At 47.6% G+C, this 142,524-nt stretch overlaps 5 protein-coding genes across 6 annotated transcripts; 3 read left to right on the top strand and 2 right to left on the bottom strand.

The window, feature by feature from the left end:
• Positions 1 to 17,504: 17,504 nt before the first annotated feature.
• Positions 17,505 to 44,990, top strand: RNF19B (ring finger protein 19B; the record flags this gene model as incomplete). 2 transcript variants are annotated; one of them, XM_080692926.1, is made up of 9 exons in its annotated part: positions 17,505 to 18,130; positions 29,918 to 30,123; positions 34,553 to 34,694; positions 36,518 to 36,680; positions 37,132 to 37,246; positions 39,652 to 39,792; positions 40,672 to 40,879; positions 43,630 to 43,761; positions 44,504 to 44,990. In XM_080692926.1, the coding sequence occupies 9 exons, from the start codon at positions 17,505 to 17,507 to the stop codon at positions 44,988 to 44,990; spliced, it is 2,220 nt and encodes a 739-aa protein (XP_080549052.1). The 2 variants fall into 2 exon arrangements, with proteins under 2 accessions (XP_080549052.1, XP_080549051.1); XM_080692925.1 differs by having other exon boundaries at positions 34,550 to 34,694.
• Positions 44,991 to 59,936: 14,946 nt separating this feature from the next.
• On the top strand, positions 59,937 to 67,585 carry TMEM54 (transmembrane protein 54; the record flags this gene model as incomplete). The annotated part of the gene is made up of 7 exons (XM_080691377.1): positions 59,937 to 59,946; positions 61,116 to 61,235; positions 63,469 to 63,662; positions 66,504 to 66,563; positions 66,678 to 66,866; positions 66,984 to 67,118; positions 67,511 to 67,585. The coding sequence occupies 7 exons, from the start codon at positions 59,937 to 59,939 to the stop codon at positions 67,583 to 67,585; spliced, it is 783 nt and encodes a 260-aa protein (XP_080547503.1).
• A 917-nt stretch (positions 67,586 to 68,502) lies between these two features.
• HPCA (hippocalcin) lies at positions 68,503 to 74,250 on the bottom strand (the record flags this gene model as incomplete). Its single annotated transcript, XM_080692841.1, has 3 exons — positions 68,503 to 68,600; positions 68,716 to 68,821; positions 73,873 to 74,250. 3 exons carry the CDS (start codon positions 74,248 to 74,250, stop codon positions 68,503 to 68,505), a joined length of 582 nt encoding a protein of 193 aa, XP_080548967.1.
• Positions 74,251 to 93,173: 18,923 nt separating this feature from the next.
• On the top strand, positions 93,174 to 99,018 carry FNDC5 (fibronectin type III domain containing 5; the record flags this gene model as incomplete). Its single annotated transcript, XM_080690896.1, has 6 exons — positions 93,174 to 93,327; positions 94,744 to 94,859; positions 95,261 to 95,459; positions 95,763 to 95,852; positions 97,963 to 98,096; positions 98,980 to 99,018. The coding sequence occupies exons 1-6, from the start codon at positions 93,255 to 93,257 to the stop codon at positions 99,016 to 99,018; spliced, it is 651 nt and encodes a 216-aa protein (XP_080547022.1). The 5' UTR covers positions 93,174 to 93,254.
• A 9,085-nt stretch (positions 99,019 to 108,103) lies between these two features.
• Positions 108,104 to 138,298, bottom strand: S100PBP (S100P binding protein; the record flags this gene model as incomplete). Its single annotated transcript, XM_080692554.1, has 6 exons — positions 138,244 to 138,298; positions 136,702 to 137,561; positions 135,399 to 135,484; positions 133,162 to 133,265; positions 112,062 to 112,122; positions 108,104 to 108,245 (listed from the first exon to the last, which is right to left on the bottom strand). Exons 1-6 carry the CDS (start codon positions 138,266 to 138,268, stop codon positions 108,104 to 108,106), a joined length of 1,278 nt encoding a protein of 425 aa, XP_080548680.1. The 5' UTR covers positions 138,269 to 138,298.
• Between the last annotated feature and the right edge of the window lie 4,226 nt (positions 138,299 to 142,524).

Raw genomic sequence — 142,524 nt, 5'->3', positions numbered from 1 at the left:
TATTCTTTATTTTGAAACAGGACCTTATTAAGTTGTAGAGGCCTCACTAAGTATCTGAGGCTGGCTGAGAACCTGCAATCCTCCTGTCACAGCTTTCCAACAAAAAATAAAATGAAAAAATAAAAAAGAGAACAGAGATCCCTGTTCTTTCTACTGAACATTTGTGGCAATACTAGGTGTTCAGGATTTTTCTTTGGGGGGGGGATGGAACCCAGGGGTATTCTACCTCCAAGCTATACCCCCAATCCTAGTTTTTTTTAGTCCTTTTATAATATATATATATATATATATATATATATATATATAGGCAGCTGGGGATGAAACGCAGGGGCATTCTACCTCCAAGCTACATCCCCTAGCCCTATTTTTTATTCTTTATTTGAAACAGGGTCTCACTGAGTTGCAAAGGGCCTCACTGAGTAGCTGAGGCTGTCCACGAACCTGGATGTTCCTGTCTCAGCCTCCCAAATGCTGGGATTACAAGCATGTGCCACCAAGCCCAGCTAGTCTTTTTATTCATTTTTTTGTCTTTTTTTTTTTTTTTTTTTTACTTATTTTTGTGGTCCTGAGGGTGGAACCCAGGGGCTTTTCTACCACCGGGCTATACTCCCAGACCTTTTTTATACTTTATTTGGAAACAGGGTCTCACTAAGTTGCTGAGAGCCTCACTAAGTAGCCGAGGCTGGCTTCGAACCTGTGCGATCCTCCTGTCTCAGCCTTCCAAGTGCTGGTACTACAAGCGTGCGCCACCACGCCCAGCTTGTCTTTTTATTTTTGAAACAGGGTCTCACTGAGTTGCGAAGGGCCTCGCTAAGTATTGAGGCTGTCCTCAAACCCGCGATCCTCAGATCTCAGCCTCCCAAATGCTGGGATTACAAGCATGCGCCACCATGCCCGGCACAGGATATTTCTTAAATGAATTTAAATAACCTCCCTGGGAACGAAGGTATGGGGATTCATACCTGTAATCCCAGTATATTGGGAGATTAAGGAGGATCACAGATTCAAGGCCAGCCTCAGTAGTTTAGCAAGACCCTCAGCAACTTAGTGAGATCCTATTTTTTATATTTATTTATGTATTTATTTATTTATTTATTTATTTATTTATTTTGCAGATGTGGGGATGAAACCCAGGGGCATTTGACCTTCGAGCTACATCCCCTGCCCTATTTTTTATTCTTTATTTTGAAACAGGGTCTCATTAAGTTGCGGAGGTCCTCACTAAGTAGGCTCTCCACAATTTAAAAAAAAAAGAATCCAGGTTATTTGGCTCCCAAACTATAGAATCTTCTTCCTAGGGCTACTTACTACAGGGCTCAAATGATTCACATGTCAGCCACTTGTTAGCACAAAGCCTGGTAGGAAGGTTAATGTGCCCTAAACATTAAGTATTGAGTTGTTGTTTTCAGTATTGGGGGAGGAGAACTTCTCTCCTTCTGGGCTCATTTTTCTCAACTCCTTAATAGGGCAGGCCCTCAGGAAGGAAGCCACAGGTGTGCCAGTGCAAGGAGCAGTAATTCCTACCCCCCACCAGGTCGGAGTCACCACAGGGCCCGGCCCACTTCATAAATGACCTGAAATTGTGCACCCAAAGGGATCACAATCCCACAGACTTCCTGTGCCTTGAGAAAGGGGAAGTCCAACCAGAGATTTACCATGAGTCATTTGTCTCGTAAAGGAAGCCTGAGCAGCTGGTGGAAGGTCGCTGAGAGAGAAAGACCCTCAAAGAGATAAAGGAAACCTGGAAAGCCCGGCGTGGCGGTGCATACTAATAATCCCAGCATTTGGGAGGCTGAGACAGGAAGATCGTGGTTCGCAGCCAGCCTCAGCTACTTAGTGAGGCCCTTTGCAACTCAGTGAGACCCTGTTTCCAAATAAAGAATAAAAAATAGGGCTGGGGGTGTAGCTCGGAGGTAGAATGCCCTTGGATTCCATCCCCAGTACCACAAAGAAAAAAGAAAAAGAAAGAAAAAAAGGAAGGAAGGAAGGAAGGAAGGAAGGAAGGAAGGAAGGAAGGAAGGAGACCTGGGTTCTAGAAGGAATGGCGCTATTCCAGCTAACCATATTGAGCAAGTCGCCTCTCTGGTCTTAGGTTTCTCATCTGGAAAACGGGACAATGACCTTTGCCTCACTGGTTCTCCTGATACTGATGATTGCCTGTGTGGGGCCACCTGGGAATACATGAGCATCGTTTAGGGGCTAAAAGTATACAGACTATGAAGACTCTCGGGACCGGATTCAGCTCATGCCTCGTCACTTTCTAGCTATGTGGCGCTGGAAAAGTAATGGGACTTTCTGTGTCTTGGTTTCTTCACCTATAAAGTAGATCTTTGGTTTCTTAAACTGTAAAATAATAGCTTATCTCCAGAATGGGTTTGGAGGAGTTACTGAGATATGCACGTCAAGAGGTGGAAAGGAAGCTGGGCGCGGTGCCACGTGCCTATAATCCCAGTACTTGAGAGGCTGAAACAGGAAGAATGTAGGTTCATGGCCAGCCTTAGCAATTTAGCAAGACTCTCACCAACTTAGACCCTTCTTAGTTAGACCCTGTCTCAAAAACTTTAAAAAAAAAAGGGGGTCTGGGGGTGTAGCTCAATCCCCAGTACCAAAAAAAGGTGGGAAGGAGCTGGGCTCAGAGGAATCCCTCATTATAGAGACTTGTTTTCAGCCTTCTGTGACCTCTTCTGTGCTGACTCCTTGTGCACCTCCTTGTCCGAGCCTGAACCTGCTCTGGACAAAGCCCCTTCCGAGAGTGCTTCTAAGGCCTATTCCACATTTCTTAGGCCACAAGTAATTGTTAAAATAAAGAAAAATTGCCAGGCGTGGTGGCGCAGGCTTGTAATCCCCGCTGTTTCCAAATAAATAAGTAAATATATATACATATACATATACATACATATACGTACATATATGTACATATACATACATATACATATACATATACATATACATATACATATACATATACATATACATATACATATACATATACATATAGGTCTGGGAGTGTAGCCCGGAGGTAGGAGGGCTTCCAGGAACCCCAGTACTACCAAAAATAAATAAATAAATAAAATAGAGAAAAATTAGCCAGACATAGTGGTACATGCCTGTAATCCCAGTACTTGGGAGAGTGAGACAGGAGGAGCGCAGGTTCAAAGCCAGCCTCTGCAACTTAGTCAGGCTCCTAGCATCTTAGCAAGTCTCTGTTTCTAAATAAAATAAAATAAAATAAAATAAAATAAATAGGGTTAGGTATAGCCCGGAGGTAGTAAGACCCTGGGTTCTACCCCCAGTAGAGTAGAAAATTTATGTTTTTTAAATTTTTATTAGTGACAAAAGTAATAGGTTCATGGTAGAAAAAAAAGTTTTAAGCAAATAAGTAAAAGGAAGAAAACAGAAATTACACATATCTTTAGCACCCATAGGTAATCACTACTGACAGTTGGGTTGACTCTCCTTCCGGATTTTTTTTAATGCATATATAACAAGATGTCTAATACAAGTTTCCACCTGTTTGGCTTTGGGACAGAGGCAATGAGTGCCAAGAAACACTCCATCCCAAATTAAGGTGCTAGACCACCTAGGCATGCTGAAGGAAGGAGAAACCAGTTCTACCAGCATTAGCCCATCACCCATTCCGTGTGTGTGTGTGTGTGTGTGTGTGTGTGTCTGTCTGTCTGTCTGTCTGTCTGTCTGTCTGTCTTTGAAAGACCAGTTGAAAGAGATTTCTATTGAAGAGAATTGTGATTGTAGCCTAGTCCCGCTGTAATACCCCTTACACTCCAGACAGGAGGGGTGAAGGCGTGTTCCTTTACTGCTTTAGGAGACTGGTACTTGAAGGAGCACACTGGTCATCTCAGAGTCTGAGGAGGCTGAGGTCAGAGGATAGAAAATGCAAGGCCAGCCTGGGCAACATAGCAAGACCCTGGCTCAAAATAGAATAAAAAGGGCTGGGGATGTAGCTTAGTGGTGGAGTGCCCCTAGATTGACTAGGTCTCCAGTGCCAGAAAAGAAAGAAAGAAAGAAAGAAAGAAAGAAGCAAAGAAGGAAGGAAGGAAGGAAGTGAAAGAGTGAGCAATGGCCCGGGCTGGGCTGTCCTCAGAGGCAGAGCACTTGCCTAGCATGCTCCAGGCCCTGGGCTCCGTTCTCAGTAATGGGGGGGGGGGGCAAAGGTGAATGAAGGCTCAGAAGCCTTGAAAACTGCAGCCTGGCTGGGCTGACACCATTCTGGGGTCTCTAGGTCCTGCTTTCCTTCCTTAGTCCCCATCGCTATCACCTTTAACAGCAGCAAGAACGGCTGCCATTTGTATTGCAGCATACATCAGCTCCATGGCCTAATCTCATTTGATCTCTCAGTCATCCTATGATATCTACATTATAATCCCCATATCCTAGATAAAGGAAGAGAAACCCAAGGAGGAGGAATGATTTCCCAAGGCCAAAAAGATCTGAGTTGAGGGTACCCCCTTTGGCCTTCTTGACAATTACTTATGTCACCAGGAGAGGTCTGAGGATTACTGAAGAGAGGGACCTTGACTAAGGACAAGTGGGGTCCTCAATATACATGATGGAAAAGAACTTCGGTACATGTCAGTCAGAGTCACAAAAGTTTATTTAGAAAAGCAGGTACACATTCAAGGGAGATTACAGGCCACATTGAAAGGGTGAGACGTGTTTTGGGGGTCCCTGGCTCTTATTTTATTAATTACTTATTTTATTTATTTACTTATTTAGTGGCACTGGGGATTGAACCCAAAGGCATTCTACCTCCGAGCCACACTCCCAGCCTGATTTTTTTAAATTTTATTTTGAAATAAAATCTCACTATGTTGCTGAGGCTGAACATGAACCTGTGGTCCTCTTGTCTCAGCCTCCCAAGTACTGGGATTACAGGTGTGTACCACCACGTCCAGCTCTGGCTATTTATTTATTTATTTATTTATTTATACTGGGGATTGAACCCAGGGACATTCTACTGCCAAGCTACACCTCCAGGCCTATTTTTTATTTTTGAAATAGGGTCTCGCTAGGTTGATGAGAGCCTCTCTACTTACTGAGGTTGGTCTCAAACCTGTGATCCTCCTGTCTCAACCTCCCAAGTACTGGGATTACAGGTGTGTGCCACCGCGCCCAGCTCTGGCTCTTCTTTTAAAGGAAACTTGGTGAAGGGTGAGTATGAGAAGTTATGCAGGTCTGATATCAGTCTTCTGATCATAACGTTGTTTGCAGTCATCTGGTTATTCTCAGGATCCTTAGCCCAATGTGGACTCCATTATCTGATCATTAGATTAGGATGAAAAGTCCTCTGAATTATAGATCTCTTAAAATATTGTATCTTTGCCTAACCTATTTATTGGTGAGCTAACTAAGTACATAAGGTAATTTTAATAAATGGGTGACTTTATAGTAAACCTAGGATTTGCAGACTTCCTGGAAATTTGGAAATGACAGGGAGAACTAATTTGAGGAAGAACAGGCCTATGGAGACTCAGATTAAAATTTGATTTCCTTATCCTTCTTTTGGTCTCGTGTGTGTGTGTGTGTGTGTGTGTGTGTGTGTGTGTGTGTGTTAGTTATTGGAAATTGAATCCAGGAGCATTGTACTTCTGAACTATATCCCCAGCCCTATTTTTGTGTGTGTGTGTGGTACTGAGGATGGAACCCAGAAGCTTTCTACCTCCAAGCTTTACTCCAAGACCTATTTTATATTTTCTTTGGAAACAGGGTCTCACTAACTTGCTGAGCCTCACTAAACAGCTGAGGCTGGCTTCGAACCTGTGCTATCCTCTTGTCTCAGCCTCCCAAGTACTGGGATTAGAAGTGTGCGCCACATGCGCACTTATTTTTTATGCGCATTTTATTTTTTACTTTGAAACAGGGTCTCTCTAGGTGCTGAGAGTCTCACTAGAGGCTGAGGCTGGTCTTTGGCCTGCAATCCTTCTGTCTCAGCCTCCCAAGTACTGAAATTACAGGAATGTACCACAATACCTGGCTCTAACTACTTTTTTTTATTTCTTCTATCCTACCTCATTTGCATACCCACTGTGGGTTGGGCACTTGCAATTAGTGGCTCCTGACCTCATGGACAGTAGTAGAGAGAAGATAGCAGATAGAAACAATACTTATAACTCTGAATGGCAGTACGTGTGTGTGTGTGTGTGTGTGTGTGTGTGTGTGTGTGTGTGTGTGTATTACTGGGGATGGAACCCAGGGGCATTCTGTCTCTGAGCTAAAACCCCAGCCCTATTTTTTATTCTTTATTTTGGAACAGGGTCTCACTAAGTTGCAGAGGGCCTCAGTAAGTAGCTGAGGCTGTCCGTGAACCGGGATCCTCCTGTCTCAGCCTCCTGAATGCTGGGATTACAAGCGTGCACCACCATGCCCAGATGACAGTACTGTCTTTGAGTGGGCAGAGATTACAATGAAAACCCCAGATAAACCGGGCGTGGTGGCGCGCGCTTGTAATCCCCACGCTTGGGAGGCAGAGACAGAAGGATCGCACAGGTTCGAAGCCAGCCGCGCGCTCTGGTTTAGGAGACCCTGTTTCCAAATAAAAATATAAAATAGGTCTGGGAGTGTAGCCCAGAGGTTGAAGGGCTTCCAGGAACCCCAGTACCACCAAAAAAAAAAAAAAAAAAAAAACCCAGACAAGATGTCAGTTTCTTCTGCTGAAGCCAATCCATTGTTTGCTATCTCTGAAGGCAATCATTGTTTGCTAGCCCTGTGGCCTTGGGCGAGTCACTTCACCTCTCTGAACCTTAATTTCTTCATCTGTAAAATGAGGATAATGATAGTAGTATTCATGCAGTCACTATGGGAATAACAGAAATAAAGCATGTCAGGCATCTAGCAGTGTTTGCACAAGCAAAATAGTAAATTGTAGATGATCCTTTATAGATGTTAATCAGGTATCTCTTGATTCCTTGAGACCTTGAGATGAACTCAAGCATCCAGTCCAAAATCTCTTTCCAAGAATACTACATGCCAAGCGAGGTTGTGAATGCTAGTAACCCCAGTACTTGGGAGGCGAAGCAGGTGGATCACAGGTTCAGAGCCAGCCTTGGTTACTTAGTGAGACCATGTTTCAAAATAAAGAATAAAAAATAGTGCTGGGGGTATAGCTCAGCAGTAGAATGCCCCTGGGTTCATTCCCTAGTACTGCAATAAATAAATAATAAATAATAGGGTTGGAGGTCTAACCCAGACATAGAATGTCCCTGGGCTCAATCCTCAGTACTACAATAAATAAATAAATAAATAAATAAATAAATAAATAAATAAAGGCCGGGCGTGGTAGCGCATGCTTGTAATCCCCACCCCCACCCCCACCCCCCATCTCCCACCCCACCCCGCCTGGGAGGTGGAGACAGGAGATTCAGCGCAGGTTAGAAGCCAGCCGCGCTGGCTTAAGAGACCCTGTTTCCAAATAAAAAGTATAATATAGGTCTGGGAGTGTAGCACGAACATAGAAGGGCTTCCAGTACCACATAAATAAATAACTAAATAACTAAATAAATAAATAAATAATAAAAAATAGGGTTAGGGGTCTAATTCAGACGTAGAATGCCCCTGGGTTCAATCCCCAGTACCACAAAACGAAAAAGAAAAGGGGCTGAGGATATTGCTTGAAAGTAAAAGTGCCCCTGGGTTCAATCCCCAATACAAAGAAAGAAAGAAAAGAGAAGAAGAAAAAAATCAAATTAACATTTAGCCCAGCATGGTCACCATACTTGTAATCCCAGCACTCGGGGAGGCTGAGACAGGAGGATCATGGCTCTTGGACAGCCTCAGCTACTACTTAGTGAGGCCCTTTGCAACTCAGTGACACCCTGTTTCAAAATAAAGAAAAAAATAGGGCTTGGGGTGTAGTTCAGAGGTAGAATGCCCCTGGGTTCCATCCCCAGTACTGCAAAAAGAGGGGCTGGGATGTAGCTCAGGGGAAGAGCACCCCTGGGTTCAATCCCTGATTAAAAAAAAAAAAACTTCGAGCAATTACACATAAAAATCTGGATTTGTGACTTTTCTTGTGAAGACAGAATATCTGGCCTCATAGGACCCACATTTCCACAGAAGCATGTTGGGCTGAATGAAGAGTTTAGACAGGTTATTTCTTCTGCCTCCCCCCTCCAGCCTTCTCACTCCCCCTTGAACTCTGAGCTCTCAAGTTCATGGCCTTTGTCCAGAGGCATCATGGGGCCAGTTTCTACCCCTGCTGCACTGTTATTAGTAAATTGGGTCTGGGGAATCTGCCAGGCTCACAAAGGGAGAAAGAAATCCCAGGCAGAGGTACAGTAAGAACAGTCACTGAAGCAACCAAATGGTAGCTATTCCTGGAAAAGCAGAGTCCAGAGGGCTGGGGTCTTCAGGGCACGGTGGTGGGGGCTGGAGAAGGTTAGGCTGGGGTGTGTGTGTGTGTGTGTGTAACTGGAGGTTGAATCCAGGGGCATTCTACCTCTGAGCTATACCCCCAGCCCTATTTTATATTTTAATTTGAAACTAAATCACGGAGGCTGGCCGCAAACCTGCAGTTCTGTTTCAGCTTCCCAAGTACTGGGTGCCTCACCATGCCTGGCTCCTTTTTTTTTTTTTTTTGAAACAGGGTCTTGCTAAATTGTTTATGATCTTGCTATATTGCTATATTGCTCAGGCTGGCCTGGAATCTGCCATCCTCCTGTCACTGTACTGGGATTACAGGCCTGCACCGCCACTCTGGGCCCTAAATGTTCTCCTACAGAGCACTGGGAGCCAACAAGGGTTTAGATTCTATATTTCATTCATTCATTCATTCATTCACTTTTTCATTTTTGCAGTCCCGGGACGGAACTCAGAACCTCACAGCATACTAACACTCTACCACTGACCCCCAGCCCCAGCCCCAGCGTGGGGTTTAAACCAAGAGCCCTAGGTGGCTGGGAAGCTGGAAAGGCAGGTAATTTCAAATCCTCCCATCCCCACTCCCAAGCGGAGCAGAGCAGATGCGAGGCAGAGGCGGTGGAATGGCTGCGGGGACGCCGAGGGAGGGGTTTCTAGACAGCCTAGCCACTGCGGTTCTGCTTGACCTTGGTGGAAAACACCGCGGCGTCGCGGCTACCATCGGCTCGTCCCCCGCCCGCTCCCCGCGCTGCGGCGGACTGCGGCGGAATCCCGGCCCTGGTGGGAGGGCGCGGCTGCGGCAGGCAGGGGCGGGGGCGGGGCGGCGGGGAAGCCGGTCTTCCCGGGGAGGCCCTAGACGGAGGGGAGGCGAGGCTGGTCACATGGCACCGCCACCAGGCGCAGCCCGATTGGCGGGTCTCCCAGCCCCGGCAGCCAGGGTGGCTCCGGTTTCCAGGCACCGAGCGCCCCCTCCCCTGGCCCGGCGCCCGCGGGGCGTCTGCTCCCAGGCCCACGTCCCTCCCCTCCCCTTCTCCTCGGCTTCTCTCCGCCCCTCCCGCGTACCTGCCGGGAACCAGCTTTATTGGGGCTGGCTGAAACAGGTTTCTGTAACTCGCTATAGAATTTCGATTTAAGGGAACTCATTTTTAGCTTGGCTGAAGGGGGCGCAGATTAAAATGGGAATCCCACAAACACCCCAGCCGGACCCCCTTGTTTTCCCAGCCTGCTCCTCTGTTGCAAGTGGAAACCTGGCCGCCATCTCTGTCTCCCTGCCCCCCTCAAACGGTGACCACAACCGGTTAAATTTATCTCCAAAATATTCCTTAACCCCCACACCCAGCCTTTTCCCTTCTTAGCATTTGTCCTGATTTGTATTCAGGTTTGTTCGTGTGGCTGTGTTTGTCTAGGGTTTTCTTCCAGGGCTCTAAGATGCATGCCAGCCGGGCTGGTTCTTTTCTGCTCACGACTGGAGCACTCACAGGTACTAGGTGGAAGGCAGTTTTCATTTTTCTCTTCTGTCTGAAGGGTCCATAACTTTAGTCTAGGAAATGAACAGTCAGTAGATGAGTTAAAAACAACATTTTATGTTCATGAAGCCCTGGGCTCAATCGCCTGTAGCCTTCACACCCCCATATACAAAATACAAGGCTCAAAGAAAAGGCTGGGTGGTTGAAATCTATGAAATACCTTGTGTTACACAAAGAAATAAGAGTGGTTTGGAGCTCCTGAAGGTGGGGAGACAGTGACCCAAGCCATGGGATCGATCTCTCTCTCTCTCTCTCTCCCTCCCTCCCTCCCTCCCTCCTTACTCCCTCCCTCCTCCCTCTCCCCCTCTCTCTTTCTCTCTCATTTCTTTCTTTTTGTGGTACTAGGGATTGAACCCAGGGGTGATCTACCATTGAGCTACATCCCCAGCCTTTTTTTATTTTAAGACAGGGTCACACCAAATTACCCTGGCTGTCCTCAAACTGGACAGCCCTCCCCCTCAGCCTCCTAAATAGCTGGGATTACAGGTATGCACCCCCAGCCCTCAGAAAACCACCTGTGGCAATCTGTCAGGGCCAGGTGTCAGACCTCCAATCTCTCCTTGTGAAAAAAATCTTTCCTAGGCAGATGGGGATCTCAGAGAGAAAGCCTCTGTTTGCATCTTTTGCTTGCTGTACTAATGTAGAGAGATGTAAATTTCTTTTACTAAAGAACAGGTTTTCAGAGCTATTTCTGTCTGCAGTTTCTCTGAATAACCATCTCGAAATATGCCAGAGAAATATATTTAGGGGAAGCATGATCTGGAGTCCCACCCAAGTACATAGTAGGTGCTTCGTAAATGTTAATTGAATCCATGAATGGACAGATGTATAGCAAGTAGTGTGACAGGGGAAGGGAGAAGTGGACCCAAATTTTAAGATGAAACACAGCTTCTGTCCTCAAAAAGTCATCTATCCAACGAACATGCAGCGAGGCCTTCTCTAAGATCAAGACTCCACTTCTTCTACTCTCTCCCTTTGTTATAACCTAAACAATAGGACTCTGGTATTGGAGGACACAGGTGTGGAGTCAGGAGAGTCCAGAACTTAGCTATCTGGCTTCCCACACTGGCTTTGCTGCCTTCTGGCTGTGTGGACACAAGCCTCTCTCTCTCTCTGAGGCTCCATCTTCTCATCTGAAATGTGGGTTAGCAATACCACTCTCCCAGGGCTGCTGGAAGATAAGAGATAAATGCCAGGTGTCCAGTGATATTGGGTGTAGGGAGGTGACCATACTTTCCAGCTTACCTGGAATAGAACAATCGATACCTGTTAAGCCAAAACAATGAATAACGTTCCCTTTCATTTTCAAAAGTGTCCTGGTTTGAACAGTAAATTATGTGGTCGCCCTAGTGATAGATGTGACACTAGAGTTATTTACATTGGAACACCAGAGAGGAAAGAAGGTGAGTCTGGTTGTAGAAAGGAGGGTGGTAACCATGGAAATGAGCCTGGAAGAAAGCATCTGATTACAGGGAGAGGGACCAGCATTTGCAAAAAAGCAAGGCTTGATAATTCTGTGCCTATGGCTTGAGCTCAGGAAGCATGAAGGAGATGAACTTTCTATAGTACTAACTGTAGAAAGAGTTTAAATAGGGGTAGACACGAGCCAGTGGCTGGTTTCCTGGAAGAGTCCAGTGAGGAACAGGGATAAAATCTTGGCAGGAGACATAATAAGCCTGAGCCAGGGCAGAGCCTATAAGCCCAGGGAAGTGGGATGGGGTTTCATAAGCACTGGGGAATTAAAGTAGCTTTGGGTGTAAGGGTCCAAGGACAAGTCAGAAGCAGGGAGATGCCCTGGTGGCTGGGGAGGCCATAAAAAGAAGAGGCGGTAGGCTATCCAGGAGATGGGAGGTGAGTCAGGTCAGGCTGACCAGGTATTCATCACTCCTGATCCAGAGGGAAAGGTGGGGATCCCAACAGGCAGATGTCACTCCTGAGGCCAGAGGAAGGAGCTAGGGCCCAGCCAATATTCAGATAACCTCTGATCAAGCTTAGCTTTCACGGCAACCTTGAAAAGCAAAAGAAAGCTCAAAAGTAGAGCCTCAAAAAGGAAAGACCAGCCTGGCATGGTGGTACATGCTTGTAATCCCTGCATTGGGGAGGCTGAGGCAGGAGGATCGTGGTTTGAGGACAGCCTCAGCTACTTAGTGAGGCCCTTTGCAACTCAGTGAGACCCTGTTTCAAAATAAAAAATAAAAAATAGGGCTGGGGATGTAGCTCAGAGGTAGAATGCCCCTGGGTTCCATCCCCAGTACCGAAAAATAAATAAATAAATAAATAAAAAGGAAAGACAAAATAAGGAAAAGGAAAGTGTTCTAGTTCAACTTCACTATGTGAACAGCTTCTCTTGATCAAAATGTTGCACCAATGCCCCATTCCCTAACAGAAGAAAGCCTGGCATTTAAGGCTCTGGCCCCAACCTATCTCTAGTGAGCATCTTGAATGTCGTCTTCTCATTGGCTCCTCCCTTCCGTGAGAGCACAGCTCCTTCCTTTGCAGAACTGCTCTTCCCTCCTCCAGCCAGGTGGTCCAGGTGGGGGCTACCAATCATGGCTCTTGCATCCCATGACCACCGGTGTGAGTGAACATATGGCCAGGCCTAGTCGATCAGAGTCCTGCCGTAGGATTTTTGGGAATCTGGAACAAAGAGAATTACTCATCTCTGTGGTGAGGAAATCATCAGATGTAAGCTGGGGATTGCTGTGGAATGCAGTTCCATTTTGGAAAGAAAAATGGTCTGCAAAATGAAGTGGGGAGAAGAGGGGAGTTAGTGTCTAATAGGAACAGAGCTCTAGTTTGGGAAGCTGAAAAAGTTGGTGGTGTTGATTTGCAGAATAGTATGGATGTACCTAATGTCCCTGAACTGTACACTTGAAATTGGCTAAAATGGGGGCTGGGTGTGCAGCCCAGTGGTGGAGCATTGCCTAACATGTACAGAGCACCACACACACATGCACAAAAGTTGGTTAAAATGTTATATATATGCCGGGCGTGGTGGCACACGCTTGTAATCCCCGCACTTGGGAGGCAGAGACAGGAGGATCACGCAGGTTCGAAGCCAGCCACGCTGGCTTAAGAGACCCTGTTTCCAAATAAAAATATAAAAAATAGGTCAGGGAGTGTAGCCTGGAAGTAGAAGGGTTTCCAGGAACCCCAGTACCACCAAAAAAAAAAAGTTATATATACTTTAACTACAATAATATTTTATGTTTAACTATATATAACTTTATGTTATATATACTAGAACTACAATAATAATAATTTTTTAAAAAGAAACTGACATTCAGAGAAATGAAGGTGAACGACGGTGCCGGACTGGGTGGTTCTCTGGATGCAGTGGGTCCTTGGGCTCAGCTGCCGTAGAACCTACAGTTCATGCAGTTTCGTGAGCCAGAAATCACTCTTTGGGTCTAGGCTTGTTCATGCTTGGCTTCTGTTCCTTGCACCCAAGGGAGCCCTAACACAGGACCTTTTCATTCTCACTCACTTGCCACACAAGTTCAACATCCTGTGCCTGGCACACCCCGCTGCTCACACTTCCTCAGACTGATCCTCCTGTTCCTCTTGTCTTCCTCCTGGCTCCCGCAGTTTGGAATGCCCTTTCCCCTTCTTACAAGCTTATCAGCTCTTTTTTTTTCTCTTTTGGTGCTGGGGATATTAAACCAAGGGACATTCTGCCTCCTAGTTACACTCCCAGTCCTATTTTATCTTTTATTTTGAAACAGTCTAAGTTGTAGAGGGCCTTGCTACGTTGCTGAGGCTGGCTGCAAACCTGCGATCCTCCCTCCCGTCTCAGCCTCCCAGGTCCTGGGACTACAATTGTGCACCACCACGCTCGGCTCCAGCTTGTCAACTCTTAGGGGCTCTCCAGCAGGAAAGCCATCCCTGACTGCCGTGAGCAGCGCTTGCCATGACCTCCGTAGCTTTTTGTACACACGCTCATCACCTGAGTATCCCAGTGATCTGCCGTCTAGCCTATAACTCCTATAAAACTAAGAGTTTCCTGTCCATATCCCTACCACCTGGCACAGGGCCTCGTGCAAAGAGAGTATAATAAATGTTTACTGAATGAATAGCAGAGCAAGGCTCCTTGCCTCCCTCATGCCTTCTGAGTCACTACTCGGTTTCTATCAAGGAGAGACGCAGAAGAGAAAAAGTGGGAGGAATTGCTTTAGTCTCTCTCTTCAAGGGTAATGATTCAGGAGGGAAGAACCCCACTAGAAGCCAGGCGTGATGGTGCACGCTTGTAATCCCAGTACTTGGGAAGCTGAGACTGGAGGACCACAGGTTTGTGGCTGGCCTCAGCAACTTCGTGAGGCCCTCTGCAACTTAGTGAGAACCTGTTTCAAAGCAAAGAATAAAAAAAAAAAAAAAAATAGGACTAGGGGTGTAGCTCAAAGGTAAAATGCCCCTGGGTTCAATCCCCAGTACCACACACACACAAAGGAAAGAACCCTACTAGAAATGGGGCTATTGCAAGTCTGGTAATATTTCAAAGAGGTCAGTGTACTTTTTGTTTTGCTAGGGATGGGACTGAACCCAGGACCGTGGGCATGCAAAGCAAGTATCGTACCACGACATCACTTCCACAGCCCCCCATGAGAAGTCAGTTCTCTGCCAGAGCGCTAATGGTGCCAGCTTTGAACTAAAGCAGACTTGTTGGGGGGAGCCAGCACCATGGCAAGCAAATATTCAGGATGCTGAGCTTTTTCAGCAAGCTAGGATTCCGGAAGCTGTTTGAGAAGCTCACTCCTAAAAGTCATCTGGGTCTAGCTGAAATCAGGGGTCACCATCTCTGTCAGCACAATTTGACCCAAGAAACAGAGCAGCCCTCTCTCCCGACCCCCTAAAGGCCTCTACGATGGATCAGGACATTGGTCAATGAGAACAAAGATGACTCGGGGGAGCTGTGGCAGATAGTACTGCTTACTGAATCACCATGGCTTCCCCTACATGTCCCAGCCCCTTTCCCCCACGGCAGTTCCACTGGGCCCATGTGACAAGTTCTGGATAGAGACCTGCATGTGAAAGTAATGTGTGTCATTTTCAAGTTGAAGAATTTAATTGCTGGTGTTCAACCTTCTAAATTTCTTTCTTCTGTTGAGGCAAGCCTTGTGTTGAGATGGTAGATCCCAGGATGGCAGTGGCTTGACTTCTAAGTGTACACAGTAGACTGAATAAGAGTGCCTTGACCCATAGCAGACGTCACATGAGTGGGTTCAGCCATTGAGATATTTGAGTTGTTTGTACAGCAAAGCCCAACCTATTCTAACCAATATATAGATATTGTTTTAGCCTTCTAGCATCAACCCTCCTTCCTACTTGAGGATTCCCTCTCCCCAGATAAAACTCTTCGACATTACCAAATCTTTCATGATTTCTTAGCAGCATCTGTCACAAGTGACCACTCCCTCCTGGAAACAATTTATCTTGGCATCTGTGACATCATTCCTGCTTGGTTTTCCTCTTCGGTCACTAGGCCCCTGTTTCTCAGTTTTCTTTGTTGGGTCTCCTTCCAATGTTTGTTTTTGTTTTGATTTTTCCTTATTGTTGTTAACTCAACAGTTTGAAAATCTTGGGACATGGTTTTATTTATTTATTTATTTATTTATGCAGGTCTGGGGATAGAACCCAGGGGCATTCGACCTCCAAGCTACACCCCCAGCCCTATTTTTTTTTTAATTTTCTATTTTGAAACAGGGTCTCACTGAATTGCAGAGGGTCTCATTAAGTAGCTGAGACTGTCCGCGAACCGCGATCCTCCAGTCTCAGCCTCCCAAATGCTGGGATTACAAGCGTGTGCCACCACACCCGGCTCTTGGGACCTGGTTTTAAATTCCACCCATAAAAAAAGACAACTGGATATGTTCCAGTATTCATTACACTATTTTTTCCCCCCAGTGCTGGAGACCAAACCCAGGGCATGCTAGGCAACCATTCTACCACTGAGATATGCCTCTAGCCCTCATTCTACCATTCTTTATTAACAACAGCATTATTTTTAGCTGGGCACATTGTACCGAGTTTTTGTTTTGTTTTGTTTGTTTGTTTGTTTTGGTGGTACTGGAGGTGGAACCCAGAGGCTTTCTACCTCCGGGCTATACTCCCAGAACTTTTTTATATTTTATTTGGAAACAGGGTCTCACTAAGTTGCTGGAAGCCTCACTGAGTAGCTGAGGCTGGCTTCGAACCCGTGCGATCCTCCTGTCTCAGCCTCCCAAGCGCGGGGATTACAAGCGTGTGCCACCACGCCCGGCCTCATTGTACCGAGTTTTAAAAATTTTCCAACCTGGCGTGGTGGCGCACACTTGTGATGCCAGTACTTGGGAGGCTGAGGCAGGAGGATTGAGGGTTTGAAGTCAGCCTCGAAAACTTAGTTTTTGACCTGTTTCCAAATGATAATGATAATAATAAAGAAATAGGTCTGGGGGGTATAGCCCAGAGGTAGAAGACCCCTGGGTTCCATTTCCAGTACAACAGGAGGAAAAAACTCCTGCAGCTAAATATGGCCATGTGGTTATGTTTTGGCCAGTGAGATTTAAGCAAAAATGTGCAAAATTTTAAAATGGTCTTCTTAAAAGTGAGGAGGGGAGAAGGCGCGCCTGTTTCCTCATTTTCCTTCTTTCCGTTTGTAACATGGACCATAATGAGGTTACCTTAAGACTGATAACTAAAGCTGAGGATGGTTGAACAGCCTTGAACTGCCTAACTTTGGACTTAAAGAGAAAGTTCTATTTCAAGCCACTTTCGTTATTTACAACTAAACCTGATCCTTACACATCTCCTTCGCTGCTGATGCTGTTGATCTGTCTCCCATTAGAGTCCCCAGTTAGAGGGACTGGGGAAAGGGAACTAGGAGTAAGCATTTCCAGGCAAGGAATGGCTGGGTCTCTTCCACAAATGGTAAGTAACTAAGCTACCAGACAGATGGAATGGGATGGAGGCCTAAGAATATGGCTTATTAGTTAATAGCCCTGAATATCTAGATTAAGAAATATTCACCTGGTTCTGCAGATCCCTCGCGGATGGGGGACCCTGTTTGTCATATCTAGCAATGCCTCGCGCCTTTGTATCTGCTCAATGAATGAATATGTTCTCGGTTAATTGATGCTGTTTGCCTAATAACAGCATGGAGAGAAATGTTGGAAGGTGGACCAGCTGGGAATCGGCACCTCTACTTTCACAGATGAAGTGACTGAGGCCTCATCTCCTGGGAGGGGCAGTCAGCCTGTGAGGACGCTTGCGCTCGGTGGGGCTGGGGCGGGGATGGGACGCGGGGCCCAGAGGCGGTTGCCGGGCCTCGCGCAGCCTCCCGCAACATGGCTGCGCTGGCGCCACCTGACCGGCAGGGGGCGGAGCCCCGCCCGGCCCCGAGGCCCCGCCCCCGCCGCGGGCCGGGCGGCGCGGCTTGTGAGGTGTCCGAGTCCGCGCCTGCGCAGTGGGCCGCGGCGCGCGGGGCGGAGGCTTTATAACCACTGGGTAGACGCGGCTCGGTTTCGGTCTCCGGGAGGGCGGCCCGGGCGGCGGCCGGGGCTCCGGCGGGGCGCGCTGAGGCGGGAGCTGTGGCGGCGCTGGGCGCCCCTGGCTCCTCGGCCTCCGCGGGCCATGGGCTCCGAGAAGGACTCCGAGTCGCCGCGCTCCACCTCCCTACACGCGGCCGCGCCCGACCCCAAGTGCCGCAGCGGCGGCCGGCGCCGGCGCCTCACCTTCCACAGCGTCTTCTCCGCCTCGGCCCGCGGCCGCCGCGCCCGGGCCAAGCCGCAGGTCGAGCCGCCTCCGCCGCCGCCCGCCCCGGCCCCGGCCCCGGCCCCGCCGCCCGAGGCGCTGCCCGCCGAGCCGCCCGCCGAGCCGCCCGCCGAGGCCGGGGCCGAGGCCGCGGCGGCCGCGGGGCCCGGGCCCGGCGATGAGGCGGCGGCGGAGGGCGGCGGCGCGGGCGCGGAGGAGGTGGAGTGCCCGCTGTGCCTGGTGCGGCTGCCGCCCGAGCGGGCCCCGCGCCTGCTCAGCTGCCCGCACCGCTCGTGCCGGGACTGCCTCCGCCACTACCTGCGCCTGGAGATCAGCGAGAGCCGGGTGCCCATCAGCTGCCCCGAGTGCAGCGAGCGCCTCAACCCGCACGACATCCGCCTGCTGCTCGCCGACCCGCCGCTCATGCACAAGTACGAGGAGTTCATGCTGCGCCGCTACCTGGCCTCGGACCCCGACTGCCGCTGGTGCCCGGCCCCCGACTGCGGGTGAGCGCGGGGGCGTGGCGGGCCGAGGGCGGCGGCCGCGGGCTGCCCCGGAGTCGGACCGGGCCGGCGGGCCCGGGTCGGGCGAAAACCCTTCTGCAGAAATGGGGGTCGTCGCGCAGTGAGCGAGGAGGGGATGCTCGGCCGAGGAGGGCGTGAGCGCGGCGTTCGGAAGGGGCCGCGCGTCGGAGGGGTGTGTCCGTTTGGCTACGGGCGCGCTCAGCAGCACTGCGGGAGAAGGCGTGATTTTCCTGACAACCGCTGCTGAAAGTTGGGATGGAGGTGATGGGGATGGCCCTCGAGGACGAGGACAGCTCGCTGGCAGAGCTCCGGAAGCACCCTGGGGACTGTGTGTTCTGTGCCACGCTATTGGGAGGCACCCTGTGGTTCTTACCCTGCGGCCCTGGTTGGGCAGGGCGAGGGGTGGACAGACCCGTTCTTTGTCCAGAGTATCAGTGGGACACTGAGACAAAGAATGCCCAGAGGTTGATATGATGGGAAGATGTGTTTGCCAAGGCCTTTGATCTTGAGATCCTAATGACAGTCTTTTTAGTGCATTGTGATTTCAAAAGTCAGTGAGTTAAAATATGCCATATCTGCAGAGATGAAATACCACCAGATTTCCCGACCCAAAACATTCCGTGGAGATTCTCTGCTCCTACCCTCACCCTCACCATTATCCCACCTTTAAAAATCCAGTTGTTACTGTCCGTTCATCCCACGAACACCTGCGTTCAGCCTAGAGAGGCTAATCCAAGTGGTTGGGAGGCCGACTGCCATTACCTGTCTGTGACCTTGGATGGATCATTTTATTCTCCTGTGTCATGTTTTGAGGGCAAAAATGCCAGCGACTCCTTGCAGTGTGTAAATGTGATGCTAGTAAAAAGCGGTGTGATCCTTTGCTTCAAAGGAGTCAAGGGCTTTTAATTGTAGCCTCTAGGCTGTTTGAAATTTCCATGATGCTGCCATTCCTCTCCTTTCAAAAGGAGACATTCCTTTCGAATACGTAGAAGAGTTAACTTCTATTTTTTTATTCTGCCAAACTTGTTTTGAAATGGGTGTGTTACTTAATCTCACTGAGCTGGGGTTTCTAAATTACTTTGTAGTGCCGTGGTCAAAGGGTAGATCACTTTCACTTTCATGTTAATAAGCATCTGGAAGGACCTTGTTGGCTCTTGAAAAGGTCTGCTTATATCTAGTGCTCTTGCTGGCCCTTTGAGGTTAGTTTTAGGGGGTGGGGAGGTATTGAACACAGGGCCTTGGCCATACTAGAGAAGTGCTTGATCCACTGAGCTGTATTCCCAGCCTTTTGCTATATTCCCAGCCTTTTGCCGTGTGTGTGTGTGTGTGTGTGTGTGTGTGTGTGTGTGTGTGTGTGTGTGTGTGTTTTACTGGAACCCAGGGGTATTCTACCTCTGAGCTACACTGCCAGCCTTAATTTTTATTTTGAAACAGAGTCTCACTGAGTTGCAAAGGGCCTCACTAAGTAGCTGAGGCTGTCTGTGAACCGGGATCCTCTTGTCTTAGCCTCCCAAAAGCTCGGATTACAAGTGTGCACCACCATACCCAGCTTCCTAGGTAGTTTCTTAATTTAGCAAAGTATTGAGTTAATGTCATCCAAAAATTTTGTGTGTGTGTGTTGGGGGGAGTGGTACTGGAGATGGAACCCAGGGGCCTTCCACCTCTGGCCTCACCCCTGAACTATTTTATATTTTCTTTGGAAACAGGGTCTCACTAAGTTGCTGAGATCTTCACTAAATAGTTGAGACTGGTAATCCTCCTTTAATTTTGCAAATCATCTCCAGAACAAAGTCAGCCTCCCAAGTACTGGAATTACAACTATGCGCCACCACGCCCAGCTCCAAATCTTATTATTTTTATTTTGTAAAGATAGTTATAGCAAAAATATTTCCCTATAAATAATGTATGGGTTTATAGAAGGTAAAGTTTGGAGAAAGAAAACAAGCTGGCCTCTGAGGACCTATGTACCTGGCATACATAATTTGATCCTCACAACATTATGAGATCGATTTGATATTGTTTTACAAATGAGGAAACTGGAATCTAAAGAGACTGAGTAGCTGGGCGTGGTGGCACATGCCTATAATCCCAGTATTTGGGAGGCTGAGGTAGTAGGATGGCAGGTTTGAGGCTAGTCTCAGTAACATAGCAAGACTCTCAGCAACCTAGTGAGACCCAGATTCAAAATAAAAGAGAGTGAGGATGTAGAACAGAGGTAGAATGCCTCTGAGTTCAATACCCAGCACCACCAAAGAAAAAAGTCATTTGTTCAGGGTCATATAACTAGTAGGTAGTCGAACTGGGCTTGGTCTTAACTCCAGTGAAGGCCACTATTATTTCCACCCAGCTTCTGTTCCAGAAAAGCATTGGCTTGTCATTATAGCCCCCATTTGGGGGGATGTTACTATTTAGGCATGCTTCCTTGAGTGCGGCATAAGGACAATATTGAGAGAGCCAGAGGTGCTAAAATCTAGTTTCTCTTTTTTTTTTTTTTTTTTGGTGGTACTGGGGTTCCTGGAAGCCCTTCTACCTCCGGGCTACACTCCCAGACCTATTTTTACATTTTTATTTGGAAACAGGGTCTCCTAAGCCAGCGTGCGCGGCTGGCTTTGAACCTGCGCGATCCTCCTGTCTCTGCCTCCCAAGCACGGGGATTACAAGCGTGCGCCACCACGCCCAGCTAGTTTCTTTTTTGATTCCTGTTATTAACAGTCACTTGCCTACTGTATTTACTTATTTATTTTGCAGTACTGGGGTTGGAACCCAAGGGTGTTCTACTTCTGAGCTACACCCCCAGTCCTATTTTTTATTCTTTATTTTGAAACAGGGTATCAGGGACTTGCAAAATAGTAGCTGAGGCTGTCTAGGAACCAAGATCCTCCTGTTTCAGCCTCTCAAATGCTGGGATTACAAGCATGCACCACCACACCCCACTCTACTTTATTTTTCTTACAGAAAATAGTCTTAATCCTTTCCTGACTAAGGAGGCTTAGTTAATACTTACAGTGTTTTGAGATACTCAGTTTAAGGTGCTTACATAAACAAGGAGTTACCTTAGGTACATGGTCAGTAGCTTTGCCATCTTTTTGTGTGTGTGTGTGTGTGTGTGTGTGTGTGTGGCGGGTGAGTATTGAAGATGGGACCCAGGGACATTCAACTCTGAGCTCCACCTGCCCAATTTTATCCACTTTTTTTTTTTTTTTAAACTCAGGGGCATTCTACCTCCAAACTACACCCTAGACGTGTGTGTGTGTGTGTGTGTGTGTGTGTGTGTGTGTGTGTGTGTGTGTGTTACTGGGGATGGAACCCAAGGTCATTCTACCTCTGAGCTATACTCCAGCCCTATTTTTTATTCTTTATTTTGAAACAGGGTCTCAGTGAGTTGCAATGGCCTCATTAAGTAGCTAAGGCTGTCCACGAACCTCAATCCTTCTGTCTCAGCCTCCCAAATGCTGGGATTACAAGCATGTGCAACCATGCCTGGCCAGGCCTCTTTTTTATTCTTTGTTTTGAAACAGGGTCTCCACTGAGTTGCATAGGCCTCACTAAGTAGCTGAGGTTGACCATTAATCTGTGATCCTCCTGTCTCAACCTTCCAAGTACTGGGATTACAAGCATGTACCCCCACACCCAGCTCCTATTTTGTTTTTTTTAATCAGTTCTATTCTTCTGGGCCTGGTAAAAATCATGGATAACATTAGTAAAGAAGCCCTAAACCTCAGTTATTTCTCCCCATACCTGACCATATTTACTGCCCACAGACCAATTAAGTTTTGGGTTTTTTAAATTTTTTTTATGGTACTGGGTGTGAAACCCAGGGGCTTTCTACCTCCGGGCTATACTCCCAGGCCTATTTTACATTTTATTTGGAATCAGGGTCTCACTGAGTTGCCCAGAGCCTCACTAAGTAGCTGAGGCTGGCTTCGAACCCGTGCGATTCTCCTGTCTGAGCCTCCCAAGTGCTGGGATTACAAGTGTGTGCCACCACGCCCGGCCAGACCAATTAAGTTTTTACCAGCCAGATATATCAATTCCTTCCTCAGGTATGTATGTATATATGTATGTATGTATGCATGCATGCATGCATGGTGGTCAGGATGAGAGGACCATATAAATGGCCCCGGAATTCTGATAATTTTACTGTGATTTCTCTACTAGAACATCATATATTAAGATATATGGTCCTTTGTAAAAAATAATTGTGTCCAGAACAAAGAATTTTGAATATTTTTCTCATATTTGAATACAAAATTATTTTATTCATAAATAAGGGAACCAGTTTTAATGGGAAAACATTCACTTTGCTATTTGATATACTAAGTACTATAGCAACAAGTATAATTTTGCCAGGTGTGGTGGTACACAATTGTAATCCCAGTACATGGAAGACAGAGGAGGATCGCAGGTTTGCTGCCAGCCTCAGCTACTTAGTGAGGCCCTCCACAACTTAGTGAGGCCCTCTTTCAAAATAAAGAATTAAAAATAGGGCTGGGAGTGTAGCTCAGAGGTAGAAGGGCCCTGGGTTCAACCTCCAGTTTGCCCCCCCCCAAAAAAAAAAAGTAATTTTTTTCTTCTTTGTTTTTGTTTTTGTTTTTTGAGGTACTAGGGATGGGACCCAGGAGCATTCTACCTCCAAGCTATCCCCTCAGCCCAATTTTTTAATTCTTTTTTTCTCTCTTTATTTCTTTATTTCGCAGTATTAGGGATGGAACCCAAGGGCATTCTACCACCGAGCTACACTCCCAGCCCTACTTTTTATACTTTATTTTGAAACCAGGTCTCACTGAGTTGCAAAAGGCCGCACTAAGTTGCTGAGGCTGTCCTTGAACCATGATCCTCCAATCTCAGTCTCCCAAATGCTGGGACTACAAGCATGCACCACCACACCCTCCTGGCTGCTTTATTTTTTATATTGAAACAGGGTCTCACTGAGTTAGAAAGAGTCTCACTAAGTAGCTGAAGCTGGCCACCAACCCAGATCCTCCTGTCTCAGCCTCCCAAATGCTGGGGTTAAAAGCATGTGCTACCACACCTGGCTCAAAAAAAGTATAATTTTAAAATATATATATTGTGTGTGGGGGGGGGGTACTGGGGATGGAACCTAAGTGCCTTCTACCTCTGGGTTACCTCCCAAACCTATTTTATATTTTATTTGAAAACAGGGAGCAGGGTGTGATGGCACATGCTTGTTTTTGAGACCAAAGGATCATGGTTCGCGGGCAGCCTCAGCTACTTAGTGAGGCCCTCTGCAACTCACTGAGACCTGGTTTCAAAATAAAGAATAAAAAATAGGGCAGGGGGTGTAGCTCGGAGGTTGAATGCCCTGGGTTTCATCTCCCGAACCGCAAAATAAAAATAAATAAATAAATAACTTATTAAAAAAAAAGAAAGAAAGAAAACAGGGTCTCACTAAGTTGCTGAGAGCCTCACTAAGTAGCTAAGGCTGGCTTGGAACCTGCACGATCCTCCTGTCTCAGCCTCCCGTGTACTGAGATTACAAATGTGTGCCACCATGCCCAGCTTAAAATATACCTTTAATGCTCCACATAAAAAATAAAATAAAAAAAATATATTTTCAAATGAGATAAAATTAGCCCAAAATACAAATAATTGACATTTATACTTATTTATAGTATAGTGTTTATAACTTCCAGAGTATAATCTTATTTAGTCATAATTTGATTTTAGTCTCATATAGATGATGGTAAATGTATTTATGAAGGAGAAACCACTTCAGAGAAGTTTAAATGTGGGCCTCATGTTTCCTAGCTAATAAATGGTATAGTTGATCTATTACCATTTTGGAGTCTCTACCCAAGCATTTTTTTTAAGAACCCCCCCCAAATGATGTAACTGAATATTTTCTCTCAGGTGCTCCAATGTCACTCTAAACTCTTTTGAATCTGTGGGAGACTAAGGGATGACCAAAGTAGGCAATAAAATATCCTGTCATACAGGGGTAGATCCTCTGTACAGATAAATAGAGATAAGGCTATCCCAACTAAATTGTTTGTGCAGGTCCACTGCTCCAGACTCTCCTTGCTGCCTCTGCCCCTGTAGAGTCCTGCCTCCCACCTGACCCCAGGAGATGAGTATTGGTCTTCCCAGACAACCGGACTGGATCCTTCCTATACGTAGCAAGCCTCTGTTCATTCTGAGCATATTCATGAGAGAACAACAACCTCTGTGAGACAAATTTCAGCCTGTAAAGGAGAATTTTTCCTTCTGAAGTCTTTCTGGTTCTCTTCTCCCTGCACCCTTGGTACTGAGTATTGAACTCGGGCATTCCACCTCTGAGCTACATCCTTATTTTATTTTATTTTATTTTAGGTGGTACTGGGGTTTCTGGAAGCCCTTCTACCTCCGGGCTACACTCCCAGACCTATTTTTACATTTTTATTTGGAAACAGGGTCTCCTAAGCCAGCGCACGTGGCTGGCTTCAAACCTGCGCGATCCTCCTGTCTCTGCCTCCCAAGCGCAGGGATTACAAGTATGCGCCACCATGCCCGGCTCTTATTTTAATTTTAATTTTGAAATGGTCTCACTAAGTTGCTGAGGGTGTTGTCAAGTTGCTGAGGCTGGCCTTGAACCTGTGACTTTTTTCTGTCTCAGTCATGCCTATCATCCTGGGCCTTTTTCCTAATTTGGCTCCTTTTTCCTGTTCCACAACTTCCCCTGCACTTCCTCCAGCCCCCATCTATACCATCCTCTCCTCTAGCTCAATAATATTGTGTCTGTCTCCTATTTACTAAAGTACTCATTCATTCTTTCTTTTTATTTTTGGTGGTGCTGGGGATTGAACCCAGGGGCATTCTTCTTCTGAGCTGCACTCCAACCCTATTTTTTATTCTTTATTTTGAAACAGGGTCTCTCACTAAGCTGCAGAGTGCCTTGCTACTGGGATTACAAGTGTGCACTACCATGCCCAGCTAACATACTCAGTCCTTAGAAAAAGAACCAAGATGAAGAGGCTGGGCAAGAATACAATCATTCAACAGACACTTTCAAAAATGATGATGTGGTGTTGATCCCTGGGTAATTACTGGGTATTACAAAAAGGGCTTAAAAAGGCCAGGCGTGGTGGTGCACACTTTTAATTCCCGTGGTTGGGAGGCGCAGGAGTAGCGCGCAGGTTCGAAGCCAGCCTTGCTGGCTTAAGAGACCCTGTTTCCAAATAAAAATATAAAAAATAGGTGTCTGGAGTGTAACCGGAGGTAGAAGGGTTTCCAGGAACCCCAGTACCACCACCACCCCCCCAAAAAAAGAATATGAATAGAGGTGGTAGAGCCAGGCATATGGTAGCTCATGCTTGTAATCTCCCATACCCACCCCACCCCACCCCACCTCACCCCCGCGCTTGGGAGGCAGAGACTGGAGAATTGTGCAGGTTTGAAGCCAGCCTTGCTGGCTTAAGAGACCCTGTTTCCAAATAAAAATATAAAAAATAGGTGTCTGGAGTGTAACCAGAGGTAGAAGGGTTTCTAAGAACCCCAGTACCACCCCAAAAAAAGAAAAAGAAGAATATGAATAGAGCTGGTAGAGCTGGGAATATGGTAGCACATGCTTGTAATCTCCCACACCCACTCCACCCCACCTCACCTCACCCTCACGCTTGGGTGGCAGAGACGAGGATTGTGCAGGTTCGAAGCCAGCCGCTGGCTTAAGAGACTGTTTCCAAATTTTAAAAAAGTATAAAATAGGTCTGGGAGTGTAGCTTGGAGGTAGAAAGGTTTCCAGGAACCCCAGTACCACCAAAAAAAAAAAAAAAAAAAAAGAATATGAATAGAGCCAGGCGTGGTGCAACACAGTTTGTAATCCCAATACTTGGGAGGCTGAGACAGGAGGATGGCAGGTTCACGGCCAGCCTTAGCTACTTAATGAGGCCCTCCGCAACTTAGTGAGACCCTGTTTCAAAGTAAAGAATAAAAAGTAGGGCTAGGTGTGTAACTCAGAGGTAGAATAGCCCTGGGTTCAATCTCCAGCACCATACACATGCAAAGAAGAATAAAAAACAGTACTGGGATGTAGCTTGTTACCACAAAAATTAAAAAAGCAAAAATAAATAAATAAAAGAATATGAATAGAAATTCATACCTGAGTAGGAATTCAGACAAAGATAAGGATGGGGGGTACATTTTAAACCTGAGTGTCATGAGCAAATGCATGCATGTATAAAAATCCAAAACACTATCCCAAGTCTGGAGTCTAGTTTGGTTAGCCTGTGGGTGTGTGTTATAAGGAGCTGAGGCTGGCTGTCTCGGCCTCCCAGGTCTGGGGTTACAAGTGTGTTCCACCACACCCGGCCTAGCTTTTGGTTGTGGTTGTGGTATTTTATATCACACCTTTCAGGGCAAGATTGCAAATGCAGTTTTAGAATATGTTTAGCTTAACTTGATGGTGGCAAACACCTTCCTATACTTCTATTTGGAGGAGTAGAAGGTAAGGTTTAGATTTTTTTTTCTTCTCGACACTCAGGATTGAACCCAGGGGCAATTATACATCTGAACTATACCCCCAGCCCTGATTCTTATATTTTATTTTGAAGCAGGGTCTCACTAAGTTGTAGAGGACCTCACTAAGTAGCTGAGGCTGGCCAGGAACCTGTGATCCTCCTGTCTCAGCCTCCCAGGTATTGGGATTACAAGTGTGTGCCACTACACCTGGCAAGGTTTAGAAATTTTAAGTAGTTCAGTATCATGCAGTATGAGTCAGAGTCCAGACCAGACACCCAAAAACAGAAATGCCAAGTCTCGTGCCCTGAGTAATTCTGTGTCATATAATAGATTGCTGTGGATTCGTGAGTATTTGGGGATATTTTACTTCCTGGTAACCAGATTACACACCCCAAATTGGCTTCTCACTGTTTGCTGTGCTGGTCTGTGTCCTCTCCCTGCATGCCTCATTGCCGTGCCTCAAAGTGAGAAAATGGAGAAGTTTCCACTCACAGCCAGGCAAAAGGATGCCAAATCTGTCAAAGCAAAGAAAAATAAGGATGTTCTGAAATTAATTTATTTATTGTGGTACTGGGGGTGGAACCCAGGGGCTTTTATACCTCCGGGCTACACTCCCAGACCTATTTTATATTTTATTTGGAAACAGGATCTCACTAAGTTGCTGAGAGCCTCACTAAGTAGCTGAGGCTGGCTTTGAATCTGCGCTGATCCTCCTGTCTCAGCCTCCCAAATGCTGAGATTACAGGCGTGAGCCACCACGCCCGGCTGATAATGTGAAATTTAAAGTTTGGCTCACCAGATACCTTTATACCTTGGTCATCACAGATAAGGAAAGGCAGAGAAACTGAAACGGTCCCTGCTCCCAGATTTGACAGTGAAGAAATTGAAATGAACCAGACATACTGATTTGAACTAGGTTTTTTTGTTTGTTTTTTGTTTTCTTATGGTGCTGGGGATTGAACCACAGGAGCATTCTACTTCCAAGCCCTATTTTTTATTCTTTATTTTGAAACAGGGTCTCACTAAGTTGCGGGGCCTCACTAAGTAGCTGAGGCTGGCGGGGAACCTGTGATCCTCCTGTCTCAGCTCCCATGTGCTGGGATTACAAGCATGTACCACCATGCCTGGCAGAAGTACATTAAAAAAAATAATAATCTTAGGGATGAGGGTGTAGCTCAGTGGTACAGTATATGCTTAGCCTCCATGAGGCCCTGGGTTTAATCCCTAGCACCAAAACCAAATTTTAAAAAAAAGGAATCTTTATTGGTTTTTTTGTTTGTTTTTATACTGGGAATTTAAGCCAGAGACGTACAGTATCTTCAGCCTTTCTATTTTTTGTTTTGAAATAGTCTCATTAAGTTGCAAAGACTGGCCTCCAACCTGCAGTCCTCCTGTCTCAGCCTCCTAAGTGTACTGGGATTACAGGTGTGTGCCACCATGCCTAGCTAGGAGTGTGTGTGTGTATGTGTGTGTGTGTGTGTGTATAATCCCAGGGGCATTCCACCTCCAAGCTACACGCCCAGCCCTATTTTTTATTATTTGTTTTGAAACAGGGTTTCACTGAGGGCCTCACTAAGTAGCTGAGGCTGTCCATGATCTTCAGTCCTCCTGTCTCAGCTTCCCAAATGCTGGGATTACAAGTATGTACCACCACGCCCGACCATTTTAGGAATCTTAATAAATATTTTCTCTCACCATGTGAAATAGGAATGGATTATGAAGTGTTCAAGGCTTCCTGACTGGCAGTTGGCCTAATTTGCATCCTCAGAATTTGGTTTATTATTTTTCCAGGTCTTCTACTACTATTCCCATTTGACACAAAATAGCAAGCAGGTGACTTCTTCATTGTTTATCTTTAATATCTATTTTGCAGCTAGTTGGGGATAAATTTCCTCAGAGCTTCTACAGGATATGAATAATTTGCATTCACACATTGACCTATTCTTACTGTGTTCTTTCTTAGAAGAGCTTTAGTACAGTTTGCATCATATGACAATGGGGATACATTGTCATATATATTTTTATTTTTACTTTTTGTTTTAGTGGTACTGGGGATGGAACCCAGGGGCATTCTACCTCTGAACTATACCCCAGCCCTATTCTTTATTTTTATTTATTTATTTATTTATTTATTTTGCAGGTCTGAGGATGGAACCCAGAGGCATTCGACCTCTGAGCTATACCCCTGCCCTATTTTTTTATTCTTTATTTTGAAACCAGGTCTCACTGAGTTGCAAACGGGCTCACTAAGTATCTGAGGCTGTCTGCGAACCACAATCCTCCGGTCTCAGCCTCCCGAATGCTGGGATTACAAGCGTGCGCCACCACACCTGGCTGAAAATATTCTTTTATTTTTCACTGAGTTGCTGGCCACCAACTTGGATCCTCCTATCCTAGCCCTCTGAATGCTGGGATTACAAGCATGCGTCACCATGCCCAGCTGTACTTTATTTTTCTTATGTGAAATAGTCTTAATCCTTTCCTGACTAGGGATGCTTAGTTAATATTTACAGTGTTTTGAGATATTCATTTTAAGGTACTTAGACAAACAAAGAATAACAGGAGGATTGCACAGGTTTAAAGCCAGCCTCTCAGCTACTTAGTGAGGCTCTCAGCAACTTAGTGAGACCCTGTTTCCAAATAAAGTATAAAATAGGTCTGGGAGTATAGTCCAGAGGTAGAAAAGCCCGTGAGTTCCACCCTCACCACAAAAAATAAAAATAAAAATCAATAAGCCAGGTGTGATGGCACATGCTTGTAACCCCAGTATTTTTGAGTCTGAGACAGGAGGATGACAGGTTCGTGGCCAGCCTCAACTACTTAGTGAGGCCCTCCACAACTTAGTGAGACCCTGTTTCAAAGTAAAGAATAAAAATAGGGCTGGGCAGTATAGCTCAGAGGTAAAATGCCCCTGGCTTCAGTTCCCAGTATTTTTATTTATTTTTTTTTGCAGGTCTAGGGATGGAAGCCAGGGGCATTTGACCTCCAAGCTACATCCTCTGCCCTCTTTTTTATTCTTTATTTTGAAACGGGGTTTCACTAAGTTGTGGAGGGCCTCACTAAGTAGCTGAGGCTGTCCATGAATTGCGATTCTCCGGTCTCAGCCTCCCAAATGTTGGGATTACAAGCATGCACCACCATGCCCAGCTCAATTCCCAGTATTGAAAAAGAATAAAAAAAAATCTACTTTCTCACATGGGATATATTATACAATTGCTCAGATGTGTTTTCTTTATACCTTATGTGATAGTGTTGAGTTATGTTAGCCTTGATGAATAATTTTGTTTAGATCCTTCTTCTTATTTCCTTTCTCAGTTATGCTGTTATTGCCTATGGCTGTGCCAGCTGCCCAAAGTTAACCTGTGAGAGAGAAGGCTGCCAGACTGAGTTCTGCTACCACTGCAAGCAGATATGGCATCCAAATCAGACCTGCGATATGGCCCGTCAGCAGAGGGCACAGACTTTACGAGTTCGGACCAAACACACTTCAGGTCTCAGTTATGGGCAAGAATCTGGACCAGGTATAAGTTGGCATATCTCATCATCTCTTTAATTGTTACCTCATAATGTGAGCCCATACTGGAAGAGATTATCTTACTGTCTGGTTCAGGTATTCCATGAGATCAGAGAGCAGAAAATATTATTTAGTTTTATTTATTTTTTGGTGGTACTGGGGGTGGAACCCAGAGGCTTTCTACCTCCGGGCTATACTCTCAGATGTTTTATATATATATATATATATATATATATTTTTTTTTTTTTTTTTTTTAATTTGGAAACAGGGTCTCACTAAGTTGCTGAGAGCCTCACTAAGTAGCTGAGGCTGGCTTCGAACCTGCGCGATCCTCCTGTCTCAGCCTCCCACGTGCAGGGATTACAAGTGTGCGCCGCCATGCCCGGCCATTTAGTTTTATTTATTTATTTTTTGCAGTGCTGGGGGTTGAAACCCAGATCCTCACAAGTATAAGTTGTTCTACTTTCACCACCACCCCTTTGTTAATTCAGGATCTCCCCGGGCTGGCCTTGGACTCTTGTGCTCAAGTAATCCTCTCTGGCCTCCCAAGTAGCTGGGACTATAGGTATGCATACTGTTTGGCTTGGTTATACTTTCATTAATATTTTTGATATGTAGCTTCCCTTTCTGACCATTATTGGTTATCCAAGCGACATAAATTTGGAATATAACAATATTGAATTCTTATGTCTGTGGTTCTTGGGATTGAATTGAGGGCCTCAGACATGCTAGGAAAGTGCTCTAACACTGAGCTACATTCACAGCCTTGTTTTGTTTTTATTTTTGTTTTTTGTATGTGTATGTCACTGGGAACTTAACCCAGGGGCATTCTACCTCCGAACTACACCTCAGCCCTATCTTACTTTTTAAATTTTGAAACAGGCTCATTGGGTTAATGAGAGCCTCACTACTTGCTAAGACTGTCCTCGAACCTGCAATCTTCCTGCCTCCCAAGTACTAGGATTGCAGGTGTGCACCAACCAACATAGCCGCCTTTTTTTTTTTTTTTTTTTTTTTTACTTTTGAGTCTGAGAGATTATGAGGGAGTCTTTGAGATTATAGGTGAGCCCACTGTGCCTAGTAAAATATTAAATTCTTGAGTTTCCACTTTCTTAGTAATGTCTCAGATTAAAGAGCAATTTTTTTTTTTTTTTTTTTTTGGTACTGGAGATGGAACCCAGGGGCATTCTGCCTCTGAGCCGCATCCCTAGCTCTATTTTATTCCCTTTTTTCTTCTTTCTTTCTTTTCCTTTCTTTTCTGTGTGTGTGTGTGTGTGTGTGTGTGTGTGTGTGTGTGTGTACGTACACACACACACACACACATACTCGGGATGGAACCCAGGGGCATTCTACCTTTGAGCTATACCCCCCAGCCCTATTTTTTATTTTCATTTTTATTTTTTTTTCGGGTCTGGAGATGGAACCCAGGGGCATTCAACCTCCGAGCTACACCCCCTGCCCTATTTTTTATTCTTTAATTTGAAACAGGGTCTCACTAAGTTACAGAGGGCCTCACTAAGTACCTGAGGCTGTCTGTGAACTGCAATCCTTCCGTCTCAGCCTCCCAAATGCTGGGATTACAAGCATGCACCACCACGCCCAGCTCCTAATTTTTATTTTTTGTTTTGTTTGTTTTGTTTTTGTTTGTTTTTCGGTACTGGGGATAGAACCCAGAGATACTCTACCTCCGAGTTATACCTCCAACCCTTTTTTTTTTTGGGGGGGGGCTATTTTATATATTTTTTATTTGGAAACAGGGTCTCTTATGCCATTGAGGCTGGCTTTGAATCTGGGAGATCCTCCTGTCTCCGCCTCCCAAGTGTGGGGGAATACAAGTGTGCACCGCCACGCCCAGCCTATTTTTTTATTTTTTTATTTTGAAACAGGGTCTCACTGAGTTGCAAAGGGCTTCGAACCTGTGAAATCCTCCTGTCTCGACCTCCTGAATGCTGGGATTACAAGCGTGTGCCACCATGCCTGGCTTATTCTTTATTTTGAAATAGGGTCTCACTGAGTTGCAAAGGGCCTCATTAAGTAGCAGCTGTGGCTGGCTGTCCACAAAACACATTTTCCTGTCTCAGCCTCCCGAATGCTGGGATTACAAGCATGTGCCGCCACCCCCCCCCCAGTTTATTCTTTATTTTTTATTTTATTTTATTTTATTTTATTTTATTTTATTTTTGCGCGTCTGGGGATGGAACCCAGGGGCATTCGACCTCCAAGCTACACCCCCAGTCTTATTTTTTTATTCTTTATTTTGAAACAGAAGTTGCGGAGGGCCCCACTAAGTAGCTCAGGCTGTTCACAAACCGCAGTCCTCTGGTCTCAGCCTCCTAAATGCTGGGATTACAAACGTGTGCCATCACATCTGGCTCAGCTTATTCTTTATTTTGAAACAGGATCTCACTAAGTTATGGAAGGCCCCACAAGTTGCTGAGGCTGGCCACAAACCTGTGATTCTCCTGTTTCAGTCTCCTGAGTACTGAGATTACAAGTGTACTACACCATGCCTGGCTCAATTAGTTCTTTTTGCTAAGGGCTTCTTCAATACTTTCATTGTGAGCAGAAAGACATTTAATGTTAAACTTGTATTTGCTTTCTGGCTTTGCGTGCGTCACTGCTTGTGGAGGCAAGGTACAGATTTAAGAAAAGGAAATAATATCAGTATGGATTAATGATTAACCTTAAAAGGAGGAATATCTCAAAAAAACAAAACAGGAATGTCGCACATTTAGTTCCAACCTTGACAAGTCAGAATAAACCTATTTTAAAATGTCAGTGGATTTATTGCCTCTGGTAAATTTATTTCACTGATGTCATTTGGGAGAGGTTAGTAGGAAAGATTTTGCTATTCACTTTTTCCTGGCACAGCATAATCCCCTAAATTGTTATTTTAATAGAATAGTTCCTAACTTCCTGTGAACATTACCAGGTGTATATTACATAGCATACCTAATTTTTATTTTTTGTTTTGTTTTGTTTTTGCCGTACTGGGGATGGAACCCAGGGGCATTCTACCTCTGAGCTATATCCCCAGACCTATTTTTTATTCTTTATTTGGAAACATGGTCTCGCTGAGTTGCAAAGTCCTAAGTAGTAGCTGAGGCTGTCCTTGAACCACGATCCTCCTGTTGAGACAATCTCAAATTATAATCCCAAAGGCTGGGATTATAAGCGTGCACCACCACGCCCAGCTAGGTTTTAAATTAGAAAATATCATAGGAAGAGATTGTGGTTTGTGTTAATAGCAAGTCACAATAGTACCTGTTGTATCTGAAAAATGAGTTTACTGAACTAACAGCAAAACTTAAGCCAAATTCTAGCTACTGTCTGTTCTTGAGGTAGGACTCTGCTTTTAAATATGTCAGCCTAGCTGGGCATAGTGATGCGTGCTTATAATCCCAGCATTAGGGAGGCTGAGACTGGAGGATCACGGTTTGCGGACAGCCTCAGCTACTTAGTGAGGCTCTTTGCAACTCAGTGAGACCCTGTTTCAAAATAAAGAATAAAAAATTAGGGTACGGGGTGTAGCTTGGAGGCAGGTAAAAACATTTTTTAAAAAGACTAAAAAATAGGGCTGGAGGTGTAGCTCAGAGGTAGAATGCCCCTGGGTTCCATCCCCAGTACCACCAAAAAAAAAAAAAAAAAAAATCAGCCTATTGGCAGGTGGAAATTCCATTTTTCTTGGAACCATTATTTTCTCTAGGGAAATTTTTCTGAGTGTGACTCAAGTGCTAGGTAAGATGCCAGTTATTGGTCTAGGCAGCTCAATATGAAACAGAATTCATTTCATGAAAATTCCTGAAGTCTAGACATAACCTTCCAGTAAAGTTATGTTGCACAATTTGGAATTCTCAGTCAGGAGTTCTTGACTGTCTCATTTCCTATTTATACTCTTTAAGAATAATGAAGTTAAGCTGGGCGTGGTGGCACATGCTTTTAATCCCAGCATATTCAGGAGGCTGAGACCCAAGGATCACGGTTTGCAGACAGCCTCAGCTACTTAGTGAGGCCTTCCGCAACTTAGTGAGACCCTGTTTCAAAATAAATAATAAAAAGCTGGGCGTGGTGGCGCACCCTTGTAATCCCCGTGCTTGGGAGGCTGAGACAGGAGGATCACACGGGTTCGAAGCCAGCCTCAGCTACTCAGTGAGGCTTCCTGCAACTTAGTGAGGCCCTGTTTCCAAATAAAATATAAAAAAAGGTCTGAGAATATAGCCCGGAGGTAGAAAATCTCTGGGTTCCACCCCCAGTACCACCAAAAAAACAAAATAAATAATAAAATATAGGGCAGGGTGTGTAGCTTGGAGGTCGAATGCCCCTGGGTTCCATCCCCAGACCCGCAAAAAAATAAAATAAAAAAACAATAATAAAATTAAAGTAGGCATTTAACTGTGGGTATTTTTCCCACCCATCCCTTCTTCCCCCCTTAGCAGATGACATCAAGCCATGTCCACGATGCAGCGCTTACATTATCAAGATGAATGATGGAAGCTGTAATCACATGACCTGTGCCGTGTGTGGCTGTGAATTCTGCTGGCTTTGTATGAAAGAGATCTCCGACTTGCATTACCTCAGGTGAGATGGAAATAGATCCACTGATTTTGCAGTCTGTTCTTTTACTCATTTAGGAAAAAGGATGTTAAAGAGACACAGTTCTCTCATTTCAAATTAAGGAAGTTGTAAAAAGTTCCTCTGAAACACTCCTCTGATCATGTTTTTTTCCAGCTTAGCAACCTCCAGGACGTCTCCATTACCTTCTAGATCATGTCTCATTCACCCCTAACATTGCTTCTAAAGCTTTTCACAGTCTGACCTTAAGCTACTCTTCTAGTCATGCTGTATTCCAGTAATCTGGGTTTGCTCTTCCCTGTGCCTCTCTTTGCTATCTTGCCTCCTTCCTTTCTTTTTTATGTTGGATTTTTCTGGGATTTTTGGGGGGTTTTTTATTTGTTTGTTTTTGCTTTTGCTTTTGCCTGGAATGCTTTCCAGTCATCTCAGCCTCCCAGTATTCCAGTATCCCCCTTTTATCACAACTTGCTCATTTCTTATTCATCCCTCAAGATGAATAAATTAAATTCCCTTTCACCCATCAGGCCTTCCCATCTTCTGCCTCATTCTTTGTTTTGCAGTACTGAGGATTAAACCCTGGGCCTTGTGCATACTAGACAAGCTCTCTATGGCTTAGCCATATCCTCATCTCTTTTTAAAATTTTTTAAAATTTTCTTGGTGGTACTGGGGGTGGAACCCAGAGGCTTTCTACCTCCAGGCTATACTCCCAGACCTTTTTTATATTTTATTTGGCAACAGGGTCTCACTAAGTTGCTGAGAGCCTCACTAAGTAGCTGAGGCTGGTTTCGAACCTGTGCGATCCTCCTGTCTCAGCCTCCCAAGCGCAAGGATTACAAGCGTGCGCCACCACGCCCGGTTCTAAAATTTTTTAAATTTTGAGACAGGATTTCACCATTGTTTAGGCTGACCTCAGACTTGCAAACCTCCTGTTTCAGCTTCCTAAGTAGCTGGGTTCTGCCTCACTCTTCATTGACTTTCCTTTATTGCTTTCAATATGTCATCACTATTTGTACTTTATATACTTGTTTAATGTTACTAAAATATGACCTGTTTATAATTTCTTGCATGTAGTGAGTTCTCAAAGAATTAAGTGAATCTTAAAATAATTGCGAGAGGAGTTAATATTTATACATTTTATTGTATAGCATTCACTGTGTAGATGAAACGTCTCATTTCTAATTTAGTGGACATTTGAGTACTTGCTCTGTCACAGTAATTGGGGACACAGGATAGAATAAGTTGATTTCTACTTTCAAAATTGCTTATCCTATCAGATAGAGAAGATAACACAAAAGGAATAAGAAACAAGGACTAGGCACAGAAAGGCTGAGTGTAAAAGTAGTGAAATCAGAGGACCTAGCTGACAAAGGTGGTGATGAACTTGTTTGAAGTATCTATTAGGGGTGATAGGACATATGCTAAGATACTGCACAGGAAGAATGTTTAGTAACTGTGGAATACAGTGTGTCTGAGTGAGATGCAAGTAGTAGGCTGTGCAGAGTCCCAAGCAGTATCAGTCAAGGAAGCTGGATCGTTGTTGGTGGATCTGGGAAGACAGTTCAGCAGAGAAGAAGGAAAAGTTTCATTTCTGGAGGTCTGCCTTTACCAAAAAAAGTAATAAGCTCAACAAAAAGAAAGTAATAAACTCAGCACTCTAAGAGATAATCTGGCCTTGTCTTTTCCTCTCTCTTGTATAATATATCCATTTCCCGTGACCATCTGTAACTTGATCACTCCTATTGAAAAGGAGGCTGTTGTTATCAAGCCCTCTAGCAACAGTACCTGTGCTTGTAATGCTGACATTAACTTCAGCATGTTTCCTCTACAGCCCCTCTGGCTGTACATTCTGGGGCAAGAAGCCATGGAGCCGGAAGAAGAAAATTCTTTGGCAGCTGGGCACACTGATTGGTGCTCCAGTGGGGATTTCTCTCATCGCCGGCATTGCCATTCCTGCCATGGTCATTGGCATTCCTGTTTACGTTGGAAGGATGGTAAGACACACTGGGTTCTGTGCCTCTTCCAGCTTTAGGTTTGTTGGCAAAAGCTTGAGGGAAATGGGAAGAAGCTTATATCTCAGAGCTGCCTGGAAACCAGCTGGTTCTTAGATAAAAATAACTTTAATTTTTCAAATGGGTTTTTATAAACCCCCTTGGGATCTTAAAGTTCTTATTAACATCCTGGGTTTGTCTTGTCTCAGGGACTTAAAGGTGAAAAACTTACTTCATTCCCCTAAGTTATTTTGTCTCTTCTTGGACTTTTTCTTTATTAGTTTTTATTTTCCAGGTCTTGAGTTAGGTTAAAAATTGAGAAAGATAACAGTTCTGGATAGAGGTTATATTTTAATATAATATAGATAACTCATAAATGAATATTTGCTTATCTTTCTCTCCTGGAAAAATACTGATGTCCTAACCTGCTGACCTGGATTTTCTCTTTTATTAGATTCACAGCAGGTATGAGGGAAGGAAAACCTCCAAACACAAGCGGAATTTGGCCATCACGGGAGGAGTGACTTTGTCGGTCATTGCATCCCCAGTGATTGCTGCAGTTAGTGTTGGTAAGCTGGCCCAGGGCCATGACTCCTCTGATAGCTTTCTGACCAAAGCAATTTTGTTCCAGAGATATTTTTTGTGGTACTTGAGATTGAATCCAGGGGCATTCTATCTCTGAACTACATCTCCAGCCCTTTTTATTTTATTTTGAGAAAGGATCTTGCTAGTTGCCCAAGGCTGGCCTTGAACTTGCAGTTCTCCTGCCTCAGCCACCCAGAAGCTGGAATTACAGGCATATGCCACCACACTGGGATGATTTGTTTTAGAAAAATATAATACATAACTAATATTTCATGAGTTTATGTGCCACAAGTGATTCTCAGTACCTCCCACATATTAATATATTCAATCCTTACAAAAGCAAGAGGTGAAGTACTTTTCTCAAAGTCACATTGTAGGACATGAATCAAGGCTGTCTTATTTCAGATCTTATTTATTTATTTATTTATTTATCTATTTATTTATTTATTAATGGGCAGCAATGGGAGTGGAACCAAGAGGCATTCTACCTCTGAACTAAACTCCCAGCCCTACTATTTTTTTTTTTTGGTGGTACTGGGGATGGAACCCAGGGGCCTTCTACCTCCAGGCTACACTCCCAGACCTATTTTATATTTTATTTGGAAACAGGGTCTCTTAAGCCAGCGCGGCTGGCTTCAAACCTGCGTGATCCTCCTGTCTCAGCCTCCCAAGCATGGGAATTACAAGCGTGAGCCACCACGCCCGGCCCAGCCCTACTTCTTTTATTCCTTTTTTTTCTTTTTTCTTTTCTTTTTTTTTTCCCCCCTGGTACTGTGGGTGGAACCCAAGGGCTTTTCTACCTCCAGGTTATACTCCCAGACCTATTTTTGTGTGTGTGTGGTACTAGGGATGGAACCCAGAGGCTTTTACCCCACCCCAGGCTACACTCCCAGACCTATTTTATATTTTATTTGGAAACAGGGTCTCACTAAGTTGCTGAGAGCCTCACTAAGTAGCTGAGGCTGGCTTTGAACCTGTGCGCTCTTCCTGTCTCAGCCTCCCAAGTGCTGGGATTACAAGCGTGTGCCACCATGCCCGGCTTATTCTTTATTTTGTTTTTATTTTACTTTATTTTTGGTGGTACTGGGGATGGAACCCAGGAGCCTTCTACCTCCGGGCTATGGGCAATACTCCCAGACCCATTTTATGTTTTTTTAATTTGGAAACAGGGTCTCTTAATCCAGCAGAGGCTGGCTTCGAACCTGCGAGATCCTCCTGTCTCAGCCTTCCAAGCTCAGGGATTACAAGCGTGCGCTACCACGCCCGGCCTTATTCTTTATTTTGAAACAGGGCCTCACTAAGTAGCTGAGGCTATCCTTGAACTTGAGATCCTCCTGTCTCAGCCTCCCAAATACCGGGTTCACAAGCATGCACCACCATGCCCGGCCAGAACCTGTATTCTTTTTTTTTTTTTTTTCGGGTCTGGGGATGGAACCCAGGGACATTCGACCTCCAAGCTACACCCCCTGCCCTATTTTTTATTCTTTATTTTGAAACAGGGTCTCACTGTGTTGCAGAGGGCCTCACTAAGTAGCTGAGGCTGTCTGCGAACCGCGGTCCTCCTGTCTCAACCTCCCGAATGCTGGGATTACAAGCATGTGCCACCATGCCCAACTCCAGAACCTGTATTCTTTTTTTTTTTTTTTTTTTTTTTTTTTTTTTGTGGTACTGGGGTTCCTGGAAGCCCTTCTACCTCCAGGCTACACTCCCAGACCTATTTTTACATTTTTATTTGGAAACAGGGTCTCCTAAGCCAGCGCGCACGGCTGGCTTCTAACCTGCGCGATCCTCCTGTCTCTGCCTCCCAAGAGCGGGGATTACAAACGTGCGCCACCATGCCCGGCTGGAACCTGTATTCTTAACAACTAAATTATTCTGTCCCCACACAGCAGTATAGTTTTGGAATTACCACTTTTGGGGGGCATCCTAAACTTCAGTGATCACTTATTCTATGTTTTATTCTTGGTTGATTCTTAGGTTAGCACTATTGTGAATAGGAGAGGGAAATGAAAGCAAAATATATTTACTATGCTGGGCAGTACGTACTACTGAGTAGCCCACGGGTGCTGTACCATTGAACTATACCCTTAGCTCTTTTTATTTGCAGACAGGGTCTCACTAAGTTGCCCAGGCTGGTGTTAAATTTGGATCCTCCTACCTCAGCCTCCTGAGTAGCTGGGATTACAGGTATGCGTCACTGCACCTGGCCAATACAGACGTTTCGTTTGCAAGTCTGGTCATCGTTCCATTATACCAGGCAGCCTCTTTGGGATAGTCCACCCTGTCTCTGGCCTTTACAAAGTGGTTTATCCAGGCCCAGGCTGGGAGGGAGGATTCAGGTCAGTTGCAGCATCATGGCCTGCTGACATGTTTCCATCTCTTCCCCCAGGTATTGGTGTCCCCATTATGCTGGCTTATGTCTATGGGGTTGTGCCCATTTCTCTCTGTCGTGGAGGTGGCTGTGGTGTTAGCACAGCCAATGGAAAGGGAGTGAAAATTGAGTTTGATGAAGATGATGGACCAATTACAGGTAAAAGATGATATTTTATTTAGATAAATGAGATACAAGATAAAAATTAATAAAAGCACATTTTACAGAGAGTTTGTCATTAGACTACTTTGGATAATGAGCTTTGTAGGGGGCAAACTATTTTTAGCTTTTCATTTCTTTGTTCCAGAATTACTAGGTTAATTCCTCTGGTGCTCACCTCTGTAGCAGGTATGAACTAGTAGGATTCCAAGTAACTCCAAGTATGCTGGTAGTAGTAGTGATTATAATAAAGCCTTATATCAGCACAGTACTTTATAATTTTCAGAGGACTTTACACAGTTATTATCTTGCTTGCTTTTTACAGCAGCTCTCTGAAGAGAGGGAGGGAGGGCAGGGGCTATTATTATCTCTGTTTAAATGGGAACTTAAGCTTTTATTTCGGTATCTATCAAGAGTTTCTGCAGAGCCAGGAGTAGAGCAAGTCTTCTGACTTCTATTTGAACACTCACTGTGTCCACTTTACCATCTTAACTAACCTGGGGTGCCAGAGGTCACCAAAGTTTTTTCAAGCTTTCTACTGTCCATACAGGACCTGAACATATTTTGAAGTTTTCAATTGATTAAAGGCAGGTATAGTGTAGTGGAAACAGTAGTGGAGTTGGAATCAGAATTGTAGTTTGGTGTGACTGGGACCTTGGACAAGTCAGTTAGTTTTAAATTCTGATTCTCTCATCTAAAGTTGGGGATAATTTGGGAGAGGATTAAATATGAGCACGGGTTAAAACATCTGATTATAGTAGCTGCGCATAGCAGCAGTCCCTAAAAATCTTCACTTTGAAAAGGTGTTGCAGGAAAATGCTTTCCAGGCTGTTTTGATGCTGCACTGTCTCAAATTGAGATGTTTTGTCCCACCCACAGTGGCAGATGCCTGGCGAGCCCTCAAGAATCCCAGCATTGGTGAAAGCAGCATCGAAGGCCTGACCAGTGTGTTGAGCACCAGTGGAAGCCCTACTGACGGACTCAGTGTCGTGCAAGGCCCTTACAGTGAAACAGCCAGCTTTGCAGCCCTCTCGGGGGGTACGCTGAGCGGTGGCATTCTCTCCAGTGGCAAGGGAAAATACAGCAGGTAAACCAATAGATAACTTCTAGATGAAGCAATATACTAGCCATTTCTCTGGATGGGGCCATATATCATCTTATTTTGATTTAATCATCAGTGGTATTTTTTTCTATTTTTAGCAAAGTTTGGAGTCCTTTCCGCTGTGCTATAGCTGCTTCCATGTACAGATAATGTTGACTTCATATTCTCCCTTTCCCACATCAGGCTGCCTTCCTAATTGGAAAGCAGGCATTTTTATACGATTTTTGAGGCTGAGTTCCCCATTAGGTTTGTTGTTGGCTTTCAGTTAAACCGTGTATTCTGTATCTTATTGGCTTATTGTTACTACAATTCTTACAACCTTCCTATTCCCATTTGATAGATATGGAAAATCAATTCTATGAATTTGTGTTGAGAATATGTAAAGTTTTATGACTGAGAAGACTGGCTGAGCCGGGCATGGTGGTGCATGCTTGTAATCCCAGCATTTGGGAGGCTGAGACAGGAGGATTGTGGTTTGTGGACAGCCTCAGCTGCTTAGTGAGGTCTTTTGCAACTCAGTGAGACTCTGTTTCAAAATAAAGAATAAAAAATAGAGCTGGGGGTATCACTCAGAGGTAGAATGCCCCTGGGTTCCATCCACAGTACCACAAAAAAAAAAAAAAAAAAAAAAAAAAGACTGCGGCTTCTTTGCACCATTTCATTTCACCAGTAAAACCAGAACATACTCAGAGGAGCGTAACAGACATGAGTGGGAAGCAGTTAGCTGATTGACCAGGGCAGTGGCCTGGGAGGGCACAGGCTGGAACAAAGCAGGCCGGAACAAGGGCGTGGCTCCAGATGTCTGAAGGCCTCAGCAAGGGAGGCTCAGCCTTCTGAGACCCAGGCCAAGAAGGCTAAAATGGCAAGGTAGAAGCTAGAAGGAGCTAAGCTTGGTGCAGTGTAGATAATATAGGGGAAGACTCTATAAATCCTAAAGAGGAAAGAATTGCCTTTGTAGGTACTGAGCCACTTATCCCTTGAAGTGTTCAGAGTGAGACCAGAGGGCCATTGGCTATTAAAAGGATTCAAGTAGCAGATGGCGTATGGACTGGATCCATACCTCCATGCTTGTCAGTCACCTGGAAACCTCTTAAAAATAGGTTTAGGGCCCATTTTCAAAATTAATAGCTTATAGCCTCCTAGAAAGGGATCTAGGGGTGGTCTGTGTTAAGCTTCCCAGGTGAGTCTAGCATACCATTGCATGAACCAGCATCTGGGACCCACCTTTGAAAAAGGTTCTGTCAGCCAGGCGTGGTGACGCACACTCATAAACTGGGTACTCAGGAGACTGAGACAGGATTGCAGGTTCACAGCCAGCCTCTTAGGCCATCAGCTACTTAGGTCATCTGCAACTTAGTGAGACGCTGCTTCAAAATAAAAGATATAGGTCTGGGGGTATAGCTGGGAGGTAGAATGCCCCTGGGTTCAACCCCAGTTCTACCAAAAGAAAGAAAAGAAAGAGGTTCTGCCAACCAAGAGTGAGTCTGACAGAGCTGAAAAGAAACCCATCTGTGTGACCAAGTACGCTTTTCTTGACTCTTCTCCTTTTGCCAGGCCTGGCACATTTTGAAGGGCATCTGAAGCAGAGCAAAAGCGTAGGATGGAGACTGTTGCTGACCGCCTGCGTCTCCTCTCATGATACTGGTGTCTTCTAGGGGATCCCGCTCCCACATTATGGAGTATCTGCTGCTGCATGCTCTTAAGGCCAATTCCCCTGTTTTGAGGAGACAAACATAATTGGAGAGTGACTTGCTGAAACTGCAGCTTAGCTAGTCCAGCTGTTCCAGTTCTGTGGAAGCCTTTCTTATATAGGAAGTGAATGAGTCAGATGGGTTTGACGGTGAAACCCATTATGAGGAAATACTTAAGTGTGCAACAAAATGGTGTTGGAGCCAAGAAAGCAAATAGTTAGGGTTCTGAGCTATCAGAACCATCAGGAAAGTGCTGCTCTGTGAGGAAGAAGGAGCTTGGCCCTGTATGTCCTTCCATTTATAGCCTGGAGGTAATTTGATTGCTAAGTGTTGGGCGGTGTTATGGCAGGGCCCAGGAGGTGAAGTGTGAAAGATGCGGTCTCTCCTTTTGTTGAGCTCCAGAGGAGTGGGAGAGAGAGTGGGAGAGAGAGACACAAATTGATACATGGGTAGATGCTGGGAAAGCACTTCTTTAGAAGTGATTGGTTAATTGAGAGAATGAGGATGTGGTATTTCTTTTGTTGTTAAAGACTGAATGGTTGTTAAGCTGAAGAAAGTAAACTTCCGGCAAGAGGGAATAATACGTATAGAATCAATAAAATGTAAATTCAGAATGATTATGACTTGGAACCTATAGTGAAAGAGAAAGAACTGGAGAGAGGTCTCCTTGTCTGATCAAGAAGACCGTAAATGCCTGTGGGCAGGAGGCAACCGAAGTTGGAGAACTGTTATCGTGATCAGGTGTCCACACCGACACTGGTCTGGACATTGTTTGACTTGGACTCAGAGGCTCGTGGGGAGAGCGCCCAGGCAGATGTTGGGGACCTGAAGCAAGCAGCAGCAGTGGGGATAGAGAGGAGGGGACGCTTTCAGTGGATATTTAAGAGAGAAAATGTGTGGCCGTGTATTTGAGCTTTGACAGTTGAAGATAATCAGATAGGTCACACAGCTGCCAGAGAGTAATGGAAGGGATGTGTGCCAGGAAGTGGGCTGTCTCGGAATACTCAGGTCTTGTATTAACTTGAACGTCCCCTCTTTACACAGGTTAGAAGTCCAAGCCGATGTCCAAAAGGAAATTTTCCCCAAAGACACAGCCAGTCTTGGTGCAATTAGTGACAACGCGAGCACTCGTGCTATGGCCGGTTCCATAATCAGTTCCTACAACCCACAGGACAGGTATGTGAACAGTCAGATGTCCAGGAGAGGTTGCATTCTTTTGGTTGGGGACGAGGTCTTCCGCAGCTTGGTGCTCGTTAGGCTCTTACACACCACTGATGGGATACACACATGGTATGTCCTTTAACTGAGCAGGTTCCTGGCACTAGGGTGTATGGCATCTCTTGATTCTTCCTGCTAGCACTTGATGTTTAGAGTGATTTTTTTCCCATGTTTTCTTCCTTCTTTCCCTCCCTTTTTTCCATCCTCTTTCTTTCTTAGCCATTGCAACAATGTGTAATTATTCACATAGATGTTAAAGAGAGAGACTGGTGTTCAATGATGTCTGTAAGTCTAAGGTTTCTGCTCGCCCTTTGCTTGATACGGTTCCCACGGCGTGTTGTGCTTTCATTTTGAGTAGTATGTCCGGCATGGTGTGATTACAGTACTCCTTACTATAGGGACTCTGGCTTTTTCTAATTGTGGCATAGTAGTAGAAAGATGTAAATCTTTCATTTTCATATTTTGAGTAAGATAGCATGAAGCTCTGGCCCTTAGTTGAATTTTGGAAGCTCTTTTTAGATGTTCAAAGAGATTTTTTTGGGAAGTGTGTGTGCGTGTGCATGTGTAGCAAAAAGTGAGTTCTAGTCCACTGCTTTTTTCATCTTTTTAAATGTCCTAATCCTGATCTCACAAACTGCTTTTACCAACAGGTGTAGCATGACCCATGCATGACTCAGCACAGTGGCTTTTGTCTCCACAGAGAATGTAATAATATGGAGATCCAAGTAGACATTGAAGCCAAACCAAGCCACTATCAGCTGGTGAGCGGAAGCAGCACCGAGGACTCACTCCATGTCCATGCTCAGATGGCAGAAAATGAAGAAGAAGGTGGCGGTGATGGTGAAAGTGGTGGCGACAGTGGCGGCAGCAACAATGGCAATGAAGAGGATCCCCCCTGCAAACACCAAAGCTGTGAACAGAAAGACTGCCTGGCCAGCAAAGCTTGGGACATCAGCCTGGCCCAGCCGGAGAGCATCCGCAGTGACCTGGAGAGCTCTGACACGCAGTCAGACGATGTGCCAGACATCACCTCGGATGAGTGTGGCTCCCCCCGCTCCCACACGGCAGCCTGCCCCTCGACCCCCAGAGCCCAAGGTGCACCAAGCCCAAGTGCCCAAATGAACCTCTCTGCCCCAGCCGAGGGACAGACTGTCTTGCAGCCAGAAGGTGCAGAAGCCAGAGTATGAAGAGGATGAATGCTCCTGTTCTGAGAAGCACACTTGTTGTAACTGCATCTTTTGGAATCTTTTTTTTGGGGGGGTGGGGGCTTACATATTTTATTTCAAAGATTCTCTGGTCAGGTTTCCCCCAGGGAATTCCTGAGAAATTTGCAATTTCTTACCAGATAAAATATGAAATATTTGCCCTTAGTCTCCCCTCCCCTCCCCTCCCCCCTTTTTTTAGTTTTAATTTATTCGTTAATGTTGGCAATCCGTGAGGTGTGTCAAAGAGTGTACATATGTATGTGTGTATATTGTATGTATGCTAACATATTACTGAAGGACACATTTTAATAAAGATTTCTGTTGTAATTCAACTCATCTCATTTTCCTTGGCTTAGCTAGTTCTGCAGAGCCAAGTGTTTGATTGAAACAGAACACCGCATCTTTGACAGTCTCTAGACCTGAGTTTTTTAACCCCAGGGAAGAAGGATTATAGTCAAATCCAACTACAGTGGAGTTGTCTATGAACCAGTGACTCTCCTAGCACGACAGGAAGCACAGCCAGGCTTGTTTTGGACTTTGTAGTTAGACTGAAGAATTGTTAGCTGAGTCAGCTGACAGGGAACAGTAGTTTAAAATGAACTTTGTTTGCCCTCTATAGGCAACTGTACAGTTTTCCTGTTAAAGCTTGACGTACCCTTTCTGCCTTATAGACATTGTTAGTCCCATGCCTCAGAGGAGGGCAGGGGTAGCAGTGCCATTTCCGCTCAAGAAGTCTCCATGAGCATTCCGTGGTCACAGGTTGGGGAGCGGAGTTTTCTTATTGGAGGAGGAGATGTACTGATTCTGCATGATCACCAAGCGATGGCATAGGTGCTTGCTGTGTTCTCAGGTACATGACCACCACTCTCCCTTCCAAAAAAGCTTTCTTAAGTTGGGCAATCTATTTTAATCATTTGTAATGAAAGGAGAGAGGAGAACATAATTTTATGTGACCTTACAAATTCATCAGAAATGAGCTAAGTTAGTTACTTGAAATTTTGGCACTGTCTAGATATAATGCCTTAGAAATGAAAGCTCATATGCAGAAGGAAAATTAAGATGTTCTTGAGACCCAGTGCAAGATTCCAAATCTGGCACTAACTTACTTTGTGATAGTGTGAGTCAGTTACTCTCGAGTCCTCAATTTCCTTCTTAGACCGTATGTAAGGAGCTTCCATCCACGCACATGCCAAGCCTCTGTCCCCTTAGCCCTGGGCCCAGAGGAAGAATTGAAAACCTCTTTCCCTGAGGACCAGATGGTTTTCTGTTTCCTTTTGCAGATGCACCTGCTCTTTGTCTTCCGGGCCTGTTTTTCTACATTGAGGATGAGTCAGGACAACAGCCAGCATGGAAGATTCTTATCTTTTGGGCACTGCAGTCCAATTTAGCATCTTTCCTTGCACGTGGGACAGGAAATGCTGTTAATGAACTTTGGGTCTCTGGAAGAAAGTGTCCTAGAGGGTATCCCTGTGTGACCAAAGGAAGCTGTTGGAAAGAGTCAGACAGTCTGGAGACCTCTGAAATGCAAGTTACTCAAGATTTGCAGTTCTCTTGAAGCCTCATCAAGAGAACAGTTAACTTGGATAAAATCAAAGAAGTCTGTTGGAGGGGCTCAGTTTACTCTTAAACCTGTATTCCTTACCTGGGCTCTGCTTAATGTTATGGGGCTTAGGACCTAGCTTACTCTCTGAGTTTGTTTTCACTTAACCAAAATGAGATAATAAGCCTAATTATGGGGCTGCAAAGATTGAGATGGTGTACTGAAAATGCTTTTGGTAAAGTCCCATGTTTTTTCCTCCTGTAGGAATAAGAAATAAGTTAAAGGAAATTCTGGGTATCATCAAAGAAAGCCCAAGCCGGACGTGGTGGCGCACAGTTGTAATCCCAGCATTCAGGAGGCTGAGACAGGAGGATCGTGGTCCGCAGACAGCCTCAGCTACTTAGTGAGGGCTTCTGCAACTTAGTGAGATTCTGTTTCAAAATAATTAAAAATAGGACAAGGGGTGTAGCTTGGAGGTCGAATGTCCCTGGGTTCCATCCCCAGACCCACAAAAAAAAAAAAAAAGAAAAAAAGAAAAGAAAAAGAAAGAAAGAAAGCCCAGAACTCTAGACCGGAGACTAGAAAAAATTGTTCCAATCCGTGGCAACACTACTGCCATCTCCCGGGCATTAGCAGGGAGAAGGCCCATCAGCGACACCTAGGGGGGAACACGGGTAGTGCATTGGGAAAGTTCCTTCTGAGAACACCGCGACCTAGTTTAATTTCCTTTTCATATAACCTTCATTCATTCCAAGTACCTACTGCATTTCAGGTATGAAATCCAGCAATGAGGAAAACAAAACTCTTATTTCTGTGAACTTTGTGCTCTGATGGGGGACGCCATTGTGTATAATCACAGCGAGGATAGGTATGCTGAGGACAGAACAGGGAAGAGCAGAGATGGTGCTGCTGTAGGTGGTTAGTATAAGGCCTTTGATAAAATAGTATTTTATCAGAGACAAGAACTGGTCGCAGGAGAGAAGTATGACTGTCTAGAGGAAGAGCACACTGCACATGAGCAGTACAACGCAGGCTTTTGGTGGACTAAGATGGGGAAGATAGTAGATTAGGTCAAAAAGGCAGCTGGCTGAGACAGGAGAATGGCAGGTTTGAGGCCAGCCTCTACAACAGACCCTATTTCTTTTTTTTTTTTTTTTTTTTTTTTTTTGGTGGTACTGGGGGTGGAACCCAGGGGGTTTTTCTACCTCTCTCAGGCCTATTTTATACTTTATCTGGAAACAGGGTCTCACTAAGTTGCTGAGAGCCTCACTAAGTAGCTGAGGCTGGCTTTGAACCTGTGCGATCCTCCTGTCTCAGCCTCCCAAGCGCTGGGATTACAAGCGTGCGCCACCACGCCTGGCTACTTAGACCTTATTTCAAAATAAAAATGTAAGAAGGAAGCTGGACGTGGTGGCACATCCTTGTAATCCCAGGATCGCAAAAAAAGGGGGCTAGAGGTATAGCTCAGGGGCAGAACGCACCTGGGTTCAATCCCCAGCAAAATACACACACACACCAAAAAAAAAAAAAAAAAATGAGTTTCCCTGAGACCAGGGAGAGAAGTCATGTTCAAAGCTAGAAGGACACTTGCAGTCAACTTTCAAAGGGGCTAGGAGAGGCATGCCTGGTCACCGTCTGGGGACTGAGCCTCATGCATGCTAGGCAAGCACTCTACCACAAAGCTACACCCCAGCCCTGTCATCCCAAACAGAAGTGCTGTGTAGTATATGCCCTCCCTAGGCCGGAAATGAGACGGAGAGATGAGACCACTGAATCTGAATCCCATCAGTAGGGATGAGGAGTACTATAGCCGTTGCCCGGGCAACAATGCTGGAGTAATGAAATATTATGGGTAACCTACTAATGTCCTACTTGGTTTATATGACAAAACAAAACCTATGGCCTGTCAAATACAGGCCTGTTTTGAGCCTCCAAAATGAAGAGTTGTGGACATTGAATTTTCAGAGCTAGGGCCCTTAAATAAAGGGGTGTTGGGTACGCTGAAGGAGCATCCATCAATACCACCATAACTGCATCATCAATCTTCTAGCTTTCTCCAAGGGATCTTGACACATTTACCTATGCTCCTGTGCTTAGGGAGATGGAAATACCTTGAAGGCCTTTAATGATGACCTGGAGACGAACCCCAAGCCAGGACAAATCCCAAGGGACCTGTTTTATTGTCTACTTGTTAGAATTAAGGCCCTTAGGGTGTCTGGATTGAATTGTATCCCCCACCCAAAAGTCATTAAAGTCCTAAACCCCAGTACCTCAAAATGTGGCCTTATTTGAAAATAAAGTCACTGCAGATATACTGAAAATGAGGTCAAGAACAGCACAGCCCCCATAAAACAGTATAATAGGCATCCACATATAAGGGCAGAAGTTGGCCAGATGTGATGCACACCTGTGATCCAGTACTTGGGAGGTTGAAACAGGAGAATCACAGGTTCAAGGCCAGCCTAAGCAACTCAGTGAGATCCTATTTCAAAACTAATAAAAAGGCTGGAGGTATGGCTCAGCACCCCTGGGTTCAATCCTCAGTATCATGAGAAAAGTGGGGAGGGATTTAGATGTGGATACAGGTGGAGTCAAGGATGATGGTACGCCAGAAGCCCAAGCCTGCCAGCAAGCTAGCTTCTCCAGCAGCTAGAGATCCTCCCTCAGGGCCCTAGGAGCCAGCCCTGGCAACACCTTGATCTAGGACCTCCACCTCCAGACCTGTGGGACAGATTCTATTGTTTAAGCCACGCAGCTTATGCTTTGTCACAGCCCTAAAACTAATACGTAGGGGTCAGGTGATAAAAAGGACTTTGGGCCTGGGTCATTCTGTGGTTATTTCCCAGTTCCTATGGGCATGGTTGTCATAGACACTTGGTGGCTGGTAGAATCTTCACAGCTGTTGTGGTAAAAACAGAAGGAAACTCCTGGAATTGCCCTTCCCTGCCCAAATCACAAGTCACAGCAATATGCGTCCCTGAGGGAATGAAATATCAATGCCATGCTTAAAGATGAGATTCAGGAGCCGGGCGTGGCGGCGCATGCTTGTAATCCCAGCATTTAGGAGGCTGAGACCGGAGGATCGCAGTTCATGGACAGCCTCAGCTACTACTTAGTGAGGCCCTCTGCAACTCAGTGAGACCCAGTTTCAAAATAAAGAATAAAAAAATAGGGCAGGGGCTGTAGCTCGGAGGTCGAATGCTCCTGGGTTCCATCCTCAGACCCGCAAAAATTAATTAATTAATTAATTAATTAAATAAATTTTTAAAAGATGAGATTCAGGAGTGATGGTTTCTTTCTCATCTATGTTTGACTTGTTGGGGCTATGCAAGACTGGACTCAAAGCTATTATTGTAGATTTAATGTCTTTCTTCCTTTCTTTTTTTCTTTCCTTCTCCCTTCCTTCCTTCCTTTCTTTTTTTCTTTCTTTCTGAGGTACTGGGGGTGGAACCCAGGGGCAATCTACCTCTGAGCTCCACCCCCCCCCAGCCCTATTTTTTATTCTTTATTTTGAATCAGGGTTTCACTGAGTTGTAAAGGCCTCACTAAGTAGCTGGGGCTGTCCACCTACCGGGATCCTCCTGTCTCAGCCTCCCAAATGCTGGGATTACAGGCATGTGCCACCACGGCTGACTCTTTATTTTTTACTTTGAAACAGAGTCTCACTAAGTTTTGGAGGGCCTCACTAAGTAGCTGAGGCTCCTGCTATCCTCCTGTCTCAGCCTCCCAAGTACTGGAATTAAAAGTGTGTGCCACCATGCCTGGCTTTTTTTGTTTTTAAACAAGGTCTTGCCCAGTTGCTGAGAGACTCGCTAAGTTGCTGAGACTGTCCCTGACCCTGCAATCTTCCTATCTCAGCCACCCACATACTGGGATTGCTGACATGCACCACCATGCCTGACTTTTATTTTTTATTTTGAAACAGGGTCTTGCTACATTGCTGAGGGTCTTGTTAAATGGCTGCGGCTGGCAATTCTTGAACCTGCAATCGTCCTGTCTCAGCCTCCCAAGTACTGGGATTACAGGTATATACTACCATGCCTGACCAGATATAGTCTCTCTCTATGTGTGTGTGTGTGTGTGTGTGTGTGTGTGTGTGTGTGTGTGTGTGTGTGTGTTACTGGGGATAGATGGAACCCAGGGGCTTTCTATTTCTGGACTACACTTCCACACGTGTTTTATGTCTTATTTGTAAACAGGGTCTCACTATGTTGATGAAAGCCTCGCTAAGTACCTGGCACTGGCTTCGAACCTGTACCATTCTCCTGTTTCAGCCTCCCAAGTACCAAATTACAAGGGTGTGCCACCACGCCTGGCTTAGATATGATCTCTTTGTGAAGCAAATTGACACCTGCCCTGGAACCTGCAGCCACGCAAGTGAATATGAATATTGACCTGGGATGTTTCTTCTTGCCCTAAGAGTAGAAAACAAGCCAATTTCACCTGTCAGGGTCAACAGCGCATCTCACTGTCCTGCATGGGGATTACATCACTTCCCTAGTTCTTTTCAAATCTAACCTGCAGGCACTTCATCTCTCATCTCCCAGAACATATTCTGCATGTTTCTGGGCCTAATAAGCCCAGAAGTGGGAAAGACCTAAATGCCTTGTAAAGCAGATATTCTAAAGGATAGGAGTCTTTGGAAATTAAGGGAATTTCCAACTTTGTGATGTTCTAAGAGTCCAGAGCAGTGGCCTGGTGCGTGGCAGCACCCCCTCTAAGGGGAAAGGTGAGCTGTTCGCTGTACATTCCGCCATGGTGGGAAACTCCGAGCTCCACTGGGTCTCATCTTGCAGAACTGATTTGTTTGCAGGTAGCCCAGAAACTACCAGCTTCGATGGACCCAGAGAAAGAATGCTCAGCAGTTGTTACAGGCTGCAGTGTATGTATTTGGGGGTTTATGACCTAGTAGATCAGGGGTATGTAGAGTCCCTTGGCAACTCAGGACGCTATACACACGCTGTGTGAGCTCCCACACAGAACCACAGCGCAGGGCCTGAGGTCTTGGAGTCGAGCGTGCTATTGCCAATGATGGCCGTTCTTCAGAAGCTGCTGTTGGCTTGCATCTGAGCCCAGCTCCATGCTCTGGAGAACCAGTTAGGCACGCGATAGCAGCTGGATTACATCAGATCCTCCTTTCACAGAGAAGGAAAGGATTTGTCCTCACTGGAAAAGATACCCATTCAGGATGTGGATTGTCAGCCTGGTATGGCATTGCATGCCTGAGGGGGTTGAGGCAGGAGGATCATAAATTCCAGGCCAGCCTGGGAAACTTAGCAGACCTGTGTCAAAATAAAAAAGCCAGACGTGGTGGCACATGCCTGTAATCCCAGTACTTGGGAGGCTGAGACAGGAGGATTGCAGGTTCAAGACCAGCCCCAGCAATTTAGCAGGACTCTCAGCAAATCAATGAGTTCCTGTACCAAGTGATAGTTAATAATAATGTAAACAAAAAAAGGACTGGGAGCCAGTCATGGTGGCACACATCTGTAATCTCAGTACAGGGGAGGCTAAGACAAGAGGAACGCAGGTTTGAGGATAGCCTCAGCAATATAGCAAGACTCTCAGCAACCTAGTGAGACCCTATTTCAAAACAAAAAATATAAAGGGCTAGGGGTGTAGCTTGGAGGTAGAATGACTCTGGGTTCAATCCCCAGTACCACAAAAAGAAAAAGAAGAAGGTGGGAGGAGAGCTGGGGATGTGGCTCAGTGGGAGACCACTTCTGGGTTTTATCTCCAGTACTGCAAATAAATAAACAAATGAATAAATACAGATTGTTTTCAACATGTCTATTCTTTTAAGCATGCCAAGCCTAAAATATTTACAAAGAATATTTTGGGTGTGTTATGATACTGAGGATTGAATCCAGGGGGATTATCTCCAAGCTACACCCCCAACCCATTTTTATTTTTTATTTATTATTTGTGATACTGAGGATTGAACCCAGGGGCATTCTACCTCCGAGTTATACCCTCAGCCCTATTTTTTATTTTTTTATTTTGAACCAAGGTCTCACTAAGTTGAGAGGGCCTCTTTAAATAGCTGAGGCTGGCTATGAACCTACGATCCTCCTGTCTCAGCCTCCCAAGTACTGGATTACAAGCATGCACCACCACCCCCGGCTCATGGCCTTTCTCTTGATGCCAAAATGTGTAGAGTGCAATTTCTGGAGCCTCGTTCTGGGAGTTATTCCTAGAGGCCCATTTAGAGCCCACTCTAACAGCCTTTTCAACGGTCATTTCAAGCACCCAATTCCCCCTCTTCCTAAGCCAGCTCTCGACACAGAGAAGGCCACATTCAGCTGGGGTGGCGCTGTGGTGAAGCCCAATGGTGACCAGCCTGGTGAGTTGGTCTGCACCTCCAAGGCGCTGCTGCTGCTGGGTCTGAACTTAGACTTTAAGACCCGGCCTCAGGAGCTGAAGAGCAGGGCAGCCAAGGAAACCGAGGCTGGTGATGGCCAGGAGCTAGCAAAATTTTTGTTCCAGTCCCCCAACTGAAATCATCCCAGAAAATTCAAATCCAGCTAGTATGAGAATTTGAGAGAAAATTCAGCGGGAAGTATGTGGTCTTTGTTCAGAGAATTCTGCTTAAGCCAACTCAGCCTTCATGTGTGTGGTGCTGGGGATCAAACCCAGGGCCTCTTAGATGATAGGCAAGCACTCCATCACTGAGCTGCACCCCAGCCCTGCTTAAGCCAGCTTGCAAAAAACATAAAAATGTGCAGGAGCTGCCTGCTGACAGCTGTGTGCACCACAGTCCTGGAGGAGTTGGTGTTCCCAAGTAAAACTGGGCAAGAGACCCTGAGTGAAACTGGACACCTGCGGCTCATGAAGGTTCATTCAGCCCAAGTACAGCCAAACTGGAACATAAAGGTGAAGCTTTCTCTGGGTCTATAAGAAGCTTACTAGCAAGAATGTCAAGTTTGAATTCCCAGGGTTTCATTTGTAAACAAAGTGTCATTCACAGTTAAAATAAATAAATAAATAAATAAATAAATAAATAAATAAATAAAGATGGGTGTGGTGGCGCACACTTGTAATCCCAGCATGTAGGAAGCTGAGACAGGAGGATTGCGCAGATTCGAAGCCAGCCTCAGCTCCTTAGGCCTTTTACAACTCAGACCCTGTTTCAAAATAAAGAATTAAAAAATAAAAAAGGTCGAAGCCAGGCGTGGTGGCGCATGCTTGTAATCCCAGCATTCGGGAGGCTGAGACCTGAGGATTGCGGTTTGCAGACAGCCTCAGCTACTTAGGCCCTCCACAACTCAGTGAGACCCGGTTTCAAAATAAAGAATAAAAAAATAGGGCAGGGGGTATAGCTCAGAGGTCGAATGCCTCTGGGTTCCATCTCTAGACCCGCAAAAAAAAAAAAAAAAAGGTCGGGGATGTAATTTGGAGATAGAAAGCCCCTGGGCTCCATCCCCAGTACTGTAAAAATAAATAATAATAATAATAATAATAATAATAATAATAATAATAATAATAGGGTTGGGGTGTAGTGTGGAGGTAGAATACTCCTGGGTTTAATCCCCAGTACCACAAAAACGGGCTAGGGGTGTAGCTCAGAGGAGGATTACCTCTGGGTTCCATCTCTAATGCCCATACCCCCAAAAATTCCCTTTCTGGGGGTTGAGAGCATTGCTCAGTGGTAGAATGCTTACCTAGAATGCACAAGGCTCTGAGTTCCATCCCCAGAAACACACAACACACACACACCTCCTTTCTAATTAAAATAGAGTAAGCCAGGCCTGTGGTATACCCTTGTAATTCCAGTACTTGGAAGGCTGAGACATGAGGATCCCAAGTTTGAAATTCTCAGCAACTTAGTGAGGCCCTGTTTCAAAATAAAGAATAAAATAAGGCTAGGGTGCATCTCAGAAGTATAATGGCCCTGGGTTCACTCCCAATACCACAACAAATAAATATTAATAAATAAAGACATTAAGTAAATACGGTGACTTGTTTCCTTTGATCCCTGACTGAAAAACAACACAATTTGAACTCTAGCACTTTTCTAGAGCTGATGTGCAGCCTAACTATAGCAATCATAAATTACTTAAACACACCTATGAAATAGACGGATCCAGCCCCTTTGTTTGACAGAGAAAGAAACAGGCACCAGAAGAGACACGAAAACCAAGAAGCCGGCCGCCTGCAACTCCCTCGGCCTCCTCTAGGGGGCAGTGCACCTCGGCTCACGTTGCTTCAGGAATGGCCAAGGCCAGTGCCGTCCTGAGGAAGCCAGAGGTGATGCAAGCCAACTGCCCGGACGAGTCTGTCTGGGACAGGAGCGGTGAAGGCACGGCCGGAGCGCACGCTGTCGTCCTCCTCTGCTCCAGGCACCTGCTCCCCATGAGCCTCCCTTCCCTGTGTCCTCACCACGCCGTTACTGAAGGTCATGGGGCTTGGCTGTTCCATGCTCACCTAGAGGAGCTCATAACATCCCCGAATGTGGTGACTGCCTGTCTGGAGGTCACAGAGCCAGCTCGAGAAGGAGGCAGGTCACAGATCCAGCTCTGCAGCTCCAGACATCAGGCTACACACACACACACACACACACACACACACACACACACCCCAGCACGCTGTCTCCAGAGCTGGGACAGAGGGCTTCGTGGATGCCAGAAGGCGGCAGCACTGAGGACCAGCCAGCGCGGGGGAGCCGGCCCTCCTCCATCTTTAGAGTACCTGCATTACAAGGCATTTAGTTCTTCACAGGGGCGGCCCTCCCGCCCGTGGTGGAGATGCTACCAACTTCACTGTGGGGTCAGCCCGCGTGTGCGGTTTGGAGACAGTTCTGGGTCTGGATACAGTTCCCTGCTTTGCCAACCCTGCCTTTGGGGATGCGTTACACACTGGATGCACTGTTTATTCACACATGATTTTTTTTTTTTTTCTTTTAGCAGAACTGGGGATTGAACCCAGGGGCATTCTATCTCCAAGCTACACTCCCAGCCCTATTTTTTTATTCTTTATTTGGAAACAGGGTCTCACTGAGTTGCTGAGCGCCTAGCCGAGGCTGGCTTTGAATCTACACAATCCTCCTGTCTCAGCCTCCCAAGTTCTGGGATTACAAGCGTTTGCCACCATGCTTGGCGTTTGATTTTTTATTCTTTTTATTTATTTTTTTTTCCGGGTCTGGGGATGGAACCCAGGGGCATTCGACCTCCGAGCTACACCCCCTGGCCTATTTTTTATTCTTTATTTTGAAACCAGGTCTCACTGAGTTGCAGAGGGCCTCACTAAGTAGTGGCTGAGGCTGTCCACGAACCACGATCCTGTGGTCCCGCCTGCCGAGTGCTGGGTACAAGTGTGGCCCCCACGCCCAGCCCACGTACGGTTTAGTAACCCCATTCACTGGTCACTTGGCAAATATGGGTCCGCTGAGTTACACAGACCTTCTAACATTGACCATTTCATCATGCAATAGGAACAATCAAATTTGTTAACGCCCCACTGATCTGATTGGAACCAGAGGCATTCTTTTTTTTTTTTTTTTTTTTTTTTGGTGGTACTGGGGGTGGAACCCAGAGGCTTTTTACCTCCGGGCTATACTCCCAGACCCTTTTTATATTTTATTTGGAAACAGGGTCTCGCTAAGTTGCTGAGAGCCTCACTAAGTAGCTGAGGCTGGCTTTGAACCCGTGCAATCCTCCTGTCTCAGCCTCCCAAGCGCAGGGATTACAAGCGTGCGCCACCACGCCCAGCTAAACCAGAGGCATTCTATCTTTTTTTTTGGTGTTGGGGATGGAACCCAGAGACTTTCTACCTCTGAGCTATACTCCCAGACCTATTTTATATTTTATTTGGAAACAGGGTCTAAGTTGCTGAGAGCCTAAGTAGCTGAGGATGGCTTTGAAGCTGTGCGATCCTCCTGTCTCAGCCTTCCAAGCACAGAGATTACAAGTATGCACCACCACACCCAGCAGAGGCATTCTATCTTTGAGCTACATCCCTAGCACTTATTTATTTTTATTTGTGTGTGTGTGTGTGTGTGTGTGTACATGTGTGTTACTGAAGGTGGAACCCAAGGGCTTTTCTACCTCCGGGCTATACTCCCAGACCTATTTTTTTTTTTTTTTTACTTTATTTGGAAACAGGGTCTCACTAGGTTGCTGAAAGCCTAAGTAGCTGAGGCTGGCTTTGAACCTGTGCAGTCCTCCTGTCTCAGCCTTCTAAGCGCTGGGATTACAAGCCTGCACTACCATGCCCGGCTTATTTTTTTTATTTTGAAACTGATTTTTCTAAATTGCTGAGGCTGGCCTCAAACTTGCAATCTTCCTATCTCAGCTTCCCAAGCTTTTTTTTTTTTTTTTTTTTTTTTTCTCTTGTAGGTCTCAGAATAGAGCCCAAGGGCATTTTACCTCCAAGCTATACTCCCTGCCCTATTTTTTATTCTTTATTTTGAAACAGGGTCTCACTAAGTTGCTGAGGCTGTCTGCAAACCGTGATCCTCCTGTCTCAGTCTCCTGAATGCTGGGATTACAAGTGTGCTGGGGGTGTAGCAAGGAAGTAGAATGCCCCCTGGGTTCAATCCCCAGTACCTCAAAAAATTTAAAAATTTAAAATAAGCTAAACATGGTAGTACACACTTGTAATCCCAGTACTTGAGAGGCTGAGACAGGAGGATCACAGGTTTGCAGCCATCCTCAGCTACTTTAGTGAGGCCCTATTAAACTTAGTGAGACTGTATTTCTTTCTTTTTTTTTTTTTTTTTTTTTTGGTGGTACTGGGGTTCCTGGAAGCCCTTCTACCTCCGGGCTACACTCCTAGACCTATTTTTTTATATATTTTTATTTGGAAACAGGGTCTCCTAAGCCAGCGTGGCTGGCTTCGAACCTGCGCGATCCTCCTGTCTCTGCCTCCCAAGCGCGGGGATTACAAGCATGCACCACCACGCCCGGCAGTGAGACTGTATTTCAAAATAAAAAATAAAATAGGGCTCAGGGCATAGCTTGGAGGTAGAATGCCCCTGGGTCCAATCCCCAGTACTGTAAAATAAAATAAAATAAAAAGATAGAAATAATGTAACAACCAGGCATGGTGACTCACATTTGTAATCCCAGCATTTGGGAAGCTGAGATTGCAGGATGGTGGTTTGAGGACAGCCTCAGCTACTTAGTAATCCCCCTTGCAACTCAGTGAGACCCTGTTTCAAAAATAAAGAATAAAATCCCCTGGCCAGGTGTGGTGGTGCACGCTTGTAATCCCCGCGCTTGGGAGGCGGAGACAGGAGGTTTGGGGCCAGCCTCACTGTTTTAAGAGACCCTGTTTCCAAATAAAAATATAAAAATAGGTCTGGGAGTGTAGCCCAGATGAAGAAGGGCTTCCAGGAACCCCAGTACCACCAAAAAAAAAAAAAAAAAAAAAACAATCACCAGGCGTGGTGGCGCACGCTTGTAATCCCAGCGCTTGGGAGGCTGAGACAGGAGGATCGCATAGGTTCGAAGCCAGCCTCAGCTACTTAGGCTCTCAGCAACTTAGTGAGACTCTGTTTCCAAATAAAATATAAAAAAGGTCTGTGAGTATAGCCCAGAGGTAGAAAGCCCCTGGGTTCCACCCCCAGTACCACCAAAAAAAATAAATAAAAAAATAAAGAATGAAAAAAAAAATTAGGGTGGAGGGTGTCACTCAGAGCTAGAATCCCCCTGGATTCCATCCACAGTACTGCCACAAAAAAAAAAAAAATATATATATATATATATATATGTGTGTGTGTGTGTGTGTGTGTGTGTATTTGTTTTGTGTTCCATACTAGAAATGGAACCCAGGGGCATTCTACCTCCAAGCTTTACCCCTAGCCCTTTTTTCAGCCCCCCAAGTACTGGAATTAACAGGTGTGTGCCACCAAGCCCCCCTTAATTTTTATTGTTTATGCAGGTTTGTGGCCAGCCTCAGCAAAGTAGGCCCTCAGCAACTTGGTAAGACCCTGTTTTCCAATAAAAAATAAAATAGGAGAGGGTGTAGCTCAGGAATACAGTGCCCCTGGGTTCATTCTCCAATAACCCCACACACAAATGCAAAACACTAAAAGTGAAAGCTGAGATATATTTCAGATGCCCTTTAACCACCTTCTCTGCTCTTGGACAAGCAAGGTCAGGTGGTTTAGTTTTATGTACACGCACGTACACACATACGTAAAATAGAACAGGGTGCGGTTGTGTGTAACAGCTTTACATACATGAAGAACTGCTCTTAAAATGAGACGGGAGCTTTTTCAAGTGACGGGAGGTGGCACAGGGGTTGGTGGCCTGGGCCAACCCCTCCTCCTGGGACAGCCCAGTGGAAGGCCACACCCTGGAAAGACCCAGCCTCCAATTTAAGTACTTAAACTGGACCACACCTGGTAGTTAAATGTTCCAGGGAGAGAGAGAATTGCTACTTGTATCTCTCAGGCCATGAACACCCCAGAAAACCAGCAAGTCCGGAAGCAAGTCCCTAGTATCCCCAAGTCCCCCAAGTGGGGATACCACTAGACAGATAGGGAAACTGAGGCCCAGGGAACAGCGGTGGGCTGCCAGAATCTCACAGTGAGTTGCTAGAGGACAAGGAAGTAGAGCTCGGGCCTCGAGGCCGTGCATGGAGCGGGGCAGAGGCGGGTCAAGGGGCAGCTGGGACTGATGGACTTTGGCCACCTAGCAATAAGGAAGAGAAACGGCCATAACTCAGCCGCCAAGGTTGGCCGACGGCCAGGAAAAGATGGTCTGGAGAGAAGCAGGTGGAACGCTATTCCTCCCCGGAGAACAGGCACAGTCCTGGAGGCTGTGAGCCTCCCCATCCCCAACACGCCGCTCCTACGCCAGGGGCTGCCTTCACAGTTAGACAGGCCTGCACTTAAGTGTCAGCTCTACCACTGACATATGCTGGGTTATCATGGAGAAATCCTTCTTTACTATTCTGGACCTCCATTTTCTCATCTGCAAAATGGGGTGATTTATCTTTAACACTCAGCGTTGTTCCAGGGATTAAAAATAGAGAATCGTCATCTGTGTTTCTGGGAGCAGCAGCATTTAAAAGGTCTGGCCCCTGACCTGGTTCTAGAAGGTTCCAGATGGGTTCTGTGTCAAGGGATGATGAGGTCTGCCATCGGCTTTGCAGTGACTGCGTGTGGTCTCGGGTTGGCTCCTGCAGGGTGGGCTCTGCCGTCAGGAAGCCAGTGATGGGGCGGGGGCGGGACGCTGCTGGTGAGGGGCCCTTTCTTTTCCACAAGACATGAGTAAATCCTCCTCTTGAAACGCCAACAATGCAGTGAAATCTTCCCGCGCCCACTCCAGACCCACACTGCCCTGGGCGATGACCTCCTCCTTTCCTTGCCGTTGGGAACGGCTGCCTGGCTGCAAACTTTGTTAAATGCAGGTGTCTGATCCAGAAATGCAGCCCCTGCCATCATGACGTTGGGTGAGTACTGCCCACACGCCGGTCCCCATGACACCAGCATCTGCATGCCGGCCAGGGAGGGCTCCCTAGTGCTCAGCCCTCTGCCCTTCCACCTGACAAGTCCGTCTCCCCACCCTGCGCCGTCAGATGCAAAGCCCACCAGCTGAGGGGTCACCAGACCGGCCTGCCTGCCCCTGTGGCCCAGCCACACCGGGGCTTCCTCCCTTGGTGTTAATGTGCTTTCCAAACTCTGGGAGCTGCACATGCCAACCCAGGTGACATGCACAGTAGGTGTCTGCAGGTGCAGAAAGGCGCACGTTCGCTGCACGGTTGTGTGCCAAGTTCCAAGAACCTCGAGGCATCAGGCCAGCCCTGCCTTCAAGGCCACTGACCTGGAACGGAGGCCCCCCAGGTACCACAGCCAGAGCCCCCCCACAGGCTCCAGGGAGGCTCCCGGGGGCCAGGCCCGGGTGGGATGGCGCCCGCACAGCACAGGCTGAGGATGAAGTAAGGGACAACTCCACCCGCCTTGGCGCAGGAAAAAAGCTCAGTAACTATGGTCAGGATCCGTAAACACCTACTATGTGTCCCGCCGGGTCTACGCCTTGTCCATGAGGTCCCTCTCGGGAGTTTCTAAGGCATTTTCTTATTTTTGTGTCTTACTCCGAAGGCAGGAATTGTTATCCCTGGATTTTTTTTTTTTTTTTTAAATACTGAAGATTAAACCCAGGGCCATCCTATCTCTGAATTAGACCTCCAGACCCATTTTATTTTATTTTTCGAGTTTGGGGATGGAACCCGGGGGCATTCGACCTCCGAGCTACACCCCCTGCCCTGTTTTTTTATTCTTTATTTTGAAACAGGGTCTCACTAAGTTGCAGAGGGCCTCACTAAGTAGCTGAGGCGCAGCCTCCTGAATGCTGGGGTTACAAGCGTGCGCCACCACGCCCGGCTTATCCCTGGTTTTGAAGGAGGGAGCCGAGACACCCCCAACTCCCAGCAGAGAGGCAGAGAACCTCGCCCGGCCGGGGAGCTTGGCCTCAGAGGCCGGGCGCATCCTCTGTCCAGCGCCAGGGGGACAGCGCGGTGCCCGCGGCAGCAGCGCAGCCTCCTCCAGGCCCGCGGCGGGCGGGGCGGTGACTCAGCGCGGCCAGGCGGCCCAGCCGGTCGGACCGGCCCGGCGGGGGCAGGGCGGCGGGGAGTGGGCGCGGCGGCGGCGGGATGGGAGCGCGGCGGCCGGCCCGCAGCCTCGGGAGCCCCGCCGACGCCGCCCGCCCGGCGGCCCGCGAGCGACATGTGTCTGCGCCTCGGTGAGCGGCGGGCACCTGGGGGAGCCCTGGGGAGGGGGCCGGAGCCCCGGCCCAGGCCCACTGCTCCGCCCCAAGCGCTGGGCCTCAGTTTCCCCAGCAGTGCGATGGAGGGGGAGGGCTGTGACCGGGAGCTTCCGTCCCTTTCCCTCTTCCCTCTCCTGTGGTCTGGGCCCCTGGGGGGAGAAGCTTGCGCTGGGCTGGGGTTGGGGAGGCCCAGGGCTGGTGGGGAAGGCGACCTTAGCAAACCTCCTGCCCTTGGGCATCCCGCAGGCCTGGGAGTCCCCACTCTACCTGAGAGTGGGACAGTGGCACCCACCTCCGTGTCGGGATAAACTTAGCTCTGAGGAGTTAAGCGATTAGACTGAGCCAGCCACGCTGCTAAATGCTCCCAGGTCCACAAGGCAGGAGTAAAGCCCAGACCTGCCCTGAGACTCTACATCCAGTGCTCCAGGCAGACCCTCAGCGGGCCCTGAAGCTCCTGTTGACCAGTCTTGGTCCCCCGTGCTGTTTGTTTTCAGCCCAACCCTGAGGCTGGTGTCTGGGCTGCCAGGCAGGTGGGTGGATGGGGCGGCCCCTCAGGCCCCTAGCACGCAGCGGCCGGCCCCATCTCTCTGGCCAGCCGCTCACCTACACCAGGCTATTCCAGTTCCATCGCACCTGTCCAGTCCCTCCATCCTCGCCCTCTGCTCCTCCCAGACCCGGCCCAGCCCCGGCCCCAGAGGCCTACGGTTCTGGGGTCTCCGAGGCCAGCTAGACCACCCCTCCCTGTTTTGTACACGGGGAGTCGGGTCCCAGAGAGGGCAGGGCCTGGTTCTAGGTCACACAGCAAGTCCATGACTGAATGGCCTCTGCCTGTCTGCTCCGGGTAGGGACTGCCTCTGCACAGGGTCCCCAGCACAGCCAGCCTAGCAATTGCTTTCTCCTCTTTTGTTCTTTCTTTCTTCTTTCGGTTTTCTTCCTTCTGTTTTCCTTTCTTTCTTTTTGAATTTAGTAGCAGAGCTCCCATATATGAAACATGACCAACCCTCTCTGTCGCAGATGGGGAGCCTGTGGTCTGGTCCCATGGGAGCTGCTGCTAAGGGTTTGGGACCTGATCGCGGCCGTCCAGTCTCATAGAGCTGGTTAGAGCGAGGGGAGCCGCAGGTCCAGGGAGCCAGCATGTGTGTGTCCTTGAGGGCAGGCCTGGAATCATGGGGGCACTGCAGAGAACAGCCTGAGTGAGCCGGGGGCGTGGTGGTGCATGCTTGTAATCCCAGCATTCAGGAGGCTGAGACAGGAGGATAGCGGTTTGTGGACCGCCTCGGCTACTTAGTGAGGCCCCTTGCAACTCAGTGAGACTCTATTTCAAAATAAAGAATAAAATATATGGCTGGAGGTGTAGCTCAGAGGTAGAATGCCCCTGAGTTCCATGCCCGGTACCTCAAAAAAATTAAATAAATAAATAAAATAAAATCTCCTGAGCTGCCGAGGGCGGGACCCTGCCCCTGGGATGTGACGATGGGCTGGGCAGCCTCCTGGCCTCTCAGAGTTTGCTCTTCACCCAGCCTCCCCCGCTTGCCGTGGCCCTGCCTAGAGCCTCCCTGCATCAAGAGCCTGCTTATCCCAGTTTCCCAGAGTATGCCCTGCTTCCCTTCCATCTCACGGACCCCCTTCTCCCACTTTACAGATGGGGAAATAGAGACACAGGGCTTCCCTTGCCCGAGCCATCCGGCTCTAGGCAGTTCATATTGGCAACTGTGTTCAGTACCCACTGTATGTGTGCTGAGTACCTACTGTATGCCAGGCGCTGCCTTCCAAACCAAATACTAAGCAGGGCCTGACCCCTGTCTGGTGGACTGTGGGCTCCCTGGGGCCTGGATGGTGCCTGTCAAGCTCTGTGTGGCACCCTGGGACCTGCACCGAGTAGCCACCCAGTGACTGAACTCAAGAAAGTCTGAATCTGTGAATGGGGAGGAAGCCCCGCTGCTGCCCACAGCCTTGACCACTAACGGAGACCACTGCTCTTTATGAAGCACCACCTGTGTGGTTTTCTTTATCGTCCCAAAGACTCTCAAGAAGGCATCAGGAACCCCTGCTATAGATGAAGAGCAGAGGTACAGGTGGGGTCAGTTAGCAGCCCTGAGGCATCCAGAAATAAATCTAGAACCCCATTCCCATCCCTCCGGGCAAGGTCTCCTCCTCTGCCCAGCTAGGTGGCCTCACCCACGTCCCTGACACGTGGCTGCCCCCACAGGTGGCCTGAGTGTGGATGGCTTCCGGAAGGTGCTGATGAAGACGGGGCTGGTGCTGGTGGTGCTGGGCCACGTCAGCTTCATCACCGCCGCTGTGCTCCACGGCACGGTGCTGCGCTACGTCGCGGCCCCCCGCGACGCCGTGGCTCTGCAGTACTGCGTGGTCAACATCCTCTCCGTCACTTCCGCCATTGTGGTATGGCTAGGATGGGAGGGTCCTGAGTCCTCACCAGAGCCTGGGTGGCAAGCAGGTAGCCCGATCACTGACCCCTGCTACATCACTTACAAATTGTACAAGTCCCCCAAACTCGCTTAGCCTCAGTTTTGGGGTTTGTTTTGTTTTGTTTTTTGCAGTACCAGGGATGTTCTACCCCCGAGCTACAGCCCCAGCCCTATTTTTAATTCGTTATTTTGAAACAGTCTCACTGAGTGGCAGAGGGCCTCACTAAGTAGTTGAGGCTGTCGGCGAACCACGATCCTCCCGTCTCTGCCTCCCAAATGCTGGGATAAGCGTGTGCCACCACACCCGGCTAGCCTCGGTTTTCTTACCTAGAAAATGGGGATGGTAGGAGTATTCATCTCAGAGGGTCCTGGTGCATTTTGAATAAGATTATTCATGTAAAATGCTTAGCATAGTACTTGGCACATGGTTAGTGTGCACAACTGTGAGTTAGGGTTGTTGTTGTTGTTGTTGTTATTATTATTATTATTATTATTATTATTTACAGTACTGGGGGGATGGAACCCAGGGACATTTTTCCTCTGAGCTACACCCCCCAGCCTTATTTTTTCTTTTATTTTTGAAACATGGTCTCACTGAGTTGTGAAGGGCCTCACTAAGTAGTTGAGGCTGTCCATGAACTGTGATCCTCCTGTCTCAGCCTCCCAAATGTGGGAATTGCAAGTGTGCACCACCATGCCCAGCGGGTTGTTATTATTATTTTGGTGCTGGAATTGAACCCAGGGGCATTCTACCTCGAACTACACCCCAGTCCTGTTTATGTTTATTTTGAAACAGGGTCTCCTCAGTTAGTCTCACTACTTGCTGAGTCTGTCCTTGAACCTGCGATTCTCCTGTTTCAGCCTCCCAAGTACTGAGAGTATAAGCGTGCGCCACCACGCCAGGCTACAGAGTTATTATTACCATAGAGAAATATTCAAGGTACCCTAAGACAGAAGGAAGGATGGTCATCTTGGAAGGGTCCAGAAGGATATCACAGAGGTGGAGGCCCCTGAGCTGGGTATCGATGGATCGGTAGGAGTTCAGAGACGGGTTGCTTTCTCTCTCTCCGCCTTTCTCTGCCTGTAGATGAAGCTCAGACAGCCCACTGGCCCCAGCCAGTAGAGAGGCTCCACCTGTGGGACAGGCTGGGCGGTGAGGTCGTGTGCACATCCCTGTAATTAGTTATTGTTTGTTCTTCCCGGTAGCCATGCAAGAAAGGCAGAGAAAGCAGACTGGAAGCTCTTTGGGTCTGACACTTAGAGCCAGAGTCCTTTCTGTGAGCTCCTCCTGCAGAGTGGGACTTAGCCCAGAGAGGCTGAGGCACTTAGTTGTGGCTGCACAGTGAATGAAGTCCATTGCTGGAGCCCCATGGTACCACACCTGTTGAAGAGGAGGACCAGCTGGATGGAGCCCAAAGGGTCCGGCGTGTAGGAGCCTGCATGCGGAAGGGTCTGCACAGACCGAGGAGCAGGAAAGCTGTTCCTGGCCACAGGGTGTCCCTGGGCATCATCAGGGGCAGGCTACATGTGGGTGTCCATATCCAGGGCATAGAGAGGACAGTGGCCCAGGGTGGGGTTGAGAAGCTGGCAGTTGGGACCAGGTGACTTAAAAATCTGGAATAACTAAGAATACTGCTGGGAGCTAGGTGTGGTGGCACACACCTGTAATTCCAGTTGAGAGGTTGAGACAGGAGGATTGCAAGTTCAAGGACAGCCCTAAAAACAATAAAAAAAAAAAAAAGGAAAGCTGGACATGGTGGCACACCCTTGTAATCTCAGCATTCGGGAGGCTGAGACATGAGGATCTTGGTTCGAGGACAGCCTCAGCTATTTAGTGAGGCCCTTTGCAACTCAGTGAGATCCTTTTCAAAATAAAGAAAAAAAATTAGGGCTGGGGGTGTAGCTCAGAGGTAGAATGCCCCTGGGTTGCATCTCCAGTATCACAAAAAGAAAAAAAAAGAAAGCCAGGCGTGGAGGCTGAGACAGGAGGATTGTGCAGGTTCGAAGCCAGCCTTAGCTACTTAGTGAGGCTCTCAGCAACTTAGTGAGACCCTGTTTCCAAATAAAATATAAAATAGGTCTGGGAGTGTAGCCCGGAGGTAGAAAGCCCCTGGGTTCCACCCCCAGTACCACCAAAAAAAAAAAAAAGGAAAGAAAAAAGCTGCGTGTGATGGCACACACCCGCAATCCTAGTACTTGGGTGGCCGAGACAGGAGGATCACAGGTTCAAGACCAGCCTTAGCAACATAGGGAGACTCAACAGCCTAGTGGAGAACCTATTTCAAAACAAAAAATGAAAAAGACTGGGAGTATAGCTCAGAGGTAGATTCCCCTTGGGTTTCATCCCCAGTGCCATAAAAAAAAAAAAAAACTGATGGGAACTTTGAACTTTGCTTCATAAAGTGTCCTGGATTTTGATTTTAGTTCCTAAGTTAACTTACTTAGTTTCCTCCAGAATTTTTTCCATTCCAGAGAGACATGTTACATGTATCTGTGGCTTAGCGTCCCCCACCCCTGGCCTGCTCCTGCAGGTCTGGGATACACAGGTCCTTGTTGGAGGCTTACACCTGTGGGCATCAGGAGTCATGGGAGACTGTGGGCAGGAATGATGGTGTTTTAAGAACATACCTGAGGGTTGGACCATGAGTAGGCAATACCTCTCTGCAGATGGAGGTGCTAAGGCCAGAGCTCAGCGTGGGGTGAAGGGAGAAGCTGGGAGGGACAGCGGAGGCATGGGTGAATCGTTACCTAGGAAGTCCTGCCCGCCCCCAATGTTCCCGGTGAGGGGTCAGAGCTGACCTGAGCCTCCCCACAGGTCATCACCTTGGGCATCGCGGCCATTGTGCTGTCTCGCTACCTCCCCAGCACTTCCCTGGTATGTGGCCCTTTCTGAGATGGGGCTGGGGTCTTGGCCTGCTGGGGTGTGGTGTGGTGGGCCTCGGGGCGGCCAGAGCTGCTCCCCCTGTGACCAGTGACCTCTCCCATCCAGCGCTGGACAGTGTTCAGTTCGAGTGTGGCCTGTGCTCTTCTCTCTTTGACCTGTGCCCTGGGCCTCTTGGCCTCGATCGCTGTAACCTTTGCCACCCAGGGCCGGGCACTGCTGGCTGCCTGCTCTTTTGGGAGCCCTGAACTACTGGCCCTCGCACCTGACTGCCCCTTCGACCCCACACGCATTTATGTAAGTGCCTTGCCTGGGCTGGGGGCACCCAGACCCTTGGCAGGGGTGGGAAGGGTTCCTGGATCCCCACCCTGCACCCGCAGCCCCTGGCAGCAGCCTCTGCCCCTGTGCCTGCAGAGCTCCAGCCTGTGCCTCTGGGGCATCTCGCTCGTGTTCTGTGCGGTGGAGAGCGTGTTTGCTGTGCGCTGCACCCAGCTCACCCACCAGCTGCTGGAACTGAGACCCTGGTGGGGGAAGAGCAGCCACCGTATGGTAAGTCAGACACCTCTAGATTTCTTATTCCCCATATTTTCTGGGAGCCCCTCCTGGGGAGCCCAGGCTGGCCTGCCCCACTGTTTTCTGTATGGGGCCTCCACTTGGAGAACTGGGGGCAAAAAGTTCCTCCCCAGGAGGAAAGGGAGAGGCATGGAGGCTCAGAGAGACCAGCGCTTCCAGTTCAGTCACACAGTTGACACCAGCTCTCCCAGGGCCCGGGACAAGTCTTGCAGGAGAGCACAGGGCATCTGGGCTCAAAGCGGGGGTGCTCAAGGGATCTGGCCTGCTTTCGGGGGATGGTGATACCCTTGTGTCTCCTCCCCCAGCCTTTCAGCCCTGGGATGTCCTGAAAGAGGGGACCCCAGCGGCTACCACCTGTGTCTCCCCAGATGCCGGAGAGCCCGGAGTCCATGGAGGGCCACGACCTGCTGAGCTGCACCAGCTCTGTGCCGCTGACCCTCTGAGAGCCGCCGCCTCACCATGTCCCATGGACACTGGGGCCTGCGCCCGAGTCTGTGCTGGGACCGGTGCCTGGATGACAGTGGAGGCCCAGAAGGCTCCAGGCATCCTGGAGGGCTTAATGGACCCTTGGGGCGATCAGCCCCCTCCCCTGGCCACCCAGCCCACTGCACTGAAACGAAACTTTATTGTGAAGTTATTTTAAAAAGAACAGAGATGCTCCGTGTGGCTGCATGCAGGAGGGGCCAGGGGCGGGCCAGGGGCCTGTGCTGCTCTCCCACAGGGGGCGCTGTGGAGGGGCTCTGCCCTTCTGTCCGGGGGCTCGTGCTTGTGCGTGTGAGGAAATACAGAGGGCTGGATCTGCGGTCTGTGTGTGTTCACTCAAGAGCTAAAGGGCAGGCAAGGTTCCTGGGACCCCGGCTGGCAGCTGGAATCCTGGGAGGGTTTCCCTTCCTCCTGCAGGGCAGGGCACCTCAAAGAATCTTCCTCAAACCTCCACAGCCCCAAGTCTTTCTGCATCCCGGGATCCTCTCCCCTCCAAACAAAAAGGCAAGTTCCTCACCTGGGCCTGAGACCTACATGAGGGGAGCCCTCCCCGGGGCTGGGAGGGGCCTGGCCTCGGGGCTGGGGTGGGTGGGAGTGCCTGGGCCCCCTGGGGAAGGGCCTGCTGTGAGGGGCAGCCAGAGCCCATGTCCCTGTCATTGCCAAAGGGAGAGATACCTCTTGGACTGTGGGATGCAAAGAAAGGGCTTGCTTACTTGGGCCTCTTGCCTGCTGGGTTCCCTTTTCCAGAGGCCCCCCACAGTGCAGATGGGTTGGGGTGTCCCCAGTCTGGCCCCCGGCCTGGGTGGACGCAAGGGAGAGGGAGCTGAGAGCCGGGGCGGGGACGGTGAGGCCAGGAGGAGGGGCCAGGCCCTCTCGCTCAGAACTGAGAGGCGCTGCTGGGGTCGCACTGCAGCAGGCGCACGATGGACGGGTCGCTTTTGGCCCCGCGGATGAACTCCTCCAGGGACAGCTTGCCTGCGGAGGAGGGGAGCCGTGATGGGGGAGAGGGAGTCGGCGCGGGAGGGAGCCGAGGGAGCACCGCCCGTCGCCCTGCTCGCCCGGTCTGGCCCGGCCCGCCCCCGCCGCTCACCGTCGTTGTTCGTGTCCATTTGGCGGAAGATTTTCTCAGTCCTCTTTTCCGGGGTCGATTCATCCTCCGGCATCTTCATCACGGACGAAACCATCTTATAAATGGCCTGTGGGCGTGGGGGGGAGGCAAGGAGTGAGAAAGGCGTGCCCGAGCCGCCGCCCCCAGACTCAGAACGACCCCAGGCTCCTCCCGCCTGGCGGGCAGGTGAGGTGCAAAGGGGGTCCCGACGGCGAGGGGCGCGGGGCGCCGGCAGCTCAGGGAGGAGGGTCTTTCAGAAGAGGGGGCTACTGGAGCAGCCACTGGCCCAGATTGCTTGGAGGGCTGAGTGGGTCAGGGAACTGCGAGGGCAAAAGGACTGCTGCCTCCTAGGGCGCCGAGCACTTGGGGTGCACGGGAGGCCCAGGTGGCGGACAGCCTAGAACGCTGGGCTTCGGCGCTCGCTCGAGCCTAGGGCGAGGTTTGAGTCTTAAGCACCGGGTTAGCGCTGTCTCAGGAACCGCCCCCACTCGGATCGCACTGAGGGGCTCCTGGCCCAGTGGGTGGTACTGGGCTGCGGTGCTTCTTGTAGCCTGCAGGGGGCGCAGGGCGACTTTGAGGCACCTGGGCTCAGAGGGCGGGGAACGGTATGCAAATGAATGCAAATGAGCATCTGCCAGCAGGCAGGGACAGCCTGAGCTCTACCGGGCCGAGGGCGGCAGCTGCCACGTGCAGTGGCCCCCGAGGCGAACGAAGGAGGGCTTTTGTGCTAAATGTACAGAGCACACAGTGCTTGGCCTGTGCGATGGGCTGAGTTCCTGTGCCCCAGAGCTACAGGACCTAACAGGTTCCCTCAATCTTCCAGTTTTCCCAGACTGACACCTCCTCCAAGAAGCTCCCATAAACTTGGCCTTGCCCTAGTCCAGCTTCTGCCTCCTGGCTACTCGTTCCTGGCCTCTTGCCTTCCTATATTTTCTCTGAAAGCTCTTTCCTAACACAAATCTCCACCACCAGTGCCAGTCCCCAGTCCAGCACACACAGGCTGCCCCGCGGCCGGCGGTGCGCCCAGCTCTCTGGATGCTGCCCCGCACTCCTGCTGCCTCCCACGCCTCCTTGGGGCTCACTTTACACAATGCTCTCTGGGCGAGGCCTTCTCTGACCCAAGCTGAGTCAGGGCGCATATGCAGCCCGGAGCCTCCTGGGCTTTTCCTTAGAGGATACCTCTCAGGAAGTAATTATGTCTCTGTTGGATTGTTCTTCATTCTCCCCATATGGTTAAGAACTACGGACATCAGGCTAGTGCCCAGATCCTCAGAATCTGGCACCTGGCAGGGACTCCCCCGTTTAGAGGCCATTGACATCTCCCACCTCCCTCCGTACCAAATCAAACCATTCAGTCTTGGGCACTCAAGACACTTGACAGTCTGCCCGCTGCTGACCTCTCTATCATCAGGCCTCCCTGAAGGCGTTATTCTGCCACAGCCTTACACACCAATTCCCCGGCATCATTTCACTCTCTGTCTGGAATAATAATACAAGCTACCATTTGCAGGCAACCACTCATGCTAGGTTCCTTACATGTGCTATTTCTAAACTTCACAACAGTCCTGAAAAGCAAGTATCACAGGTATCTTTTCCAGATAAGAAACCAAGGCTAAGAAAGAAAATTGATAGCCGGCGAGGTGGCTCACACGTTTGTAATCCCAGGACTTGGGAGGCTGAAACAGGAGGATCGCAGCTTCACAGCCAGCCTCAGCAACTTAGTGAGGCCCTCTACCACTTAGCGAGACCCTGTTTCAAAGTAAAAAATAAAATGGGGTGTGGTGTTATACCCCAGTACTTGGGAGGCTGAGACAGAAGGATTGCAGGTTCAAGAACAGCCTCAGCAAGCAGTGAGACTCATCAACCTAGTGAGACCCTTTTCCAGGTAAAAATAAAATAGGGCTACGGTGTAGCTCAGGAGTAGGATGTCAGGCCAGGCGTGGTGGCGCACACTTATAATCCCCGCGCTTGGGAGGCGGAGACAGGAGGATCGCGCTGGTTCGAAGCCAGCCTCACTGGTTTAAGAGACCCTGTTTCCAAATTTAAAAAAATATATACAAAATAGGTCTGGGAGTGTAGCCCCGAGATAGAAGGGCTTCCAGGAACCCCAGTGCCACCAAAACAAAAACAAGAAGTAGGATGTCCCTGGGTTCAATCCTTAGCACAAAAAGAGAGAGAGAGAAGGAAGGAAGGAAGGAAGGAAGGAAGGAAGGAAGGAAGGAAACTGATGGCAGAGAATGAATTTGGGCCGCTGCCTCCCAGCGGCAGGCTGCATGCTTGGGCAGGGTGGAGTGGTGACAAATAGCAGGATCTTTGCAGTAAGATGGACGTGGAGTGGCCCTCACTTACTGCGCAGCCTCGGACAGGTGGCTAGCCTCTGGGAGCCCCAGGTTCCGTCTGTAGAGTGGGAGTGATGTTATGTCCCTCACTAGCATTGCCTGGAGATAGAACGACTGGAATGGGGACTGGCTAGAGTAAGTGGTCCCTAGACAGCGGCTGGCACTGTAGACATTATTCACCCGCCGTGTCCCCAGGTTTCCCCCATTCCTCAATCCCCTGGGCTCCCAGAGGGTGGTTTACACCCCTGTCATTAAGCTGGTCTGTGTGGCCTGCACACTGATCTCTCCCAGCAGAGCAGGAGCCCCACGAGGCACAGTCTCTTCCCTCCCATCATGCCCGCTGCCTGCTACCAGGCTGGGTCCTGAGACACTCAGCAGTGACTTAGAAAGTGACCCTCGTGAACCCTTTCTCCTCATTAACTAGAGTCGCTGCTCACTCACTGCTACACCGGGGCTGCTCGTCATTAATCAGACACCGGGGTTTGCAGAGCTCTGACTGCACCAGCTGTCTGGAGCCTCTGGGCTGCCATAAAGGAAGCCCGGGCCTACATAGCAGAAGCCAGCCAGAAAGGGACCCTGAAGATGCCCGAGAAATGGGGCCAGCTAAGCCGAAATGGGGCGTGGTGGCGCACGCTTGTGATCCCAGGAGGATGGCGGTTCGTGGACAGCCTCGGCTACTTAGTGATGTTCTTTGCAACTCAGTGAGACCCTGTTTCTAAATGAAAAAATAGGGCTGAGGGTGTAGCTCAGAGGTAGAATGCCCCTGGATTTCACTCTAGTACCACACACACGCACACACACAGATAGGGCCAGATCCACAGACGTACTAGGTGTAGTGGCTCCAGCAGGACTCAGATTTATAAGTACACACCAGCGCAACCACAGTGAGTTGTAAAACATGAATCCCTCCAGATGGATTGGCAGCCAGCTGATTCCTGGGTGGTTCTCCTCGACCTTGCCCTCCTTAGCCCTTTCCAAGGACCAAGATCCCCGGACGTCCTCGTCATCCAGCAGCTAGAGAGCTCCTGCCTGGTACACGGGAGCCGGGGACAGCGAGCGGCCTAGGGAGGGCAGCGCCTCTCGGGCAGCCGCTCTACCCAAGCTGCAGAGTCAGACCCAGACTCTTACAAGAGAAGGCAAAGTCCACCGGGGCTGCACGAGGTGGAAGGGTGAGGGGTCTGCAGGGCCGCAGAACCAAGGGGACAGAATGGAAAAGATTCACAGTTGCAGAGGGAGAACGGCAAGGGTCTGTGCACATCTGTGCCACAAAATCACCTCAGGCACATCTCAGGGATGCTGAGAAGGCTGTGCTGGCCAGAGCAGAGGATGTACAGAGGAGAAAAGAAGATGGTTGCTAATGTCTACTGAGTACCAGGCATCGCGTGCAGGGCCCTCTGCGACAACCACCACCCACTTTGCCAGAGCGGTAGCCCAGGGAGCAGTGGCTTACACACACACACACACACACACACACACACACACACACACACACACGACAGATGAGGGAAGCTGTGAAGGCTCTGGGGAAACGTGGCCGAGGAGTTGAATAGGTAAAATGGACCACGGCCCTGACCATCTTGAAGGCTGGGCTGAGGGGATGGGTGCACATACGTGTCACATGTAAATCTGTACCAAGAAAGACCATTTGTACCAGGTCCCAAATCTCCTCTTTAGGCCGGCATCAGGGCCCCCATTTTACAGATGCGCAACCCAGGAGTTAAAGCCAGCTCCAGAACTGGAAGCCAGGCTTCCTGGCTAGGAGCGCAGAGCCCTCACAAGGCAGCTCGGAGGGGCGGCCAGCCCGAGCTGAAGTCCTCTTACGTACAGTGTGACTCTGGGCACATCACTCCGCCTTTCTGAGCTTGCTGGTGATGAACCCACGACCCTCCTGGGTCAGCCTTCCAAGTACTGGGTGACGGTGTGCGCCACCATGCCCAGTGAGAGTGTGGATGTTAGAGCTAGGTGGCCCGCTCACAAGGCTCTGTGGCTCCAGCAAGTGCACTGACCTCCCTGAGCACGTTCCCTCCTTGACTAAATGGATCAATAAAACATAACCAGCCTGTGCTCTACAGAAATGTCAAATCATAAACACAAAGAAAGGCCAGGTTAAAAGGACTAAGGAGACATAACAGCAAAACACCATGCACAATCCCGGACCAGGGCAAAGAAGATGCTGTAAAGAGCATTATGGAGACAGTGGGAAAAACTGAAATATGGTAAGCGCTGTTTCTATGTTAAATGTCCTGATGTGGGTAATCATATTATGGGTTATGTAAGAGAATGTCCTTATTCTTAGGAAATACATCCTTCCCCTAGGGGTAAAAGGTCAGGCTCAGGATGGGAAAGCACCACACGCACAGGAAGCAGAATGGTAATTAGTGAAGCCGGGCGTGGTGGCCCACGCTTGTAATTCCAGCATTGGGGAGGCTGAGACAGGAGGATCGCTGTTCGAGGCCAGCCTCAGCTACTTAGTGAGGCCCTTTGCAACTCAGTGAGACCCTGTTTCAAAATAAAGAATAAAAATCAGCCTGGGGGTGCAGCTCGGAGATAGAACGCCCCTGAGTTCCATCCCCAGTACCGAAAAAAAAAAAAAAAAAAAAAGTAGAACGGTAATGAGTGAATCCAGGCTAAGAGTACCTGGGAGTCTTCTTTGTGCTTCTCTAAATATGCAATTATTTTCTACTAAAGAAGTCTGTCAATGGGAATGTAAGGACAGCGCCTGCCCTACTCGCCTACCAGGTGTGTTGAGAAGCTAAAAAGGGGCGGCCTGCGCCTGGCACCCTGGGGGCCCGGGGCCCACCTGCACGATTTCCAGCATCTCCTCTCGGCTGATGTAGCCGTTGCCGTCCAGGTCGTACATGCTGAAGGCCCACATGAGCTTTTGCTCCAGGCGGCCGCGCGAGGTCACGCTCAGCGCGATGATGAACTCCCGGAAGTCGATGGTGCCGTCGCTGTTGGTGTCAAAAGTGCGGAAGACGTGCTCCGCGAACTTGGAGGCGTCGCCGTAGGGAAAGAAGTTGGCGTAGATCTTCTTGAACTCGTCCACGTTGAGGATGCCCGTGGGGCAGTCCTTGAGGAAGCCCTTGTACCACTCCTGTAGCTCCAGCTCTGAGAACTCCGTGTTCTCCCGCAGGTCCTGCAGCATCTCCGGCCGCAGTTTGCTGTTCTGCTTGCCCATGGCCGCCAGCCGAGTCCCACCTGTGTCCCCAGGGCGTCAAGGGACAGAGAAGAGTGGTCAGGCCCTCCTGGCCCCTGGACACCCTCCAGCGAGGGAGAGGACCTGGCCCAAGGTCACACTGTGGGCACCCAGGCATCCCGCCCCGGTGACACCGGCCCCCCAGACCTTTAGCTTCCCCAGGAACAGGCGAGGGGAGGGGAAAGAGGAGAGGGCTCGTGTTCGCCCAGGTGCTTCTCAGGGCTGGCGACTCAGCCTTCCCAAGTGCACACTGGCCTCGTAGAAGTGAGGTGGCCTGTTTTGGGCCACCAGCCTTGGCACAACAGGTCTGACCCCAGAGTTGCACAGGGAGGTGCAGAAGCCTTCTGGTCCTCCCTCCTACCCTCTGCCTGCTCACTACAGAATCCACCTGCACCCCAGACACGGCCCTCTCCCTCTCCTGCGGTGCCAAGAGGCAGCACGGGGTAGGCGATAGTCCACCAGAGCCAGATCACCTGGGTTTGAATCCTAGCCCCGCTTCTAACCAGCTGTGTGACCTTGGGCAGTTCCTTAAACTCTCCGCCTCATGGGTAAAGAGGGGGCGATCACAGCACTTACCTCAGGGGATTGTCGGAGGATTAAATTAGTGAATACATGTGAAGCACTCAGAACCATGCCTGCATGGACAGGTGCTACATTAAAGAAAAATGAGTTCTCTGTGCCCAGATGCCCCAAACCATGCACAGCAGCACGCGATCCAGCGCACACGCCACACATTATGCTCCACGGCTCACTGAGCCCACACCCTGGGTCCATGCCACTCACAGAGCAGCCCACACCACCCCTGGCCCCCACACCTCCACACACAACATGCCCCCTGTGCTCCACGAAACTCTCACACACTGACGCGCAGCCCCCATAGCCCGGGCATCAACACACCAGCCCACGACCCCGCATCTCACACGCCATCACACGCCAACTCGAATGCTGACACCTCTCACACGGCCAGCTGCACATGGGACCTTCAGGCACCCTTGTCATTTTTCCTCCTTTTTCCAGAGGTGCTGCCAGGTCCCAGGAGAGGGAGCTGCAGCCCTTCCCGGGGGGGGGGGAGGCTTTTGGGGGGAGACCCCTTGCTCATCCAGCCCTCCTTCAGCTTTCGCCTTTCATCTGGTACCCAAAGGTCCCCTCGGGGAAGGGGGTCAGAGCAGGAGCCTGAGGGGAAGGCAGGGGAGGAGACAGTCAGGCAGCTGTGGAGGGTGGAGGGCGCGCAGGCAACCCCTCCCCCTGAGCCCGGGACGAGGTGAGGCAGGGGAGGGAGGTTCCGCGTGTGTTCACATGCACCAAGCCCTGCACATGTGGGTGGGCGCGTGTGAGAATCCGTGTGCCCTGGGTTCTGCATCGCTTTATCTTCTGGTGTGTTTCCATCCATGTCTGTGCATGTGACCAGGTATGCACCTGTCACGGTGCAAAGGGAAGGCGCCCGTGCGGCTGTTTGGGGGACCTGCGTGCGGGTGTGAGTGTGTGCTCAGCAGTGTGTCACACGCATGCCTCTGTAAGTTGGTACCCCTCCTTTCTAAATCAGCCTCTTCTGCCCCAGGCTGAGAACCCACAGATCAGGTGTGTGGGAAGGGACGGAGGAAATGCGGAGGGCTGAGCAGGGGAGCGTGTCCCTGGCTCCCGCGTCAAGGTCCAAGGAACTGGGTCACCCGGGCGGGGGCAGAGAGGCGCGCCGGGCCGGAGACGCCTCGGGCGCCCCCTCCTCCCTGCCGCCGTCAGAATCGCCCCTCGGGGCTGGAAGAGGATTCCCCGTCCCTTCACAGACCCCCAGCTCCCCAAATGGGAAGCACCTCGCAGCTAGACCCGAGCAGCCCGCCCGGATACCCTCGCCAGGCTTCCCCCAGTCCTGGCCCGGGGCCCCCCACCTCGGTCCTTCCACACGGGGACAGCGCCGGGCTCGAGCCCCCTCCTGGAGGGGGCGCTCCCGGGCGGCCGGACCCGGCCCCGGGCGGTCAGGACCCTGGAGAGCGCCGCGCTCCCGGGGGAAGCCCGCCCCCGGCCCGGGCAGAGGAGCCCCGGAGGCGCGGCGCCCGGCTCGGGATCGCCCTCCCCGCGCCCCGGCCCCGGCCGGAGCGCCCCCACTCACCCAGCGACGCCGAGCACCGACTGCGCAGGGAAGGCGGCGCTCTGCAGCGCGGCGGCAGAGGCGGCCGAGGGGCGGGCGGGATGCGAGGGAGACGCCCCGCGGCGCCGGCCCCAGCCCCTCCCCGGGGTCCCCCCAGCCCCGCGGGGGCGCCGCGCCAGGCTCCGCCCCGCCCCAGGGAGGGCCGCCCTCTCCGAGCACCCCGACGCGGGGAGCCTGGATGGAGGGCGGGTCGCGCGCAGACTTCTCCCTCCGGCCGCGCCGCCGCCACCTCTCCCCAGCCCCACCTGGGCGCCGGGCCGCACGTCCTCCGAGGGCGGAATCCGGATCCCGGTGGCCCGCTGGGCACCCCCTGCCCCCGCGCCTCAAGTCGGAGCCATTGAAGCTGGGGGCTCGTCGGCGAGGAGGGAGGGCCGGCTGCCCCAGTCCGGAGGTCTTGGGGGACAGACACGCCCCCTACCACCTGCACCTTGGAGAGCCCGCCCGACCTCCCTCCCATCTCCCACCCCCTCAGAATTAATTCTCCTCCCAACATCCATGGACTCGCGCCTCCCACGGCCCCTCCGGCCTCTGCGGGTGCCGGCCGGTGACCCGCGAGGGCAGGACGGCGTCGCCAGCTCGCGGGTTCTGAGGTGCCAGGCCCCTGCCTCACCTGGGACAGCTCCTCCTGCCGGTTTGGGGGGCCGCGTCCTCCTTCCTCCAGCTTGGCAACAGTGCCCAAGTCCTGGCCTCCATTTCGTCCTTTCTCCATTTCCACTCTGTGGGCTTTATTGTCCCACTTTAAAAAAAAGGAAACTGAGGCTAGAGAGGGTGCGGAAAGGACTTTTCCACAGCCTCTCAGAGAGTGTGTGGAGGTCTTGGATCTGAATCCTGCGCCTTCATTCATTCATTCATTCATTCCACACATATTTATCAATCTCTAGATCTTCAGGCAGTGCGTTCTAGACAGCAAGGTTACAGGTGTGAACAAGAAGCGACCAACCCAATGCACAAGTCACTTCTGAGTGTTTTAATAAGTGATTTGGGAAAAGGTTGGGGTGTTGGCAGATCAGGAGCTGCGGGGTCCGAGTGAGGCCTTCAGATTGTATTCCAGGTGAGATGAGGAGTTCTTGGGACTCTGCAGATGAGAGGGTCTGACGTCCATGACAGCAGCACACTCTGGCCTTTGACAGACGGGAGGCCAGGGTGGGAGAAGGGGACCAAGTCAGGGTAAGTGGCCAGGGTGACGGAGGTGCCTGGCATCTGGCCAGCCGACTTGCCGCCCACCTGGGCGACTCCTTAGTAATATCCTTGCAGAGCCTGAAGCCCAGCCCCTCCTGGCTCCCCAGGGTCCAGCCCAAGCCAGGAAGGCCAGCAGGCGGTCGACTTAGTCTCTCCTGTGTGGGGGCGTGGGGAGGTCTCCCCTAGAAAATCTGGGGAGTCAGGCTGGGGTGGGGCGGGGACAGCTGGGCTCCGGAACACTGGCTCCACTGTGCTTGGCTCTGGTGTGGGACCCCCAGCGGAGGCGTGAGAGACGCCAGACGCATGTGGGTGGTTCCCAGCTGCCTCCTGCGTGAGGACCTGGGGGCGGGGAACTGCTCCGTCCCCACTCCAGGCCCCCCCAGTGACAACCCCACTCCTCTCTCCCCAGTGGGCTCCGAGGGCCTGCCATGCTTGGGACAAGGAGAGGGGCCTGAGCTCCTCCTCCCAGGTCTCCCTCCTCTTCCCCCAAGGCTGTAGCCTTCCCAGCCTGGTCTGGACCCTCCTGCAATCCTTGAGGAGGGGGTCTCAGTTTATCCCACTTCCCGCCTCCTCCAGGCTGACTTGGCACCTCAGCTGGCTCCAGGGGGTCTCTGGAACCTGCTCTTGACCCTCAGGAGCCAGGCTGCCTCCCCTGTAGTTGGGGTCTTTAAAGGTGAGACCATGCCTTCTCCTCACCTGGACCCCCACCCTCCTAATCCCTGCACCGCCGGGCAGGGTGCATCTGGGGGCAGAGCCTGGGTGCTAGTGGGCTCTGTTGGCTACTCCGTCAGCCACCTGGAAAGCACCGAGAGGTGCCCTGAGCCAGAGGAGAAGGCTGGGCTTCCCCACGCTCACTGCACGCAGGCCCTCAGCCCAAGACCTAGTGCCTTGAGGTGTCTCTCAGAAAAGAGGAGCAGAGGGGCTGTGAGTCAGGAGGACTGTGCCCCTCACTTCTGGATGACCTGGGCAAGTCTCCTTCCCACCCCACTTCCTTTTTTGGCACCAGGGGTTTGAGCTACACCCCTGGTCCTTTTTATTTTTTAATTTTGAAACAAGGTCTTTCTAAGCCGCTGATGGTCTCTCTAAGTTGCTGAGGCTGGCCTCAAGCCTGCAATCCTTCGATTTCAGCCTCCTAAGTGCCGGGCTCGTAGGCATGCCCCTCCAGGCCTAGCTGCCTCTTCCCCTTTCTGAGCAGAGGTTAGACCGGAGCATAGACAGAAGAGGCGGCAGGGACCAGGGAGCCTGCAGGCTGGTGTCCTTCCTCTCGATGCCCAGTCCCCCCACCTAAGGCGGAGGCTTCCGGGAGGGAGGCACAGCTTGGGGTAGAGTGGAGGCGGTAACTGAGGGAACAGAGCAGCAGGCGGGGTCCACGGGAGAACCAGCAAGTCTCAGGTTCTAGAAGTGATGGGCGCGATTGAGAAGCCAGGGGGGCTGGTTTCCTCCTCTACCACCAAAGGGTCCCACCAGCTCTGGGATGCCCAGAGAAGCATGGGGGCGGGGGAGAGGGGACCACACATCTCCTGAACACCTACGCCATGCTCTGCAGAGCACTCTGCCCAGCCCACCCCACTGCATCCTCCGTGACTCTGAGGAATCACTAATGCTGTTGCCATTGCGAAGATGTGGATACCACCGAGGCCCAGAGAACTCAAGTCCCCTGCCTGAGGGACCACAGCCAGAGAGTGACAGCTCCAGAACTCAAGCCCAGCTCCAGGCGCCTCCCGGAAGCCCCTCCGTGAAGTGAAGAGGGTTTAGGCGGCCCCTCCCCAGCCCCGTCAGAGGCCCAGGCCACCCCCACCCGGGTGCCTCCTGGGTCCCAAACGGTTTGGAAAATCCTGATGGGAGCAGATGGTGGGGACAGATGGAGGGAAAAGCGAATTACACAAACAAACATTGATAAAGTGATTAAAACCTCAAGCCACCCCTTTCCAAAAAGCCCTGCCCACCCAGCTCTGAGTACAGGGAGCTGGGAGCTGGGCCCTGGGGGTCTCCGGATGCCCAGCATCTCAGCCCCAGCGATCCCAGCTTCTGCTAGCCTCCCTCTCCGCCAGGGACCACCCCCGGACCAGAGCCCAGGGTGGCGGAGCTGCCAGGAGCACAGCCCGGGAGGGGGCGGGGCGGGCCTCGCTGTTCTCAAGGGAGGTGGCCAGGAGGAGCAGCATGGCTGGGGAGGGGCCAGGAAGTCCTGAGAGCTGGAACTGCATTCCTGAAGTGGTGGTGGTGGGGCGCTGCGGCAGGCTGGGGTTCCTCTGGAGAAGCCTCACTTTCCATGTGGGGCTCAGAGAGCTGCCACGGCTGACCAGTTCACTCAGCATCCTGCTGCCCTGCAGAGAGGGGCGGACCCGCCCCCACGCCGTGGTGGAGGGGGCGGGCCCTGCACGTCTGGAAGCCTCCATGATTCTTTCTTCTATAAATGGCAACAGCCATGGGAGCACTGCCCTCAAAGGGCTGCTGAGGGTTAAGAGAAGAGGACTGAAGTGCCCGGCCCTGGTGCAGGCGGCAGCACCCAGGTAACGTGGCTGGCAGACTCCAGCAACTCCTGGAGGTGTTGCACCCAGGTAATGTCGCCTGGCAGACGACTAGGTGTCCTCTGGTGGCCTCCCGGAGCCCTGGTGTTGGGAGACCAGAGCTGAGGCTGGCTGGAGAGAGCCGGCTAAGGAGCGGAGGTTGGGGCTTGAGGAACCTGGTGGCAGTGCCCCCGTGGCTACGAGGCTCAGCAGTAGGAGGATGGCCGCGATGCCCAGAGCAGCCAAGCCCAGAGTCAGGAACTCCAAGTAGCAGAGAAAGGGTTGCATCGCAGTTGACGCCACAGCCCTGGGTTCAAATCCTGACAGGGCTTTTCTTTTTCCAGCTTTGGGAAAGTTGGCAGAAACAGCCCCATTGACCTTCTGGGTTCTTCTCTATAAAACCCACATTTCACCGAGCGTGGTGGCGCACGCTTGTAATCCCCGCGCTTGGGAGGCAGAGACAGGAGGATCGCGCAGGTTCAAAGCCAGCCGTGTGCTGGCTTAGGAGACCCTATTTCCAAATAAAAATGTAAAAATAGGTCTGAGAATGTAGCCCGGAGGTAGAAGGGCTTCCAGGAACCCCAGTACCACCAAAAAAAAAAAAAAAAAAAAAAAAAAAAAACTTGGAAAAAAACCCCCCACATTTCCAGCTGCTTCCTGGACCTGCTCCCAGAAGCCCACAGACACCCCCAGCCTGCTCTGTCCCCCTCCTCCTCCATCCCCCAAACAGGCCTGAGGCCCTACCCCACGGAGGACCCCTCCGTCCCCCTCACCCCACACCTGGTCTCTCAGCCTGCGCTCTCCGCCCTAGACCCCAGACTCCTCCTCAGGTCGGCCTGCATTTCTGCTCTGGTTTATGACGGGTCTCCCGCTGTGATCAGTTTCTCTAAACCGGATTCATCTTCCTCTGCTTAATGGTCTTCCATGGCTCCCCACGGCTTTCCAGAGTAAACAGACACCTGAGGCTGATGTCCCGGCCCTCACCTCCCACCCTGGCGCTCACCCCCCACCTTCCCACTCGCCCAGCTCTCCTGCGACCCCAGTCCCCGCACACGGGATTGCCTTTAGATGGGGGTGAGTGAGGTGACTGCGTTAGCTGGGGTCACATCGCCACCAACTCTTGTCCAGCACAAGCAAGCGCTCTTCCCTGTGTGCGCTCCGGGCTCAGCCAGAGAGGGACAGTCACCTGGGGGAGGTCACTCAGCCAGACCGGCCTTTCGCCTCCTCCCCAGTCACAGCCTCTGGTAGATGAGGGTTCAGATCTTCCCAACTCAGAGAGGGTGTGGGCAGTTCCATTTCACCTATCGCAAACCATATGAAAAATTGAACGCCGGGCGTGGTGGCGCACGCTTGTAATCCCAGCATTCCGGAGGCTGAGACAGGAGGATCCCGGTTCGCAGCCAGCCTCAGCTACTCAGTGAGGTCCTCCGCAAATTAGTGAGACCCTGTTTCAAAATAAAGAATAAAAAATAGGACAGGGGGTGTAGCTCAGAGGTCGGATGCCCCTGGGTTTCATCCCCAGACCCGCAAAAAAAAAAAAAAAAAAAAAAAATTGGGGTCACAGCCAAGGCAATGGCCACCTCCTGGAAATGGTCTGGGCCTGGAGGTTGAGTTTCCACTTGTAACCTGATACCTGGTCCTGTCTGAATGCATTACAATCAGCATGCAGGTCATTTTATTTTTATTTTTATTTATTTAATTTTTTTTTTTTTTTTTTTTTTTTTTTTTGGTGGTACTGGGGATGGAACCCAGGGGCCTTCTACCTCCGGGCTACACGCCCAGACCTATTTTATATTTTATTTGGAAACAGGGTCTCTTAAACCAGCTGAGGCTGGCTTCAAACCTGCGTGATCCTCCTGTCTCCACCTCCCAAGCACTGCCCGGGCTCATGCAGGTCATTTGAGATGAGTGAAGATTTAGTCAAGGTGTGTGTGTGGGGTCCTGGGGCACTCTACACTGAGCTTCACCCCAGCCCTTTTATTTTATTTTTTCCTGCTGGAGAGTGAACCTAGAGGCATTCTACCTTTAAGCTACACCTCCAGCCATTTCTTTCTTTATTCATTCATTCATTTATTCATTCATTCATTTGGTACTGAGGATTGAACCCAGAGGGGTTCTACCTCCAAGTCACACCTTCTCCGGCCAGATTTTATTTTGGAAACAGGGTCTCACTAGGTTGCTGAGAGCCTCACAAAGTTACTGAGGCTGGCTTTAAACCTGCAATTCTCCTGTCTTAGCCTCCCAAGTACTGGGGTTACAGGTATGTACCACCATACCCGGCTTTTCTTTTCCTTTTTTTTTTTTTTTTTTTTGCGGGTCTGGGGATGGAACCCAGGGCCATTCGACCTCCAAGCTACACCCCCTGCCCTATTTTTTTTTCTTTATTTTGAAACCAGGTCTCACTGAGTTGCAGAGGTCCTCACTGAGTAGCTGAGGCTGTCCGCGAACTGAGATCCTCTGGTCTCAGCCTCCCGAATGCTGGGATTACAAGCGTGCGCCACCATGCAAGGCTTATTTTTCATTTTGAAACCGGGTCGCATTAGATTGGTAGGCTGGTCTCAAATCTGCAATTCTCTCTTAGCCTCTCCCAGCTAGTACTGGAATTTTTTTTTTTTTTTTTTTTTTGGTGGTACTGGGGGTGGAACCCAGGAGCCTTCTCCGGGCTACACTCCCAGACCTATTTTATATTTTTATTTGGAAACAGGGTTTCTTAAGCCAGCACGGCTGCTTTTGAACCTGGCTTCCAACCTGCGCAATCCTCCTGTCTCTGCCTCCCAAGCGCAGGGATTACAAGTGTGTGCCACCACGCCCAGTAAGTACTGGGATTTTAAAAAGGTTTTTCTGAAACTGGGTTCTGCCTCGCTCTTGGGGCCGGCTCTGTCCTGAGACTGTCCCAGACTGGAAGCTGCACCCAGAAAGGCATTCAGGGTGACTCTCTTCCTGGCCTCTCTTCCCACTCCCAAACGTGCTTGAAGCCCCCTGCCACCCCCCTCTGCGGGCTGAGCGCCTGCATATGTGCTAAGGGTTGGGTGGGGCCGGGGTGCCAGATGTGCCTCAACACTGGCCAGCTGTGGCTCCACAGCCTCGGCTCTTTGTGGAATCCCCCCTCTCCAGAGCTGTAAGGAACCCACAAGAAGCCTTCACGGAAGGGGCGCACGTGAAGGAGGCTGCTGGGCGATGCTTGGGGCTTAGGGATGCTCGCTCAGCCTACAGCGCAATGTCCCCGAGAGAGGAAAGGTCAGCCTCCATCCACTCAAGGCTCCCACAGTGACCTGCAATCTCCCCCATTCTAGAGAGAAGGAAACGGAGGCACAAAAAGATCAGGGTCCCTGCCTGAGACTGGGCATGAAATTAGAGCCAGATTCCAGATGGGACCCGGCGCCTGCGCTCTTTGCACTGGGCCAGGCTGCCTCGGAGGAGTGAGGGCCTCTCAGAGCCCAGGGGTACCTAGAGCCCAAGAACCCCTCTCCTAGAGTCCAAGCTTGCCCTATTCCAGGGGCTCCCAATCTGTCTCTCTTCCCGGGAAGACCAGGACAGCTCTCATTCCTAGCACCTCAGGTTCTCCTGAGGCTGGGGATTGCCTCTGTTTCCATAGTAACGGCGAACAGAGGGGCCTCCTGAGTCAGTGCAGGGATACTGCACCAGAACCTGCAGGCAGACACGTGCCCGGGAATCCTGGGATGGGGCAGCCTTTGGTACATGCGCACAGATGTGCATACCCTTGCACACGTGAGCACACCCTTCCCCCTTGTGAACACACACACATGCCCTAGCACATGCAGGTGCCCGCACAGCGCTCCAAGCCCTGGCCCACTAACACACAAGTGTGTCAGGATGTCCCATAGCCACCGGGTCCGCTCAGGTGCAGGGAAGGTCCTGGGGAAACAAGGGACTTCTTAACAGAAACACCACTGCAACGTTTATAGATATCTGCCACGCGCCAGGGACTGCATCTTCCTCTGTACATGTAGCATCTCCTGTCGTCCTCGCAAAGCCACTCTGCGATAGGTGCCAGCTAAGGAAACAAGCTCAGAGCTGGAGCGATTCCGCTGAGGGAGGTTACGGCCCAGGCAAGGTCTGAGCCCAGGACTGTTGGGCTTCAGGCCTTGGGCTCTTGTCCTGGTCACCGGACCCCTCGATGCCAGACCCACGAACACTCACGTAGGGACCTGCACACGCAGATGGGCACATCTGGCAGAAGGTGGGACCGAGCTGAGGCCTCCCAACCAGAACACCAGGGTTCCTGGGCCTGGGGAGCGAGAGTTGCTTTCCAGCCCTCAGCCATTCCCAGAACGGAGGAGTGAGAGGAGGCCCCCAGGATCACAGAGATTCTCCCTCCACTGACTTCTTTTCTGAAAAGGAGCTTTAAACAGTAGGAACAAACCCCGCTGGGAGTTTCCTGGGGCTCCCATCAGCTCCCTTTCTCCCAGTGCAGCCGGAGTCCCCATGCCCAGGGCTGGCTCTGACTGAACAGTGCCCTGGCGCTACCTGGATGCTGATTCTGTGGTCTCCGCTCCAGAGGCTGGCCCCTAGGTGGTCCCCTCAGAGTCCGCCCTGCTGGGGCTCCCCCTCACTGGGGTCTTCCTGGCCCCGCCAACCCTGGCTTCTGCGTGGGCAAGGCGGGTGCCCTCTGCTGGCCACACCCTGCTCTGCAAAGCCATGTTCCCTCAAGAAGGATGTGGGAGTGGGGGGGGGGGACCCTGGAGCCTCAGACCTCCAGTTGGGATTGCACCCCTTGGCCTGTGAAAACAGGGGCTAAAGTCACCCAGCCAGGCAGGCGCTGAGCCACCGAGTGCACCTGGGGGCCTCTGTCCTCTCCCTCCCTGGTGGAGAAGAGGTCTTACCCCAGTGGGCTTTACTTCCTGTCACCACCCTCCCCTGGGGCCCCTTCAAACAGGGCCTCTGGCTCCACCACTCTTTTTTTTTTTTTACTGGGGATGGAACTCGGGGGCATTCTACCTCTGAGCTACATTCACTGCCCCTTTTTACTTTTTGTTTTTGAAACAGGGTGTCACTAGGTTAATGAGACTCTCACCACTCGCTGAGGCTGTCCTCAAACCCGCGACCCTCAAGTCTCGGCCTCCCAGGTACTGGGGTTACAGGCAAGCGCCACGGCGCTGGGCTCTGGCCCCACCACTCTTGAGAGCTCTGGTGACCATGGTGTAGCTGAGAATCTCTCTTCAGAAGCAAAGCCGAGGAACTGGGCGTGGTAGCACATACTTGTAATCCCAGTACTTGGGAGGCTGAGGCAGAAGGATGGCAGGTTGTGCAACTTAGTGAGACCCTGTTTCAAAATAAAGAATAAAAAACAGGGCTGGGGGGGGGTGTAACTTGAAGGTAGAATGCCCCTGGGTTCCATCCCCAGACCCGCAAAAACATCAACAGAAGCAAAGCTTAGGTCGGACTTGAGGCACAGAGCTGCCACAGGCTGTACGGCATTAAGCGAGATTGTCAGTCCCCCCGAGAACTGTCAGATGGGAGCCTGCCTTTGTAGACTGAAGAGATGCGAGGAGGTTTCTAGCTCATTAGAAGGCCTCCCCTCCTCCTTCCATTCCTTCTGTAACACCTCTTCCCCACCCCACACCTCGGGTGGATACTATTATTATCCTCCTTTTCAGGAGGAGGGATTGGAGGATCAGAGAGGTGGAGTGGCTGGCCCAGTGTCACCAGCCAGGGGTTTCTAGCTTCAAAATGTGGAGAGCTGATCCCCGACCTGCTTCTCCGGCTCCTCCTCCCAGGCATCCTAAGCGCTGGTTCCTCCTACAAAGTAGTGTCCCAGATCCTCCATCCTCTCGGGTCCCCTGCCACCACCAGGCCGAGACCCTGGGACTGACAGCCTCAAGGTCACCTTACCCCACTCCTGCTTTCTTTTCTTTTCTTTTTTTAGTTTTGTTTTTGCGGTACTGGGGATAGAACCCAGGGGCATCTACCTCTGAGCTACATCCCCAGCCCTATTTTTTATTCTTTTTTTTTTTAAGATTTAAAGAAGTTTATTAGAAAGATAGAAATACAGAATAGAAATACAGCCCCATGCCAAGATGGCATGAGGGGGTGACTCGAAATGAACGGATTTGGAAACTGTCCCCAGGGATCTTTGTGAGACCCCTGGGAATAATTTCCCAAAAACTCCCCAAAGAAACAAAAAAACAGAAAAACAGAAAAAAAGGAAAAGATAGAAATACAGGAGATAAAAATACAGCCCCATGCCAAAATGGCATAGGGGGGTGACTCGAAATGAATACACCCTTTTATTCTTTATTTTGAAACAGGGTCTCATTGAATTGTGGAGGGCCTCGCTAAGTGGTAGCTGAGGCTGTCCAGGAACCGCCATTTTCCTGTCTCGGTCTCCCGAATGCTGGGATTACAAGCGCGCGCCACCATGCCTGGCTCTTTATTTTTCATACTGGAGATTGAACCTCAGGGGCATTCTGCCTCCGAGCTACACCTCCAGCCATTTTTAATTTTTTATTTTGAAACAGGATCTCAGTAAACTGCTGAGGCTGGCCTTAAACCTGCAATCCTCCTGTCTCAGCCTCCAAACCCACTCCGGCTTTCTGCAGTCGGGTCTGCGCACTGGATCAGGCTAAGGGAGCCTTTTAAAAATGTGAAGCCAAAGCTGGCATAATCCCAGCATTTGGGAGGCTGAGACCAGAGGATCACGGTTCATGGAAAGCCTCAGCTACTTAGTGAGGCCCTCCACAACTTAGTGAAACCCTGTTTCAAAATAAAGAATTAAAAAAAAAAAAAAACAGGGCAGGGAGTATAGCTCAAAGGTCAAATGCCCCTGGGTTCCATCCCCAGACCTGCAAAATAAATAAATAAATAAAAATAAAAATAAATAAAATGTAAACCCAGTTGGCACGGTGGTGGACATCTATAATTTCAGTACTTGGGAGGCTGAGGCAGGACGGCAGGTTCACAGCCAGCCTTTGCAACTCAGTTAGACCCTTTAGCAACTTAGTGAGACCCTGTTTCAAAAAAAATTTTTTTTTTTTTTTGCAGGTCTGGGGATGGAACCCAGGGGCATTTGACCTTTGAGCTATACCCCCTACCCTATTTTTTATTCTTTATTTTGAAACAGGGTCTCACTAAGTTGCAGAGGGCCTCATGAGGTTGCTGAGGCTGTCCTTGAACCTATGATCCTCCTGTCTCAGCCTCCCAAGTACTGGCGTTCAAAGCATGCACCACCATGCCTGGACTCTTTCTTTCTTTCTTTTTTTTTGGTGGTACTGGTACTGGGGGTGGAACCCAGAGGCTTTCTACCTCCGGGCTATACTCCCAGACCTTTTATTTGGAAACAGGGTCTCACTAAGTTGCTGAGAGCCTCACTAAGTAGCTGAGGCTGGCTTTGAACCTGTGCGATCCTCCTGTCTCAGCCTCCCAAGCATGGGGATTACAAGTGTGCGCCACCACGGCCCAGCATGCCTGGACTGTTTCAAAATTAAAAATTTAAAGGGCTGAGCCGGGTGCGGTGGCGCACGCTTGTAATCCCAGTATTCTGGAGGCTGAGACAGGAGGATCGCAGTTTGCAGCCAGCCCCAACTACCTAGTGAAGCCCTTTGCAACTCAGTGAGACCCTGTTTCAAAATAAAGAATAAAAAATAGGGCTGAGAGTGTAGCTTGGAGGTAGAATGCACCTGGGTTCCATCCCCAGTACCACAAAATAAAATTAAAATAAATAAGTAAAAATAAAAAGGGCTGGGGGGCATGACTCAGAGGCAGAATTCCCCTGGGTTCAATTCCCAGGCCCCCAAAAATAAAAAGTAAACCCACGGCATCATGGCTGTGCACCTCAGAGCGCCCCATGGCTAGTGGAATGACTCCGAGCTCTCTCCGCACCCCCGAGGTGCCCTCATTTTCTTGGCCGGCTCACACTGCTCCAGTCTCTCTGGCTTTTATGAACGTGCCAAGCTTGCCTCTGCCCTGGCGCGCCCTCTGCACCTGCTGGCCCGTGGCTGGAGCGCCCCTCCTGTTCCTTCTGCAGGTCTCAGTGCAGACCCCAGCCCCTGGACCATGCTCTGGCCATCGCCTACCCGGCAGCGCCACCATCCCATCCAGGTCCCTCCCCGCCTCGGGCCTCTTTAGCCCTCCTTAGTGTGCTTCCGGCTGGTCTCTGCTCCCATAGGGGGCTGGTCTCCTTTACATCTTGTACTTAGTGGGTGCTCCAAGTGTTTGTTGAATGAATAAAGAACCTTCCTAGCCCGAGTTCTCTCGTAAGCTAGGAGCCGTCTTTCAAATCTAGTCCTATTTTTCCTGTTCCCAGTGTCCCAGCCCAGAGCTGATATCTCCTCCCTGCGGCCCCTCCGCACAACACTGGCTCCCAGGCCTCACTGGGCCAGGTCCCGCCTGACCACTAGCACTTATTAAGGTCTGTGATGGTCTCCTCTCAGAAGGCCCTCCCTGCGGCCCTCCCAGGTCCATCCTCTCTGTACTTCCTGTTCCAGAGGGCAGTCCCCTCTCTGAATTTTTTTTTGGGGGGTCTGGGGATGGAACCCAGGGGCATTTTACCTCCAAGCTACACCCCCAGCCCTATTCTTGATTCTTTATTTTGAAACAGGGTCTCACTGAGTTGAAAAGGGGCCTCACTAAGTAGCCAAGGTTGGCCTTGAACTGCGATCCTCCTGTCTCAGCCTCCCAAATGCTGGGATTACAAGCGTGTGCCACCATGCCCAGCTCCCTCTCTGAATTTTAACATTTTCTCCTCCCCCAAGCATTGTTTCTCCTCAAGGGCTAGATCCATTGTGATTTCGAGGGCCTCAGCTGGCCTTTTAAGATTAGACAGACCAGACCAGTGCCTACCCAGGGCAAGCCACTCCCCCCGTTTGAGCCTCACTATCCTCATCTATAAAATGGGTATAACCCCCCCCCCCAATTCTCAGAGTCTTGAAGATTCGAAGTTTTCTCTTATGTATGGAATGTTCCTGAACATGGAAAGTGGTAGGTGAGTGGCGGGTCCCTTTCCTGGGGTAGAAGCTCTGGACTTAGCAACTGCCTCTGTGAACAACAGGCCCCTCAGCCTTCCAGGGAAGGATGGCCTCCGGTGAGCCCTGTCCTAGAGGTCCTTAGAGGGGAGAGGAGGGTGAGGGCTGCCCGTGACGAGCGTCGCCCAGATCAGGTCCTGAACTTGGAAGCACATTAGTGAATCTGAGTTCACTGGCTGTGTGCCCGGGGCCAATTCCCTCACCTCTCCCAGCCTTAGCTTCCTGACCTGGAATGGAGGCTGATGACACCCACCAGCCTAAGAACATGAGTCAAGTTTTCACTTATTGGTAGGCCCTTGCGTGGTTACTAGGTCCCAAATCAGTCTCCTGATCTTCTGATGCTTCCTGTGATTGCAGAAGGGATGTGCCGAAGGGGAGCCCTAGACCTGGGCCATGGTCATCCAGGCTTTTAAGAGGAGCCCTCCTATTCTTTTTTTTTTTTTTTTTTTTTTTTTGGTGGTACTGGGGGTGAAACCCAGAGGTTTTCTACCTCCAGGCTATACTCCCAGACCTATTTTATATTTTATTTGGAAACAGGGTCTCACTAAGTTGCTGAGAGCCTCACTAAGTAGCTGAGGCTGGCTTCGAACCTGTGTGATCCCCGTCTCAGCCTCCCAAGCGCGGGGATGACAGGCGTGCACCACCACGCCCGGCTGAGGAGCCCTCCTATTCTAAATGGCTTCTTGGGTTCCAGCTGGGGCACCTGCAGTCTGAGTTAAGTGCTGAGACTCTGGAAAGGTCCTTTTTTTGTGGTACTGGGGTTTGAAATCATGGGCATTCTGCCTCTGAACTGTACCCCCAGCCCTGTTTTATTTTTGAATTTTGAAACAAGGTCTCACTAAGTTTCAGAGGGCCTCACTAGCTGAGGCTGGCTTCAAACCTGTGATCCTTCTTTCTTAGCCTCCCAAGCACTGGGTTTACAAGCAAACGCCACCATAGGCAGCTTCTGGAAAGTTCTTGACACCTAAGAGGGTGCAGGTGCTGGTAACCCCACCAGGTCCCAATGTGTCAGTGGCTAGCCAGCCCCCCAGGAGAGGACTGTGGAGTGCTCCAGGGCAGGACAGCGAGCGTGGCGCAGGAGGACGGAGCCCCCAGCCCCAGAGCCCTGTTCATGTGTCATTCAGACTTCCACTGCTGGATTCCCAGAGCCTGGCATGTAATAAATAGGTGCTCGATAAATATATGTTGGGAGAATAATTTATTCTATACAGTCAACAAACACTGAGTACTTACTGCATATTAGGCCCTATGCTAGGAGATGGAGCAGAGCCAGGGTACCCAGAGCAACCGCGTGCTGATGGCCAGGCTCACCCAGGGCGCCCCTAAATCCTCCCAGCTCTGTGCCCCCAAGCCAGCTCCCTCCCATGGCTGCCAGCCTCCAGGCACCAGGGCTTATCTCAGAATTGGGGGCCTCAGAGGCCTGGAAAACCTGCACCCCACGGCCACAAGTCCTCAAATCCTCCCAGTCCTCCGCGCCCCCTCCTCCAGCTTCCTCCCCTCCTCCCTCTCAAACCCTCAGAGATCGCCATCTCCCCCTCCCAATGCCCTACATCGGCCTAGGGTTTTACCCGAATGGGCCAGCAGGTGGCGCTGAGGATCCCCTTTCCCCAGCACTGGACTATAAAGGCCAGTCCCCACCGGGACCCTCTCCCGCCCTCCTTTCTCCGGAGAAGGGAGAGTGGATGGAGTCTGTGACCTCTGACTGACTCCTCTCCTTACTGGCTCCTAGGGTGGAGCAGCGAAGACGCTCCAGTTGTTCCTACAGGCCTCCTGGTTGTCTCGGGGCGGGGGTGGGGTGGGGGGGTGACAGGGTCCCTAGGGGCCAAGCTGCAGCTGGTAGGGCGGGGCAGGCAGGGCAGGGCTGAAGCTGCCAAGAAAGAAATAGAGAAAAAGGAGAGGGAAGGTGCTCTGGCTCCCAGCTTCTATCTCTGCTGAGGCTCACCCCTAGGATACGGTTTGTGGCTGAAGAAACCAATGGGGCTGGCCTGGAGGTATGGAGGGGCTGAGTAATAAAATTCTTGGGTTTTTTTTGTCTTGTTTTGTTCTTGTACTGGGGATTGCACCCAGGGGCATTCTACCTCTGAGCTACTTCCCCAGTCCATTTTATTTTTAATTTTGAAACAAGATCTCACTAAGTCTCACTGAGTTGCAGAGGCTGACCATCAAGCCAACCAGAGATCCTCCCGTCTCTACTGGGATTGCAGGCTTGTGCCTCGACACCCAGCTCTGGCAGCAAGATTCTGCTGCTCATTAAACCCCTGAGCCTACTCCACTCACTCCCCCCCTTGGAGGTGACCAAGTAGAAACCTGGGGTCAGGGGAAGGAGTCCTGGGGTGGGCAACAGGAGAGGAGTGTTGTCTTATTGCCGTGTGTGGCTGAATTTGCCCCAAGCTCTTCCATCTCTGCACTTGGGTTTCTTACTCTAAACCCTAGGGGTTGGGAAGGAAGACCTTGAAGACCCTCCGTGGATAACTGTCCTCTCTCCAAAAAGAGTGGCTCTTCCAGGAGCTGGAAAACTCTTAAGACAGAGGAATCCCTTAGCGGGGCGTGGTGGCGCACGCTTGTAATCCCAGCATTTGGGAGGCTGAGACAGGAGGATCGCGGTTTGAGGACAGCCTCAGCTACTTAGTGAGGCCCTTTGCAACTCAGTGAGACCCTGTTTCAAAATAAAGAATAAAAAGCCAGGCGTGGTGGCGCACGCTTGTAATTCCAGCACTTGAGAGGCTGAGACAGGAGGATCGCGCAGGTTCGGAGCTGGCCTCAACTACTGAGTGAGGCTCTCAGCAACTTAGTGAGACTCTGTTTCCAAATAAAGTATAAAATAGGTCTGGGAGTACAGCCCAGAGATGGAAAAGCCCCTGGGTTCCACCCCCAGTACCATAATTAATTAATTAATTAATTAATTAAAAATAGGGCTGGGGTGCAGCTTGGAAGTAGAATGCTCTTGCGTTCCATCCCAAGTACAGCGAGGAAAAAAAAAAAAAAAAAAAAAGGAATTCCTCCCCCAGACCTGCAGTAGAATTTTGGAGAGTGGAAACAGAGGGGTTTTTTGGACTGACGGGTGGTCCCTCCATGTCAGGGGCCCTGGGGCCTTGGTCTATGCCTTTTCCCCCTGATTTGGACTTGAATTAGAGGATGTCACAGGGTAGAGGCGGGCGCTTCCCAACTTCCTGGCACCCCAGAGGTCCTCTCATTAGGGAGGGGCGGTTAGGTTCGAGACAGGGGCACCTCTTTGTCCTAAGATCAGGAAAAGAGTGGGTTGGGCAGGAGGGTGTTGCAATGACAGAGGAAGCATGTTGATGTCCCAGGGCGGAGAAGCACGGCCATCCCAGGCCCTTAGTTCAATCCCTGCACAGACATTCAGGCGGGCCAAAATGGGTGTGGGGGCCATACACACAACTGAGGAAGAGGGGTTGTTCTAGATGATTCTCCGGCTGGGGAGGCACTGCTCCAGACAGATTCTAGAACCCCAGAGCTCCTGGGATGTGGGAAGGCACTCTGCGTGAGGGAGCAGTTGAGTCACGCCTTGGGGAGCCAGCCCGGCCTGGGTTCAAACCTGCCCGCGGGGGGTCCTTGCAGGGGTCAGGCGGCCTGTCGGCTGCAGCCCCTGCGGGTGCACAGCGCGCAGCGCGGCCTCACCGAGCGGGACGCAGGCCCCACCGCAAGCAGCGCCCCTACTGCCTCCCTGCGGGGGGAGACAGGGAAGCCAGGAAGGGGACGGCCTGGCCGGGGTCCCGCAGCGCGACCTCCAGTGAGCCAGAGAGCCCTCTCCTGCAAACGCCGAGCGCCGCTCACGCCAGCACCCGCGGAGCACCACTGGCCGCCCCATCCCTGGCGGGTCACTGCCCGCGGGCTCCAGCCGCCCTGCGCGGCCGGGGGCGCCGCAGCCGCACTGCCGCCCCCACCCCCGGGCCGGGCCAGCTGGGGCCGGGCTGCCCGGGCGCCCGGTCCGCGCAGGGAGCCGGCCTCACCCCGCCCCGCGCCTCTCCCCGCGGGGGCGCCCCGCCCCCCAGGCGCCCGACGTGGACGCCGCCGCCGCCGCCGCGCCGCGCGGGAGTCGCTGTCCGCGGAGCCGACATGCAGGCGGCGCGGGGCGGGCCGGAGCTGGAGCGCGGGCGGCCGCCGGGCGTCCGAGCCGCGTCCCCCCGCGCCGCCCCGGGCCGGCCGGCCGCCGCCATGCACCCCGGGCCGCCCCGCGCCGCGCTCCGCCTGTGGCTGGGCTGCGTCTGCTTCGCGCTGGTGCAGGCGGGTAAGGGGGCCGGGGGCGGGGGGCGGCGGGCAGCCTCCTCCTGCCGCCGGGGGCCGGGGTCCTTCCTCACCTGGCGCTGCCCCTAACCCCGCGCCAGCGCTTCCCCACCTTCTTGACCCCAGCCTCGTCCTTCAGCCTCCAAACCCCACGCCCCTCCTCAGCCCCGGGTCTTCAGGGCCCTTGGGCCCATCCCTTACGCCCAGCCCCTGCCCCCAGGTTTCAGCCTCAGGTCCCCAGTCCCCTCTGCTGACCCAGGGAGCAGCCGAGGACACCGGTGCCCTCACCTTGGGCCTCCCTCCTGTCCTCCAAGACCTCTCAAAGCCCCACGGACCAACTCTGCACACTGGCTGTGCCGGAGCACCTGCGCAGGGTGGGGGCTGGCACCCGAGGGTGCAGGGTGGGTGCCCCCCAGGCCTGGTGCGGTCTGGCCCTGCTGGCTGCTGCTGCCTCATGCTCGCTCCCGCTGCCCATCGCTCTGTGGCTCCGCACTCCGTCTGCTTCTGTCAGTCTCCAGCCCTCTCTGCTCTCTGGCTCTGTCTGCCGCCACCTGTCTGTGTCCTTCAGTCCCTGTCCATCTCCATGTCTAGCCCAGCCCCTGGGCCTCAAGTCCACTCCTCAGTGGGACGAGGGGCTACTGCTCAGGCCCGGGGCTTCTCCCTTGCCGTGTTGGCCCCTTGGGAGACACAGAGGCTCCTGAGACGCCACGCTCCTCTCCTGGAAGGTTCTTTCTCACCTGACCCGGTTGCCCGCCGCTGCCCTGGGCGCTTCTCCACTGATCTCCATTCGTCTCTCCTCCCACCCAGAAGGCCGGCCTGACCTCTTGACTCTCCGTGGAGCAGAGCGGCTCTGCTCTGCCTGCGTCTTCTCCAGCTTCCTTGCCTGCCCCTTGGGGCCGCTGGAGTGTGAAGAGGCTTGTGTAGACCCCTCCGCAAGCTACATTCTGCCCACTCCGTTCTGGAGTTCTCCTGTCGCCCCTTACTCCCGTTCCAGGCCTCGTCCCCACCTCGCTCTTGACTTCTGGGGTCTTTCTCCTTCCCTCAAGGTCACTTGACAGTGCAGGATTGTAGAAAGAGCACTGAAACGGGGAGTCCTTTGGACTGCTTTTTAATCAAACTAATCTTCAGATTCCGCAACCCTGGTTACATATATCTCCTTTCACCACTCATCCATTAGATATGACCCTGCCCTATAATTAATTTTAGCCTCGGATCCTGGTGGGGCCGATCAATGGCCAACAGGGTTTCCGTCCTATACACAAGCAGCCTGAGAGTCATGTGGCCGGCCCCAGCTGAGTCCGTGGTTCCTCCCTCCCCCTGAGTGGCGGCCTTCTCTAGGTCTCCCTTCTCATCCCTGGGACGGTGGGGCTGGGCCCTCCAAGCAGGGACACTCGGGCTCAAGTGCCTCCCCGCCCCACAGACAGCCCCTCGGCCCCAGTGAACGTCACTGTCAGGCACCTCAAGGCCAACTCTGCGGTGGTCAGCTGGGATGTCCTGGAGGACGAGGTGGTCATCGGCTTTGCCATCTCTCAGCAGGTAACCCTCAAGGGTCTTGGGAGGGAAGGACACATCAAGACAATGGCCATTTGGGTGGATGGTGGTGGGACAGAGAAATAGAAAGGAAAAAGAAGCCCGGGGCGAGAGAGATGAGCAGCACGTTACACACAGCTTGAACTTGGCGCTCAAAGGGAACCATCGGTGGAAGAGGTCTGGGGCTTTCAGCTGGGACAGTCTGATCTCAGACACCAGCGTCTGGACTTGGTTCCAATTCTCCTGGGTGTGGCCTCCCCAAGCCCGTTTCCTCAGCTGTACAAAGGAGACAGTGATACCTGGAGTGATGGGATGGTTGTATAAGTGACCGCCTTCTCCCATACCGGGAGTAGACGAAGTGAGGTTGGCGACCGGGCACTGACCGAGGCGCGTGCTCACCTTTGCAGAAGAAGGACGTGCGGATGCTGCGCTTCATCCAGGAGGTGAACACCACCACCCGCTCATGCGCCCTGTGGGACCTGGAGGAGGACACCGAGTACATCGTGCACGTGCAGGCCATCTCCATTCAGGGCCAGAGTCCAGCTAGCGAGCCGGTGCTCTTTAAAACCCCTCGAGAGGCTGAGAAGATGGCCGCCAAGAACAAAGGTAGGCCTGGGGCATCCGGAGGAGTGGGCTGGGCACCTGAGGCCAGAGCAGCAGGCGGCGTGAGGAAAGCGCCCTCTCCCAGGTCTCCCCCGGCCACCAAGGAAATCATCCACGTCCCCTGGGCCCTGGATAAGTAAACTCTCACCTCTCACTTCCATCCCAGGCAGCCATCAGTGTGTCCCTAGATCTCTTTATGTGAGGTGCATGGGCCACCTGCAGACGTGGCACTTATGGTCCTGGGCTTGGCTGGAGTGGTTGGGGGAGGAAAGGAGCTCTGGACTAGCAGTGTCACTCTCCCCACAGATGAGGTGACCATGAAGGAGATGGGGGAGAACCAACAGCTGCGGACGGGTGAGGTGCTCATCATCGTTGTGGTCCTGTTCATGTGGGCGGGTGAGTCTGGCCTTCTTCGCTCCCCTGGGAAACCTGGGGACCCTCACCAGATCCCTTCTCTCACAGAGTGAAGGGTAGGAGGTATCTTAGAGGTGAAAAACCTCTTGAGTCGTGCCTGGGAGCCAAATCTGACCCCTTCTCTAATCTACTCCACACTAAAAGCAACATAATACTAGCTGCTATAGGATTATACACTTGCCTTTCCCCTCCTTCAGTGAGACTCAGCCTCCTGGGTGGACACCTCCACAGCCCCTGTGCCTTTCAGGGGGTTGCTGGGCCTCCAGGGGCTTCAGGCCTGGGAGGCCCTAGGGAAGTCAGTCTGGCCTCGAGCCTGGGACACTCCTTACCTGCCCGTCCTAGATCAGGCTGTGAGCCCACCATGATGGAACCCCCCATCCCATCCACCTGCTGGAATGGCGCTATTTTTGCACTCCTGCAACAGCCCTCTTTAGGGCTCTCGTGTAAGTTAATTGAGCTCCTGGCTCTCCCTGCTCCTGCTGTGTGAGCTCCCTAAGGTAAAGTCCACAAGGGTGTTTGTCTTTCAGCCAGCATTCAACTGACCAACCGCTGCATTCTAAACAGTAGCTTTAGAGTCATGACTAAGATCCCCATGCTTGCAATGAACTGTCTGGGAGAAGCCAGGCCCAAGCTTAACTATAATTCAATGTGATGAGTGCTGTAATAGTATCAAACTTGGCAGAAGAGAGGGAATTAATTTTGGGTCTAGAAATAGAAATCAAGAAAACCACAAGCCAGGTGAGGTGGCGCACACTTGCAATCCCAGTACTTGGGAAGCTGAGATAGGAGGATCACAGGTTCGTGACCAGCCTCAGCTACTTAGTGAGACCCTACGCAACTTAGACCCTGTTTCAAAATAAAGAATAAAAAATAGAGCTGGAGGTGTAGCACAGTAGCTCAGAGGTAGAATGCCCCTGGGTTCAATTCCCCAGTATAGCAAAAGAAAAGAAAAAAAGAGAAAAAGGAAAAACAGAGCAGAGATAACATGGGAATTGAGCTTTGGAGGCTGAATAAGAGCTCATCAGGCAACCAAAAGAGGAAAGGTATTCTGGGCATGATGTTTTCAAGAAAGAAATTAAGCTCAGGGCAGATGTGACCTGTGAGAGGAGGCAGAGTGGGGAGTAAAGGGTGGTGAGGCTGTGGACTGGAGTCTTTGGAGAGATTTGAATATGCATGCTAATGCCTCACCAGTTGAGAGGGCAGACTCTGTTGAGGAAGCATTTGGGGGAAAAAAGTTTCTCAGGCGCCTAGAGAAACAGGCCCTTGGGGGCGGGAGGCAGGAAAAATAAAGGGTTGTGCAAAGGAGGAGGTTTGCTTATGGCACATCATTAGACTTGGCATGGGCAGTATTTACATAATCACAATAATATAAGAATAGTGAACTAACACAGAATTGTTAAGACTGATGGAGAGGGAAGTAAGGCCTTATCTACCGTGGGGGGCAGTCAACAGATATCTAAAATAGATCAAGAAATAACACTATAAACATCGAGGTAAAATGGGGGAAAACATCTAAACATCTAGTTTAAAACATAAAGTTTAAACATAAAACATCTAGTTTAAAACATAAAACATCTAGTCGGATTAGGAGCCGACTGACTTAAATACTATCTTTCAAAAACTATAATGTTCACGTATTATTAGCTTGATCAAACTAGACATTGACAGTGCCAGCAGGCCCTGGAGCTCACCTCCCAGCTGTCCCACGGTGTAACCTTGAGTTAAGTGGGTTCCACTCTCTCTCTGCCAGTGTCCTCACTTGTACCCCGGGAATGATAACAGCTGCCCTTATCAGTTGTGAGGGTTGAGACTGAAGGTGAGTGCACAGCCAGCGCATGGCACACGCTCCACAGGTGCTATGGTTTCTGCTCTCCCTTAAAGGAAGAGGGAAGCTGTCAAAGGTTTAGAGGGAGGAGAGGAGACATGATCAGAGACATGCCATAGGAACATCTGCCCGGCAGCGGAGCAGGCGGGCTGGTGAGCGCACAGGCCGGAGGCTGCTGCAGTAGCACAGGGAGACCCTAGCAGGAACGGAGCACGGGGGGCAAGAGCTCGGGCCCTGTCCTCTGACTGCTCCCACTTGTATCTCCAGGTGTCATTGCCCTCTTCTGCCGCCAGTATGACATTATCAAGGACAATGAACCCAATAATAACAAAGAAAAAACCAAGAGTGCGTCCGAAACCAGCACACCCGAGCACCAGGGCGGGGGTCTCCTCCGCAGCAAGGTGAGGGCAAGACCTGGCTGGGTGGTGGCCCTTTGCCTCGTCTCTGGTAGTCCCTAGATTGCATACGGGGTCAGTTCAGGGCCTGGCATGGCTGAGCTGGGCACAGCCAAGCTTGGCCACTGCCTGTGTGACCCAGGGGACATTGCAAATGGATTCTGGATACTCTTTTCCAGGGTGCCAGGGGCCAGTGGTGAGTAAAGAAAATTAAAAGGCAGTGAGAACAGAATTCCAGGCTGGCGTGGGATAGCAAGAGTAGGGTGCAGGGCTCATCCTGCTCCCAGCGCGCTGCCTCGGGCAGGTGCTTCACCTCTGTTCTTTCATCTCCTCTTCTGTAAAACAGATATGAAACCTTTTCAGTGTTTGCTCTGAGCAGCTCAGAAGAAAGACAATAGAGAATGTAAGAGGATCTCACGGTTCTGACGATGCCTATCCAACAAACATCTGCCCTCTGCATCTCCTCCTCTGTCCATCTCCCGTACCCTCTGGCTTCTTGTCCTCTCTCTCGGCCTCTCTCTCTCTGATGCCTTTTCCTGAAGCCACTTACTAACTCCCATCTCCAGAAGCACCTCAGCAACGTTGGTGGTTGAGGCTGTGCCGAGGCAGACCTGCAAGATGTGAGAACCAGCCGGAGGGAGGACTCTGCTGGGGGCAGAACGGGTACCAGGGCTATGAGCCCAGGACTCAGCCTTGGCCATGGCTGAGTGAGGCCAAAGGCTGGGTTTGAAAAGGCAGTGACAAGACCTCCAGGCAGGGCCATTCTTTTCTTTCCACAAGGGACAGAGCCTGGCTTTTAGGCTCCTGCTCCTATCTTCCTCTGTACTCTGTTTCCCTCCTGCAAGAAGTCTATTAGTTCTGGCCACTTCTCTCATTTTTCTCCTCCCAGTTTCCAAACAAGCCCTCAGTGAACATCATTGATGCGTGACTGCCTGTCTCCAGGGAGAAGGATTTCATTTTTCTTCTTTGCTGGTGTCTGGGTCCTGGGCACAGGGAGAGGACTGGCTGCAGTGGGGGAAGAGGCACGGCTAGCTGCAGTTCTCTCTCTTCCCCATCTTAGTCTGATGAAAGGGGCTGACCTACAAATCAAATTCTGCAAAAAATAAATAAGCCACAAAACTAAAAGGCCTGGCCCGTCCTGGACAAGGCAAAGCTGCACGAGACACAGCCTTCTGCCTCCTTGCCTCTCCTGGACCAGCTTCCTCACAAACCTCTGGGAGACGGCAAGCAGCACGAAGACGGATCACGTGTGCCTCAGACCAAGGAGCATCAGGGAAGCCATGGGCTGCCTGTCATGTAGGGTCAGGCTGCCATCAAGCCTTTCCTGGATCCAGCCATCAATGACTTGTTTGTGGTGTGAGTCATACCTCTTTGTGTGTTAAGATGTCACCTGTTCTATTTTGGAAAACAAAATTAGAGGGCTTCACTCTAGAGGGTAGAGGATTCTCCAAGGCCTGAGCTGGTTGTCTGCATCCTTGATCTTCTTTGACCCTTACTTCAATGACAAGATCATTAGCCTGGAGTCTTAAGAAGACCTGGAAGATATTGGCCATGGTTTTTTAGGAAGCATCTCTTGGAGTCTCAGCAGTGCCAGTGTGGACAACTGAAAAAGCACATCATACCCACATCCTGCATCCTGGGGGCTGAGTCACCCACTCTGGAGTGGTAGTTACTGGAAGGCAGCATGAACCATTCACCAATTAGGAAGAGCAGCTTGCCTGTCACTACTGGCCTCCGGGGTCTTCATATCTTGCCATCTCATCCAGGGTTCTCTGAAAGATACCCAGGTCCTCATGTCCTTCCCTAGAGCCTGAGTAGTATGAGGTGACAGGTCTCTCTCCACTGCCCCTTTCTGGTTTAAAAAAAAAATGGTGCTTGATGAGGGAAGGCAAAATCTTCCCTGGGACTGACGCGTATGGCTGCCAAATGCCTGCATGGGAAGCAGTGGACTCTGCATCTTCCATTGGTGGCCGAGGAGGAGAGTGTGGAAGGATGTGCCTAGCACAACCCTGGCACACAGTAGGCACTCGGTAAATATTTGCTGCACTGAATAAGAGCACTGGCCCCCAAGTCAGAGAGCTGAAAGCCATCACCCAATGACCACCCCTTCCTTCTGGTCTCTAAGAGCTCTCAAGGCTGGGTTAGCCACCACTCTGCTTTGGAGTGTGACAGCACGGGAGGAGAGACAGGATAAAGGACAGATGTCAGCATCACTAAGGGCTTCCTCATGGGAAGGCATGAGGCTCCACTCATTGTCTTGTGACTTCCATCCCTGCTGAATGGGGAGCAAGGCCAAGGCTCCTTAAGGGAGAGGTCCTTACCTCTGATCCAGTTAGAGCAATAACCACTTTTTAAATGTAAAATAAAAAGACAAATGAAAAGGCACATCCTTGTCTTCTGGTAAATGCCCAAATGTTGCCCTCTTTTTCTGGCTATTGGCAGCAAGTCAGGATGTGTGGAGGAGGGAAGCAGTTCTCTCTTCCATTTTGGCCTGCAGCTTCTTAGGGACATGCCTGCCAGCCAAGCTGGAGTTGGAAGGGAATTCTCGAACAGATGGGGGTGCACGTGTAGGAGAAGAAAATAGCTGTTTCATCATCCTCTTTGTGAGGCTCCCCCAAACCCAGCTTGGGCTGCCTTACCACATAGGTAAGCAGGCTGGTGCTGTTTTTAAAAACAAAGGACTTTCCCCCTCTGGATGAGGTTGGGTGCTTTCCCTGGCCAAAGGAATGCAGCTCTCATCTCCCCAGGGTGAGGAAGGAGGAAAAGATCTGCACAGGCTGCTTTCTGCGGTTCAGTGTTCACAGCTGCTGTTCTAAGCTGTTAAAGGAACATCACTGTGATCCCAACGGCAAGCTGACAGGCAGAGTAATGATGCCACTAACCAGTAAGCAAACTGGTAAGTGGGCACCGTGAATATTCTCATCAAGAACTAGGAAGAGCCGGGCGTGGTGGCGCACGCTTGTATCCCAGCGCTTGGGAGGCTGAGACAGGTGGATCACAGTTCAAGGCCAGCCTCAGCTACTTAGTGAGGCCCTCCACAACTCAGTGAGACCTTGTTTTAAAATAAAGAATAAAAAGTAGAAGCCAGGTGTGGTGGCACACGCTTGTAATCCCAGCATTCGGGAGGCTGAGACCGGAGGATCGCGGTTCGCGGACAGCCTCAGCTACTTAGTGAGGCCCTCTGCAACTCAGTGAGACCGTTTCAAAATAAAAAATAAAAAATAGGGCAGGGGGTGTAGCTCGGAGATCAAATGCCCCTGGGTTCCATCCCCAGACCCGCGCACACACAAAAAAATAGATCTGGGGATGTAGCTCAGAGGTAGAATACCCCTAGGTTCAATCTCCAGTATCAAATAAGTAAATAAATAAATAGAAAAGAAAAACATCAGATGAACAGGGCTTGGTGTAGGCTATTCAGAAGGTTCTGAAAGCAGAGGGAGAGCAGCAAATCCCATAAGTACACTCAAGTCTAAGCCAAACCTCCGAGAGGTACTTTCCAAGCCCTGTGTGTCCATCTAGTGTCAAATGATGGAGAAGCCTCCAAGTCAGCATTACTTAGAGGTCGTTAGTGGGTCTCAGGGAGCTCTCGTTAATGGAGGTTTCCTGTCCTCAACTTCATCTGAGCCTGTGTTACACCAAAAAGGTAGGAGGAAAGAGGAACAAACAACTTTCCCAGCTTAGATAAAACTCCATTTTCACTGCTTTTCCCGAGTCAGCTATATCGCAGTCAAAGCCTGTTGCTCTGACCTGGGCTCCTTTCACATCTCACATGCACCTGTCTGCCCTTGCTCTTTGAGATCAGCAGGACTGTGAGAGGCAGGCTGGACTGAGGGCGGGGACCCTGCCGTAACCACCCACCACCACCTCAGGCAAGTCACTTCAATGAGGCTGCCTTTAGTTTCCTTTCTACCAAAAATGGATTCCAAGAGACAGGAATCCCAGAGCCCACTCCTAGAGTGGAGGCCAAGGGGACCCTCCTAGAATCAGAGGGAAACCCCAGGGCCTGAGGGGAGGACAGACTTGTGTTTCTGTGGGGTTGAACTCAGACCTCTCCTCCTACTCCTGTGTCATCAGCCCTCAGGTTCTCAGTATGGGTCTCCTCTAGAATCCTTTTTTAAGATCTCTAATTCGAGCCAGGAGTGGTGGCACATGCTTGTAATCTCATTGCTTGGGAGACTGAGACAGGGGAATCACAGGTTCAAGCACAGCATCAGCAAGTAGTGAGACTCATCAACCTAGTGAGACTGTTCCAAATTAAAAATAGGCCTGGGGATGAAACTCAGAGGTAGAATGCTCCTGAGTTCAATTCCCAGAAAAAAACCAATAAACTCCAACACAACAGAAATATGCAATATCTCACCAATTCATTTACATGTTTCAGATTTCTACTTTATTCTTCACCCTCTTTAAACCTATTTGATAATAGTGGGGTGTGGTGGCGCACGCTTGTAAATCCCAGCGCTTGGGAGGCTGAGACAGGAGATTCACACAGGTTCGAAGCCAGCCTCGGCTACTTAGTAAGACTGTTTCCAAATAAAATATAAAATAGGTCTGGGAGTATAGCTCCGAGGTAGAAAAGCCTCTGGGTTCCACCCCCAGTACCCCCCCCCCACACACACACACACACAAAAGATCTATTTGACAATTTTTGGATTTTGCTTTTAAGAAGTTAGCCTCCAAGAACAAACTGGTTCTATGAATGGGACACTACCTCTTTGAGCTCCAGCCCTACCAATAAAAATATTTCCAAGTCTGCAAATGTAGCCTGAAGTTAGGTTGTCTTTGTATACAAATGGTCCTTTAGTGATACACTTCAGGACTATCATTTGGACTGTTAAATTTTCCCAAAAAATCACTTCCCAGCTAGGCTGGAAAATAGTACTGTAACCCCAGTACTTGGGAGGCTGAGCCAGAGAACAACAGATTTGAGGACACTCGGCAAGTAGTCAGACTCTCACCAACCTAGCAAGACCCTGTTTCAAAATAAAACTAAAATAGGGCTGGGGTGTATTTGGAAGTATAATGCCCCTGGGCTCAGTCTCCAGGGGCTCACATCCCACTTCCTCTTGGTGGATACTGGGGAGAGCAAGACTTTTCTCTCCACGGCATGTTCCAGTTGTTATGAGGAGAGGACGGGTGGGGAAGGATGATAAGGCAAGAGCTTGTTCATTAAGGAATTCCAATGTGACCAGCTGACAGTTCCTGTGATGAGTGGAAATTTTTTCCTGACAGGTGCCCTGGCATACAAAGCAAGCAGGCCCTGCACTCAGCTTAGGAGTGATCCTGTGGTTTTTTTTTGTTTTTGTTTTTTTTTTTTTAGAAAAGCAGGCAAACAGTAGGAACAGCAGATAACTGCTTTCTGGTTTTAGGTGGTTAAATTTTCTTTTAGCCGGGAATGGTGATGTATGCTTATAATCCTAGTACTTGGGAGACTGAGACAGGAGGATCGCAGGTTTGAGGACAGCCTTGACAAAGTACTGAGTCTCTCAGCAACCTAAGGAGACCCTGTTTCAAACTAAAAAATAAAATAGGGCTGTGGGTGTGGCTCAGAGGTAGAACTCCCCTGGACTCAATCCCTAGTACTACCAAAAAAAAAAAAAAAAAAAAAAAATCTTCTTACAAAAGCTCAAAATGTGCTTGTTAGAGAATGAGCCCTTTCCTCTTGGACAAAGTCCCTTCTTTTATTTTTATTTTTGCTGTACTGGTTGGAACACAGGGGCATTCTATCTCTAGTGACACTCCCAGCCATATTATTGTATTCTTTATTTTGAAACGGTATCTCACTGAGTTGCAAGGGCCTCCGGAATGGTGGGATTACAAGTGTGCGCTACTATGCTCTCGGCTTCTGTTTCTCCTCACTCTTCTTAAAAAAATGAATTGAGGTTAAGGACACTATCATTTTAGGAAATTCATCCTGCTCTGTGAAACCTTTGATACCTACACTAGTAATACATTGTTAAAAAGGAAATAATTACCAAAGGATGGAAAACAATGGATATGTATAGGTTAGAAGCACCTCAGTTGAGTCAAGAATATCCAGTGTCTTGAGTTCTTAGCACATTTATATTAAGCTTTTTACCCGGATTCGGAATAGTCTTATGGAACAGCAGGCCGTCAAGCCTGTCCAAATATGTTGAAACCTATTCTCTCAACATGAGTTGAAATTTTATTTGGTTATTTTGTGCTACTGGGGACTGAACTCAGGGGCATTCTACCTCTGAGCTATACCCCAGCCCTATTCTTTATTCTTTATTTTGAAACAGGGCCTCACTAAGTAGCTGCAGGTGGTCTCAAACCTGGATCCTCCTATCTCAGCCTCCCAAGTACTGAGATTATAAGCGTGTCCCACCACAACCGGCATGAGTTGAGATTTTAAAAGTACTGGCTAATACAGGTGGTGACTGCTTTTTTATCTTTATTCCTGGGGGATAAGCCTCAGGTTAGGTTCTAAAATGGGTCTAAGGAACACTTTCCCACATTATCCACACTCAACCAATATTTGCCAAAGCTTCTTAGAGCAGCAGTTTCTGGAAAAGTTGGGATAAGAATCATCATCAAAGCCAGGCATGGTGGTGTATGCTTATAATCCAAGCATTTGGGAGGCTGAGACAGGAAGCTCGTGGTTCAAGGACAGCCTCAGCTATTTAGTGAGGGAGGCCCTTTGTAAACTCAGTGAGACCCCGTTTCAAAATAAAGAATAAAAACGAAGGTGTGTGGGGGGGTGTTGCTTGAAGGTAGAATGCCCCTGGGTTCCATCCCCAGTACTGCCCTCCCAAACCACCATCTTCATCATCATCATTCCCGGTGTGGTGATGTACACCTGTAATCCCAGTTCTTGGGAGGCTGAGACAGGAGGCTAGTCTCACCAATTTTGTGGGACCCACAGCAACTTTGTGAGACCTGTTCCAAAATAAAAAGTAAAGTAGGCTGGATGGTGTCGCTCAGAGGTAGTATGCTTTTGGGTTCAACTTCCAGTATTCCCCCTAAAACCCAACAAAAAGAACAATAGTTAATTCTGTAGTATTGGTTCTGGTTTCTCACGTCTTCAAAGGGAGAATTCCGAGAGTAGCACTGCTGCCTCCTTAAATCGGTGCTAGCTCAGGAGAAGCCGAGCAGCATGGTCAACCATGCAGCCATGGCATGAAAGGCAAGGAAATGCTTCAAGCCTGATGAAGGCTGAGCCATCTACCCTTCTGCAAAAACAGCAGCACAGTGATATTTCAGGCTCTCCTATGTCAGGCTCCTGACACGCACCATATGTAGCTGCAAACCCCAATCAATTTCAACATTTCAACTGCTGGAACACCTTTCTCAACACTGTAATTTACCCTCAAAAGAATGAGGAGCGGGCACCCTCGCCTTCCCAGAACCACATTCTGTTAACTGCCACCCCCTTGCGTATCCCACTAATCTACCTACGCAAAAATGGAAGGCAAATAACCTTCTGCCAAAGCCCGCGACAGACGGCCACAGTACATATGCCACTGACAGGAACTTTTATTTCTTTTTAATGACATTAAACACAACTGCTATAAGGGAAAAAACATGATAAAGAGGAGGCACCAAACTTCAGCTTCATAATTGGTCCTGACAAAAACACAAGTAAATCAGGGCCTGTATTAGATGCAAAACTATAGGTTATTTCAGGCTCCTTACTTACAAGTAAACTATTTTGACAGCAATTTTTACTCTGCTTTTCAAGACCCCTGTGGTGAGAATGCCATCATGGATAAAGAAAGCTAGGAAGGCAGTTAAATGCACATCCCTTACTCAAATGTAAAGACACAGCAAGAATTCTACCTGAAATACTAGATGTAGAGGCCAACACCAAACATAAGAGATGTGTAGCTTTGAAAGATTAAAATTCCAGATTCTACCACTACTATCTTTAAGGCAAACATGCCAGATAATGAGTTTTCTTTGGCTTTGTTTTTTCTTCTTAAAGAATACCATGTTAACCACTGGAGAACAGTTCTCTCCTCCCCCAGTCCAACAGATTTAATTAGGCTGCTAAAGCTTTGGAAAAACAGAATTATATGAGCGAAGAGGAAATGTGATTGTCACATTGTCTAGTTAACCTGTCACTCATCTGATTGGAAAAGGCCATGCTCCTATTACACACTCAGCCTTAACCCCTCCTGTGCCAGGAGGGCAGGAACACGAGCTGCAGAGTTTGCTTAAGCCAAATGCTGCCCTTCACTCCTTGGGCCATCTACAGAGAACGAGACAGCTGCAGTGCTAGCTATTTTAGTTATTTTATTTTTACTCTGCTTTGGTCTTAAAGGTAGATGTTTGGCATGTCTTACTCCATCAGACTAATTTAGGGCAGCCTGGAGAAGAGACCAATTAAGTAAATGCCAATTATACCAAAGAAATAATAGATTTAGACTCTTGCATTCTACTTCCAGAATCTAAACCAAATGTCCAAGGAAAAGAGAATCCGTGACTGGATAAAAACAGTGAACACTCATGCACATCTATCCAGATTTTTTAGATGCTTGAATGACCAATCTTTCCCTACGTCAGTTTCTAGAGTGGAGGAGGATGTGTAAGATGAGTTACTCATGTAAAGATGGAGCTGATGGAACAACATAAGCAGAGAGGCCACAGCACTATGAACAACCTTCACAGAGAGTGAGCAGCAGCAGCAGGAACGCCAGACTGCAAAACTTCGAGCGATTTCTAGAGAGAATAACAAACTTCTAAGGCATCCATTAAGAGAGACGCACAGAGTCTGTCTGCTTTGGTTAGAATACCAAACTTTAAGATCAGCTAATGCTTTTGTACACAGGCTCAATCACAATACCATTAGGCCCCCGGGAGCAGTGTGTGAAACCAAGCATCAGAAAGCCTGACTGAAAGCGGAGGTGGCGACATCTGGGTCTGAAGGTACCTGTCACCACTGTGGAGACAGAGAGTGCCTCTCCAAGGTCCTTCCCAAGGACTGATGCTCCTTCTAACAATCATGCTTAACGTTAGGGTTCTGAAGATGAAACTGAAGACCAACTGACACCTTAATGGCACTGGCTTGTCAGAGTTAAGACTCTGGGTGAGCAGCTTTTCAATAAAGAGAGCAAGGAGGCCTTTCTAAAAAGGCATATCCACATCTAAGAGGATACAATATATTACCTAAAGAACGCCATCAAGTGGTAATGGGTGAAAAAAGGGGAAAATCTTACAGAAGGGCAGAATAGACAGTCACAAGACCACAAGTTATCCAACAGGGGTTAGTCAGCAGTCTTCTGTCAAAGTTAAGATGTGTAAGATCTATAAAAACTATGTGCAAAATAAGTTTAACAAGAATGAAGAAAAGCCAAAGATGAAGATGATGGTAATAACAGGGCTAGGAGTGTAGCTCAGTGGTAGAGTGCTTGCCTAGCATGTGTGAAATCAAGAATAAGTAGCTAATAGGTACGTGAAGGAGAGGATTTACATTTTTTAATTCATCCTTTGAACAGGATTTTTCTCCTACTCCATCCTACTTCAAATGTCCTGGAATGCCAATTTTAAAATACTGATGGATATGCAGAGATGCAAATTCAAAGAGTAAGAGGGGCTGTTAAGAGTGACTTATATCCACTGATGAGTCATCAGCAATAATTAACACTGGCTTATAGCCTGGTAAAGAATTTTTTCCTTACAGTAGATCAGAAGATGACTTCTTTGGGGCACCAGAAGTAAACTTCACCTCTTTATAGAGGTGGTTGTTTTCTTGAGCCCAGGTGTTTTGGCTTCATGCTGGCTTTCAGGAGGCAGCCACCTTCACTTTAAATAAAAAACAACAATAAAAAAAACTATCACCTTAACACTGCTTAAACACACATACACATACACACCAAATCAGAAGAGTCTTCATACAAAAAATTTCAAGTCAGCAATGGACATTTCCAAAAGGTGACAAGTTCTTTAAATAAAAATCTTGTGGAAAATAAAATCCAAACTATATGAAGCACAAAACAGCAGGGAAAAAAAAATGCTGCTGCTGCTCTGAACGGAACCCTGGCTAGGGACCTTCACTGCTGATGGCTTGAGACAAATGGACTGTATGAGAAGTCTGGGAGACGCTGGAACCGATGGTGGCTTCGCTTGTTCCTGTCAACCCACTGAGTCAGGCTATATCTTTGCAGAGATTTCTGTCGGAACCGAGCATAATTTCTATGGAGAGAAGAATAAAAACAGAAAGAATACTTAAGTTGGAGTGGCTATTTGTATACAAAAGAGCCAGCACAACTATTTTTATTTATTAAATTATTTTTGCGGGTGTGGGGATGGAACTCAGGGGCATTCTACCTCCGAGTGACACCCCCAGCCATATTATTTTATTCTTTATTTTGAAACAGGGTCTCACTGAGTTGCAAAGGGCCTCACTAAGTAGCTGGGGTTGCCTGAGAACCGCGATCCTTCTGTCTCAGCCTCCCAAAGGCTGGGATTACAAGCATGTGCCACCACACCCAGCTCTAGCAGAACTACTTAAAAAATATCTTTACTTCTAAAAATCAGATATTAATTTTACATTTTGACTCTCACAGTTTCAGAGATTTTGTACTATTTAAATTATATAAAAGCCACATCATAAGTACTATTTCCTTGCAATTCTCAAAGCCATCTTTTTTTTTTGGTGGTACTCGGGATGGAACCCAGAGGCATTCTATTTTAGTGTTACACTCTCAGCCAGATTTTATTTCTTATTTGGAAATAAGGTCTCACTAGGTTGACGACAGTCTCACTATTTTCTGAGGCTGTCCTCAAACCTGCAATCCTGGCCGGGCACGATGGTGCACACCTGTAATCTCAGCACTTGGGAGGCTGAGACAGGAGGATTGCACAAGTTCAAAGCCAGCCTCAGCTACTTAGTGAGGCTTTCAGCAACTTAGTGAGACCCGGTTTCCAAATAAAATATAAAATAGGTCTGGGAGTATAGCCCAGAGGTAGAAAAGTCCCTGGGTTCTATCGCCAGTACTACACATGCATACACACAAAAAATAAATAAAAATAAAAAATTATAAAATAGAGCTGGGGTGTAGCCTGGAGGTAGAAAGCCCTTGGGTTCCACCCCTTAGTACCACACACCCTCCCAAAAAAAAGAAAAAAAAAAAAAGAAAGAAAGAAAGAAAAAAAAAAAAAAAAAAAGTCAGTGATCTGGGCATGATGGTGCATGCTTGTAATCCCAGCATTTGGAAAGCTGAAACAGAAGAATCTGGATTCTCAGCCAGCCTCAGCTACTTAGTGAGGCTCTCTGCAACTTAGTGAGACTCTGTTTCAAAATAAAGAATGAAAAATTGGTCTGGGGATGTAGCTCGGAGGTAGAATGCCCCTGGTTTCAATCTCCAGACACACACACACACACACACACACACACACACACACACACACACTTTTAAAAATGAAAAAATAAAATAAAGTGGCAAAGAAAATGATTTATACTAATTAAAAATTCTCTCTCAAGTTGGGCATGGTGACACACTCTTGTACTCCCAGCATTTGGGAAGCTGAGATGGAAGGACCCAAGTTCACAGACAGCCTCACCTACTTAGGCCGTCTGCAACTCAGCAAGACCCTGTTTCAAAACAAAGAATAAAAAATAGAGCCAGGCACGGTGGTGGACACTTGCAATTCCAGCATTTGGGAGGCTGAGACAAGAGGATCGCAGGTTCGAAGCCAGTAGCCAGAGCTACTTAGTGAGGCTCTCAGCAACTTAGTGAGACCCTGTTTCCAAATAAAAAATAAAAGAGGTATGGTAGTGTAGCCGGGAGGTAGAAAGCCTCTGGGTTCCACCCCCAGCACCACAAAAAATATATAAATAAATAAATAAATAGGACTGGAGATGTAGCTCAGAGGTAGAATGTGCCACGGTTCAATCCTCAGTACTGCAAGGAAAAAAAGGGGGGGGGGATAAAAGTGTGTGTGGGAGAATTTCCAGTATTGGGAGAAAAAAAAAAGTCTGGAGAAGCTGAGTAGCTGAGTGAGGTGAGGTGATACATGCTTATAATCCCAGTGCTTGGGAATTTGGGAGGCTGAGAAAGGAGGATTGCAGGTTTGTGGCTAATAGGGACTCACTAAGTTGTGGTGGAGGGACTCCTGAGATTCTGTTTCAAAATAAAAAATAATATAGGGCTGGGGGTGTAGCTCAAAGGTAGAATGCCCCTGGGTTTAATCCCCAGTAAAACATACAAACATCATATACACAAAGATGGAGGTGTAGCTTGGAGGAAGAACACCCCCTGGATTCTATTTCTAGTAACATACAAACAAACGAAAAAGATATGGATTCTTGGCCCTTCCATTCCCCTAGACTTTTTTTTTTTTGGGGGGGGGGTCTGGGGATGGAACCCAGGAGCATTCGACTTTTGAGCTACACCGCCTGCCCTATTATTTATTCTTTAATTTTAAACAGTCTCACTAAGTTGCGGAGGGACTAAGTAGCTGAGGCTGTCCATGAACCACGATCCTCTGGTCTCAGCCTCCCAAATGCTGGGATTACAAGTGTGTGCCACCACACCCGGCTCCTTCCCCTAGATTTAATGATTTAGAATCCCTAGGGTCTAGATATCTGTATTTCTATATATATCTACAGATGGTTATTTCCATATATATCTAAGGTTGAAAATATAAGTATCTGACATTTATCTAACACTATGTACAAGAATTTGCTGCTTTTTGTGTGTGTGTGTGTGTGTGGTGCTACGGACTGAACCCAGGGGCATTCTACCTCTGAGCTACCCATAAGTTGCAGAGGGCCTCACTAAGTAGTTGAGGCTGGCTACGAACCTGCGACCCTCTGATCTCAGCTTCCCAAGTAATGAATTATAAGTGTGCACCACCACACTCTGCTTGCTGCTGAATTCTTTCAACACCTCATTTCACTTAATGCTAATGAAATCCCACTAGGAAAGTATTCTCATTAACTCCTTGTACAGGTAAGAAAAATAAGCCTCAGGCTAAATTGCTAAAGGTCATATAGTAGAGTAAGAAGAGCCTGGATCTGAATTCACATCCAATTCCAAATTTTATTTAATGAAATTTACACAACACTGGCTTCCTTTTTTTTCGTGGTGGTGCCGAGGACTGTTCAGAGCCTTGCACGTGCTAGGAAGGCACTCTACACTGAAATACACCTCCAGCTTTGTACTACCTTTCTGAAAAAATGCTGTGATTTTGACAACTATAGAGGAAATATGTGTAAAGGCCCTGAAGGAAGAGTATGTCTGACATGTTTAAAAAATAGCAAGGAAGCCAGTCTAACTAGAACAGAATGAGCAGCAGGAAGAGTAGCAGGAGATGAGGTGGAGGAGCCTAGGCCAAAGCACACATGCCTTTGCAGGGGATTAGGAGAACAGAAGATAGAAGATGGAAAGCCATTGGAAAATACCGAGCAAAGAAGAGAATCTGATTTATGCTTTAAAAGAATCTCTATGGCTGCTGAGTTTAAACAGTAGATAGGCAAGAGCAGAAGCAGGAAGAACATTTTGGAGACTTGCAGTAATGAGGTGAAATGATGAGAAATGGTCAGGTTTGGATATATAGAGCCTATAGGATCTGCTGATTGACTGAAAATGGAGAGAGGAAGGGAGGGAAGGAGGGAGGTCAAAGGTGATGCTGCTAAGGAGGAAACAGACAAAGAAAGATGGCTCCAATGTTTTCAAGTAACTAAGCCAGTTTGTAAAGCTGCACTGCATCAAGAATCCACAATTGTGGAACTAGAAAGGTACTCTGACATCAAATAGTCCAACGTTTTCATTTTACTGCTGTGATGACTACTGAAGTAGTGACTTGATCCAACTCATACAGCTAAACACTGTTAAGCTGGTCTTAAGGCTTAGGATCGAGGTCTCAATTTCAGTCCAGTTCTTAATCTATTCCACTGCAATGTTCCACTTTCTACCTCGGATTAACAATCACAACCCCATCTTCCACCACATTCCCCAGGCAGCCAGATTCTACCCGCTCCTTCCCTCTTTTCAACCCACTCACCGCATGGTGAGATCCGATGGATGCTGCCGATTCATCAAGGCATATAGCTCCCCAGAGGTACCTGTGATACAGAGGGATCAGTGGTTAGGAAGCAGGTGAGTGAACTATCAGCCTAGTCAAAGTATATGTTTTTAAGGAGAGAGAAAACAGGCACTGGTCCCAATAATATCTTGTGATCATCACAAGAAGTTGGTATAGAGGAGTGGAGAGCTTGTTCTTGATGATGGTGAAGCAATAATGGCAGCCACTATTGATCCATTCAACATTGATTAGTTCCTACAATGTGTGAAGAACTTTACTGGTCCCTAGGAATATGAAAAGGAGCAAAACACCATACCTGCCCTCAGTGGAGTTCATACAGGAGACAGATAATTCCAAAGTACTGTGATAAATGAAGTGACGGGAAAAATACTGGCTGCTATTGAGACTGGGCGGTGGGGATTAGGGAAAGCCCCTCCAAGGGAAGTCAACTATAAGCAGGGATCTAAAGGGTTCATGTAAGTTAGTAAGGGAAGGAGAAGTAGAAGGTTGGGCATTTAGGAGAAATAGCTAATACAAAAGTCCAGAGACAAGACGGCAAAATACACTCAAGAAACAAGAGGACTCAGAACAGATGGATGTGGGCACTCTGCTAACAAGAATAACTGTTAGAGGCAATGTCTCAAACACCTGGGCGCCTGGCATGTACTAGGCACTTCAAGTGTTATGTTACTTAATTCTAAAAAAAAGTCATGCCAGGCATGGTGGCTTATGTCTGCAATCCCAGTACTTGGGAGACAGGAGGATCACAAATTCGAGGACAACCTCAGCAACTTAGCAAGACCCTGTTTCCCAAATAATAAAACAGTGCTGAGTGTGTAGCTCAGAGGTAGAATGAATGCCCTTGGGTTCAATCTCTGAGGTATCATAAAAAAATCAAAGATATAGATGTTATTAATGTGATTTCAGAGATGGAAAATTCTGGTTCAAGAAGATAAATTTGGCTTAAATAGTAATAGAATTCAACTAGCTTCTGTGTGACATCATATTCTTGATGTGGTAATGCTAATTTTGCACATAAGGACAGAGCCTTAAGCTAAAACCTCACAGAAGAAATAAAACTAGCTAAGAATTATTTTATTTATTTATTTATTTACTTTGGTGGTACAAGGGTTCCTGGAAACCCTTCTACTTCCGGGCTACATTCCCAGACGTATTTTTATACTTTTTTTCTTTTAATTTGGAAAAAGGGTCTCTTAAGCCAGCGCGGCTGGCTTCAAACCTGCGCGGTCCTCCTGTCTCCACCTCCCAAGCGTGCGCCACCACGCCCGGCAAAAATTATTTTATTTTTTTGAAAATGGTACTGATGAGCCGGGCATGGTGGCGCACGCCTGTAATCCCAGCATTCGGGAGCCTGAGACCAGAGGATCACGGTTCGCGGACAGCCTCAGCTCCTTAGTGAGGCCCTCTGCAACTCAGTGAGACCCAGTTTCAAAAAAAGAATAAAAAATAGGTCAGGGGGTGTAGCTCAGGTCAAATGCCCCTAGGTTCCATCCCCAGACCCTCAAAAAAAAAAAAAAAAAAAAGTACTGATGGTCGGCCATGGTGGCACACACTTGTAATGGAAGACAGGAAGATCGCACAGGTTCGAAGCCAGCCTCAGCTACTTAGTGAGACTCTCAGCAACTTAGTGAGACCCTATTTCCAAATAAAGGTCTGAAAGTATAGCCCAGAGGTAGAAAAGCCCCTGGGTTCCACCCCCAATACCACACAGACAGACACACAAAGGTACTGATCATTAAACTTTGGGGCATTCTATCTCTGAGCTACACCCCCAGCCCCATTTTTTATTCTTTTATTTTGAAACAGGGTCTCACTGAGTTGCAAAGGGCCTAAGTAGCTGAGGTTGGCTGGGAACTCGAATCCTATCTCAGCCTCCTGAGTGTTGGCTACCACGCCTGGCTTTTTTTAAAATTTGAAGCAGGCTCTCACTAAGTTGCTGAGAGTCTTACTACTTGCTGACACTGTCCTTGAACCTGTTTCTCCTGTCTCAGCATCCCAGGTACTGGGATTACAAAGGTGTACCACCATGCCTGGTTTAGAAATTAATTTCTCTAGAAATGTGATTCTCAAATTTTGATATGCTCTATCGCTTGGATGTATTATAGATTTCTAGTTCCTACTTGAGAGTTTCTGATTACGTAGGTTCGGGATATGGCCTGAGAATGAACATCTCTAACATATTCTCAGTGATGACGCTGATCTGAGAACCATATTTTGAAAACCGTTAGAGAGTGAGGCCCTTCCTTCAGACAGTTTACATGTTTCTCATTACTTTCACTAGAGTGCTTTTAGGAACCAAGAGCAGTCTAAGTAGATCAATTCTACTAAAGATAACTTTTAGGATCAATTTATTAAAAACCTCAAGAATCAGAGCTTTGTAGAAGTGCATATTCTGGAGTTAGGAGACGTGAGTTAAAATTCCAGTCCAGTCACTCACTAGCTAGAGCTCTCTGCTCCTGAACAAATCATCTCACTTTTCATTCAGAATTTCTCTTTCTTTTCTTCTTCTTTTTTATTTTTTGTGGTACTGGGGGTGGAGCCCAGGGGCTTTTCTACCTCCGGGCTACACTCCCAGACCTATTTTATACTTTATTTGGAAACAGGGTCTCACTAAGTTGCTGAGAGCCTCACTAAGTAGCTGAGGCTGGCTTTGAACCTGTGCGATCCTCCTGTCTCAGCCTCCCAAGCGCGGGGATTACAAGCGTGCGCCACCATGCCCGGCTTGCTTGCTTTGTTTCTTCCTTCCTTTTTTATTTTATTTTTTTGTGGTACTGGGATGGAACCCTGGGGCATTCTACCTCCAAGCTATACCCCCAAACCTATTTTTTTTATCCTTTATTTTGAAATACAGTCTTACTGACTTGCAAAGAGTTAGGGTTAGCTCACTAAGTAGCTAAGGATGTCTGCAAACAGTGATCCTCCTGTCTCAGCCTCCCAAATGCTGGGATTACAAGTGTGCACCACGACGTCTGGCTTCATCTCACATTTTTTTTTTTTTTTTGGCGGTACTGGGGTTCCTGGAAGCCCTTCTACCTCCGGGCTACACTCCCAGACCTATTTTGCATTTTTATTTGGAAACAGGGTCTCTTAAGCCAGCACGGCTGGCTTCCAACCAGCGCGATCCTCCTGTCTCCGCCTCCCAAGCGCGGGCTTACAAGCGTGCGCCACCATGTCCAGCTTCATCTCCATTTTTATGCCTCATTTTACTCTCATGAAAACACGACAATATACTATTAAGCTTTACATACTAGGAATTATACATAAAAGACACACAAGAGTGCTGAGCTTAAGAGACCCTGTTTCCAAAAATAAAATCGGTCTGGGAGTATAGCCCGGAGGTAGAAGAGCTTCCAGGAACCCTAGTACCACCAAAAAAAAAGACACACAAGAGGTATGCAGCAACCTGTTGGAGGCTCAGGCCTGCTAGCTCACAAAGACTGCAAATTCTTTGACAATAATCATCTTGTAAAGCTGGCCCTGGTGGTACACGCTTGTATTTCCAGTACTTGGAGGCTGAGACAGGAGGATCACAGGTTTGTGGCCAGCCTCAAGTACTTTGTGAGGCCCTGTTTCAAAATAAAGAATAAAAAATAGAGCTGAGAGTATAGCTCAGAGGTAGAAGGTTCCTGGGTTCAATCCCTAGTACTGCCAAAAAATAAATAAAATCTTGTATTTTTAAATTTTTTAAATTGGTGCATTGTAGTCATACATATTAATGGAGTACAAGATGGTTAGAGGCATATATGCAAATATCACTCATTTAGCCCTTCCCCACTTCCTACTCTCATATTTGTAAGGAAGACACATCAGCATATAAGTGTGACACTTTTTTTTGTAGTACTGGGCATTCTCCCTCTGAGTTACACCCCTAGAGCCCTTTTTGCTTTTTTTTTTTTTTTTTGTGTGTGTGTGTGTGTGTGTGGTACTGGGGGTGGAACCCAGGGGCTTTTCTACCTCTGGGTTATACCCCAGCCCTATTTTATAATTTATTTGAAAACAGGGTCTCACTAAGTTGTTGAGAGCCTCACTAAATAGCTGAGGCTGGCTTTGAACCTGTATGATCCTCCTGTCTCAGCCTCCCAAGCGCAGGGATTACAAGCGTGGAGATTACAAGCGTGCGCCACCACTCCCAGCCCCTTCTTGCTTTTTGAAACAGGGTCTTTCTAATTTGGTAAGAATCTTGCTACATTGCTAAGGTTGTTAACAAACCTGCAATCCTCCTGTCTCAGCCTCCCACTCCTGGGATTATAGGTCTGTGCTATCAGGCGCAGCCCATCAATTTTCCTAACCATATGAGATAATACTTTTTCAGGAAAAAAATTATAGACTATATTAAAATTAAAAGTTTCTGCCAGGCCTGGTGGCGCACTTTTGTAATTCCAGTATTTGGGAGGCTGAGAAAGGAGGATTGCAGGTTCGAGGTCAGCCTCAGCTACTTAGTGAGGCACTCTATAACTTAGTGAGACCCTGTTTTAAAATAAAAGATAAAAGCTGGGCATGGTGGCAGAGAATTGTAATCCCAGTCAGTACTTAGGAGGCTGAGACAGGAGATTTACAGGTTCAATGAAAGCCTCAGAAAGTAGTGAGATTCTCATCAACCTAGTCAGACTCTGTTTCAAAAAGTAAAAATAAAATAGGGATGGAATATAGCTTGGAGGTAGAATCTACCTTTAATCCCCAGTAGAAACACACACACACACACCAGGCATGGTGGCACATGCCCATAATCTTAATACATTGGAGGCCAAGACAGGAGGACTGCAGGTTCAAGGACAGCCTGAGTGAGTAGTAAGACTTTTTGTGTTTGTGAACTCAGGGGATTCTACCCCCAAGCTAACCTCCCAGCCTTACTTTTTATTCTTTATCTTGAAATAGGGTCTAAGTTGAGGAGGGCCTCACTAAGTAGCTGAGACTGGCTGTGAACCTGTGATCCTCCTGTCTCAGTTTATCAAGTACTGGGATTACAAATGTGCACCACCATGCCCAGTTAGGAAACAGTGGGACTTTCAGCAACCTAGTAAGATCCTGTTTCAAAACAGAAAATAAAATAGGCCTGGGGTGTAGTTTGGAGGTAAAATGCCTCTGGGTTCAATCCTCAGTACCACAAAAATAATAAATAAATGAAATATATAAATTAATACGTTTTCCTTGCCTGCTGGATTTGTTAAGCTTAAATCAAAGAACTCAAAATTGTCTCAGCCAGGCATGGTAGCGCACACTTGTAATCCCAGCATTTGGGAAGATGAGACATGAGGATCCAGGAAACAACCACAGCTATTTAGAGAGGTCCTTTTAGACCCTATTTCAAAGTAAAAAATAAAAAACCGGGCTGGGTGTGTAGCTCAGAGGTAGAATGCCCCTGGGTTCCATTGTGGAAAAAAAAAAAAAAGTCTGTTTTCACACTGCTAGCACCCTATTTCCTTTAGCCTCCCAAATTGAGCATTGCAGTAGAGATAAGGAAGAATCAACTTTGTAAAAATTTCAAGACACATCATTCCTGCCAAAGCACCACCAAAGGACAGCTGGCAACAGATGAAAACTCTGTGTCCATCAAAATGGAATGACAGATTATTTTTAGACCACCTTTCCCAGCTCAATCATCTCTTTTTTTCCCACTCATCTCTTAACACCTGCATTCTACAAAACTGCTCAGGTAATGGGGACTAAAGATATACTATGAACCCTCTTACAAAGAAACACATTCACTCTAAGCCAAGTATGGTGGTGCATACCTGTCATCTTAATGCTTGGGAGGCTGAGACAGGAGCACCCAAGGTTTGAGGAGTTTTAGCAATCTAATGAGACTCTTAGCAACCTAGATCCTGTTTCAAACAAATAAAATGAGGCTGGGGTATAGTCCAGAGGTAGAATGCTGTTAGGTTCGACCCCCAGAACAACAACAAAAAAGTAAAAAATAGATTCACTTTAAATGAAGAGGAGAAACCAGGCGTGGTGGCGCCCACTTGTAATCCCAGTGTTGGGAAGCTGAGACAGGATGATTGCACAGGTTCGAAGCCAGCCTCAGCTATTTAGTGAGGCTCTCAGGAACTTAATGAGATCCTGTTTCCAATTAATGTATAAAACAGGTCTGGGAGTATAGCCTGGAGGTAGAAAAGCCCCTGGGTTAAACTCCCAATACCCTCCCACACACACACAAAATGAAGGAATAGCCAAGGAGCTTAATATTTAAATATTTAAGCCGGGCGTGGTGGAGCAGGCTTGTAATCCCAGCATTTGGGAGGCTGAGAATGGGGGAGGCTGAGATTGGAGGATCGCGGTTCATGGACACCAGTTTAGGAAGAGCCCTCCGCAACTTAGTGAGACCCTGTTAAAATTAAAGAATAAAAGCCGGGCATGGTGGCGCATGCTTGTAATCCCTGCACTTGGGAGGCTGACAGGAGGGTCGCACGGGTTCGAAGCCAGCCTCAGCTACTTAGTGAGGCTCTCAGCAACTTAGTGAGACCCTATTTCCAAATAAAATATAAAAAAAGGTCTGGGAGTATAGACCGGAGATAGAAAGCCTCTGGGTTCCACCCCCAGTACCAAAATAAATGAATAAATAAATAAATAAAAGTAAAGAATAAAAAATAGGGCAGGGTAAGGTGTAGCTCAGAGGTTGAAGTTGAATGCCCCTGGGTTCTATCCTCAGACCCGCAAAATAAATAAATAAATAAATAAATAAAATATTAAATATTTAACTCTTAGGAGTCAAAATCGAGTAGCAGCATTTGACATGCACTGTTTATCGAGCACTTTCTTATGTGCTTTGCACAAATCAACTCATTTAACAGTCCCATGGCCGGGCGCAGTGGCGCACGCATATAATCCCCGCGCTTGGGAGGCTGAGACAGGAGGGTCGCACAGGTTCAAAGCCAGCCTCAGTTGAGGCTCTCAGCAACTTAGTGAGACCCTGTTTCCAAGTAAGATATAAAATAGGTCTGGGAGTGTAGCCCGGAGGTAGAAAGCCTCTGGGTTCTACCCCCAGTACCACCACACACACACAAAAAAGAAATCCCATAAGGTATTTTTTCGATTTCACAGACAAAACTATTAAAAAAACTACAAAGACACTAAAGCACAGAAAAAGTAAGCAATTTGCCCAAGGCCATAAAGCTAGTATTAGAGCCAGAATCTCAACAATATATTAGAGGGTTGAGGTTACTTAAAATATTTCCTGGAACTGATTATTTCATAGTTGTGATTAGAAAGCAAGAATCATACTGTGATGTGTTTCTTGTATACCCAGTTGGTACCTACCTAGCACAGTTGAGTAAGCAGACCTCAACAATTATGTCTCAGTACATGCAACAAGAAATTGTTTTTGTTGTACTGGGGTTTGAACCCAGGGACATTCTACCTCTGAGCTACATCCCCAGCCCTATTTTTTTATTCTTTGAGACAGGGTCTCACTAAGTTGTGGAGAGCCAAACTAAGTAGCTGGCCTCGAACCTGGACCTCCTGTCTCAGCCTCCCAAATACTGGGATTATAAACATGTGCCACCACAGTTTGTTTTTGTTATTGGGAATTAAATTCAGGGACATTTTACCTCTGAGCTACACCCTCAGTCCTTTTTATTTTGTGCTTGAAAACAGGGTCTCACTAGGTCTTGCTATATTGTTGAGGCTCTCCTTGAACCTGTGATTCTCTTGTCTCAGCCGCTAAAGTGCTGGAATTGCAGGTATGGACCACCACACCCAGCAATAATTTGTTGGGGTTTTTTGCTGGTACTGGGGATGGAACCCAGAGGCATCCTACCTCCAAGCTATATCCCCAGCCTTTTTTTTTTAGGTGGTACCGGGGATGGAACCCTTCTACCTCCGGGCTATACTCCCAGACCTATTTTATATTTTATTTGGAAACAGGGTCTCTTATGCCAGCAAAGCTGGCTTTGAACCTGCGTGACCCTCCTGTCTCCGCCTCCCAAGCATGGGGATTACAAAGCATGGCAGCCTTTTTATTCAATTCTCTATTTTGAAACAGGGTCTCATTGAGTAGCAAAGGGCTGTCACTAAGTAGTAGCTGAGGCTGTCCTGAAACTGTGATCCTCCCATCTCAGCCTTCCAAATGCTGGGATTACAAGCATGCGCCACCATGCCTGGCAGCAAGGAATGTTTTTATTAGCATTAAGAACATGTTAGACTAGTGCAACCCTCTTTATTAAGACTTAATGATCTCAATACAATAGGGACAAACATTACCAAGTACTTCTTTATGTACCAGGCTCTCTATTAAATGCTTTATTTATATCCTATCACTGAACTCTAACAATCATAATCTCTGCCTTATTCACAAGTAAACTAAAGCTTAGAAAACATCACCTATCACTTAATAGATGGGAAAGCTGGGACTCAAACCCAGTTACAATGATTTCTAAAACCTCATTTAAGCTCATAGCTTCAACCATTTCTTCCTTCAAATTTAGAGACGCTAACAAAAATGAGAACATTTAAATTTTCTCTTCTCTTCATAGTCTCTAACAGATGGGCTCTCTTGGACCAACAATCAGCACTATGGGTTATTTTAAGTTATGGCTCAAAGGTGGTTAAGACAGTCTCTTTGTTTTCTGGTTTAGAATAAAATTAGGAGGAAAAAGAAAACAATATTTCAGGAATGAGATCAGTAATTCGTATAAATCTTAAACAAATATGACGTTGACTGTTTTGTTAGAAAATTCAGTTTAGTAACTGTCCTTAATAAGTTAAAAGTTAATTGTTATATCATACGATGGATAATCCTGAGTGACTGCCATGCCAATTCTGACAGGTTTTACAGGTCACCACATGACTCTAATTTTGTCAAGTGTGGCACATGCCCAAAGAACAGAATCTCTCAGCTGGTTAATGACTAGAAGAAGGTGGCCTGGCACCAATAAGTCATTAAGAGAATCAATCAGATGTTCTCCTTTGGAATGTGAGCTTCAGTAATAAGAAAAGTACCCAGAGCTTTAGAAGACAACTTGAGATAGCTAATAAAGCAGCAGAAGGCTGGCCCAATAGATAAGATTAGAGAATAGAAAACAAAGGCACTCATTTCTGCCCAGGCAAGACTCTATTAGTTTTTTCATTACGAGGCCTGGCTACGCCTTTGAGAACCTAATCATTTCCCTCATAAATCCTTAAACCCCATCAATTCCTAAACTTAAGGATCATGTTTCTATTCAATTGTAATCTAAATAACCTAATACAGGGGTGGGAAGGGGAAAAGAGGGAAAAACATGATCCAGAGAGTACAGGCTACTACTTTTATTGATAGCAAATAGGAATAAAAAGAAAAAATGAGAAAAATGCAAATGTATGACCTCTAGATCAACAAAACTGTACTGATCTCACAAATCTTGATTTTCTTTGCAGATAAGACAAAAAGTAAAATAAATTATTATAAAACTCATTTTTTGTGGGGGATCTGGGATGAAACCCAGGGGCATTCGACCTCCAAGCTACAGCCCCTGCCCTATTTTTTATTCTTTTTCTTGAAACAGGGTCTAAGTCACAGACGGCCTCACTAAGTAGCTCAGGCTGGCCGCAAACCGCGATCCTCTGGTCTCAGCCTCCAGAATCCTGGGATTACAAGCATGCGCCACCATGCCCGGCTATAAAACTCACTTCTTAAATGATATTATATAGGGGATATTGAATGATATATAAATGTTCTTACAAGACCTGGCAAATGCAGAATCAGAATTTATGTAACCATTGTTGTTATGATCTTTAGTAAAAGTCAAAGCAGAAACTGGGTGTGGTGGCGCACACTTGTAATCTCCATGCTTGGGAAGCTAAGACAGGAGGATCGCGCAGGTTTGAAGCCAGTCTTTAAGACACCTGGTTTCCAAATAAAACATAAAATAGGTCTGGGAGTGTAGCCCAGAGGTAGAAGGCCCCTGGGTTCCATCCCCAGTACTACCAAAAAAAAAAAAAAAGGCAAAGCAGAGACTTGTAGCCAAGATGAATGGGAAATTTAACCTCCTATTATAAGCAACTAGAATGTGGGCAGAATATGAAACAACTGCTTTAAGACTATTCAGAGCCAGGCATGTGGTGCATGCCTATAAGCTCTGCTACTACAGGGGCTAAGGCAGAAAAGTTTGAGAATAGCCTGGACAACTTTGTGAAACCTTATAATAAAATAAAAAGGTCTGAGGGTGTAGTTCAGTGGCAAAGCACTTGACTGGCATGTTTGAAGCCTGGTTAAATCCCCAGTACTGCAAGGAGAAAAAAAAAAAAAAAAAAAAAAAAAGACTATTCAGAATGTGATCCCTGGGCCAGGCATGGTGGCGCACGCTTGTAATCCCAGTACTTGGGAGGCTGAGACAGGAGGATCGTACAGGTTCAAAGCAAGCCTCAGTTACTTAGTGAGGCTCTCAGCAACTTAGTGAGACCATTTCCAAATAAAGTATAAAATAGGTCTGGGAGTATAGCTCAGAGATAGAAAAGCCCCTGGATTCCACAACCAGTACCACCAAAAACAAACAAACAATAATAGAATGTGATCCCTGATGGAAGAAAATAAAAATTGCAGTAAGCCTCAAAACTCCTTATGAGTTATGAGTCTACAGTTTTTCAGACTAAAAGGCTTCTTTAAGAAAAAGAAGCCGGGCGTGGTGGTGCATGTTTGTAATCCCAGCATTCAGGAGGCTGAGACTGGAGGATCATGGTTCGTGGACAGCCTTAGCTACTTAGTGAGGCCCTCTGCAACTTAGTGAGACCCTGTTTCAAAATAAAGAATAAAAAATAAGCCAGTAGGTGTAGCTCAGAGGTCAAATGCCCCTGGGTTCCACCCCCAGACCCAATAAATAAATAAGAATAAAAATTATCGCTACAGGTGTAGCTCAAAGGTAGAATGCCCCTGGGTCCACTCCTAGTACCCCCCCCACACACACACACAAAAGCCGGGCGTGGTGGCACACGCTTGTAATCCCTGCGCTTGAGAGGGGGAGATAGGAGGATCGCGCAGGTTTGAAGCCAGCCTTGCTGACTTAAGAGACCCTGTTTCAAAATATAAAATAGGTCTGGGAGTGTAGCCCGAAGGTAGAAGGGCTTCCAGGAACCCCAGTACCACACACACACACACACAAAAAAAAAAGTCTAATGAGTACCTAGTATAAGGAATGCTGGGGGTATGGGTAAACTGGCACAAAGTTATCTCAATATCAATACAAAATTTTAGAGGATAGAGAGAAAACCCTAAGAACTTCCAGAGAGAAAACAGTAGGTCAAGCCAGGCGTGGTGGCGCACACTTGTAATCCCAGCATTTGGGAGGCTGAGACCGGAGGGTCACGGTTCACAAACAGCCTCAGCTATTTAATGAGGCCCTCTGCAACTCAGAGAGATCCTGTTTCAAAATAAAGAAAAAAAAAAAAAAAAAATAGGGCAGGGAGTAGAGCTGGGTTCCATCCCCAGACCTGCAAAAAAAAAAAAAAAAAAAAAAAAAAAAAAAGGATAATAAACTTTTTAATAGTATATGAATGTATGGCTTCAAATTGTTTGAGGAAAAACTACTTGCAAACTAGTATTCTATACCAAACTATGAATCAAGAGGATAAATTTTCAGACATGTAGGAAACTAAACTTATCTCCTAAGCTCCCTTTCTCAGAAATTCTTAGAGAAAGCCAGGCTTGGTTGTGCATGTCTGTAATCTCAGGATTTAGGAGGCTGAGACAGGAAGATCACAGGCTCAAGGCATTTTGCAGCAATTTGGTGAGACCCTATTTGTGTGTGTGGTGCTGAGGGTGGAACCCAGGGGCTTTTCTACCTCCAGGCTATACTCCCAGATCTATTTTATACTTTATTTGGAAACAGGGTCTCACTGAGTTGCAAAGGGCCTAAGTAGCTGAGGCTGTCCGCAAACCATAATCCTCCTGTCTCAGCCACCCAAATGCTGGGATTACAAGTGTGGGCCAGTGGTTGTTATTCTTTATTTTGAAAGAGGGTGTCACTAAGTTGCAGACGGCCTCACAAATTGCTGAGGCTGGCTGCAAACCTGAGATCCTCCTGTTCAGCCTCTCGAGTACTGGGATTACAAGTGTACACCACCACACCTGTCTCTTCTTTCACTTTTGAGGTGGCCCATACTTTCTTGAATGCATATTTCCTATTTTCCTAAGTAAACCTTTGTGAGAAATGAAGGAAGAAATGAAGGACAGAAGGAAGTAAGGAGGGAGGGAAAAAATGGTATCCATAAAACAGGATTCAACATAGTAGGGCAGCAAATGGGAATCTCAAGATCATAGCCTAGTAGCAGAGCTAATGAATAATCAATGAAGACTGGAATTGAACAGAGGGTACTAAGAAGAAGGACTTCAATTTTTTTTTTTTTTTTTTTTTGGTGGTACTAGGGATGGAACCCAGGGGCCTTTTACCTCCAGGCTATACTCCCAGACTATTTTATATTTTATTTGGAAACAGGGTCTCTTAAGCCAGGCTGAGGCTGGCTTCGAAGTTGCTTGGGAGGCTGAGATGAAGATCGCACAGGTTTGAAGCAAGCCTCAGCTACTTAGCGGGGCTCTCAGCAACTTAATGAGACCCTGTTTCCAAATAAAATATAAAAAACAGGTCTGGAAGTATTACTCGGTGGTAGAAAAGCCCCTGGGTTCCAACCCCAGTACCACACACACAAACACAAAATGTACACTGTATTTGTTAAAAAAAAAAAAAAAAAAAAAAGAAGAAGAAGAAGAAGAAGAAAATGATTCAGGAATGTAGTGAGTGCCTTCGAGGCCAGTTTCAGCAACTCAGCAAAACCTTCAGGAACTTAGGAAGACCTTGTTTCAAGATAAAAAATAAAGCCAGGTGTGGTGGTGCACACTTGTAATCCCAGTATTCAGGAGGCTGAAACCAGATGGTCGCGGTTTGTGGACAGCCTCAGCTACTTACTGAGGCCCTCTGCAACTTAGTGAGACCCTGTTTCAAAATAAAGAATAAAAAATAAGGCAGGGGATGTGTAGCTCGGAGGTCAAATGTCCCTCAGTTCCATCCACAGACCCTCAAAAAAAAAAAAAAAAAAAAGAGAAAAAATAAGCTGGGCATGCTGGTATATGCCTATAGTCTATAATTTTAGAACTTGAGAGGCTGAGACAAGAGGATCACAGGTTTCAAGGATAGCCTCAGCAAGTAGTGAGATTTTCATCAACCTAGCAAGACCCTGTTTCAAAATAAAAATAAAATAGAACTGGGAATGTAGTTTAGATGTAGAATGCCCCTGGGTTCAATCCCCAGTAAAACACACACACACACACACACACACAACCAACCAACCAACCAACCAAAAACAGGGCTAGGCATATAGCTCAAAAGCAGAGGTAGAATGTCCCTGGGTTCAATCTCTACAAGCAAACATATTTAAAGAGAAAAGAAAAATATTCAAGCCGGGCGTGGTGGTGCATTCTTGTAATCCCAGCATTCCGGAGGTTAAGACTGGAGAATCACAATTCACAGACAGCCTCAGGTACTTTGTGAGGCCCTCTGCAACTCAGTAAAACTGTTTCAAAACAAAAATACAAAATAGGGCAGAGGGTGTAACTCAGAGGTCCAATGCCCCTGGGTTCCATCCCCAGAGACACACACACACACACACACACACACACACACACACACACACACTCAAACACAAGGGCAATTGCTATCTAAATGAAAACAAAAACAAACAAGTATTAGAAAGATAGGGGAAACGACCTCTTGCACAATGTTGGTGGGATTGTAAAATGGAATTGCTGTGAAAAACAGTAGGAAAGTTACTAAAAAAAAAAAAATAAAACTACCATATGATTCAGTAATCTCACTTCTGAATATATACCCAAAAATAATTGAAAGTAAAATCTCAAAGAGATATTTCTAGACTCACATTCATAGCAGCATTATTCGCAAAAGCCAAGGGATGGAAGCAACACAAATGTCTTTTTATCAGATCAATGGATAAACATACAATGAAATAGCCTTTGTTTGAGACCCTGTTTCAAAATAAAGAATAAAAAAAATAGGGCTGGGGAAGAAAGAAAGGAAGGAAGGAAGGAGGGAGGGAAAAGAGCTGGGATGTAGCTCACTGGTAGAGTACCCTGGGTTCAATCCCTAGTACCCACACCCCCCAAAAAAGAATACTAACTATGTAACTTTCTTTTTTTTTTCTTTTTTTTTTTTTGTGGTACTGGGGGTGGAACCCAGAGGCTTCCTACTCTGGGCTATACTCCCAGACCTATTTTATATTTTATTTGGAAACAAGGTCTCACTAAGTTGCTGAGAGCCTCACTTAGTAGCTGAGGCTGGCTTCGAACCTGCGCCATCCTCCTGTCTCAGCCTCCCAAGCATGGGGATTACAAGTGTGCGCCACCATGCCCAGCTAACTTTTTTTTTTTTTTTTAATCCATGAGGGTTGGAGGTATAGCTCAGTGCTACACCCATACTTAGCATGTGTAAGACCCTAGGTTTAATTCCTGGCCCAATAAAGTGAACGAAAAAAGAAGTCCATGAAGTAATAGTGATATTTAAGAAAATAAGAAAAAAAAAGTTTTTGGCGAGGCATGGTGGTGTGCACTATAGTCCCAGCTACCTGGAGTCTGAGGTAGGAGCATCACTCAGGCCCAGGAGTTTCAGGCCAGCCTTGGCAACAGCAACAACGAGAAAGACAAACAAAAGAAAAAGTGCTTTTTTGTTTTGTTTTGCAGTACTAGGGATGGCACTTAGGGGCATTCTACTGCTGAGCTATACTCCCAGCCCTATTTCCTATTTCCTTCCTTTCTTCCTTCTTTCCTCCCTTTGTGGTGCTGAGAATGAAATCCAGGGGCCATCTACCTCTGGGCTACACTCCCAGATCTATTTTATATTTTATTTGGAAACAGAGTCTAAGTTTAGACTAAGAGTCTCACTCAGTAGCTGAGGCTGCCTTCAAACCTTTGCGATCCTCCTGTCTCAGTCTCCCAAGCTCTAGGATTACAAATGTGCGCCAACATGCCTGTTCTATTCTTTATTTTGAAGCAGAGTCTTACTGAGTTACAAAGGGCCTAAGTAGCCAAGGCTGGCAGCGAACCTGGATCCTCTTGTCTCAGCCTCCCGAATGCTGGGATTACAAGTGTGTGCCCCATGCCCAGCTTAGATAAAGTCCTTATAAAACAAAGCTAGTTAATAACTGTAGAAAAATGATATATTTAGAAAAGGAGTATTTTCTATTCAACTCCCAGTATACAGTAATTCATTCAGGCAAAAATCATCAATCAAGCCGGGTGTGGTGGCGCACGCTTGTAATCCCAGCATTTGGGAGGCTGAGACAGGAGGATCACGGTTCGCAGACAGCCTCAGCTACTTAGTGAGGCCCTCCATAACTTAGTGAGACCCTGTTTCAAAATAAGAATTAAAAATAGGGCAGGGGGTGTAGCTCAAAGGTCAAATGTCCCTGGGTTCCATCCCCAGACCCGGGGGGGGGGGGGAATCAATCAATGCTCAAACTATTAGGTGAATAGTTTGTTGGAAAACAAGAATATTTGAACTACTCCTGCCCAAAATGCTTAATCTGAATCTAATCCTGATTCTAGACCCATCTTATGGAAATAAAGGGAATGGAGGAACAAATTAAACACCACTACGGAAACAATCAGACAAAATTTGGAATGTGAGACATTCTACAAAACAAGAGACCTAAATTAAGAGATTTAAATAGACAATAACTAAACATGTGAACCTTGATTAGATACTGTTTGAACAAAATTACAAAAAGACATTTTTAGAAAACTGTGAAAACTGGAATATTGACTAGTTATCATTAAATGAGTTTAAGAAATATGAGTAAACATAATTTGTCAAAAACCAAAAAATGTTAACCTTACTAATTATTAAAACAAAATGTTAAAGCTTACTTATCAATATTGGCAACAATAAAAATATAATTTTGGGGGGGAGGACAATCTGGCAACATTTAACAGAAGTTTTTAAAATATTTATATACTTTACCCAGCAACTCCACTTCTAGGCATTCATCCTATAGAAATAAGAGTTGTATATAAATATTTATCGACCAGAATATTCACTATAGCATTTTTCTCTTGTGTGTGTGGTACTGGGATGGAGCCCAGGGACATTCTACCTCAAGCCACACCCCTACCCTATTTGTTTATTCATTATTTTGAAACAGGGTCTCATTGATTTGCAAAAGGCCTCACTAAATAGCTGAAGCTGTCCATGAACCAATCCAATCCTCCTGTCTCAGCCTCCCAAATGCTGGGATTACAAGCGTGCGCCACAATGCCCGGCTCCACTACAGCATTACTAATGAAAATGGACACAACCTAATTATAAAAAATGGAATAAATTATATAATAGACGATCTTAAAATCAATAAAAATTATAAACATGAACAGTTCTTTAAAATACATCAAATACAAAGAAAGATTAAAAACTTTATTTCCCCTGTATATATTCTACCTTATAGGAAGCACAATTAACAAAATGTTAATTTTGGCCATGTGCAGGTACTTGGGACACTGAAACAGGAGGATCAGAGGATCACCAGGATTTGAGACCAGGTCAGCAACGTAACAAGACTGTTTCAAAATAGAATCTAAACAGGGCTGGGGATATAGCTCAGAAGCAGAATGCCCTTGGGTTCAATCCTCAGTGTGTGTATATATATCTGTTATTTCTAAGTGGCAGAATACATTTTTTTAAATAGAAAGAGAATCAATATTTCTTTCTTTCTTTCCTTCCTTCCTTTCGCTTTTTTTTACAGTACTGGTGATGGTGGAACCCAGAGACATTCTATCTCCGTGCTACACCCCAGCCCTATTTTTATTATTTTGAAACAGGGTCTCACTGAATTGTAAAGGGCCTAAGTACCTGAGGCTGTCCACGAACTGCAATCCTTCTGTCTCAGTCTCCCAAATGCTGGGATTAAAAGCCTGCCCTACCATGCCTGGCTTCAGAATCATTTCTATTTATTTCTATTTATTTCTTGACTGATTTATTTCTATTTATTTATTGACTGATTGATTGCTGTACTGGGAATGGAACCCAGGGGCATTCTACCTCTGAGCTACACTCCCTGCCCTACTTTTTATTCCTTATTTTGAAACAGGGTCTCACTAAGTTGCAGAGGGCCTCAAAAGTAGCTGAGGCTGTCCACAACCACAATCCCTCAGCCTCCCGAATGCTGGGATTACAAGCATAGGCCACCATACCTGGCTATTCTTTTATTTATTTTTATTTTTTGGTGGTACTGGAGTTCCTGGATGCCCTTCTACCTCCGGGCTACACCCCCAGACCTATTTTTACATTTTTATTTGGAAATAGGGTCTCATAAGATAGTGCACGCAGCTGGCTTCGAACCTGCGCGATCCTCCTGTCTCTGCCTCCCAAGCGCGGGGATTACAAGCGTGTGCCACCACGCCCGGCTCTTTTATTTTTGAAACAGGGTCTCATAAGTTGCAGAGACCCTCACTAAGTAGCTGAGGCTGGCTTTGAACCTGTAATCATCCTGTCTTAGCCTCCCAAGTATTAGGCACTAACCTCAGCTGAGAATCAGTTCTTTCTTTCTTTCTTTCTTTCTTTCTTTCTTTCTTTCTTTCTTTCTTTCTTCTTTCTTTCGTGGTACTGGAGATGGAACCCAGGGGCCTTCTACCTCCGGGCTACACTCCCAGACCTATTTTTTAATATATTTTATTTGGAAACAAGGCCTCTTAAGCCAGCTGAGGCTGGCTTCGAACCTGTGCAAATCCTCCTGTTTCAGCCTCCTAAGTGCAGGAATTACAAGTGTGTGCCACCACGCCTGGTTTGAGAATCATTATTTCTAATAACTGAAAGAATAAAAAATGGAAGAGCAAAGTTATTCTTCATAATCTTAGAAGGAAGAACTAGAAACAACCACCAGAAATTATAGGAAAGTCAAGTTAGGTTCAATGTAAAGAATAACTTTCCAATAATTAAGATTTTCAAACGCTGGGCGTGGTGGTGCAGTCTTGTAATCCCAGTACTTGGGAGGTGGAGACAGGAGGATTGCAGGTTTGAAGTCAGCCTTAGCAGCTTAGTGAGATTCTCAGTAACTCAGTGAGAATGTCTCCAAATAAAATACAAAATAAGTCTGGGGGTGTAGCCCAGAGGTAGAAGGTCTCTGGGTCCACCCCCAGTACCACACACACACACAAAAGGTTTTCTAAGCAATAAATGACCTACCTTGTGAGGGTGAGTTTTGCATTATAAGAAATCCAAGCAAGCCAGGCATGGTGGCACGCTACTGTACTTGGGAGCCTGAGACAGGAGGACCTCCCAGTACTTGGGAGGCGGAGACAGGAGGATTGCAGGTTTGCGGCCAGCCTCAACTACTTGGTGAGGCCTTTCCCCACTTAGTGAGATCCTGCTTCAAAATAAAAAATAAAAAATAGGGCTGGGGTAAAACTCAGAGGTAGAATGCCCTGGGTTGAATCTCCAGTACCACAAAAGAAAAGAAAAAAAAAGAAAAAAAAAAAGAAAATCCAAGTGCCATGGCATGGTGGTGCACGCTTGTAATCCTGAGACAGGAGGATCGCACAGGTTCGAAGCCAGCCTCAGCTACTTAGTGAGACCCTGTTTCCAAATAAAATATAAATAGGTCTGGGAGTGTAGCCTGGAGGTAGAAAGCCCCTGGGTTCCACCCCAGGCCAAATGGTCAACTGGCAAAGACATATACAACAGATTTACATGGATTAAAGAAGAGATCTTTTTCTGTACATGTATTAGTACTACAGATTATACCTGGGGGAGTCTACCTGTGCCCTACATCCTCAATCCTTCTTCAATTTTTTTTTTTTTATTTTGAAACAGCATCTTACTAAGTTACCATGTCCTGGCCTCAAACCTGTTAAAAAACAATCCTTTAATACGGAAATTTTCTAGTATACACATAACCATTGTGTAATGAACATCCATGTACCTATAACACAGCTCCATACATCTATATGTTGTCAAAGCTGTTTTACCTAATTTTCCAGGCTTTTTATTTAGATTTCAATACCAGATAACATACTATTTTACCTATAAAATTTTAATATGAAAAGATGAACTTTCAGCTGGATGTGGTGGTGCATGCTTATAATCCCAGTACTTGGAGGCTGAGACAGGAGGATTGCAGGTTTGAAGATAACCTCAGCAAGTAGTGAGACTCTCATCAAACTAATGAGATCCTGTTTCTAAATAAAAATAAAATAGGGCTGGAGGTGTAGCTCAGAAGTAGAATGACCCTGGGTTCAATCTCCAGTATCAAAAAAAAAAAAAAAAAAAGGGATGAACTTTCTTATTACCAATGACAATTTTTCAATAAATACTAGTTGATAGAGCTGGGTACTGTTCTATGCATTAAACTTTTAATTAGATTGACTTTTATTTTTTATTTTGAAATAGAGCTTCATAAAGTTTCTGAGGGCCTTGTTAAGTTGCTAAGGTTGGCCTCAAAGCTGTGATATAATAGAATTACTTACATATGACTTTTTTTTTTTTTTTTTGCAGTACCAGGGATGGAATCCAGGGGCATTCTACCTCCAAGCAACACCTCCAGCCCTATTTTTTATTCTTTACTTTGAAAAAGGGTCTCATTAGTTGCAAAGGGCCTAAGTAGCTGAGGCCGTCCTCCTGAATGTGGGGATTGAAACAGGGCCTCCCTAAGTAGCTGAGGATGTCCGCGAACCACAATCATCCTGTTTCAACCTCCCAAATGCTGGGATTATAAGCAGGCACCACGCCTGGCTTGCATATGATTTTTTAATGGATCATTGTCAACTAACCAGTAAGCTGTGCCAGCATATTAACTCAGTGCTATTATGTGAACAAGTTGCTCTTTTCTCTTTTTGTGAATTTTTCTTTAAATGTGCCAAATGAGAAAGGAAAATGTAACTAGGTATCAGTGTCAAATGCCTAGAATATAAAAGTAGTCAGGCGTGGCAGTACACATCTATAATTCTAATACTTGGGAGATAGAGGCAGGAGAATCCAAGTTCAAGGACAGCCCTAGCAAGGTAGTGAGACTCTCAGCAACTTAGTGAGGCCCTGTTTCAAAACACAAAATGATTTTTTTCTGGCACTGGGGACTGAACCCAAGAAAATTCTATCTCTGAGCTACATCCCCAGTCCTATTTTTTATCCTTTATTTTGAAACAGGATCTTGTGAGGTTGTAGAGGGCCTCACTAAGTAGCTACGGCTGGCTGCAAGTTCCTACTGCACTTAAAACTTAATTCCTTAGAGAACTAATCAATATTGTGGTATAATTATCTTCTCTTTCCCTAGACTATGAGTTTCCAGAGGGGTTTACATTTCCAATTCCCAATCTTAAAACCTACAACTTCCAAAATTATTTGATAATGGTTTGCTCAATGAACAGAGAAAGAAACTAAAGATGATAGAATACAGAGTGATCTGTATGAGAACAAATGTTTTTATCAGTATAAAACCTAAATTTCTGTACTTTCAGTTGTGCCCACAAGTTTCCTTGTAAGAATTTTCCCATCAGCCAATAGTTCATGATAAATGACAACATGGATTACGGTCTTTTGAGGGTTGGAGAAAGAATGGAGCCACTGTGGTTTGCAATAGCTTCTAATGAAGTAGAGAGAAATGAGCTTTTAAGGACCTGGAAGATAGTCAAATCTTTCAAGAGCTTTTACTTGGAAGTCAACATGTAGGATGGTGTTTGAAATGCCTGCTTTTTACATTTAAATGCTGAATCAACAGGGAAAATAATTCCAAATTAAAAAAACAAAACAACGATTAGTAAGGAGCACCAAGTCATCCACTGCTATTATTTTTTAAGATAAAAAATTCTCTAGCCAAAAAACATAACTCTGGGCTAACAGCCCTCAGCCATGGGAGGGGCATTCTTCATATACAGTACTGGTTTGTGTCTGCTTACATCCCTCTTAATACTAGTTAGCTAAACTACTTTGCGTGATTATCTGGTTAGGCAATCCTTGAGGTAAAAATCTTTGGGCATGGAAGTTATCTTTCCCACCAATTCAAGAAAATTCAAAACAATCTCCCAGTTTGAACTGCATTAAGCTGTAAAGACAAAGTACCATTACATGTTTAATACGCCATTCTTTGGTTACCATGTTACCTTGGTTGGAGTCCCCTGGGTCTTCTATATGATCAAAGACACTCCTGAGATAAATTTGCTTCTGCTGTTCTAGATCTGATTGTGAAAACGTCGAAACATTAGTCCTTGAATAAAGCAAACCAGGAGGAAAAACATTCTATTAGAACCATGAACACAGTGCTTCATAGAGAGAAGTCATATACTGCTGACTGGTTAGAACAACCAACTTTCAGAGGCAAAATTTTCTTTAAGTTCCAGCCACAGAAGACAGTATTAGTCACATAATAGGAAGCTGAAATCAAGTATGGATCTGAAAGTAAAAGAAAAAGAAATAGATACAACCTCCTGCTAATAAGGAATAGCAAAATAAAGATGGTCTTTACTAGTTCCTAGAGAAACGAAGCATTTGTTGAATAATTCAAGGTTAGTCAGGAAATAGATAACTTTATAGAGCCACAGAAAAGTTGAATGAGAGAAAGACTAAAAAGAATCAGCTAAATCTGGCAATTACAACAATGGTAACCTTGGCAAAAGCAATTCCTGGCCCTTGTTCATACTGAGTGCACTAAAGTTAGTGGATGAGAGAATTTTGAGATTGTAAATTTATTACTGTTCCAAATAGTGATTTGTGGGTGTCTTTTTTTTTTGGAACTGGGGATTGATTTGTGTTCTTTTGGTATCCACGGTAAGCAATTCACAAGACAAGGTTTCCTTTAATTATGCAAAAGCAAAAAAACAGACAACTGGGATAAGGGTGGTATTCATAGGGGACTATTCTTATTTATGTTTAAAAGTTTTAAAGGAGAGCCAGGCATGCTGGCACATGCCTATAATTCCAGTACTTGGGAGGTTGAGACAAAAGGATTACAGGTCCAAAGCCACCCTTGGCAACTTAGTGAGTCTCTCAGAAACCTAGCAAGACCGTTTTCCAAATAAAAAATAAAATTGGCTGAGGTGTAGCTTGGAGGCAGAATGCCTCCAGGGTATAGCCCCCAGCACCATAAAAAAAAAAAAAAAAAAAAAAAGAAAAAAAAAAAAAAAAAAAGAATCAAGAGCCAGGAGTGGTGGTACACACTGTAATCTCAGTACTTGGGAAACTGAGACAAGAGGATCACAGGTTCAGCTACTTAGGCCCTTAGCAACTATTTCAGAAATAAAGAATAAAAAAGAGGATTAGGGGTATAGCTCAGAGGAAGATGTCCCTGAGTTCAATCTCTAGTGGGGGGGGGGGAATCACTATAATAAATGTATAGTAATTTTTTTCATTTCATTGTAAGCCAGGCTTGGTGACACATGCTTATAATCCCAACATTTGAGAGGCTGAGACAGAAGAACCGTGCATGGTTCACAGACAGCCTCAGCTACTTAGTAAGGCCCTTCGCAACTCCGTAGGATCCTGTTTCAAAATAAAGAATAAAAAACAGGGCTGGAGGTGTAGCTTGGAGGTAGAATGTCCCTGGGTTCCATCCCCAGTACCAAAAAAAATTTCACTGTAAGTAAGTCAATCTGATTTAACCTAAAAAACAGCTTTTCTAGTACATTCAATTGAAAAGGCCTATGTACAGACACTGCCACCTCCTGGAAACAAGAAAATCAAATGAAAAGGTGATCCAAATTTGCAACTCCTGACTAGAATTTTTCTCCAAGGACAACTGTGTATAAGTTGGGAAAGATGACTAAATGATTTTCCACATAGTTTATATTAACATTTTTCTTAGAATTACTTATCATACATGTGACAAGGATTCCCAATACAAAGAAGAAATCTTACATTTATGGTGCTATCATTAATACATTTTTTACCTTTAAAATAACCTTCTGAGCCAGGCGTGGTGGCGCACGCTTGCAATCCCAGCGCTTGGGAGGCTGAGACAGGAGGATTGCACAGGTTCGAAGCCAGCCTCAGCTACTTAGGTGAGGCTCTCAGCAACTTAGTGAGACCCTGTTTCCAAATAAAATGTAAAATAGGTCTGGGAGTATAGCCCGGAGGTAGAAAGCCTCTGGGTTCCACCCCCAGTACCACACACACATACACAAAAAAACCTTCTGAGGTGACAGAGAAGGCATAATTAGTTTTATTTAGACTGATATAGAAACTGAGGCAAGAGATTATTTGACTTGCCCTATTACACAGCTGGAAGTGTTAGAGTTTTCTTACATCCCACGTACAATCTTTTTCCACACAAAGGATATATTGGGGAGGGGAAAAAAATTAAAGAGAACCAATAAAACCCAAAATATTTATACTGTTACATTACCTGGTTTTAGTTTGTAGAACAGGAATGACTTTGCCTAGTCTCCTCTCACGGACTTTCATTTCCCCAGAATCCTTATGAAGAACATCCTGCTTTTTTCCAGAACAGAAAGAATGCAAAAGGAAACATGGTTCTTAGTTTCATGCTCTTCTTAGAAGTTTCAGTTAGGTAACAAAAAACACTATTTATGGAAATGTTTATCTAAAGGCAATACGTGTTATATCCTGTATATTACACACTATGGTAGTGATTTAAATAGAATAGAAACTACAATCTTAAGGAACACTATGAGGTAGGGATTATTATACAGTATCAATCTGGCAGACAGGGAATCAAGCTCAAAAAAGTTAGGTAGCCAGGCATGGTGGCACACACTTGTAATCTCTGCGCTTGGGAGGCTGAGACAGGAGGATCGCACAGGTTCAAAGCCAGCCTCAGCTACTTAGTGAGGCTCTCAGCAACTTAGTGAGACCCTGTTTCCAAATAAAATAGAAAAAGGTCTGGGAGTATAGCCTGGAGGTAGAAAGCCTCTAAGTTCCACCCCTAGTACCACCAAAAAAAAAAAAAAAGAAGTTAGGTAAACGCTGGGTATGGTGGCGAACACCTGTAATCCGAGTACTTAGAGCCTGAGAAGTAGTGAGGCTCTCATGAACCTTAGTGAGACCCTGTTTCAAAATAAAAAACGTAAAAGAGGGCTAGGGGTGCAGCTCAAAGGTAGAATGCCCCTGGGTTCAATTCCTAGTACCACACACACACAAAAAAAAAGTTAGGTAAATTGCCAAAGATTTTTTTCCCCAGCTCTTTGGTGGCCAACTCAGATCTCATGCTACATTAAATAAAGCAGAGGAACTAAAGATTGAGACTTAGGAAAGACAATAACAATACAATAATCATCCCCTTAATTATAAGTGGCGATATATGCTATGCCAGGAACTGTTAATGCATCACGAATACACACTACACTACGAAATACTATTTACTTGTATTTATAAATAACAAATGCAGGGATGAGCTGGGGATGTAGCTCAGCAGTATCATACATGTCTAGCAGGCTCTGGGTTTTCCCCTAGGAAAGGAAAGGAAGAAAAGGAAAACAAAGGCTATATAATTAGCCCAGAGTCACAGTGCTGGCAAGAATTCAAACTTTAATTTGTCTGAATACTAAACTCGGTTAGACTGAAACAAATGCACCAGTGGTACATGATGTCCACTGTAGGGAAAGTTGTATATGTAGGGACACGGGGATATATAGGACAGCTTCTAAATGCAAATAGTTTTTCTCTTCTCCTTGAAAAAATGTACTTACTCTATTTGATGAACTGGAAACAACAGGAAACCTCATTTCACAACTTGACTTATGTGATCCACCATTTTTCCAGGATGACCCCATATTAAAAGGAGTCTCTGAATAGTCTGAGATCTGAGAGAACAGAGGTGTAGGTTTCTTACTGTCAGTTATATTTTTGTCAGAGACAGTTTGTTGAACGTTATTGTTCACAGGAGAAGAGAGCAGTGGACCATCCCAAGCAGAGTTATTGGGGCTGAACCCTTCAGATTCGGAATAAAGTTCACTCTCATTTGAACTAAGACCATCTTCTTTCACTCCTTCCCCAAAGGAGAAAGGTTTTTCAGTGTCATTGGTTGAATTAGTTTTGTCCTTATTATCAAGCACAGGATCACAAACTGTTGGGTTAAATGGTGCAACAACAGTTACTTTTATAAGATTCTTTTCTAGTACAAAGCGTCTGTTTAATGGTTTAGTAGGAGTTGGTCCATGACCAACTGATGTGCTTAACTGAGGTAGTTTGAAGAGGTCAGGGGTCTCAGCTACTGGTCCCAAACTGTACAATGAATTTTTTTCTTGGGAAGTTTCAAGTAGAATTTGACTCCCTTTCCCTCCATTCTCAACATGCCTGCCATTATCTTTACGTAACCCTTCTTCCAAAAAAAAGTGCTCATTTGATAGGTCATCATCCTTCAAGAGCTCGTTAATCTCTTCCTCTGTGTAACTGAAATGGCCATCATCTTCTTCTCCATCAGAAAGTTCCAGCAAGGAGTCATCCAATCCATCTTCATCCAAGGAACCCCACGAGAATGAGGCAGAGTCTTTAGGCAAGAAAGAAGTACCAGAAGACTGTTCAGAGGGTACTAGTGAGCACATCATATCTGGAGAAACAAGAGGAAGCTTCACTGAGGAACAGAAAATGCCTTATACCAACTGCAATCCACTTTACCTAGAGGTAGCATACTAATATTTCAAATTCTGTTCACTGTGCTATTTTTAATAAATAATTTTAAGATATTTAACCTTCGTAGAATCTTGGATATATGTGTAAGAACAATAAGATATTTTTTATTTTTATTTCTTGGTACTGGGGATTGAACCCAGGGGCATTTTACCTCTGACCTATACCTCCAACCATTTATTTTGAAACAGGGTCTCACTAAGTTGCTGAGGCTGGCCTGTGATCCTCCTTTCTCAGCTTCCCAAGTGCTGAGATTACACGCGTGTGCCACCACACCTACCTGTAAAATATTTTTTCTTACCAAATGGCAAAAAAAAAATTTTTGTTTTGGTGGTAATGGGAGTCGAACCCAGAGGCTTTCTACCTCCGGGTTATACTCCCAGACCTATTTTACATTTTATTTAGAAACAGGATCTCACTAAGTTGCTAAGAGCCTCACTAAGTAGCTGAGGCTGGCTTCGAACCTGTGCGATCCTCCTGTCTCAGCCTCCCAAGCACTGGGATTACAGCGTGCACCACCACGCCTGGCAACCAAATGGCAAAATTTAAAAATGATAACCTAGATTGATGAAGATGTGGAGAAACAACATTCTTACATATACTATCAGTAAAAGTATAAGTCAGCATATTTCATGAAGAGTAATATGGCCATGCCATTTGATCTAGCAATTTCACTTCTACTAATTATAAATATACATGAAAACATATACAAGGATGTTCAAAGTAGCTAAATACTGAAGGTAACCTAAGTGTCCACCAAGAGAAATAAATGTTCAGTAAAATTATGAGACATGTATGCTATAAGAATACTTTTCAATTATTTAAAAACACGATGAAGTAGATCTGTATGTATTATCACAAAATGATACAAACAAAACATACATATATTACATAAAAAGTTTGAACATTCAGTTTATACTTTCAAAAAACAAACTTATGAAATTAATATTTTAAAATGTGTATTACTTAAAAAAAAAAAGATATGATGATAAATAACTATCTTCCATACTGTGTGGAGCTGCTGGAGCAATCTCTGCCTTTGCCACGAGACCAAATGGAAAAAGGCTTCAGCTCCTGTTAGCTGTTCCTTTCAGGAGACTTGTCAAAATGATTGACTCCCACCTTCCTGCAGGCACAAAGAAAATTAAAGGATCTTCTCATCACTTTCAACTCTGCTAATTACCAAGTCAACTGTATTATGCTTCAGCGTGCTCCATCTATTAATTTTGATCTTGGTTTTTTAAAATACCAGAAAGTTGGGGTTTTTTTTAGTAAAGAATACCAAAGAAAAGCCTTTAGAGGCAAAAAATTACGCAACTAAGGAACTAGTTTTGTTCCTCCCAAGCATCTGCACTTTCTTGCCTTTTATTTTTGGGGAGGGGGTACTGCGAATGGAACCCAGGAGCATTCTACCTTTAAGGTATAACCCAATTTTATTTTGAAACAGGGTCTCACTAAGTTGCAAAGGGCCTAAGTAGCTGAGGCTGGCCCTGAACCTTTGATCCTATCTCAGCCTCCCAAGTACAAGTGTTCACAATGCCCAGCTTTTGTGATTTTTTTTTTTTTTTTTTTTTTTTTTTGCGGTACTGGGGATGGAACCCAGGGGCAAGCTACTTCAGAGTTACACCCCTATTTTTATTCTTTATTTTGAAACACTGAGGTCTCACTGAGTTGCAAAGGGCCTCACTAAGTAGCTGAGGCTGTCTGTGAACCACAATCCTCCTGTCTCAGCCTCCCAAATGCTGGGATTACAAGTGTGCAACACCATGCCCAGCTTCCTTATAGATTTTAGCTGTAAATTTTTTCCTACTCTGCTACCCTCCATAACAGCACTTTGAGTTTTAACTTTAGTGCATGCATTCTTTCAGAAAACATTTTCTGAGCTACAATTATCATATAGCTCTAAGTCTCATATGAAGGAATGCATATTTTTGTGTGTGGCGCTGGGGATTGAACCCAGCAGTATTCTACCTCCGAGCTACACTCCCGGCCAATTTTTCATTCTTCATTTTGAAACACTGAGTTGCAGAGGGCCTCACAAGTAGCTGAGACTGACAGTGAAGTTGGATCCTCCTGTCTCAGCCTCCCAAATACTGGGATTACAAATGTACACCACCACACCTGGCTCAAAACCTTGTTTGTTTGTTTGTTTGTTTGTTTGTTTGTGATATGGGCATTCTGCCTTTAAGCTACACCTCCTGCCCTATTTTATTTATTTGAAACAGGATCCCACTAAGTTGCTGAGGCTGGCTCTAAACCTGCTATTCTCTTGTCTCAGCCTCCCAAATACTGGGATGGAAGTGTGTGACATTCCTGGCTCCAAAACTTCATTCCTTTACAGAGAATTTAAAACATATATACAAGTAACATAATGAACCTTCACATACCCATCATTTAGCCCCCAACTAATAACGCATAGTTAATTCTGCCCCATCTATTTGCCCTCTTTACCAGATTTATTTTGAAGTAAATTCCAGGCATTACATCATTCTATCTGTAAACAAGAATTCCTTTTCATAAAACATGCAATTAAAATTTCCAATTATCTTAGTCATTTTTTCAAGCTTAAAAAAAAACAGCATCCAAACAAGGTCTATACAATGCAGTTGGCTCGTATGTGTTCCAAGGTTCCAAGTTGTGTGTGTGTGTGTGTGTGTGTGTGTGTGTGTGTGTGTGTGTGAGAGAGAGAGAGAGAGAGAGAGAGAGAGAGACAGACAGACAGACAGACAGACAGACAGACAGACAGACAGGGGATTGAACCCAGACCCATTCTACCCCTGAGTTATTCCCCCAGCCCTATTTTTCTTTTTTTTTTTTTGAAACAGGGTCTCACTATGCTGCAGAGGCTGGCCTCAAGTAGGTGATTCCCTTACCTCAACTTTCCAAGTGCTGGGATTATAGGCGTGTGCCACACAGCTGGCTTCAAGTATTTTAATCTACAGATTCCTATCTTTTTTTCCTCTTCAATTTATTGTTAAAGAAACAATATGAACCTGTAACCCCTGCTACTTGGGAGGCTGAGGCAGAAGGACTACAAATTCAGGACCAGCCTGGGAAACCTAGCAAGACCCGTTCTCAAAATAAAATTAGAAAAAGGGCAACAAGAGTAGTTCAGTAGCAGACTTCTTGCCCAGAACTTGAGAGTGATATCATTATTTCATCCTATCACTATAACTTTCCCTGAATAGCCCTAAAAAATTAGATATAGTAGAAAAGGAGTGTTATACTTTTTTTTTTTTTTTTTGGTACTGGGAACTGAACCCAGGAGATTCTACTTTGTGAGATATATATATAGATAGATAGATAGATATAATTTTTGGGGGGGGTATAGGATTGAACCCCGGGCATTCTACATCCAAGCTACACCCCCAGCCTGATTTTATATCTTATTTGAAAACAGGGTCTCACTAGGTTGCTAAGATCCTTGCTAAGATGCTGAGGCTAGCTTTGAACATGTGATCTTCCTGTCTCAGCCTCCCAAGTACTGGGATTACAAACATGTGCCACCACACCCAAGTGACCTATTTTTATTTTGTGGTTCTGGGGATGGAACCCAGGGCATTCTACCTCCAAACTACACTCGCAGCCCTATTTTTTATTTTGAAACAGCGTCTCACTGAGTTGCAAAGGGCCCCACTAAGTAGCTGAGGCTGTCTGCAAACCATGATCCTCCTGTCTCAGCCTCCCAAATGCTGGGATTACAAGTGTGCACCACAACACCGGGGTAACCTTTTTATTTTGAAACAGGGTCTCACTAAGTTGCTGAGGCTGTGATCTTCCTGTCTCTGCCTCCCAAGTACTTGGATTACAGTTGTATGCCACCACACCTGGCTTAGGAGGAAACTTCTAGATCCTAAATTAGAAATTATCCAATATAGCTGGGCATGGTGGTGCAAACATGTAATCCCTGTACTTGGAAGGGTGAGACAGGAGGATTGCAGGTTTGCAGACAGCCTCAGCAAATAGTGAGACTCTCATCAATCTAGCAAGACCCTGTTTCAAAATAAAAATAAAATAGTGCTGGGGTATAGTTTAGAGGTAGAATGCTCTGGGTTCAACCCCCGTACCATAAATAGATAAATAAATAAAATAATCTAATATGCAGTATTTAACCCAGCATTCAACCAAATTGTCAATAACCTAATTAAAAACCAGACTGGCCAGGCATGGTGGCATATGCTTGTAATCTCAGTACTTGGAAGGCTGAGACAGGAGAATTGCACAGATTCAAAGCCAGCCTCAGCTAGTGAGGCTCTCAGTAACTTAGTGAGACCCTGTTTCCAAATAAAGTATAAGATAGGTCTGGGAGTATAGCCCAAAGGTAGCACAGTACCACACACACACACACACACACACACACACACACACACACCAAAAAAAAAAAAAAAAAAAGACTAGAAAATAGGGCTGGGTAGTGGCTCTGAGGTAGAATGCCCCTGGGTTCAATCCCTAGTACTTCAAAAGAAACAAACTAACTAACTAAATAGGGTTGGGAATATAGCTTAGAAGTAGAAAGCTCCTGGGTTTAATGGCTAGTACTTAAAAAAAAAAAAAAAAAAAAAAAAAGGGGGTAGCCCAGCACTGTGGGTTGGGCCTATAACATACTTGGGAACCTGAGACAGGAGGATCGTAGGTTCCAGGCCAGCTTTGGTAACTTAGAAGACCATGGTTCAAAATTAAAATAAAAGGCTGGGCTTGGAGGAGGACAGCCTCAGCAATTTAGGGAGGCCCTTTGCAACTCAGTGAGGCTGTTTCAAAAACTAAAAAAATAGCTGGGCGTAGTGGCACATGCTTGTAATCCCAGAGCTTGGGAGGCTGAGGCAGGAGGATGACACAGGTTAGAAGCCAGCCTCAGCTTAGTGAGGTCTCAGAAACTTAGTGAG

Source organism: Muscardinus avellanarius, assembly GCF_963383645.1.
Source record: "Muscardinus avellanarius genome assembly, chromosome: 3".
NCBI lineage: Eukaryota > Metazoa > Chordata > Mammalia > Rodentia > Gliridae > Muscardinus > Muscardinus avellanarius.
This window is presented reverse-complemented; position numbering and strand designations above follow the sequence as displayed.